Source organism: Sinohyriopsis cumingii, chromosome 16, assembly GCF_028554795.1.
Source record: "Sinohyriopsis cumingii isolate HCF-2022 chromosome 16, ASM2855479v2, whole genome shotgun sequence".
Taxonomy (NCBI): domain Eukaryota; kingdom Metazoa; phylum Mollusca; class Bivalvia; order Unionida; family Unionidae; genus Sinohyriopsis; species Sinohyriopsis cumingii.
The window spans coordinates 53266240-53410418 of record NC_142976.1 but is presented as its reverse complement, the minus strand read 5'-3'; the positions used below and the strand labels follow the sequence as shown (position 1 = coordinate 53410418).

The 144179-nt window shown below is 36.3% G+C and overlaps 4 protein-coding genes and 1 non-coding gene across 5 annotated transcripts; 1 reads left to right on the top strand and 4 right to left on the bottom strand.

Annotated features, from left to right (window-relative positions):
• Nucleotides 1–31739: 31739 nt before the first annotated feature.
• Nucleotides 31740–49567, bottom strand: LOC149780424 (transmembrane protein 141-like). Its single transcript, XM_089937350.1, has 4 exons — nt 49411–49567; nt 47322–47388; nt 39881–40081; nt 31740–32558 (listed from the first exon to the last, which is right to left on the bottom strand). Exons 1-4 carry the CDS (start codon nt 49420–49422, stop codon nt 32524–32526), a joined length of 315 nt encoding a protein of 104 aa, XP_089793476.1. The 5' UTR covers nt 49423–49567; the 3' UTR covers nt 31740–32523.
• Trnal-caa (transfer RNA leucine (anticodon CAA)) lies at nt 40411–40483 on the bottom strand. Its single transcript has one exon. It is a non-coding gene; the product is annotated as a tRNA-Leu (tRNA).
• An 8236-nt stretch (nt 49568–57803) lies between the features above and the next one.
• LOC149780423 (exosome complex component RRP4-like) lies at nt 57804–94195 on the top strand. The gene is made up of 8 exons (XM_089937349.1): nt 57804–57935; nt 66639–66740; nt 68930–69065; nt 73114–73179; nt 75746–75814; nt 79349–79525; nt 90510–90638; nt 92665–94195. Exons 1-8 carry the CDS (start codon nt 57817–57819, stop codon nt 92743–92745), a joined length of 879 nt encoding a protein of 292 aa, XP_089793475.1. The 5' UTR covers nt 57804–57816; the 3' UTR covers nt 92746–94195.
• Nucleotides 94196–95048: 853 nt separating this feature from the next.
• LOC149780422 (N-acetylneuraminate lyase B-like) lies at nt 95049–128996 on the bottom strand. The gene is made up of 12 exons (XM_089937348.1): nt 128843–128996; nt 126564–126679; nt 124806–124870; nt 123034–123104; nt 119600–119687; nt 107894–107948; nt 103995–104070; nt 103068–103160; nt 101303–101448; nt 99907–100032; nt 98037–98076; nt 95049–96614 (listed from the first exon to the last, which is right to left on the bottom strand). Exons 2-12 carry the CDS (start codon nt 126645–126647, stop codon nt 96472–96474), a joined length of 987 nt encoding a protein of 328 aa, XP_089793474.1. The 5' UTR covers nt 126648–126679; nt 128843–128996; the 3' UTR covers nt 95049–96471.
• A 5529-nt stretch (nt 128997–134525) lies between these two features.
• LOC149780421 (small ribosomal subunit protein uS7) lies at nt 134526–142861 on the bottom strand. Its single transcript, XM_089937347.1, has 5 exons — nt 142786–142861; nt 140339–140453; nt 138206–138415; nt 137007–137234; nt 134526–134635 (listed from the first exon to the last, which is right to left on the bottom strand). The coding sequence occupies exons 2-5, from the start codon at nt 140447–140449 to the stop codon at nt 134567–134569; spliced, it is 618 nt and encodes a 205-aa protein (XP_089793473.1). The 5' UTR covers nt 140450–140453; nt 142786–142861; the 3' UTR covers nt 134526–134566.
• Between the last annotated feature and the right edge of the window lie 1318 nt (nt 142862–144179).

Below are 144179 nucleotides of genomic sequence, written 5' to 3'. Positions count from 1 at the left end.
CCCGAAATTCTCTGAAATTCTTTCGTCCCCCGAAAGCTTCCTGTTGAAAGGTATAATGCATTAGCATAGGGTTATAAAAATCTTCCCTCACACTACGTCACTGAACTGAACCATCAGTTTAAGGCGGGACATTTGGGTCGCGCATGCGCACACATCGAAATTCCCCTACACTTCCGCCGCTTACAAAAATGGCGCCATAACACAATCACACAAAGGATTCAAATATCTACATACTGAGCCCTATCAGTATATACATACAAAATATTTCAAATATGATTGTACTAAAATATTACTACGATTAGTAATATGACTATCTATATATTTATATATATTTATATATTTCCTACACAAGCGTACCAAATCCACAATATTCACATTCAAATGGTGATAAACGGCAATCCGTTACTCAATGGCAAAATCTATCATTACGTAAACAAATTTCTTGTCTACCAAAATATAACTACGCAAAGAATTACAATATTAATTCTTATAGCGGCTAGCGAGCAATACAATTCTTCACAAATACAAATCGTCCTTTCAAAAGGGCGTAAACGTAATAATCCACGAAATAATATGCACACATATTACTAGCGAAAGAAGAGAACATTTTCGCCTCACAAAATAAGGTGTACATAGTAACATTATGAATAATGATGCAACGAATCAACATCGTAATCAATCGTAAACAAAAGTACTAGCTAAAGTCATGAAAAAAATGCAAAATATTAAGGTCATAATTAACTATTCATACTTCAATACAAGTAAAATGTATACATACGACAAATTCTCTTCAATTAACAGCAGTCGTATCAAGCAGAATCAACGTAACATCAAACTTACCTGATCGAAGCTATTTCATGAATTTCCTAAATTCCGCCAATTTTTACGAATGGCTAACGGAGTGTGTGTCACTGCGACTCTTAAACACCAACTGACGAATTTCAGGCTTGTACAAGTCTTATTCCAGCTTCTCGAATCAAGTCCCACCTACAACGCATCCCGATTGGATGGCGACGGACTCTGGTCATTTGATCGAACTGTCAATCATAAAAATGTCAGTCTGTGTGTCCCCATGTACTGTCCAGCCTACCATTGTCGGCTTCCGGCTCTTTGAAGTTGTCTACGTCACGTGTTCCCATGTACAAAGATTCCCGCCAGATTTCCACTCAAGAGCTCAAACAAAGACTGGGTTACGTAAGAGGATTAGCCAACTTAGGTACTTGGAAAAACAAAGCTTACCTGGCTCCACTTACAGACTTATAAATACATGTATAATACAAGGGGTTGGGGTAAAACATCACATCCCCCCACGCTTGAGAATAAAATCAGGATTTTATTCACTCAAACTAAAAAAGCAAAAGTGTTACACGATATAAAGAACAAAATCAGCAAAATGAACTAAATGCTAAACTGAGTATGAACACGAAAATATAACAAATGATCTATATCATTTCGGCGCTTCTACTCATGAAATCTGCGCCTACGTTTTCAGATCCTTTCACGTATCTGATCTGCATCTGGTACTGCTGTAAAAACAGCGACCATCGCATCAATCGACCATTGGACAACTTTGCCTGCGCCAGATAGGCGAGTGGTTGGTGGTCGGTCTCCAATATGAACTTACGTCCATATAGGTATCGCTCGAACCGTGATATGCCGAACACGATTCCGAGACATTCCCTCTCCGATACTGAGTAATTCTTCTCGGCAGCAGACAACTTCCGGCTGCCGTATGCGACAGGAAAAAGCGTCTTGTCATGCTCCTGGAGCAGTACTGCTCCCAGTCCCGTGTCGCATGCATCGGTGCGCAGAACGAATTCTTTATCCAAGTCCGGTAGACGAACAACTGCGTCGGATGTAAGTCTATCCTTTAGCGTTTGGAATGCGTGCTCACACGCATCTGTCCAAACGAACTTACTCGGGGTCCGTTTCTTGGTTAGGTCAGACAACGGGCCCGCAATCGCGCTGAAATTAGCGACATACCTCCGGTAATATCCGGCCAGTCCCAGGAATGACCTCACTTCCGTTTTCGTGGTGGGGCGTGCGGTGTTTCTCAACTGCTCCACCTTCGACTTCTCTGGAGACAGCGTGCCTTGGCTCAGGGTATGTCCTAAATAGTCTAATGTCCTGAAACCAAGGTGACATTTGGAAGGGCGGGCTGTCAAGCCCTCCTGACGTAGCCGCTCCAAAACGTCAGCTAACAGAGCGAGGTGTTCACCCCATGTCTCTGTAGCTAACAAGAGGTCATCCATGAAGTTGTGGACACCCCTATCGCGCAAGGGCTCCAACAACTTCCGCATCATTCTGGTAAAGACGCTGGGCGCGTTTTGTACCCCGAACGGCATCACCAACCATTGGTATGTCCCGTCGGGAGTAGCAAAAGCAAGCTTCGGTCGGTCTTCTTTCCTTACCGGAATTTGCCAATACCCCTTGGACAAATCCAGTTTGGAAAAATATTTCGCTTTCGAGACCGAAGCGAAGATATGTTCGGGGTCAGGTAGCATTTCAACTTGAAATTCTGTCACCTGATTCAGCTTCCGGTAGTCGACGCAGAACCGATGGGTGCCGTCCTTCTTCTGCACTAAGACTACTGGTGAGCTGTACGGAGAGTCGGCAGGTTCGATTACTCCCAGAGCAATCATCTGCTCGATTTCTTCCCTTACAACTTGTCGTTTCGCGTGGGGCAAGGGGTAGGGTTTACGCTGAACTGGTCGGTCGTCCACCATCTTTAACCCGAACTCGACAAGCGTCGTCCTCCCGGGTTTTTCTGTTAGCACGTCGGAATATCCGGCCAGCAAGGTCTCTATCTCGTTCCGCTGCCCTTCAGTTAACATGGGGTCACACTCCACGTCCGACGGAGTCTCGGCCCTCGTTAATGGACAGCTCGGGACAGTGTTAGCACCTTCCGTATCGCCTTCGATATCCTCGGTGACTATCGCTGCGACAACAAAATCGCTGGCGGTCTCCCTTTCCCGGTACCTCTTGAGCAAATTGGCATGGTACAATTTCTCTTTCGTCGGTAGCTGTATCCGGTAGGTTTGACCTCCGACCTTCTTGGTGACGACGTATGGACCCCTCCAGGAAACTTGCAACTTGTTGTGTTCCTGGGGCAACAACAACAACACTTTGTCCCCTACCTCAAACTGACGTGGTTTTGCGCGCTTATTGTAATTTTTCGCCTGTTGCGCCCTAGCTCGTTTGAGATTTTCTTGCGCGAGAGAACAAACCTCTTCCAGTTTGTTGCGCAAGTCCGCGACGTACTGGTAGGTAGTGCGTACTTCCTCTACAGCGTGGTCGTCTGTCCACAGCTGTCTCAGTACGGCGATTGGGCCGCGTACGGTTCTCCCGTACAAGAGTTCAAAGGGAGAGAACCCCAAACTCGCTTGCGGTACTTCCCGGTATGCAAAAAGCATGGCCGGAATATACCGGTCCCAATCCTTGGGGCGGCCTTCGCACAATTTCTTGAGCGTGTTTTTCAAGGTCCCATTAAACCGTTCGACCAATCCGTTACATTGGGGGTGATACGGTGTAGTCGTGAGGTGTTTAATCGACATGAGACGATTCACCTCCGCCATCACACGACTCATAAATTGTGTTCCTTGATCGGTCAAGATCTCGTCGGGCACTCCGACTCTTGACCAGATCGCAAACAGAGCTTCCGCGACGGTTTCCGTGTCAATGTTACGCAACGCAACGGCCTCCGGATAGCGTGTAGCATAATCGACAACCGTTAAAATATATCGATTTCCGTGCGCAGACGCGGGTTTTATCGGTCCGATTAAATCCATGGCAACACGTCTAAATGGTTCATCGATAAGGGGCGTACTCCCCAAAGGGATGGGTCGCTGATCCGTTTTCGGTGCCATTCTCTGGCATTTGTCACAGGAGAGACAGAACCGTTTTACGTCTCCCTGGACCCCTGGCCAGTAAAACTCTTTTACAAGACGGTCACGCGTCTTAGCAATTCCCATGTGTCCACCCATGAGACTCTCGTGTGCAAGTTTCAGTACTTCGCAACGCTTTTCCTTTGGCACGACGACTTGCTTGAAGTGTTCGTTGTGTTTCCTGGCGTGGCGATACAAGATTCCCTTCTTGTAGACAAACTTCACCGCGCCGTTCGGAGTTTCCCTTTCTGTTCCCGCTTCTGCGTGTTTGTGCAACTGCGCCAGAGTTGCGTCCTCCTGTTGCAGCTTCCTTAACTCCGCTGGAATAACATTACTAACCGGTGTCGATGTAACTTGGATTGGCTTTTGTTTCGGCTGTCGACTCATGGCCCTGGTTTCAACAGCACTCACTGGCATAGGTGTGCAGGTTTCGGGGTTCGGCTGGGGTAACACATAACGGCAACCCAATATGACGTCATGTGATAGCCCCTCCAAGCAAGCAGCTTCAATTTTCCCCTTCACGTATGGTGAATCGAGGTCAATGACAGCTACTGGTAATGAGTCACGCGCGCAGTTCGCGTACTGAACTTCTATTACCTCCCCTGTATAGTCCTCCGGCTTGACATATTTCTTGTCGACAAGCGCGGGGACGCTGCACCCAGTGTCATACAAGATGGTGGCGCCTTCACCATTGACAGTTGCGGCCGCAAGGTTGGCTGGGTTGCGACTCGCTTCCGGCACACATTCCTTCTTAGCTACGACATTCACCTGGGTCTGCCTGCCCTTGGGACAGTCCCTGGCAAAATGCCCCAGGCGCTTGCAATTAAAACATGTCGGCGGCCCTCGCCGACTTGCAAGTCCTGGTTTCGTGGGTGAGGCCTGTCCAGGTCGATAGGCGGCAGCCCTACCTGTAGGTGCCCCTCCGACCTTCCCGTCGCCCTGACGGTTACGGACAGCCGGCTCAACCTCCCCCATACGACGCGACTCAGAGGGTCGGGGTCGGTCAGCAACCCCGGAACCTCCACTCTTCGAGTGCGCCTGCTCGTATCGCTCCGCCATGTTAGCGATCTCTTCGAGCGTCCGGTGTTCTCTTTCTGCTAAGAAAACTGTCAACTCGCGACGGTAAGTACCCAGGACATGTTCCTTGAGTATTACCTCGCGTAGCCCTTCGTACGTGCGTTCGACTTCGGCCATTTTCATCCACTTCTCAAATAAACCTCGAACACGGTTGTGGAATTGAGAGTGGGTCTCTGTTACCTTTTTCACCGAGTCCCGGAAAAGTTTCCGGTAAGTCTCGGCGGTCAGCCGATAATGGCAGAGAAGCGCCTTCTTGAGGGCAGTGTAGTCATCAGCCTCTTCTGCAGTTAAGCCGTGGTAGACTTCCCGAGCTGCACCTTGCAAAAAGGCTGAGACATTAATGGCCCAGTGCTGTTCAGGGACCTGATGAGCGCGTGCGAGTTTCTCAAACTGGACGAGAAAATCGTCAATAGCCTCCTCCCTATCATTGAAGCGTGACATGTTGATCTGGACTATCCGGTGGTCGATGAAAGGTCGGCCGGTTGTTCCAGAGCTTGTACTGGCGTCGTCCCGTCCGTTGGTCCTAACTTCAACTCTGACCTTTTCCATCTCCAGAGTGTGAGCGAGTCTGGCTAGCTCCAGCTCTTTCTGGGCGTCTCGGTCCGCTGCTTCTCGGTCCGCGGCTATCTTGGCTTGATCCGCTGCGATCTTGGCTAACTCTTGGTCCGCTGCTATCTTGGCTAGTTCTCTCTGGGCTTCTCTTTCCGCTGCTTTTTCGGCCTTCCATTCCTTGATCCTTTCTTCTATAAAGGTTGCCAGGCGATCTCCCTCGTATCCAAGATCTTCCGACCCCATGGCGCGGTATTCCTTTATCATTTGTCGTTCGGTAGCCATTATACTAATGTAAAGTGATACCTTGTCTCAAAATTCAAACAGTATACAGATATTTGTAATACCAGTTTAAATACTTACCTGTCGACAACAACTAGTTTCGTTCAGGTAAGATATTTGTTCGATATCTGCTTCACACGTACTGCTATGAATGGAAGATCTACAAAGCCTGCACATATGACAATAAAAATACAAGATGAGAAAATCACAAAATTTCAGATACAAAGAATGGAAAATATCTCACACTGTTCACTAATACTTCTACCAATAACTTTAAGTCCCAAAATAATATATATGTCTAATTCATATCCCGGACGAAGCGCCCACTGTGGGGGTGTAGTGGTTGTCTAGGGGTGGGGTTCTTCTTATAGACTTTAACGAATTATGAGAAGTTCCCCTGGTCCTTATTCAGAAGGTTAATTCTGGACACTATATTATTTATTGACTAAATATATTTATGGCTACGAGCCCCCAGTCAGCAATGCCGACAGTTAAATTAAAAGAAATACAAAGATGAAATTTAAACAATAACAATTTAATAAATGAAATTTAAAAGAATTTAAAGTAATCAATGTCTCTCTTTCACCCAATGATCCCTTTGATCATCATTTGAGTTCACAGTGTGAGGAGATTTTTCCCTTCTTGAGTGCTACTCATCTAAATCTCTTCGTTCCCTTGTCTTTCTCTCCTTTCGTGATCTCCACTTCCGCTTCCTCTTCTATTATCCTTGTTCCTTGCCGTTATCTTGACTTCCGGTTCCTCTTCTAGTATCCGGAACCCTTGACGGTATCCCTTGAGGTCACCCGAAATTCACTCGGTATCTCTCACCGTCACCCGAAATTCTCTGAACTTCTCTCGTCCCCCGAAATTCTCTGAAATTCTTTCGTCCCCCGAAAGCTTCCTGTTGAAAGGTATAATGCATTAGCATAGGGTTATAAAAATCTTCCCTCACACTACGTCACTGAACTGAACCATCAGTTTAAGGCGGGACATTTGGGTCGCGCATGCGCACACATCGAAATTCCCCTACACTTCCGCCGCTTACAAAAATGGCGCCATAACACAATCACACAAAGGATTCAAATATCTACATACTGAGCCCTATCAGTATATACATACAAAATATTTCAAATATGATTGTACTAAAATATTACTACGATTAGTAATATGACTATCTATATATTTATATATATTTATATATTTCCTACACAAGCGTACCAAATCCACAATATTCACATTCAAATGGTGATAAACGGCAATCCGTTACTCAATGGCAAAATCTATCATTACGTAAACAAATTTCTTGTCTACCAAAATATAACTACGCAAAGAATTACAATATTAATTCTTATAGCGGCTAGCGAGCAATACAATTCTTCACAAATACAAATCGTCCTTTCAAAAGGGCGTAAACGTAATAATCCACGAAATAATATGCACACATATTACTAGCGAAAGAAGAGAACATTTTCGCCTCACAAAATAAGGTGTACATAGTAACATTATGAATAATGATGCAACGAATCAACATCGTAATCAATCGTAAACAAAAGTACTAGCTAAAGTCATGAAAAAAATGCAAAATATTAAGGTCATAATTAACTATTCATACTTCAATACAAGTAAAATGTATACATACGACAAATTCTCTTCAATTAACAGCAGTCGTATCAAGCAGAATCAACGTAACATCAAACTTACCTGATCGAAGCTATTTCATGAATTTCCTAAATTCCGCCAATTTTTACGAATGGCTAACGGAGTGTGTGTCACTGCGACTCTTAAACACCAACTGACGAATTTCAGGCTTGTACAAGTCTTATTCCAGCTTCTCGAATCAAGTCCCACCTACAACGCATCCCGATTGGATGGCGACGGACTCTGGTCATTTGATCGAACTGTCAATCATAAAAATGTCAGTCTGTGTGTCCCCATGTACTGTCCAGCCTACCATTGTCGGCTTCCGGCTCTTTGAAGTTGTCTACGTCACGTGTTCCCATGTACAAAGATTCCCGCCAGATTTCCACTCAAGAGCTCAAACAAAGACTGGGTTACGTAAGAGGATTAGCCAACTTAGGTACTTGGAAAAACAAAGCTTACCTGGCTCCACTTACAGACTTATAAATACATGTATAATACAAGGGGTTGGGGTAAAACATCACATTCAGGATAATTTAACTGCCTGGGACTTCAAGCAACATGTCTGCCACATGATGCCCCATTGTTATACATCGGTATAAACTGCCATACTGCAGACAACTAAGTGATATGACTAAAAAAAACTGTTAAAGCTACATTAAAAATCCAAATCACACACACACATTCTTCTAGATAGCTAGTCATATTGACACTGCATTCACTAAAGGACTTCATATGTCAAGTTGACCCTAGAAAGGTGCCACTCAGACATTCAATATGGCTGCCACAATAGTCATCTTGAAAATCATAGCTTATCATGAATAAAGTAAAGTATCAGCATTGGTTTTGCACTGAAAGACTTAGGATGATGTCTGGTTGGTCGTATTGAAAATGGTGATGATCTCACATGTAATATGGTCACCACAATGACAATCGTGAAATCTTGTAACCACTATTTCTGCAAGATGGCTGCTCACATCAGCACTGTGGTTGCACTAAAAGACTTCTTGTGATGAATAGTTCACCGAAAATGGAAATGGTATGAATCATGTCCTATATGGCCATCTTGGCAGTCATCAAGAATATCTTGTTGTTTTAACTCAAAAGATAAAAACAAAAGATAAACAGAAATTTGTATCAACACATGGTTTTACCAGAAGAAATCTTATAATATATTGTTGGCTCTAAATGAAAATTGTGCTGATGTGATGCCCAATCCATTATGGCAACCATGGATGCCCCCTTTAAAATCTTATTATTGCCAATTCATGAAAAATAATTTTTACGTTGTCTTATTATGGTGTCTAGATGGCCCTAAATGAAAATGACACACACTGACCCTCAACATGATCACCTGGAAAATACAGTGTATTGGTATTTCTACTTCTCCAAAATTTGACTAAAAGACTTCCAGTGACACCTGGTTGGTTCTGTACAAGAACTTTGCCAATTATACATAAAACTAAATTGACATGAGGGTTATGAAAAAAATCTTGCAGTCACTAACCTCCTCCGAATGGATAGTCATGTTGACATCAGGTTTTCACCAAAGCTTTTCTGCTAGGTCCTACACGAAAATGGTATCTAGTAGGTCCTACACGAAAATGGTACCTAGTAGGTCCTACACGAAAATGGTACCTAGTAGGTCCTACATGAAAATGGTATCTACTAGGTCCTACACGAAAATGGTACCTGCAAATCTGACATCTAATAAGTCCAGCAAATTTGAAAATCTTGTTATTACTGAATAATATAAATGGTTTCAACACTCAGCAGTTAACATGAAGAGATGGTCTTCTCTTGAATTTCTGTAATTTCTTTTCAGTCAGTCCATTCAATGGATTCTTATGAGTGAGAACTGTGTATATTTATGAGGTGATCATACACTTGATCGGCAGGTTATTTTTTGAAGACTGAAATTCTGATTAAACTTCACAGATGACTCATTAGCATCCTGGTTAATACAATAGTGAGTGAAAATCATTCATATTAATGATGCTTCTTGCATAGGACTGGCTGAGCTTAACAACAATGAAGCAATTTCTGATCAGATTTTAATTAAGCTTATTAAATATACTTATCAAGATCATGGATTATGAGCAAGATCTGTGTATATTATTGAGCTTATCTTGTACTTGATTTGCTAAGCTTGTTACAACTTAAGCTTCAGTTATCTTTTACATAGGTTCATAAGTGAGATCGGTGAGTATAAATGAGAAACCTTGATTGGCTGAACTTGTTACCTTGTATCTGATTGGTTGAACTGGTTACCTCTCTAGAGTGAAAGCTTTAAAACATGGTACCAGTAAATGTGTTTTTCCTGATGGATTCAATAATGAGCAAGAGACTGCATATACTGGCTTTCTTTGCAGAGATTTTTTTATCAGTTACAGTAAATTAGGCACAATCAACATTATATAAAGTTATGTAAAGAGTTTACAGAGGAAGTTTTGATAGAATAGTGTTATTAACACTAAATAGGTAACATATGATGTTTTCTTACAATAGTACTTAAGCCTGCTTATTGAAATGGTCAGTTGTTAAGTGATTCATGTCAGGTAAGTGACAGCTGCAGTTGGGCCTCTTGTTCTTTCAAGTGGACCAAGCCCTAGTGAAGATTAAATGCACAGATCATTGTAGTTTGACCATCTCATGCAAAAGCTTAAATTAATGATACATGTAGACTGTAACACTCTTTGCGACAGATGAACGAATTTGTGCAAATAAAGATAAAATTAACATTGTATACCGAATCCAACTTCTAAAAGAAATTTCAACAAAAGAAAAGAAACATACTGACTTGGTTTGGGCTTAACTGTATCAGAGCTTTTTGTAGTGGGGGAGGGGGAAATTGAAACTGAGTATACATGCTATCACCATGTATCATGCTATCACCATGTATCATGCTATCACCATGTATCATGCTATCACCATGTATCATGCTAGTCCATGGAACATTCCATGAGGTGATGGTTTTTCACTTTATTTTCACAGCAATAACACATTAAGTATAAGGTTAATAAAGTACAGTTGGCCACAGAGTCATGTCATATCAACCTTGACTGTGACATCCAGACTTTGGTCACAGAACTGAACCGAATTCATCATTTATCTTTATAGTGCTGATTTCCTTCATTCCATTTCATCATTTAGAGTTGTTATACCTGAAAGCAGCTCTCCAAACATTAGTGATTCCAACATAAATTTCTATTTAAGGCCCTGCCAAGCAGATTTTAGCGAGAGGGGGCCATTTTGAACATGCCTGCACAAAAAATCAGCAAATTGTAATGAACCATATACTTTGCAATGCAGCCATTGCTAAAAACTCTATACAAAAATAAACATGTCAGTCCAAATAGCTCAGTAATTTATATATTGAACCAAAGTACATTAATATGAATCTCACCATGCACAATTCATTTTGCTCCTACACTCTCTCTCTCTCTCTCTCTCTATATATATATATATTAAAGTTATGGAATTTTTCTGTATTAGAATAAATTCTTCTATAATGGAAAATCAATTTTTTATATTAGAAAATCATTTTTCTTCATTATGAATGGCATGATTATGTTTCAGATGAATCATCATTGATAGTGTCAATATCAGGATCATCAAATGTTTCAAGGTCATCTTAATCAAATGTATTAATGTCCTGTCTTTAAGCTGCATAAAGTTATATATCTCTTAAATCAGTGAACCCAGTTATTCCCAGTATTATGGATCACTGAAAATAAGTTCATTCGATGTATCCTTGAAGGTGAAATTCAACATTTCTTGATAAAGTAATGCTTCCCATTTCAAAGTTTGGAGGATGCACAATTTGGGTCCCTTGAAGTGACTGAGTGGTCTAAAGCTCTCATCGTTACAGATCAAAAGACATCTAAACTCTGTCTGCATGGGTTCGAGTCTCAGGCTTGGCCATTGTGCTTGCAGTATCTTCTCGTGGGTCGATGGTTCTTTCCAGGGTTTTCCTGGTTTCTTCCTCCACCATTTATACTGGCCACCATGTATAGCCTATCTTGGTCTGAAAAATGGTGTTCAACCCCATAACAAGATGATGCACAATTCAGGGCAATCAATCCTGTGAATGATGTTATGCAACTCTAGAAATCTATCTTTTCCAATGAATTTTTAAAATAAAATGGCAGGCTAAGTTTGCTAAAATCCAAGACTCCTTAGTAAAAGATACTGCTATATAATAAATGTCAACCAGTCTTACCTCCATACCAGCAAATGAAGAATACACGCAACAAAACAGCCAATGCATGATGACATAACTATTGTAGATGAACACAGTCAACAAACACATACGACATGAGAAATGACACAACTATTGTAGATGAACACAGTCAACAAACACATACTACATGAGAAATGACACAAATATCCAGAGCAGCTGCCTCAAGCCTGTTATGCAGTGGTGACCATTTTGAATCCTAAAAATTGAGTACTAAGGTTTTAATTGTTGCTGAATTTCATCATCGTATCATAGTAATCAGTAACAGTTTGCAAACTTCCATCCTTGGACTTTATTTATTAATGAAACAATCGTAGGTATTTACAAAATTATTGAATATCTTACAGTGAACAGATTTCCTAGAATTATACATGAACAAGTACAACTGTCAAATACCCTAGTGAATGAATATATTAACTACAGAATTTACACCATAAACATAACTTTTGTCAAAAGTATGTATTATTTTCTCACATAAAATATTAGCGAATTTCAGATGACTATAAACTTGTTCTAAAACTGCCTAAATACTCTCTTAATCCTGTAAGCCTGGATATAATAGGAAAACTGTAAGTTTGAATAAATTATATCACATTAACAAAATACTTTATTTTGTGAAAATCTCAAAATCTATGCTGAAAAGGTTGAAATTAAATTAATATTATTTATTTCCATAAACAGGGAAACTGAACAAATGCAAAAGACCTTTTCTGAATGATGTTCATTGCCATTTTGGATTATGACATAAATGACTGGATTATGACTAATAGTTGCTACTAATGTCTATGGAATATGACTAATAGATTTTACAAATGACTATGGAATATGACTGATAGATTTTACTAATGACTGTATGGAATATGATTAATTGATTTTACTAATGACTGTATGGAATATGATTAATTGATTTTACTAATGACTGGAGAATACAACTAATAGATTTTACTACTGATTGTATGGAATATGACTGACAGAATATTTACTAATGACTATGGAATGTGACTAATAGATGTTACTAATGACTATATGGAATATGACTAATTGATTTTACTGATTGTATGGAATATGACTGACAGAATATTTACTAATGACTATGGAATGTGACTAATAGATGTTACTAATGACTATATGGAATATGACTAATTGATTTTACTGATTGTATGGAATATGACTAATAGATGTTTGACTACAATAAATAGAATATGATACATGAACTTAATTCAGTGAAATTCAAAAAAAAAAATATTGAGCATATTAACAGTGAAATGAGTGAAAACTGACTTGCTATCAGTGTGTATATATCATATCTAAAAACTGACTTACTATCAGTGTGTATATATCATATCTAAAAACTGACTTGCTGTCAATGTGTATATAACACAGCTAAAAACTGACTTGCTGTCAGTGTGTATATAACATATATCTTAAAAACTGATTGTGAGTGTGTATATATCATATCTAAAAACTGACTTGCTGTCAGTGTGATAAAACTTATCTGAAAACTGACTCAGTGTGTAAATAGCATATCTGAAAACTGACTGTCAGTGTGTTAATAACATCTGAAAACTGACTGTCAGTGTGTATATAACATACCTGAAAACTGACTTGATGTTGGTGTGTATTTAACATTTATCTGAAAATTGTCTTTCTGTCAGTGTACTTATAGTGTCTATTAAGCAAAATCAGAAAACAGGCTTTATGCCAGTTTGATGTTCAGTAATTTGTGACTTTTCAAAGTATGTTAACTGACCAAGGGTGTTTCTGCTTGTATTCTACAAAGGTACATTTATCATCACTGTGTCTGCTTGTACTTGACAAAGGAACATTTATGATCATTGATTCTGCCTGTATTCTACAAAGGTACATTTATGATCACTGAGTATGCTTGTATTCTACAAAGGTACATTTATCATCAATGCATCTGCCTGTATTCTACAAAGGTACATTTATGATCACTGAGTATGCTTGTATTCTACAAAGGTACATTTATCATCAATGCATCTGCTTGTATTCTACAAAGGTACATTTATCATCAATGCATCTGCCTGTATTCTACAAAGGTACATTTATGATCACCGAGTCTGCTTGTATTCTACAAAGGTACATTTATGTTCACCGAGTCTGCTTGTAATCTACAAAGGTACGTTTATGATCGTTGAGTCTGCTTGTATTCTACAAAGGTACATTTATGATCACTAAGTCTTCCTGTGTTCTACAAAGGTAAATTTGTGATACTGAATATGCTTGTATTCTACAAAGGTACATTTATGATCACTGAGTCTGCTTGTATTCTACAAAGGTACATTTATAATCAATGAGTCTGCTTGTATTCTACAAAGGTACATTTATGATCACTAAGTCTTCCTGTGTTCTACAAAGGTAAATTTGTGATACTGAATATGCTTGTATTCTACAAAGGTACATTTATGATCACTGAGTCTGCTTGTATTCTACAAAGGTACATTTATAATCAATGAGTCTGCCTGTATTCTACAAAGGTACATTTATGATCATTGAGTCTGCTTGTATTCTACAAAGGTACGTTTATGATTACTAAATCTGCCTGTGTTCTACAAAGGTACATTTATGATCACTGAGTCTGCTTGTATTATACAAAGGTACATTTATAATCAGTGAGTCTGCTTGTATTCTACAAAGGTACATTTATGATCACCGAGTCTGCCTGTATTCTACAAAGGTACATTTATGATCACCGAGTCTGCTTGTATTCTACAAAGGTACATTTATCATCAATGAATCTGCTTATACTTTATAGTCACTGAGTCTATAAACAGGTCTTGCTAGTGAGCTTACTGAAACAGTTCCATTATGTTTTAAGCAACTGACCATATATACCCATTTAAAATTCAAATTGCAAAGACCCTGATCTGCCACTGTGCCAGTAGATCTGGGTCTGTGCAGATTATTAGGAGTAATCAGAAAAACAAACAGCACAGACCTTGATTTGCATGTGCATTATGTGACCACGTATCAGGACTATGGTACCAGTGGAGCTTAATGTATACACATGTAGCAGCAGAGGGGGTGAACAGACCGAAACTAAAATAGTACTGAATAGACAAAAACAGTTTCGGTTTACTTATTTCGACGATAAACCTTTCCATGACGACCACAGAATAAAAAAAAAATATCCCTGAACGTCGAATAATTTCTCTCGGAGAGACTCTTCGACGACCGGGGAAATGCAATAACATCCGCGCGCTGACGTTCTTGGTTTACTTCAATAAATCTGAAACTATTCCCCCGCGGGTCGTCATTGACACGGTCGGTCGGTCCAGCCCCCCCCCCCCCTCTGCTGCTCTGGGAAATGAGTTTCCAAGGAAAAACATTTTTATGTTAGCGGAATTAAATCATTGACAAATAAATAATGGCAAATATTGGAGAAGCACATACGACTAGATTAGCTCGAGAACGTCTCGAAGCAATTCAGAAATTTCTTCCTGTCCGTGATAGTGTCAGACAAAAATTACAACTAAGACAGCAAGCACGGGAAGGCTTTGCAGAGACTACGGAGGAATTATTTAAACCCGTGACCAAAGCTACTGAAAAATCCGCAGCTGTTACCAAAGAGGCTTTAATAGAGCAAAGGAAAATTTTACAGGATATTTCAGCTGGACTTAAACCCCCGCCTCCACCCGATGAAGTTGTTGTGTCAGTACCTGCTGGTAAGCGAGTAACAGGGAGAATTACTGACCCCGCCAAAAGATTTACGCCGGATTATATTGAACTTCTTAAAAATGTACCAGAAGAGAAATTACCTGAGACAATACTGTTAGGATTGATTAGAAGAGATGTGTCTTTAAACCCAGAACACGGTTCTATGACAGATGATAATTTTATCAAATATTCGTATCGTATACGTGAAAATAAAAAACAAATCAGCAGGGACGATACAAAATACGATAGACTTGTAGATGCTATACGTAAACTTGAAATTCCACCATCGCAACCTCAAGAAGAAAAATCACCATTGCAACACACAGAACGACAACAATATCCTTCACGGCGAAGAGCAATAGATCCTGACCTAACTCCGTTAAGTGAATACGAGGCTGCATCTGAAGGAAGTCCGCGGGGCCAAAAATTCAAACAAACTAGGTCGCCGATAATTAGCTTAACAACATCTTCTGAAAGTTTGCCTCAAGACATTTTATCCCCAAGAATTGTACCATCAACAGGGGAGGGTTTAGGATCCGGTTTTATTGCCTGCCCTAATAATATCATCGATGATGTATCACGGTTGGAAGTTCTCATCGGAGGAAGACGTGCCGGAAACAATTCTCCGGAAATTATAAATGAAGCCGCAGATATCTGTCAGAGACTATTTCAGCGTGGCATCATGGATATCAGCATCTACCGGGGGCTCATTGATGAACTCGCAGACGGTTACCACAGCGACTAATAATTAAATTTGCTAGCAAATTCAGTTAGATAAACAATAATTAAATAAAATGATACTACACGATTCTTTTCGCAGACCAAGAAGTGTCAGAGTAGTAAACTCACGATTACCAGTATACGAGGTTGTTTACGGAGATGGAGTCGGTGATGTTGTTAGGGATTTAGTCACAAGAATCGCTCCGAAAGCTGGACCGTTAGCAAAACAATTCGCGATGAAAGCCGCTGATGTTGTCAAGGATAAAGCCATTGGCACTGTTGGTAGTCTTGCCGGGAAAGCATTTCAATCAATCAAGGATCGACTAGCACAGCTGATACGAAAAAAAAACCCAGTCGAGAGGTTGGTGCCAGTAAAACTACCATCCACTGAAGCTATGCCGGCAAATGTTAGTAGCGTAGTAAATAAGGCCGTAAATCAGAAATTAGCTGAGATCGCAACAGCAGGAATTACCTCCAAAGCGTTGCAAGATAGTGTAACTGCTAATTTGATAGCTGGTAGTGGTTTCCGGTGACGATAACATTTTAATTAGATCATCACAAATAATAATAATGTTTGCACGAAAATCCAATGACGCGTTTGATATGTCCAAACCAGTACTTAAAGATGATTCTGTACGTGATTTTCAATATTATTCTTATGAAGCACGTGATCCTAACCAACGCGGAAGAATTGAACTACAGGTCCAGGATACAAGTAGATACTTCTTGCCCGCTGAGGCCTTCATCGAAGTTGAAGGTAGGCTTTTAAAGAATGATAACACTAACTACGGAATCGGCGACCGAGTTGGATTTGTTAACAACGGCATCATGGCGTTATTTAAATCCGCTATTTACATGATAGATGGAAAAGAAATTGAAACAATTCATGATAACGTCGACGTTGCCACAACAATTCTCGGGTTGGCGAGATACTCGGATGATTACACCAGATCAGCCGGACCATCAATGATGTTTGCAAAGGATATAACCGACAGCCCCGAGAACAGGAATGTAACAATGAATAATGCCGGTGACGCAGTTGCATCGATGAACGAAAATTTTAATTTGGGTTTTGCAACACGTAGATCGATGTTAAGTGGAGATGAAGAGTTCTCAGGTGTGATTCCATTGTCTCACATCTTTGGATTCTGCAGAGATGTCCACAAGGTCATATTCGGTGCCAAACACACAGTTGTACTTGTGCGAAAACCTGATGATAATGACGCTATCTGGCGAGATGCTGCTGTTGCCCCTGGTCAGGTAATACTAACTAAACTGTGGTTGTGGATGCCAGTGTTGTCTCCGTCAATCACCGAAGAACAACGACTGTTGTCTTTCATGGACACGGGCGGTAAATCACTGCTATCCTGGAAAACAACAACCACAGACGTTATTCAGGGTGATAATGGTGGGTTGTTTACATGGCATATATCATCGCAACAAGGAGTATCAGCACCACGACATATTTTCATTGCATTTCAATACCGTGCTAGAACAGATAGCCAGGAAAGAAATCCAATGGTATTTGATACACTTGGAGTTTCTGAAGTTTCGTTGAGAATAAATGGGCATCAGGAGCCATCTGAGGATATATTAATAGATTTCGAACATCATCGTGTCGCACGCGCGTATCATCGTCTGATGTCATTTATGGGGCGCGACCTTAATGTAGACACTGGCCTGCAAATATCACAGCGAGACTTTATGAGTTTATATCCGATTTATTACTTTTCGCTGGAACAGCTTGATCTGGTTAAACAATCTGTTGTCGACCTACATTTCCGAGCTCGTGTAGGTGTTCCTGCTGGTGGTTACAGAGCGATTGCTGTCATACTCTCCGATAAAGCAATGCTGCTTGAAGGTGTTGGCGGACGAATGAGGGTTATCGACGCTCCAATCGAGAATATGTAACGCAATTAAAATCAAACTTAGGATATAATGTCATACAGTCATGTTAATGTCACCTTGACTTCCGGTCAAACGAAGAAATTGCAATCAAAGAACGCAAGCACGTGCGGGACATCAATAACACTAAAACGAGATCAGATTACTGGTGGTCCAAACAAATTGTCGTTGACTAATACTCAGCTTAAACATTTTAATAAGGCACTAACAGCAAAAACCGGTGTCCGACTTGATTTCTCTGCTGCAGCTATCAAGGACATGACTAAAACCGGTGGAATATTTCCTCTTCTCGCAGCAATACCGGCGTTGATTGCCGCGGCAGCACCAGCCGTAGCAAAAGCCGCAGCACTCGGTGCAGTTGGAACTGCAGCTGGAATGGCACTAAAAAAGGCAACGGGAAAAGGATACAAGAAAAAAAAGGGACGCGGTCTAAGACTACCAGGAACTCCACCATCATGGTATCCAAAAAAATTCTAACGCCGTTGAGCAATTTTGATTTACTCGATGCTGTTAAAAAATTGCGTGTAAAACATTTCAGAGGCGTATTTATGCGAGATCAATTACCGCAACGACCGAATAATCCAGAAACTGGCATTATCAATCTCGACAACAAAGATGGTCCGGGAACTCACTGGGTTGCTTACGCGATCGATCCACGTGGAATTATCTATTTTGATTCGTACGGTTTAGCACCGCCAGTTGAGTTTCTCAAGTATGTCAGCAGATTTTCTAATGTTCCAGTGTGGCAGTCGACGTTACCAACACAAACATTAATTGATCCGCCCATTTGTGGGAGGGAGGTTTTAAATGTTCTTGATGCAATCTCAAGAAATCCAGCAACTCCTCCTCATAAAGTAGTGTATGAATATACCGCATCGAGAAATGCTAGCATTTGAAAAACAGCAATAAGAATAATGGTGGATATTTACGGAAGACCTTTCACACGAGGAGGTAAACCAAGCACAGATGCTGATCTCTCAAAATATGCGACCCGAGATGAAGTCGATAATCTTTTGAATATAGCTGGAGTTGACCCAGATGAAGTTGCTATTTTTCAAGACAGGCAAGGAAAACTAAGAACAAGCAACATTAAGTGGAATGATATAATTCGCAGAGTTCTTGGAGCTACCAAGGATAACTTCGTTGCATTTAGTGATGGCGGCCGGATCAAGGACTCGAATATATCAATCGCAAGCATCAAAGACAGTATTGATAAAGGTGTTGATAAATGTGTGAAAAAAGCCGGTGACACGATGACAGGCGAACTCAGCATGAGCGGCAACAAAATAACCGCGTTTGCGAATCCCGAATCCGACCAGGATGCGTCAAACAAACAATACGTGGACATCGTCAACGGTAAACTAAATACGCTGCGTGCAGAGCATGATGTTCACGTGGGCGCGTTTACAAGATTTCGAAGAAACTTCGTAAAAACTGATGAGGTCGTGGATAAGTTCTTTGGGACTCCTCCAGTCGTCGATGTAAAACTCGCTGATGTAAAGACCGACATTAACACGATCAAACAAACACAGCAGGATATCGTATCGGGTATTCCTGATATCGTTAACAAAACCAGTTTGATTAAAGTTCCCACTGGAGTTACTCCGGGGCATATCACCAACATCGTATTCACGGTATCATCGGGATTCGCAACATGGTCACGACAAAATAACACTATCAAATATACAGCAACAGCCACCGGTGTTTACAGGTTGTCTGTGTTTTCAGCCGCTAAATTTGAAATCTTCACAACATATCCTTGGAGACATTCCACCGATAAGTATTCCGGGGTTTGCACTGTAATACTAAACAGCGGAACCGAGGAAACATTTATGCTTGAAGCCGAGGACGATAGTTTAACAGCAACATCTTACTGGTTTTGTTTGGAATTCGTCGCTGCAACGCCTCAATTGGTTACCGCGTAATTGAATAATGTCAACGACGCCAGATGCTCAACAATATCGATACAATCAAGTCCGTGAGTGGCAATCTGAGTTAAAAACTGTCATCGAAGTAACTAGTCAAAAAGTAAAAAAATACAAGCGCCGCATAACAGTGCTGGATATTATGGTTTATTCAGTATCTGCCGTTGTTGCATCTGCCGGAGCAATACTATCAGCGGTCACTCCGGTAACTGCAGCAGTCGCCGCCACGATCTGTGTTTCCGCGGCCACAACAACAGCTGGAGTTTTCGGCATCATAGCAAAAAAAATATCATCATGTGCTAACACAAAATTACACGATTACACGACAAAATTAAATACAGCCACGACCGCATATCAGAAATTATCATCGCTGATATCATCGTTAGACGTGCAAAGTAGCGACGCTACGATATCAGATTCTGAATTCAAACTAATGTCAGATGCGTACAATGACTATTTGAAAACTAAACAAATAAATAATGTCAATAGAACTGCTTCAACAAATAGTCACAAACACAACACCGGTAAGGACCACAATGATCTCAGTGTCCTCGACGACACCAGAATTCGGTATTAATTTTCGAACTCCAATTCCAGTGAGTAAAATCGCGTTAGCAAAGCTCAGTGTGTATCACAGCTGGCCCAATGTTAGGTCGGCATCATTTGGTGGTCTGCAGCCAAATAATTCATTCGTGTTCGGGAAAAGCAAAGCCGACTCCGGCGAACAGGGTGAACTTGACTGGAATACAATTACACTTCCCACTGGGAGTTATCAGATCGAAGAAATCAATAATGAGATACAACGCCAAATAAAACGAATCACCGGCAAGGAAGCCAAAATATCTATAACAGCTCATGAACCAACGCTGTCTGCGGTCATTGAAATCTCAACGCCAGGATACGCCGTGGATATTTATAACAGCTCAATCCGAACATTATTAGGATGGCCAAAGGCCCCCGAGGTTAAACCTCGTCCACCAAAACCTGAAAAATCGGATTTTATGACCTATAAAGAAGCACTACACGACCTCGAGTACAATTATTATTTACTCCTTGCAGATCAATTACTAGCAAGAAAAAGTACTTTAATGCCCGATACTTGGAGTATAGAAGCTCCACGTGTTAAGGGGGGGCAGGAGCTCCGTGTTTACCGTCTAGATGATATAGAATCTGAATTATTTATTCCGATCAATCTAGTACATAAACAACAGCTACAACTCCTGCGAGTATATTTCCAAGATTATATTTCTGATTTAACAAGTCCGCGTGATAATATTATCACAACCATAGAAAAACTAAACAAACTCGCATCGGCCATGGAAACTATAAATCTAAGAATAATTCAGGCTTTACTGGATCTTAAAGACTATATCGATGATAATTATAGACAGATAGCCAGAGCAGATTTTGCAATTAAATATGGTATTCAAGTGAATGATATTTCAGATTTTAAATTTCCTGGATATAACGTGCCCGAGCTGAAAAAATCAGTCTCTGATCTCATCGATCAATCTTTCGAAGATATTCTTGCCGCGTACGAACGAATAAAACCACAACCTGTTATTCTCAAGCACGACAACAGTACAGCATCCGATGGCAGACACATCTCACCCGGGATCGTAAATATCACAGATGTTATTGCGGTCAATCTTGTATGTGACGTCATCGATGGCAGTTACAGCGCATCAGATACTACGACGGCACAACAGGGGTTTATCCTGTATACGTTCACACCAAGAGACCCCCCTGGTTTTCTGATTGTGCAAGAACCAATCAATCCGGTCTATCTACGGTGTCATAACCCGTGGTTGTCAACGATAAATTTCAAACTCACCGACCAGAGGGGGAATTTGTTGGACCTGCGTGACGAGACTGTTAGTATAAACTTACTGGTGAAGTCCTAAGTCAAGGGATCCATAATATTTATAATAGTTTTTTTTTCTGCACTGATCCATTTTCGTCATTTTATCGTGCAAATACCCTATCAAAACCAGCATAAGTTATCGTTGAAAGTGCTAGCACGCATTTAAAAAAAAACGGTTGTGTATAATGTATCAACCCGAGTACATTCATGCACGAGTTCATATTCATGATAAGCAAATTCTTTACGAGGCAATAAAAACCGCATTTCAAATACAGACATTCCCAGAACAGTATTTCCCCGTTAAAATAATCGTTGACGTGTATGGTGACGAAGACTTCTTGTTAACTCCGTCACAATTAACACAGCTACAGCAAAATCATATGATCATAGTTTGGTGTCAACGAGAACAGATTATGAACTATTCTCATTCCTGTATTGATGTTGAAACGCTTAAGCAAATCCTGAAAATCTGAAAGCGCCCTTGAGAAGTCCTTTGGACTTCCAGAGAAATGCTTTGAGTTTCCAAGGGCAAAAAAAATAATACACTTTTTTTTTTACCCGTGGAAATGTGCTTTACACTCCAAGCGGGGGGGGGGCGCTAGCGTTTCTCAGGTTCTACTTTCACTTTGTGCTGTGAGTCACACGCTATGCGGTTTATACTTCCTTGTCGGCCTCGTAGTCAGAAACACTAGTATTTTCGTCAGAAATGCAAGGCATTTCCGTGTCTAGATTCTTTATATAACCTTTAAACGTCTCACCCTGGTGCTAATTAATTTTCGAGTCTCATACTCTTGTGACAATCCAAGACGAATCTTCTCAACTGCACGGCACAGTGGAATAAATTCAGATACCTGATTTTCAGTTATCCCGGCAAGTGATCTGTAAATGCGATCTTGCAAACCCTTAATGAACCTATATCTGGCAGGGAGATTGTTCTTCCCCAACCGTGATAGCTCATTCAAGGATTCAAAATCTGACATAATTGTTTCAGTGTCTAGTAAAATATTAAAACCTCGCTGTTGTAATTCTTTAATTTCAACAAGTATGGTATTTATATTTTCGTGATTCATATTATTATATATTTTTATATTTTTAATAGAAAAACTTTGCATGAGAAACGCTAGCTTTCCAAAACAAAACGAGACAGTCGGAAACATTTATCCCCTGCAAGGGCCTAGATCGTCAAATAACGTTCTAGAACCCCACGAGGACTGCTTCCGACATGACAATACAACATGTAACACGAAACACTTTATCCCCTGCAAGAGCCTCTAGATCGTCAAATAACGTTCTATAGGCTCAAGAGGACGTGTTTAGTGAATTGACAAGGACAAACATATAACACGTAACTTATCCTAAGGACGGACCCCTCTGACTGCCAAGTGACTCAGAGGCACATTTATTTACAAGACGAGACAGCCCTGGCTTCTAGGATCGAGTTCTCTAGCAGGCCCGGCAAACATTTATTTGACAACACAAACAACCTTTACCTCTGATTCGAGTATCACAGCAAGCAAAGGTACAATGAACATGTAATCTTATCCTAAGAGACGGTACAGAACAGACAACCTTTACCTCTGATTCGAGTATCACAGCAAGCAAAGGTACAATGAACATGTAATCTTATCCTAAGAGACGGTACAGAACAGACAACCTTTAACCTCTGATTCGAGTATGACAGCAAGTAAAGGCACAATGAACATGTAATCTTATCCTAACTTATCCTAAGACCTTATCCTATGACGACACAAACATACACAGGTGGGTCATTTTCTACGGTCAGCAGCAGAGCAAAACCATCCATTGAATCGACCATTGGATGGTGCACAAAAGACACCCGCCATTGGCGGATTAAATTTATGGTTTTGCTTGCGCGTGCTGACTTTCGATCGACCCAAAGGTCTTAGGGAGCGATTTCGTATATAACCCAACTGTTACTTGCGAGTTGGAAATTCGCTCTAGCAGTGGGCGGGACTTGTTTAAAATATTTTAATTGTATGTTTTCTTAAGCGCGGTCATATAACAAGCACAGAAGAGCAAAACAGTCGGATATATTCAGTAAAACGAGGATATTGTTTGTAAAAAAATATATATTCTACGGTAAATAAATGATTACATGTTATGAACTCGATAAAATATTTTATCAAGGTGGCTTTCTTAGGGGGAGCAAATCCTCTGACCAGCAACGACAACTCTGCAAAGCGTTACACACTCTCGGAGGAGTTATCGTCGTTTGTGTCAACGATAAGAGTTATATAACAGAATGAAATCTTCTGTTTGAGCTTCTTTGAAAATGCTGTTTTGTAGATCCCATCTGCGACATGCTGTACAGAAGGTGGACAAATACCGAAATACCTACCGGCGGCGTTTATTGACTGGAATACAATTTCTTCACCTGTAATTGCGTTTATAGATTTAATAGCTCTTCTTGCAACTGTTTTACAACGCCCTGTGTTACCCAGTAGGCAGTTCTTGCTCTGAGTGACCACGCGAAGATTGTTTATAGAGTTATCAAGTATGTTACCGTTAATGTGATCAATGACAAAACCCTTAGGGATCACTCCAAAGAAACATTCGTAAATAAAACGATGACATAAATACCTCTTTCCGCACGTGGCAGTAAATCTTGAATAACCACCATTATCAACTCCACCAACTGGTCGTCTTCGCGTGCAGTGTCGTACTATGCCATCTCGGTTTGCCTCATAATTTGGAATAGTTGGATGTCGGACGAATTCCTGATTCATTATACTATAAGCAAATCATTTGTCTAATTCATAATTTGTCTGAAAACTTATTTATGTAATCATGCTCCGAGAGAGCGTTATCACAGTCTGGATTTTTTTTATCATAATACCGTTTTAGTTCTCGATAGCGTTTTCCCCCACACGCTGAACATAATTGCGTTTTTCCTCGTACTCCAATGCCGCATCTGATACACGGTATCGGTCCTAGACTCCCACCGCGGACCTGTTGAGCATGTTGTCCACAGTATTCGCCTCTGCAGGGTTTGCTACACGGCGCTGATGAATTTAGTTTGATCCACTTGCATTGGTTCATCATATAATATATTTGTCTATTTAAATATTTGTCTTAATTATAATAATGGGTTTTGAAAGACTATCCAGAATAAAACCCATATCAGGTTCTAGATTCGATCTTGACCGGTTAACCGCTGATCCACGACGAAGAGAGTTAGCAGAGGTAATTGGTGTTATCAAGAATGCCAAAGAAGAGTTTCGTCGTGATGGTGCCGCACACACGTGGTCTTCGTATAAAATTATCCTCGGAAACGCGAGCATTTCTCGTGACCGTATCATTGATGCTACCATGAACGATACAATCGCGCGTAACATAATTGGGTATCTCGACGATAGAAGATATTTCGTACAGATAAAATTTATTGTTGGAGTCGGCGAGGGAACGTGGATTATCAGAGACAAACTAGACCCTGTTCTTGATGCCAGAGGCGTTCGTGGAAAAACCGTTCTGTTAAGTAAAGACTCAAAACCGGGAGTACTTGTTGGGATTGATATACCATATTATGCCAGAGCGTATCCTGTGACCGCAGTTGTTTATGGAATTTATCCGATGAAGAAACCACGCGTTGATAAACTCAAACCGATGAAGGTGTCGGTGTTGAATTGTGTAGCTGAGCGAGTAATGGAACATTTTAAAAATGCAATGCGAGGAAACGGCCTAACACCGCTAAGACAAACTAAAATAACAGCGTGGGCGACACGAGTAGCGGATAAAGGAGCGTCAATAAATGATGTTGCTGAGCTAGAGCGATTACTAAAATTTCCTATAACGGTTTCATCGTTAACCGGTGAGGTATTGTATGAGTGTAAATACAATTCCCGTGGAACACCAATAACTATTATCGATCATAACAGTCACGCCTGGACTGACTCGGTTAGGATATTTCCGCAAGACCGTGTTGTGAAGTATTATCCGGAATTGCAAAGCAATTCTGGGAGCATGTTTGATTTTATTTATCAGATAAGTAAAACCGATCCAGTGTCTGTGTGGTTATTCAGAAGTAGCGAAGATGGAGAATATGATCAGTTTGTGAGACCCAACGGGGAAATATACAGAACAATGGCGTTACAGCAGGAAATGAAAAAACTCGCAGAAAAATATCATGCTGGCAACACTGATACGTTACTGACACACTGTTTTACTGTCCCGGGTGTTGTCGCGCATGTAGCCCGGGAACGAAATTCATGGAGACCAACTCCGAAAAGTTTTCTTGCTGATATCCAGCAGAGCTGTGTCGAATACGGACACGGCGGTTTGTGGAATACTCAGTATGATCACCGCGGTATGATATCCGTGGACATGACGGCGTGTTATCCAGGAAGTTTCCTTGGGCGTGGAGAATGCAGCGAATATTTTAAACGGTTTGGCCACGCTGGCAATACCATGACAAGAGTAGCTGTCAACGGTGTTTTACCCGATTTTGACTTGACCGGATTTGCTTGTGTGTCGTCGTTTAAATTCGCTAAGGATTTACATCCTGTGTGTTATGTTTGGTTTGGCAGACATTTCGTTGAGAAGCGATGGGCACCGATAGTGTTATTGTGATACATGCTTGACAGTCGAATACTGTTGTCGCTGACGGTCAGCGAAGCGATTATATGTTATTGTCGTCAAACCGAAGTTTGGTTGCCAACTCCAACGCCGGTTACGTTAGAAGAAGTCATCGAAGATTGGTCACGAGAATATCCAGAAACTTCTATCGACGCTATCATCAAGAAAGCTCCTGAAGTACTTAAAAGCAAACTCAGAAATGATGAAAGCACAGCAAAAGATCTAGGACGAAGAATAATAGGGAAATTCACTCAAGGTGGAGCGTATGATCATAAACAACATCACAGTCGATTAATCATGGACAAGACTGAATTGGATCTTATTGTCGCTGATGCAGCCACGAACAACATGTTCTGTAACCGCAAAGATGTGTTTCTGTCAAACGGGGAAAAACTAGGGACTGTTTTTAGTTATATTGACGGAGAATCATCTCAGTACATACATTTGAGATCTTCGATGCTGGCTTATGTATCCATAAATTTGTTGTCGATGATCAATAGATTCCCTGTTGCCGCAGTGAGAGTTGCAACGGATTCATTTTATATTGATAAAAAACACTCAGCGCTGTTGGATAATGTTATATCGGATGATCCATCGTGGGGCTCGTGGAGAATAAAGAATGAAATGTTACACGGATATTGTAAATCGGCTGATGTTGAAATCGAGGATGAGTATCGCAGCGCAGAAATATCTTCGATGGTTTCGTCGGGGGCAACTTCGTTGTTGCCGCCGGTGCACGATCCTGTTACAAGACACAAAACAGTTTATCTGAACGGTCCTGGTGGTTCTGGTAAAACAACTCGAGCGATTGAATTATTTAGAAACTCTGACATGATTGTGCTAACACCCACACACAGACTTGCCAGGGAGATGAGACAACGGGATGTTAACGCGTGCACGTATCACAGTTTTTTCAAATACAGCGGCGGCACGTGGACACCTGAACGAATGGGAACGAAATATATTCCCGAGAAAATCATCTGGGATGAGATAGACACTGTGCCGTTGGATACATTAAAACAGTTTCTGGATTGGCTGCTAAAGAAAAATACCGCAGAGGTGATGTGCGGCGATCATGGTCAACCACCCCCATTTACAGGTGAATCTCCACACGAGTGGCTGAAAACTTTTGTAGATTATTATGAGGAAATAACTAACGATGTTAGAGCACTCGATGAAACGCTGAAAGAGTTTAAGGCACTGATCAGGCTACAAACCAATAAAGTCCAGTGTGAGATAATGCGTGAAATAATTCCAGAGACTTCGCTGAGCGACTTTTGGGAAACGTGGAAACCAGGTGATTTAATTGTGGCAAGTAGAAAGATAGTCAGGGACACACTTCAGCAGCGGTTATTTCAGTTACATCAGAAGAAATTTCCCATGTTGCCAGTGCCGTTGTGTTATAGACCAGCTGATACGCGATTGCAGAATATTGATGTTGATATTCCAGGGCGCCTGACTGCGTCGGGTCCGGAGAAACAGAATTTAGTATTAAATGATATTGTCACAGTTGATGTTGATGCTGTTGAACAGGCACTGAAAATGAGCAAATCCCCGTGGACGCTAGGATACGCTATGACCATCCACAGTTCGCAGGGACTAACTATTTCAGATACAACAGTTTGGATTGTTGATGATCGCATCGAGTGGTCAAATTTAGTTTATTTAGCCGTGTCAAGAGTAAGAAGGATAGGTCAGTTACGAAGAATTGTATTAGATGATGTTGTCAACGACAGCTCAATCGCTGATGACACAATAAGAAAGAAATTAGCCGGTTACAAACAGAGCGACAAAAAAAATGGTAGAGAGTTTGATCTCAAACAAAGTTTGGATGTTGAATTTGTAATACAATTACAACAACAGCAGAATAATCACTGTGCGAGTTGTAATTGTTTATTGCTGTGGCAGTATTCGAAAAACGACCCAAGGCAATTCACCGTAGATAGAATAGATAGCAGTCGCGGTCATACACGTGAAAATGTGATGTTGACCTGTCTTGAGTGTAACCGACGCAGAGGTGTTGCTGCAGTTATTTAAATGATTGAATCACTTCAGTGCGGATCACTTTAGTGATCGGGGTGGTAATTGTGTATCCTCGGGAATCACCTGAAGTTGCTCGCGTTTAAATCCGCGTTGAGGAGCAGTCGAATCTAATCTGTAGATTGCGTTTCTCCCAGTTGATCTGGTTATGCTGGATATCTTATGTGTAGTAACACTCCATGTGGGATCGGTTGCTCTTTTTTTTCCTCCTTCTAGTTCGCCTGGTTCGTATAAATACCTAACGGTGACATTACCCAGCAGTGGGGACGCTAGCGTCCCTGGCTGCGTTGAAACATTTTGTTGCTGTTGTCCGCGTTCACTGACGCGGGGTATATATTTTTTTGTGATTGCATTTACAGGTCTCATGTTTGTTGTTCTGGTAATTTCATTATTCAGTGCGGCTATCACGTTTGGCAGTCTTGCAACCCATTCACGAGATCTCGTATCGTAAATGAATTCCCTCGCGTACTGGTATCCGAATAATCTCTCAGCGAGTGTTCTATTAAATCGCTCAACAATTGCCTGATCCCGATGAATTTCAGTATGTCCTCGTCGTATGGTAACGTTATGCTGCTTTGTCAGTGATGACACCGCGCCCTGAAATTCCTTGCCAGGATCAACTTGTAATAATCGTGGCCAGTTTAGAGGTCCTCGTTGATAAATTTGTTTAAACGCAGAGGCGACTTCGGACGCTGTTTTAGTCGCTAACGGTTCTGCTTCTTTGTATCTACTGGCTACATCAACTACTGTTAGCGCGTATTTGTATATTTTTCTACGGACAGTATCATGAGGCAGGAATAGTATGTCAGCCTGATGAACTTCATTGGGCACACTAACATCAAAATGTGCAAAGTTGATTTGTCGAGGTGGTGGTAAGTAGATTTGCCATATTGCTTGTTTTGATAGCCAATTTTTGGCAACCTCGCGTGTTACTGATGCCGCGTTGGCGAGTTTATTAATTGCTGAGTTACCTCTCCAGTATCCGATTGGGGAATAATAAATCGCTTGCATTTTTATTTAATTATCCAGCGCCTAATACTAATTTAGATTTCATCGCTGATCTTACTAACCAATTAGCGAGTGACTCCTTAAATGATTTATTTTTTATGGCGCTTAGTGCATGAATTAATTTCACATCCGCGATATGCCTGTCTTGTAGATCTTTACTTCGATAAGCAACATCATGTATGTGACACGCTGCGTCGATAGCGTTTATCGGATACTCTCCCGGTTTTGGTTTAGATTGTTCATCAAGTCTGATATCTAGTCGGGTCCCTGGACCGCAGTAATTGTATCCTGGGAGATGTTTTTCTCCGGGATACTTTGCCCAGGGAGTTCCGGGGAGCTTTCCAAGTTTGGCTGCAATGTCACCTCCGCTAAATTCTCGCTTTTTTTTTGAAATCTAAATTTTTTTGTGCCACATCGCGTACACTTACCAGAAAGTGCTTGTCTGTTATTTTTTGTTGTAATGGTTGTTAGATCATTCGTAGGGGTTCGTGCCTTACACTTCACACAATATAGATCCATAATTATTATTCTTTATATACAAATGGAAATTACAGATTTTTCTGCGACAAAAAAGAAAGAGCCAGTTAAGCATAATTCAGTGCTACCAAACTCTATCCGCGCGATTATAATTGGGCCATCCGGTTCAGGTAAAACACAGCTGTTGCTGAACTTGATAATGAAGTGGATGAAATGGGATAAACTGTATTTGATAGCTCCATCTGTAGATGATCAACGATGCTATAACGTTATAAAAGATTTTAATGAGAGTGCAAGCGCGCTGAGTAAAGACGGTGAGGATGTTGTTGAATTTATCACTGATATCGAAGAAGCCCCCAGCGTCGAGGATCTTGATGAATCAATTAACAACCTCGTAGTGTATGATGATGTTATGTTGGACAAGCAAAAAAATCCCGCAAGAATATTTTCCCGGGGACGTCACAAAAACACTGATGTGATTTATGTTACTCAGCGTTATACACAAATTCCTAAAGTAATCAGGGATAATTGTAATCTTCTTGCGATATTCAATGGAGTTGATACACATACACTGAGAAATATTCATCAAACCTGGTGTGGTGGCGATATGGATTTAAATAAATTTAAAAATTTCTTCAGTCATGCTCAAAGAAAACCTCACGGATTTGTGACAATAAATTTACACGATCCCAGAACAAGATACCGTATTGGACTTGATACACTATTTGCAACATAAAAATGTTTTTCCTTGGAAACTCATTTCCCAGAGCAGCAGAGGGGATGGACCCGACCCATGGATTTTTCAATAACGACCCCGCCACGGAAACTGTTTCAGATTTATTGAAGTAACCCAAGTTGTCAGTGCAAACTCAACGAGTTTGTCCCTGGAAACTCTTCGAGTTTTCGGGGGACATTTTTTTTTGTCCTGTATTCTGAATAGAAGGGTTTATTTCGTCGAAATAAGCCCTCTATCGAGGAATAGTTTCCTGGAGGGGTTTATTGTGCAAAAAGTTTCGGTCTGTACAGCCCCTCTGCTGCTCATGTATATCTGGCATGTAACATGTTCATGCATTCATGTCAGCCAGAGAGGTATAAGCATAATTATTACTAAAATAAGTTGGAACAAAGGCATAATCTGATCATAAAAGTATAATCTATCTATTACATTGCATAATTAAAGAACGTTATATGAAAAAGGTACACTTTATTTTTGCTATAACCTGGATCTGCAGCTGGTTAAAATTCTTGTCACAAATTGGCAAAATCCATGTGGATTAGTACCAGAATATAAATATAAAACGTACTGACAAATTATTTATATACCCCACTCACTTTAACTAGACTGCATTTCTGACTTTTCAGAATGATCATAAAGTCCACAAATTCTGCAATGAGCATGATGATTGCTCAGTCTGAATGTTGTATCACATCCCTCATATTATTTTCTTCTTTTCAGATTTGTAAAGCACTTTTGATTTGTCCTTTTTCTGATCTGACATATTTCAAAGTCAAACGTTACCCTCTGCTCTAACATTTTTCAGTCACAAAACATCCATGAGCCACAATGTTAGCCTGTTTGAGGTAGCATCTGGCACCATGCTTTTTACAAGTACAGACTGGTCCACTGCCTAAGTGTAATATCAATATAATAAATCTGTGCAGCCAAATTTCAAACAGAAGAAACCCATCTCTTTGCTTTTGAATGTGTTATTTGCAGTTGTCATAAACAAAATATAGAAAGTACATTTAGGTCTAGAATGGATAAATGTAAACTGACTCTATTATTATGCAGCAGTCTTCTCTTATTTTAGAATATTCTCAAATTTTTGATGAGCGGTATTAAAAAGATGACAATAAAATGACAAACATAACTTTTTATTGCTTTTTTATATCTCATTTTTAATGTACTAAAAAGCCACAAACCATTTAAAGTCATGTGTAAGACATGGTTTGGGGAAAAAACATGTAATGATTACACCAAAAGTGTAATGGTTGCCATGTATGGTTCATATTCGGCAATTGATAAATATTCCTTAAAAGACAAGGAATTAAATGTTACATGTACAGTTATAATTATATATAAAATATATATTTGCTTAATTTATTAAATAGAAGGTAATGAGAAAAATAACAAAACTGTCTAATGTATAATGTATAAGACAACAAGACAATGAAGTAAGAATGTAACTTCCTTTTCCAAATGAAATTTTCTCATGTACAAAGTATCAGTCACCAGGACTAAGCTTAGACTGCAACTTTATTTTCCTTGCCAACAAAATTTTCTCATGTTCAATCTATCAGTCACAAAGACTGGGTTTAGAATGTAACTTCCTTTTTACGGTCAAATGGTTTTCTCACATACAATGTATCAGCAAGACTTACCTTTGACTAACTTGCTTTTTATGGTCATAAAGCAGCTTTAAAAATTGAAAAATAAATAGATCTTTAGCAAAACTCTCACCTGTCCAATTAAAGAACAATTATTCTGTAATTCAGCAGGGACTTAGCTGAAATCTCTCTTGGTTCGATCAAAATAAAGTTCTGAATAAGCAGTCAATGAATAAATCACACAAATGTCTTAATAAAATCTCAATTCGGAGATAAATAAAATACATCCCACTTCAAATTACAAGAATCTGCAAGTCATCTTCTCTGAACAGCATCATTCTTTGATTTTTCTGAAAAAGAAACAAAAACATTTTGTCTTGCTTGCACTCCTGCCTGATAAAGATTCATTTTCAATTTCAAATGACCTTGACCTCACATGAGGGTCAGAGAGAAGACTGGGGTGCATGAATACATACATCCCAACCCCCAAGAGGTGTAAGCATAATTATTGATATTATTAGTGGCAAAAAAGCATAATTTGGGCATAACAAGTGTAATCTATATATTACATACCAGAATTACAGCATGCATGAAAAGAATACATTTTCACTACTATCTGGTTCAGCAGCTGTCAAAATTCTTGTCATAAACGGCAAAATCCAAATGGATTAGAACAGAATACAAAGACAAAATATACTGAAAAATTATCTATATTCAGCATTCACTGTAACATACATGTGTAACTTTCGCTGAATGATCTTGCACTGGAATTCTGCAAAAACCATGGTCAGAAGCTTAGAGACATATATTATAGTACTCTCATATTCTTCTTTTAAAATTTGTAAAGCGGTGTTGATTTGTCACTTTTTCTCATCTGACATGTTTTGAAATCCATCTGCTCTAACATTTTCCATCATATAACATCCGCAACTCACACCTTACAGCATTTCACTTGATATCTGGCACTATTTTCTTTAAAAATATAGACTGGTTCACTATCTAACTACCTTATACATGTAAATAAAATGCATCTGCTATCCAAATTTCATTTTGATGAAACCTTTCTGTTTTCTAGGAACTGAGTCATATACAGTTGTTATAAATAGCAAATAAGTAAAGTATTCTTATGCAATATTTTTAAACATATTCTCAAATTTATTAAGTGGAAATAAAGAGATGATAATAAAATGATGAAAGCAATTCTTTTTTCTTCTTCTTAATGTAGCAAGACAATGTAATCCATGTGTAGTCTCATGGAAAATGTAATTTGGTGAGAGAAAAAAACATAACAGTTGGCATGTATGTGAATATGAAAGAAAACAGCTTCCTCATTCTAATATCCAGGTGTGTTAATTAAAACCATTCCAACATTTGGAGCGGGTTACAAACTTGTAAAAATATATAACTTATAACAACAATCTAAACCAATGCTGATGATACCAATATCAAAGCAGTAGGTACGAGTACATTTACATTCAGCCTATACTAAAGCAAACATACAATAGCTGCATACATATTCTTGCATCATGGACTCATTACAGTAGGGCGGAACCACTTATTTTCATATGCTGAGACTATTTACAGCCAGTATAACTGCTCCACCATATTATAACCATGGATAATTCATATTCAGCTGACATCCGTATGTGAAAAATGATGTCTATGTATATTGACTTTTAAAGGACTTAATGGATGCAACCAAATTCTGTATGAGGCTATAGAATTAAGAAGACCCAAGTCAATTTTATTTAAATCTTTTCCATCAAAAGGTGACTGAGAACTTCTAGAATCTTGTTTAATAACTTTAAATTTACAGACCATAATATGTTGAAACCAAGTCTGGTATAAGAAATACCTGTAGTATTAAATGTAACTGAGTTGTGACTAATACTTTGAACATCAAATTTACGGAACCTAAGTTTCTTCCATTATTCCATCCTTTCACAGCCATTTGTTTTGTACTGGACACATTTCTAGATTTGATGTGATCTGTTTGAAATATTAGTACTACACACAAATAATAATAATAATAATAATAAAGACTTTATTTAGAGAAAGTAACTCAATCAGTTACCGAACTAATCTACATTGAGGCCTTCTATCTGTTATGTACAATATATACAGTATATACAACATGATGTGAAGAGTCTGGCTTGACACTAAATAATTAAGTAATTTTAAAATTCAAAAGTATCAAGCCTGGAACACATTCACAGGCATCAGTGAAAACATAAACATATATAAAACATAAAATATAATCCTGCATTGAAAAACTCAGCTATGAAAATGATGTAAAATTACAGAAAAGCAGGAGGTATTTTTTGTATTAGAACTGTTCAATTTTCTAAAGATTTCATCCATTTAAGACATTGATTGTGAAAAGATGAAATGCTAGGAGCCTGCCTTATGTCACTGGGAATGTTGTTCCATACCAGTGGACCAGTATACTGAAAACTTTGTTTAAACAATTCCTTCTTTGGCCTTGGTATAATGTAATTTTTTCTTCTTATGGACCTTAAATTTGGAGTGCCATCAGCATCTCTTTGGTGCAAGATATTGCTTAGATAGACAGGAATGTCTTTTCTGGATACTTTATATATCAATTTGGCCTTTCTAAAAAATATTCTTTCATGTATTGTTAAAACCTTTATATTATTCATTGCATCCTGAAAATTGTCTATACTTTGATCTAGAATTAAATGGCAAGCCCTCTTTTGGAGTCTTAAAAGTGTTGTTAAGTTTGAATTAGAGGTATTACCCCAAATTACATTACATGTACAGTAGTCCAGATAAGGCTGAATATAACTTTTATAAAAGATGACCCTATACTGAAGAGGAATGTATGTTTTGATTTTCCTCAGTAGCCAAAGCAGGACTGAGCTAATCCCATAGCCCGATGTCCCGGACTAGTCATTTTTGAAGTCGGACAAGTAAAATTTTCCAAGTCGCTAGTCCGGGGCAAGTGCTTTTTAAAAAAAGTCGGGCTAGTCCTTATTTTCGTGCTTTAATCACTATATCTGCCTTTATTTGGCCAATCATGCCCTCTGGGCGTAATGAATACTTGATTCTATCCCTCTTCGTGTATACATTTACATCCTTTTACCACTTGACTGCATATTGGGCTAAGCGACCAAATTATCGGCAAATCAAAACACAAACAAAAGAAAGCCAGTATGATCAATTAGCAGTGTTGTAAGCAGTTTTGTTGCAATGAGTTTACTCAGTCTAGATCTTAACAAGCAGCTCACTATGATTTTAATCCAGCGAGTCAGTGTAATTAAATTAATGAAAGGTACTTTACCGACATCAGTGTTGGTTTCCTTTCTGAACTGATTAAATGACAGTAATGATTCTTTAATTTATAATTGATTATACAGATGATTAGCTTCCATGTGCAATATTGTGTTTGAAGCGAAACAATTACGCTAATTAATGAGCTGTTTCAGTTTGTATTTAAAAGAGAAAACTGTTGTTATGATCGCTTTAGAAGTAGTTGTCAAGCAAGCTGATAGTTACTCTGTGGATAAAACGAGTTTGCTAAATTATTTTCGCAAGTAAGGTAATAACGGTGATTCGGCGAAGGTAAATTTGTTTGAAAATGGAGGGATAAAATGTAAGACGGATACTGAGTATGCGGTAGCTATTTCTGAGTGTGAACGAGGATTTAGTTCAATGAACTTAATCAAAAAACTTCTTTAAGGAATTCCTTAAACAAAAAGAGTTTACAAATGCTAATGAACATTTCTGCAAATGGACCAGAGCTTGAGGACTTTAACCCAGACACAGCTATCAACTGCTGGTTTAGTGCTGGTGCAGGTGGCAGACATATACATGGAGATATTTTCAAATCCATCAGCTAAAACATATATACATGAACCTGAAGAAGCCAAATGTATAACAACCAATGTTTTTGAAAAATTAAATTCTTTTAAGAAATAATTATGTTGTATATTATTTTGTTTGTTTTTTCTATGGATTAAGCACATACATCTCATCAAATCTTGGCAAGTGATTACCATTTTGGGACCAGTGAAAATAAGGTGGGACTAGTGATGAGTAAGGTGGGACTAGTGAAGAGAAAGGTGGGACTAGTGAATTTTCTGAAACCATTTGTCCTGGACTAGTGGTTAAAAAAAAATTTGCTCAGCCCTGCAAAGATAAGAGTAGCCTTTTTTGAAATATGTTTAATGTGAATAGACCAAGTAAGATTGTTATCCACGAATACACCAAGAATTCTATCTTAAGAGGTCATATTGAGGCTCACATAGTCAAATACAACCTGGAGTTTGTCGCTATCTAGCCTTGCTCGTTTTTGTTGTGTTGTAACTAGTAGGGCTTTCGTTTTTTCTGTATTTATGATCATACTGTTTTCCTTGCACCATACTTGAAGTCTGTTGAGAGCATCTTGTAAGTTATTTTCAAGTACTGTTTTGGTTTTACCAATCTCAGACAGTGTAGCATCATCTGCATAAAGGTCAGTGGAAGAAATTGAAGTTCCAATCTTAAGAGGTAAATCATTGATAAATAGTATGAATAACAGAGGCCCAAGGATAGAGCCTTGTGGTACTCCACAATTAATATTTATATAGTGTGCTTGTTGGGCTTGATGCATCATTTTATTAACTTTATTCCTCCAAACTCTATATTCAGTTTGATTTCCTACTGATTTTAGTTGGTCTCTTTGCTTTATTGCTTCTAAAATTTCTGGGGAGATCCAGCCTGGCTGGTGGTCTTTCTTTATCCTGTGTGTTTTTAAAGGGGCATGCTTGTTCACTATACTAATGAACAGATCTGTCCAAGTATCTAAAACATCATCAATATCTTCAAAGATTTGGACTGTATTCCAAGGAATCTGTTTTAGATCTTCTAGGAATTTAACAGTATCAAAGTTTTGAAAGGATCTATAAGTAATGGATTTATGGATATTATTTTTTGTTGATTTGCCATTGACTTTACATGTTAGAAAAATTGCAAAGTGGTCGCTTATACCAATCTTTGGAACCATTACTTCCAAAACATTTTCTTTTGCATTGGTATAAATATAATCTATAAGTGTTTTAGAGGTAGATGTTACTCTGGTGGGTTCATTTACTAGTTGCTCCATACCTAATGAAGCAATAAAATTCATCCAATTCACTTTTATTTGATCATTGAGAAGGTTTCTATTTATATCGCCTAGAATGTATAATTCTTTATCTTCTTTTGAAATTTTTTCTACTTGAAGTTCAAAATATTCACACCAATCAGTATGTGATGATGGGGGTCTGTACACAAAACCTACTAAATAGGGCTTAGCTTTTTCTGGAGTGATCTGTAGCCAAATGGATTCTATTTCCTGTATTTCTAGGTCTTCCCATCTTTTACAAATAGTATTGGTTCTAACATACACAAGGAGCCCACCGCCACCTGATTTCCTATCCTTTCAATAAGGTTTGCTGTAGCCATTGATATACAAGAAATTTTCACCCTGATTTTCTGTTAACATTGTTTCCGAGAGCCCAAATAAATGGATATTATTATTTGGAGAGGTTAGCAGTAACTTCATTTGATTAATCTTTCCACGAAAACCCTGAATATTTAAATGACCTATGTGTAAACCTTTGCTAGAAACTCCTAAATTCATGAGATTAATATTAATGCTATTAGAGGCACTCAAGGAGACATTAAAAGTATTAAAACTATGTTCACAGTGATCATCATTACAACTATCATTACTGTATAACAAATTAGATTTTTTTACAACTGTATTTTCTACTTTTATAATCATTGTATAAATCTGAACTATCAGTCTTCAAGCATAGTTGTTTGTCTTAGTAAGACATGTTTCAATAACTCTTACATTAATTCTGCCAAGTTAAAACATTCACCAAAACAACTGAAGGAATATGATCTCTCATGCATCACCTTTGGTTCTGAGATTTTATGTGCCAGAAAATATCTCTACCTTGCATCGCAAAGAGTTGTAGAAAACCGATTATCAATATTTGACGATAATTATACAAGAAAAAGCAGGAGATTCCATAGGATTATATCGCAAGAAACTTTCTGCTTTCTGATTGGGGTTCTATGTCTTGGCCAATTTCAACAACTGTTTGAAGTGTTTAAAGAATATCATGAGCTCCTCAGATAAAGGAAATAAATAGCTTCTACTTCATTGTTTAAGATATGCTAAATTATTTGTATAAATCACTGCCAAGAAAACAATTGTGAGCAGAAAGCTGGATATCTTAGAAAACACATTAAATTCAAGGTAGGTAAGTGCCAATAATTGCAATGTTTTGTAAAAATAATGTAGTATATAGAAAACATGCAGCAGGCATTTGACCTGGTTGTCTTGTCAGAACAGTTTTTTGTTTGTTTGAGCAAACCCTAAAATCCTTTCCATTATTTGCTTGCTGAACAGCTCAAATGCCAATTATGAAGGATTGAGTGACTGGAAACAGTTCTTAATATACTTGTGTGATTTGTGATTTGGATTTTTTAATGTAGCTTTATAAAAAATTCAGTCATATCGCTACGATGTCTGCAGTGTGGCAGTTTAATGTGATGTCAAGCACTGGGGCATCATGCCACAGCCATGTACCATGATGTCCCACCCAGTCACATTATCCTGACACCAGGCTGACCAGTCCTAACACTAACCTCTTAATGATGAGTGCCTAGAGTAGCAGCTGTTAGTACCATTTCTGTAAGTCTTTGGTATGACTCGGCCGGGGATCAAACCCATAATCTTCCGCATCTGAGGCGGACACTCTAACCCCTAGGCCACCGGAGTGGTTCCCTAATATACTTGTATTTATATGTGTATGTGAATAATACCTGAAGTGATCCAAATGCACTGATGCATGGTGGTGATGGAAATAGTTCCTAATGTACCAATATATACATGTGGATAATCCCTGAAGTGATCCAAATGCCACTGATGCATGATGGTGACAATGGGGAAATAGTTCCTAATGTACCTATTTACCTATAGTTCCTAATGTACCTATTTACACATGTGGATAATACCTGAAGTGGTCCAAATGCCCCAGATGCATGGTGGTGACATTGAGGAAATAGTTCCTAATATACCTATTTACACGTGGATAATACCTTAAGTGATCCAAATGCCACTGATGCATGATGGTGATGGAAATAGTTCCTAATGTACCAATATATACATGTGGATAATCCCTGAAGTGATCCAAATGCCACTGATGCATGATGGTGACAATGAGGAAATAGTTCCTAATATAGATACAGCACATCCAACTGTTAGTAAGAGATCTACACATTTGTTGGCTTGTCTCTGTTGTAGACATTCAGAAGTGCATGACATGAAGCCAGCAACATACATACACAGGGAGCACACATAAAATTTTACCCACTTCGATGCAGATTTTTGATATTTTTCAAGTAATTGTTGGCAAGTTTCATTGCAGACTGTGCCCAAATTGACTGCATGTATAAGGTCAACTGATTATTTAGAGTGCTGCTTTCTATTTCTGTGTGCAAAACAGACATGTGAATGACAAAATTCAAACCAGTCGCATGATTTGTATCCCAACATCTTGGCACAAAATGTAGAAGTATAATAGTACCAGACTGCAACAAATACAAAATGTAGAAGTATAATAGTACCAGACTGCAACAAATACAAACTGTAGAAGTATAACAAAGGTCATAGTACCAGACTGCAACAAATGATCTATGGCAGTATTCTTGTCCTCCATTGCCATCCACATGGCTCCACAAACCTTTGTCTTCTTTCGGGCGATGAGGTATGAAAAAAGGGAACCCATCAGCAAGGGGGCAGCAAGGAGATGACCAAATCCCTTATATGGCAGCTTAGACTTGATAAGGTCTTGCAAAATATAAGTAGAAACCCCAGCTAGAAAAAAAATTAATACGCTTTTGTAATGAGGTAGAGAGCCTAGCTGAGGAGATAACACATTTGTGTGAGAGTGTGTGTGTGTGTGTGTGTGTGTAATTTGGATTTTTAACATAGCTTTAAAAACATTTCAGTCATATTGCTATGATGTCTGCAGTTGGCTATTTATAGCAATGTCTAGTACTGAGGCATCCTGCCACAGATATGTAGCATAATGTCCCACCCAGTCACAGTATCCTGACACCAGGCTGACCAGTCCTAACACTAACCCCTTAATGCTGAGTGCCAAGCGAGGCAGCTGTTAGTACTAATGTTATAGGTCTTTGGTATGACTCAGTTGGGGTTCGAACCCATGACCTCCTGCATTTGAGGCAGAAGCTCTAACCACTAGGCCACTGGATCGGTGTATAACACATTTTGTAAAGAGGTACAAACCCTAGCTGAAAAGATAACAATTCATAAAGAGGTAAAAGCCCTAGCTAAAAATATAACATTTTGTAAAGAGACAGCAACTCTAGCTGAAAATATAACACAATATGTGAAGATTTAGAAACCTTGGTAAAAAAAGGTAACACATTTTATAAAGAGGTAGCAACAGAAAAATAATAAAAACTAATAAATTATGTGACAAGAATCTGAAAAGTCATGTCTAATTCTTGAAATAAATCTCATCCTTTAATCACTTAATCTTCAACCAGCAGACTCCTAAATTACTGGGACACTGAAACTATTTAGCCAGGTAAAACTAAAAGCAAACTTTGGAAAATTGTACAAACATAAATACCAAATGAATTTTGTACAGCAAAAGAATATTTACAATGTTACCTATACCTTTGTATGAAAAACTTTAAATTAAAGAACAACAAAAGATAAATCAGAAAAAATAGAAACCCCTCTAACAATCTGAACAACAGTACTTCAATGGACAGCAAAATGTATCCACTTCTTTGTAGTTTGCTATTTCTTAAGCAAGTATATTAGCAAGTTTTATGAAATTTACTTGATTGGTAGGAATGTGAAGGCATAATTATCCAAAGAGATGGTTGGGTGGACAGAAGTAAGATAGTACAGCATTGACAGGAATGTATGATTTGGATTGAATTCAAGAGTGGCAGATCTGATAGGCATGGACACCAAGTCAAATTCTAATGAAATTTCAATTCACAAATCAAATAACTACTTTCATTCCCCTGAAAGAGAAAAATATATTGAAAATATCATTACTAATCATAACTCACCCTATAATAATAATAATAATAATAATAAGTAGGCGTATCATTTCTAAATCTCCAGAACATGGACTTTTATCTGTGCCTATCTGATCTCCATTATGTTGGAGATCTTGATGTTACTGAGGAATGTATGCCAATAAAATTGGTAAAAACCTGCAATTTAGAATTGTGACACCAGATGATACTTGGAGAAAACTGGAGTAGGAAGAAGAATCTATTTAACAGACAAATAGCAGGACTAGGTAATTTAAATGAGAGTTGTTTCCCTTGTCAATCACAACACAAGCATTTTGTACATATTTACAGATGTTTGCTTTTGTAAAATGAACACTTACAGGAGAGCTTTAGATTTGACATAATTTATCTAACGATATCTTGCTATCTAAATTTAATGTAGAGCGATGAGTTTTGGGAGGGACTGGACAAAGAGGCATTTTTTTTTACTTTTGTCTCCTAAACAATGAAAAAGAAAAATGCTTACACAGTCTGAATCAAGTGAAAACAAAATGAAAAAAATCAAATATATAACAAACCTAAGAAAATCAAATATATAACAAACCTCAGAAAATCTTATGAAAAAAATGATAAAGTCAATCAAATATAATACAGACATTTGGAAATCTTTAATATTGTATGACCTGCCATAAACTGGCTGTGCAGGCTTTCTACTACAGGAAAGGGACATGATCTGAATAACTCTGTAATACTCAAACAATGAACTCATCAACATAAACTTTACTTCATGTATTAAATGATCTTCAACCTTTGCATTGTTGATCTGTAAATGTTCATTCAGCTGTTATTTTATGGACCATCGGTAACAATGTACTTTTTCCTTATTTTTCTGTGTAAAAAGCATTCAAAATAACCACCTGTTTTCTGTTCAAATAATTCCAGTAACTGGTCCTTGTTGGTCAGCTTAAAATGTTACCATGGAGGTCCAGTAAAAGTTCTAGTGGACAGGAACTTTTTTAAAATTGCTGGTTACTTGGACCAAATTAACTTTAAGGAATGTGGGAACCCTGTTTTCAACTAAAATAATACATGCCAATGCACACCAACACTCAAATTCCAAATTTGGATTGTTTTTCAAATATTTAAAACAATATCACATGCAATCATCATTAAAGTAAGCAGTTGTACAAATGCAATTTTTTGTGTGGATTATATGTGATTAAAAATAGTACAGTAAAACCTGTTTTGAGAGACCAATGCTATGAAAGACCACCTGCCTTGAGAGACCAAGTTTTGTTTGTATATATTTATTGGTTATATATAGTTATGACCTGTCATGAGAGACCACCTGTCTTGCAAGACCATTATTTTTGGCAGAAGGGGTGGTCTTTCAAGACAGGCTCTACTGCAGTTAAAAGTTCTATAAAAAGAATGGAGAAGGAGCACATAAAATACAAGTCAAACATTTTTTGATTGGACTGTGACTGGGCAAACTGTTTCACAGAAACAGAGGTGAATTCATTTCAAGCCGATTTAAATTTCTGTCACAAAACTGTACTATTCTCAATTCACGGAACATTTATGTACAGAATGCTTTTGTTACAGGACTTATAGAAATATCTGTGTTACAGGACTTATAGAAATATCTGTGTTACAGGACTTATAGAAATATCTGAAAAACAAAACATACATCCATCCACAGACAGTGTAGACTAAGAACTACAATATGCATCGAAGTACGACAGAATGGACCAAAAACTATAATATACATCTAACTACAGTCAGAGTGGACCAAGAACTGCCGACAGAGTGGACCAAGAACTACCAACAGTGTGGACAAAGAACTACCGACAGAGTGAACCAAGAACTACCGACAGAGTGGACCAAGAACTACAGTCAGAGTGGACCAAGAACTACCAACAGTGTGGACAAAGAACTACAATATAAATCCAACTACAGACAGTGTGGACCAAGAAGTACAGACAGAGTAGACCAAGAACTACAGTGTAGACCAAGAACAACAGACAGTGTGGACCAAGAACTACAGACAATGTAGACCATGAACTACAGCGTGGACCAAGAACTACAGACAGTGTGGACCAAGAACTACAGACAGTGTGACCATGTACTAAAGACAATCTAGACCAATAACTACAGAGAATTTAAACCAAGAACTACAGACAATCTAGACCAAGAACTATAGACAGTGTGACCAAGAACTACAGACAGTGTGGACCAAGAACTACAGACAATCTAGACCAAGAACTACAGTGTGGACCAAGAACTACAATATACATCCAACTACAAACTGTGTGGACCAATAACTACAATATACATCCAAATACAGACAGTGGAGACCATGAACTACAGTGTGGACCAAGAACTACAATATACAGCCAGCTACAAACTAGTGGACCATGTAATCATAAGTACAACATACAACACAGACCTTGATCTACAAGTGCATTAACAGACAAATAAGCAAGGTGAGTGTTGTTTGTACTTAGGTGTAAGGTTTACACAGTTGGGTGTACATCATACACAGTTGCTGTAATACTGTCTGCACTTGGGTGTACATTATTCACAGGTACTGTAGACAGTCTGCACTTGGGTGTACATTATTCACAGGTACTGTAGACAGTCTGCACTTGGGTGTACATTATTCACAGGTACTGTAGACAGTCTGCACTTGGGTGTACATTATTCACAGGTACTGTAGACAGTCTGCACTTGGGTCTATGTTATATATAGTTACTGTAATTCTGTCTGTGCTTAAGTGTACATTATATACACTTACTGTAATACTGTCTGCACTTGGGTGTACATTATTCACAGTTACTGTAATTCTGTTTACACTTGGGTGTACATTATTCTCAGTTACTGTAATACTGTCTGCACTTGGGTGTACATTATTCTCAGTTACTGTAATACTATCTGCGCCTGGGTGTATGTTATACATAGTAACTGCACTACTGTTTACATTTCGGTATACATTATACACTTACTGTAATACTGTTTGCACTTGGGTGTACGTTATATACAGTTACTGTAATTCTGTCTGTGCTTGAGTGTACATTATATACACTTACTGTAATACTGTCTGCACTTGGGTGTACATTATTCAGTTACTGTAATTCTGTCTGTGCTTGAGTGTACATTATATACACTTACTGTAATACTGTCTGCACTTGGGTGTACATTATTCAGTTACTGTAATTCTGTCTGTGCTTGAGTGTACATAATATACAGTTACTGTAATACTGTCTGCACTTGGGTGTACATTATTCTCAGTTACTGTAATTCTGTTTACACTTGGGTGTACATTATTCTCAGTTACTGTAATACTATCTGCGCTTGGGTGTATGTTATACATAGTAACTGCACTACTGTTTATACTTTGGTATATATTATACACTTACTGTAATACTGTCTGCACTTGGGTGTACATTATATACAGTTACTGTAATTCTGTCTGTGCTTGAGTGTACATTATATACACTTACTGTAATACTGTCTGCACTTGTGTGCACATTATTCAGTTACTGTAATTCTGTCTGTGCTTGAGTGTACATTATATACACTTACTGTAATACTGTCTGCACTTGGGTGTACATTATTCACAGTTACTGTAATTCTGTTTACACTTGGGTGTACATTATTCTCAGTTACTGTAATACTATCTGCGCCTGGGTGCATGTTATACATAGTAACTGCACTACTGTTTACACTTCGGTATACATTATACACTTACTGTAATACTGTTTGCACTTGGGTGTACGTTATATACAGTTACTGTAATTCTGTCTGTGCTTGAGTGTACATTATATACACTTACTGTAATACTGTCTGCACTTGGGTGTACATTATTCAGTTACTGTAATTCTGTCTGTGCTTGAGTGTACATTATATACACTTACTGTAATACTGTCTGCACTTGGGTGTACATTATTCAGTTACTGTAATTCTGTCTGTGCTTGAGTGTACATAATATACAGTTACTGTAATACTGTCTGCACTTGGGTGTACATTATTCTCAGTTACTGTAATTCTGTTTACACTTGGGTGTACATTATTCTCAGTTACTGTAATACTATCTGCGCTTGGGTGTATGTTATACATAGTAACTGCACTACTGTTTATACTTTGGTATATATTATACACTTACTGTAATACTGTCTGCACTTGGGTGTACATTATATACAGTTACTGTAATTCTGTCTGTGCTTGAGTGTACATTATATACACTTACTGTAATACTGTCTGCACTTGTGTGTACATTATTCACAGTTGCTGTAATACTGTCTGCACTTGGGTGTATGTTATACATAATAACTGCACTACTGTTTATACTTTGGTATACATTATACACTTACTGTAATTCTGTTTACACTTGGGTGTACATTATTCAGTTACTGTAATTCTGTCTGTGCTTGAGTGTACATAATATACAGTTACTGTAATACTGTCTGCACTTGGGTGTACATTATTCTCAGTTACTGTAATACTATCTGCACTTGGGTGTATGTTAGACATAGTAACTGCACTACTGTTTATACTTTGGTATATATTATACACTTACTGTAATACTGTCTGCACTTGGGTGTACATTATATACAGTTACTGTAATTCTGTCTGTGCTTGAGTGTACATAATATACAGTTACTGTAATACTGTCTGCACTTGGGTGTACATTATTCAGTTACTGTAATTCTGTCTGTGCTTGAGTGTACATTATATACACTTACTGTAATACTGTCTGCACTTGGGTGTACATTATTCAGTTACCGTAATTCTGTCTGTGCTTGAGTGTACATAATATACAGTTACTGTAATACTGTCTGCACTTGGGTGTACATTATTCTCAGTTACTGTAATACTGTCTGCACTTGGGTGTACATTATTCACAGTTGCTGTAATACTGTCTGCACTTGGGTGTACATTATATACAGTTACTGTAATTCTGTCTGTGCTTGAGTGTACATAATATACAGTTACTGTAATACTGTCTGCACTTGGGTGTACATTATTCAGTTACTGTAATTCTGTCTGTGCTTGAGTGTACATTATATACACTTACTGTAATACTGTCTGCACTTGTGTGTACATTATTCACAGTTGCTGTAATACTGTCTGCACTTGGGTGTATGTTATACATAATAACTGCACTACTGTTTACACTTTGGTATACATTATACACTTACTGTAATTCTGTTTACACTTGGGTGTACATTATTCAGTTACTGTAATTCTGTCTGTGCTTGAGTGTACATTATATACACTTACTGTAATTCTGTTTACACTTGGGTGTACATTATTCACAGGTACTGTAGACAGTCTGCACTTGGGTGTACATTATTCACAGTTACTGTAATTCTGTTTACACTTGGGTGTACATTATTCACAGTTACTGTAATTCTGTTTACACTTGGGTGTACATTATTCTCAGTTACTGTAATTCTGTTTACACTTGGGTGTACATTATTCACAGTTACTGTAATTCTGTTTACACTTGGGTGTACATTATTCTCAGTTACTGTAATACTATCTGCGCCTGGGTGTATGTTATACATAGTAACTGCACTACTGTTTATACTTTGGTATACATTATACACTTACTGTAATACTGTTTGCACTTGGGTGTACGTTATATACAGTTACTGTAATTTTGTCTGAGCTTGAGTGTACATAATATACAGTTATTGTAATACTGTCTGCACTTGGGTGTACATTATTCAGTTACTGTAATTCTGCTTGTGCTTGAGTGTACATTATATACACTTACTGTAATACTGTCTGCACTTGGGTGTACATTATTCACAGTTACTGTAATTCTGTTTACACTTGGGTGTACATTATTCTCAGTTACTGTAATACTATCTGCACCTGGGTGTATGTTATACATAGTAACTGCACTACTGTTTATACTTTGGTATACATTATACACTTACTGTAATACTGTTTGCACTTGGGTGTACGTTATATACAGTTACTGTAATTCTGTCTGTGCTTAAGTGTACATAATATACAGTTACTGTAATACCGTCTGTACTCACTAGCTACAAAAGCATATATCCCAGTCTGAAAGGCATTTCTCTGGCACTCTTTATAAACTTCCAGGCTCTGTGAAAAAAGCCAGTAAAATTAGTGTAAAGGCCATCAAAATAATGAGTAATACTTATAGAGATATTTGCATTGTATACCTCATTATGCAACAAAATTTGAAATGAGGTTAATCTGCACCACTCACCTTACTTTGGATTGTACACTTAAATAATAAATCAAAGGCTGCAAACCTCATTATTATTTATACATCAAAATTTTGAAAGTCCAATGTGCAAATACATTACAGCTTGTTATTAAGTCCCTTTCTATTGTTAATGTCATTAAACTACTTCCTGATCACAATGTGTACTATAAACACTGTAACTTGTTATTAAATCCCTTGTTAGTCATGACCGACTGTAACTTGTTATTAAATCCCTTGTTAGTCATGACCGACTGTAACTTTTTGTTATTAAATTCCGTGCTAGTTGCAATTTCTACCACGTATACTTTAAGTTGTCAATAAATCCCATGACTGTCATGATGTGCACCAGAAAAACAATGTAACTTGTTATTAAATCCCTTGTAACTCAAATGTGCACTTTAATTTATCTCATTATAACCTGGTATTAACCCCCTTGCTAGTCCCAAAGTGCACAATCCACAGTAATTTGTTAGTAAACTTGCAAAACACAATTAGCATCTACATTGTTAACTTATTATTCAAGATAAATTTTTGAATTTCATTTATTACTTTGATATATCAAACTCACCCTTCGCCAAGATATTGTGATTTTACTCTGAGTCTGATGGCATAGATATATTTCCATCATTATCCAATAATTCACTCATTTATTTGTTCAGCTATCTTTTGATTTTCAATCATTCCAGTACAACATATACTTCAGGGTTTTAATATGAGTCCTGTGAAATGGGGTAAACTATATTTTTAAGTTAACCACCTGGGCATATAAACAGCGCAAAAATAATCTATCAATTTATTTCTCATTTCTTTTTTCTCTCTATCCAAGTAAGGAAATTAGCAAGTTTTGTCTATAATTTCACCGGTTCTAAAAACATGCAAACAAAAATTGTTTCACAATTCCTTCATTTACATTTTTAATATTTTCATAGAATAATCAACTAGTTTAGAATTGGAATGTATAACATAATTGAATCAGAATGTATAACGTAATAAATTAAGTGGTTTTATTTTAATTGGCTTGGTTCACATCTTGACAGTCCACTTTTAGTAGAGTCCCAAGTCTGTTGGTGGAATGACACAATATAAGGCATATCCAGGTGTGCATCCAAGAGTACATGCATTGGAAATAAATTGCCTTTCTCAAACAATATTTTAGCTCTCTCTCATTGATTCAATGAACAAATTAAATAATGATAAATACAGTGATATTTTGTTTTTATTGGAATATATACATGAATTATTTTAGATATACTGTCACACTTATAACACATCACTGTCTTGACTCTTGAACTGTTCCAGGGAATTCACTAAGGAAACAAATAGTTTTTGTATCTTATGTATATCCTTTGATAAATTTAATATTCTATTTTTTCAGAATGTAACATATCAATCTCTGTGATGAACAGACTCATGGGTGTGTGTTAAGGAGCTGGTTGACAGATACCTAATTACCCACCTTATGTCAATTAAGACAAAGTAAAAGAAAGCAAATTTACTGTGGCAATAGAAAATGGGAAAGTGAAGAAACAAAGGATATCAATCATTTAAATTCAAAAACAAATTTGTCTGACAAAAAAATCATGTTACAGATTTGGCAAATTAAAAATACTATGTAAATGTATAACTTGTATATCATTATTTTTAAAAATATTTATATACTGAAAGATAATGCTCATTTCAAAATATGTTATGATACTAGCGCGAACTTCCCCAATGCTATCAAACATTTCTGGGGAGGTCACTGCATACCTTCAACCCAATAAATAGTTTATGCCTGTGGATTTGTTTTGTTTTTTCTTTTAAAAAATCAAGTAGCATCCAGAGAGAGAGAGAGAGAGAGAGAATACGTATAAAGGAAAAAATTGTACTAAATGGTCATTCATTTGGTCAGTTACCTTCGAGCCCATGTTACAACACTGACTCGATAAAGATCAAAAATGTATCTAACTGTTTATATATTAATCTAAACCGCTCATACTTATATACCAACACAAGTCTTCTCACGTAAACTTGCCCATCAAAGTTGGTGAAGTATTCCAAATACATATGTTTGGCGGGTACTCAATTTCGTAAATGTGAATACAAACACCTAGACTTAAGTGTAGTCTGGGTCTCCACCTTTATGTAACTAACGCACATATTTTATGCCTGGTTCCATACGTTGTACTGTGTGCTCCGTACGTTGCACCCCGTTAGTGGTGTTATGGGAATTAAAAGTTCATTTAACAATACCTAAGATATACAAGGTCTTTTCTTAAATAGCCAGTATAACGCTGTATTATCATGGGCTCTATATTATCGCGGCAAACGGGATTTTCCGGTTAATTTTGGACACGCCGTCTAGTGGTTGTTTACAGATGAAAGCTTTAGCCATTAATGACGCAAAAATAGGACAATGAAAAAGAATGAACATCACTTTTTGGGTAAAGCGCATGCAATTACGTTGATCATCATATTAAAAACTCCAGTCGAACGTGCTATACCTGCATTAGATTTGATTACGAGATATATTCCGTGTATCGTCTGATGTTTGATGATTACAGGTCATTTACTGATGGTGACAAACATGTCCTTACAAGGTTATGGTTGCAATTTAATTTCACGTAGCCAATATGGACCAAAAACTACAAAATGCTGCTTATGATCATACTTCTCGCACATAAATAACAATATAATAACAGTTAAACTTTCTTTAAATCAATAATAATAATAATAGTTGTTATATATTTACATTTCGTTGCCCGAATTGCGTTTAAAATTCATATAAAGTTAAACAGTAGTTGCTTTTAATTTGTAATGTTGTTATTCATGGATTCTGCAAGGATTTACACTTGAATTACATTTGTGTATTCGATTTTGTCATTGGATACTTTCGCTTATGGTGGAAATACTATGCCAGTACCAGTGTGGATATTTATTCTCATAGGTAAGTTGTATTTCATGTTTATTATAATAATTCGTGCTACCATACTCACGTTTACAAACACCGCGATAATATAGAGTTATTATCCCATGGTAGGTTCATCTTGGTCGGCCACAGTACGCTGTTTTATATACATTTACGCGTTTCGTTTGACAAAGATTTTTTTGTAGGAATAGAAAGAGGGAAAGTCATTCAAACTTTACAAATTATAAGCAACAGTAGCAAAACAGTTTTAATATGTACCGGTCAGAACATTTAAGTACCTTGATAATACAGCGTTCCGGGTTATAACTTATGAGGAAAATCTGGGAAATTCTTTTTCTTTAAAAAATCTACCTATGCAAAATACGAATCTACAAATCCCAATTTGTGGGCGAGTCATGAGCAAATTTTAAAATATACTGATTCAAATATTGTTCTTTATACTTAATGCAGGCTCTGGCAACCTCTGTCCTTGAAGATAACAAAGGGAAAACCTATCATGTATTCCGATTGGTCGACCATATGAGTACTCAGCCAAAGGCAGCGATGCAACTTACGCCATATTCAGTGTGTCCCAAAACGTGATCAGAAAAGGACAAAATAATATAAATGGCAGGCAACATTAGAACTTCAATTATTCTTTAAAAAACGAGAAAAAGTAATTATGTGATACTTTGTACTTGGTGAATATTATGGCGAGGACATAAGGGGTGAGCTAAGAAAGCGCTACACATACGTGTGTACATATACGTACCAAGCGTGCAAGAAACCTAAGCTAATTGAATAAGCTGAACCAAGAAGAGCGTAAGTGTGTGGTATTTATAAATATGTAATAATCATAGGGAGGACTAATCATTCTGAAGATCTCCAAAGTTTCTTTATTATAATTGAATTCTGGTGAAAGTTATCTTTATGAACGAGAGGTGTCATGGGAGACATACACAAGCCCTCTTGACGGTAAGCGAAAGTTATCTAGGGATGGTGAATGCTATAATATCAGCTCAGCTCATTAAAGCGAGAGAAAAACCTTTCTCTATCATTCCTTCTCGCTTTAGCTACTACTACCAATAAGCTAAGTGACTTAACTGAGTAATGGAGACCATGCTGATTGTCTCCAACACAAATCTGGCAAGGCTAGTATTCTCTATCAGGGATTGAAGCACCGAAGAAACTGATTTCCAAACAACAAAACCTGACTGACATAACAAAGAAACATAATTTAATTCCCTCTTAAACTGTATTGATAAAGCTTGTAGTTCTCTTTTTTCTGTGCTGACGATACATGTAAAAGAAAAACGGTTAGCTTCAAATGTTCAAGCCTAACTTCAAGGTCAATGCGATCAGCTTCAAGGTCAAGGATCAACTTCAAACTTCAAGGTCAATGCGATCTTTTATTTGGTCAAAGCCTTCACAAACGACTCTATCATGGCACAAAAATAGCGAGACACCGGTCTCTACAGTTCAGTGTACTTAATAATGAGATCAGTCCAACGAGGATCTGAGCCAATTAATGTTTTGGAGAACTTCAAAGTGTTTGAAAGGACATCCACATAATTTTTGATTATGGAGACTGAACAAGATTTTTCCTTTAAAAGCATTAATAGAAAATCGGCTACTGCAGCAGGAGAGGGGCAGTAAGGACTAATGCGTTTCCTTGAGTACCCAGTCACAAAATATTATCCACTTTGCGTCGTAGACCTTAAATGTATAACATAACGATGCAAACAGCAACCTTGCTATTAAAAAAAATTACCTGGTAGTTAGATCGCTTGAGATGAGTCAAACATGAAGGTGGACAATATGAACACTGATGGGAATCAATAGTACGTATTTATTTCGAAAGCATATTCTTCCACCGCTCAAGCAAAAACTTCAAAGTGTCCACGCGATGCAGTGGTAGCTCCGCCGACAATTATATGCCTGCAGTAAATGTATAATTGAATGTCTTTGCTATAGCCTCCAACAACCTTTACAAGGCAACACAACACAATGACTTTTCCTTCAGAAGACTGAAGGAAGTCGCTGAAAACAGATTACTTTGGAATGCTACAGTTACACAATGGACATGGACTTTGGCTCGAAAACATCTTACAATTTTTCAGGGAGGCGAGCAAATGACCCCGAATAAATCACTACTTGTGAAGTTGCGGCGTCGGGGTAGGTGGGTCGGTAGTGGTGGAGTAGGGTGGGTGGTTAACAAGCTAGGAGGACGAAAAAACCATTATAGTTGGAGGCCAAGACTAAGGGTGTTGGAGTAGCAATGTAGCAATGAGGACTGACCGCCCGTTTTTGTGTGCCTCGCCAATGCATTAAATAACATTAATGAAACTAATATATGAACTACTGTACAATACTCAAAGTGAAAACATGTGAGTGGATAATTTGGACGACCTGTAGGCACAGTACTAAAAGATATACAGATATCATGGACACACAGTGTCGCACATACACAATCAATTTGTGTGGACAAACACATAAATACATTGGAAACTACATCAAAACAGATATTTCCATATTAAGGGCACCTGTACCTACACCTTAAGATCAACTGCCCAAATATGTGTAACCTACATAATAAAAACACTAATGATTTGATGTTTTATTTTAGGAAATTGTATTAAAAGCAATTTTTTCGTATTGTCATGATTTATATTTTTAAAAACTTGTTTTAAAACAATTTCCTAAAATAATTAAATCATGACAATACCTCTCCACAAAGGATACCTTTAATGGCTTCGGAAAGTCCTCTATTCACAAGTTTTATTGCATGCTTCTGTACAAGTAGACTTGGATAGAATATTATACCCCACTTAGAGAAGTACATTTCACATGAATTATTAATTTATTTAATATTTTCCTTAACTACTGACATGTTCATTGACAAGATCAGACATGAGGATGGTTCGAGTGGTCACATCAGCAAAAGATAATTTCTTACACTGTATCGTGTGTGTGTGTGTGTGTGTGTGTGTGTGTGTGTGTGTGTGCAATAAACTGACAACGAACTGTGCAAAACTAGTACCTAACTAGCCTGAGCGTTTTCGACTTCTGAGTCTTTTTCAAAGGCAAATACCAAACATAGACAAAACAAACAAATAAAGCACATAAACCGTTGTATTCTTTACACACACACACACACACACACACACACACACATATATATATATATATATATATATATATATATATATATATATATATATATATATATATATAATAATAATAATAATGAGGACTTTGTATAGCGCCTAATCTTTAGAAGCTCTAAGCGCTTTACAACATTAGACAATACCTATAAGATAAAAAGCATATAATAATATTATTACAAAAACAAACACATAAAATTAGAAAAACATTAAAAAATAAAAAAACATGCTGAGAATATTTAAGGTAGGAAACATTATTAGGTCTTTAAGTTTGTTCTTGCAGTCGAAATAAGTGAGTTTTGAGAGCCCTCTTGAATGTGATCATTGTGTCTTTGTGTCTAAGTTCAGTGGGCAATTCATTCCACGTTGCTGGACCCTGGTATGCAAAAGAACGCTGTCCATATGACTTTGTTTTCATAGTGGGAATAATAAGTATACGATTGTCAGAAGAGGAGCGTAAGTTTCTTTCTGGTATGTACACATGGGTGAGATCGGATAGGTATGTTGGACTAGAGTCCGACAGTGAAAAGTAGCACAGAGAACAAATTTTGTGTTGATTCTGGATCGAATGGATAGCCAGTGTAGGGTACAGAGCAGTGGGGAGGTGTGCTCTGATCGTGGTACTCTAAGTATGATCCGAGCAGCCTTTTTTGCACTTTTTGAAGTTTTTGGAGTAGATATTGAGATGAACCAGACAGAACTGAGTTACAATAGTCCAGTCTTGAAAGTACTAATGAACACACAAGTGTTTTAGTGGCATCAGCTGAAAGATATTTGCGAATTGAGCTGATGCGTCTCAGCTCAAGATATGCAGCCTTGCATATGTTCATGACATGTTGGTGCAATGTGAGAGTACTGTCCAGAGTAACACCTAGGTTTCGTACTGATTGTGTGAATTTAATATTGGCGTTGCTGATATTTATTGTTTGAGGTAAATGGTGTGAATGAGAAAGTCTTTGTGTTGTGATCAATTTTATCATCATTCATCTGCAGCTTGTTACGTGTCATCCATGATTTCACATCAGAAATGCACCTCTCTACACCTTGGATGATATCATCAACTTCAGTTGGGTGGCTAGATTTGTATATTTGGGTGTCATCAGCGTACAGTTGGTGAGACACTGGATGATGATCTATGACACTTGAGAGCGACTGAGTGTACAGAATGAAGAGAACAGGTCCAAGAACAGACCCCTGTGGAACACCACAGCATAGATCAACTGGGCTGGAGTGTATTCCATTTGCAGATACAGTTTGTGTACAATTTGTGTCCTGTTGACCAAGTAGGACTTTAATCACAGTAAGGCTGTATCATGAATGCCAAATACATACTGGAGACCGTGAAGTAATATATCATGGTCTATTGTGTCAAATGCTGCAGACAAATCAAGGAGGGTGAGGACTGTAATCTTTCCGCTATCCAACGCAGAGAGAATGTCATTAACTACTTTTAGAAGAGTAGTTTCAGTACTGTGGCAAGGACGATATGCAGATTGTACATTGCTAAAAAGACTGTTTGAATTTAGATGAGATACAACTGGGATAGAACAACCTTTTCTAAGATTTTTTATATGAATGGGAGATTAGAAACTGTGCAGTAGTTCTTAACATCGTTATGGTCTAGTGTTGGTTTCTTCAGCAGAGGCTTTACAATGGCAGTTTTGAAAAATGATGGGAATTCCCCGGATGAGAGAGAGGTATTAATAACATCAGTTAGTGAAGGCAATACTGAATCTAAGCACTCAAGCAGCAGTGATGTTGGAATTGGATCAAGTTCACATGACTTTGGTGCACTCTTCATCGCGATTGTACGTACGAAATCCACAGAGACAGGTTCAAATGCTGCTAATGGTTGCCGCTCAAATTATATATCCCAACTGTATGGTGACGACGAGTCAATTGAAATTGTGGTGTCAAGCTTATCTCTAATGGTTTGTACTTTGTCACGAAAGAAATTTGCAAACATGTCCGGAAGGTCGACTGGAGAGAAGGTAGTTGGAAGTGGTGTTGATTTGTTCCTTGACATTAACTTGTTAGTAATCTCAAAGAGCTCTTTGCAGCTGGAACTTTCCATGATCTTAGTAGTGTAGTGGGCTGATTTCGCTGCATGGTCTATATTTGTGACATTCTTCCTAGCGACTTCATAGATTTGCTTATGAATAGTGAGTCTGGTAGAAAGCCAGAGCCTCTCAGCTTTACGGCGGTCTCTTTTAGCAGTGCGAAGCTGGTCCCTAACACTGCTATACCATGGAGAACACTTTTGAATTGATACTCTGCACTTGGTAGCTGGGGCATGTTTGTCAAGCAATGAACGCAGACAGTTATCGAGTTGTTCTGCGGTAGGAGGTAAGCAAGTTGTTAGGTTAGTTTGGATGTCGTGCATTAGTTTGGTTCTATTTATCATACGGAGGTTTCTCTTAGTAGCAGATAAAGGTGGAGGGTTAGGGACTGATGCGTCAAGATGGCATATAATGCAGAGAAATAATATATACTATGGACTTAACATCAGAATGTATGTAAAATTACTTTTGATTTGTAGTTGTATACAGTATACTTTGGAATTACGTGTTTTTTTTGTTTCTCTTTGCTGTTTTTCAAAACATTCTGCATAAAGTATATCACAATTCTTCCGGCAGCTGCTGGAAATCTAAATGAAAAAAATGCTACAATTGTTTTGTTATTTTTAAGTGTATTACTTACTTATAGTACACGTGTACATGAGCCATAATATTGTATCCAAATGTGATGTTCCGATGTCAAAGCATGTAGTATGCTATATATAGATTATTTTCATAGTGTTAGTAAGAATGATCGGAGCTGCAGATGTGTATACGTCCGATTTAAAACACAGAAGTCAAGAGAAATTTTGTTATTCTATTTAACTGAGTATGCATGTACTCACTAGTCGATTTACTTGTTTAGGATTGACATCGGTTTTGGGTTGCTTGGTCTGGGTAGAGGGTTAAGACATCAAAATTACCTCTAAGGGTGTGAGCTGACATTACTTTAATTACAGGAACATGCTCACTATGCATACAGTTTAAGTTGATATACTTTTCCATATGTTAAACTCTGGAGTTTGGGTGCACCTGTCCCAAACCCTGGACGCAGTTCATCGCCCATTTATGCTTACCGTGAATTTGGAGGGTTGTCGACTTGGTTTATTACGTAAATCAGCCAGAATGTCGCTAAATCACTTCATTTACACGGCTAAACTTGAGCCCCTCCCCACCCCCGGATCACTTGGGCCGAAAAGAAAATTCGTGAATTCCAGAAGTATGTGATGCATTTTTCATTGTGAAACATAATGGAGGATATAATCGAATCCATGATTGTTAGCTAATGATTCAGTTTTATTTTCAAACTTTCAGATGTCCAACAAACCGTTTGTTTCTTATGCACCTTTAAATGTCCAACAACCTTTTGTTTCTCAGGTAATTTTTTCCCCATTTAAAATGTCCAACAACTTTGGTATTCAAAATTAACCCGATGATATATTAACATCTCTTTGAAACTGTATCGCGTAAATCAACACCTGAGTTAGTATTATCTGGGTACACCGAAATTGGTGCAGTATGAAAATCGTGTAGCAATATATATCGGTGATTAGTTTGATCTTCAGAATCCATTTTAGGACATTTACATTTACTTCTATACGACTTTTAACAATGTTGTAGTTAGCTTTCAATGGAACCCGACCAATAATGATATCATTATATTCATGATAGGCATGGAGTCATTAACATGTATGTAATTATTTGATAGGCCCTATCACAACCGTAAGTCATATTAATTCAGCCTTCTCGAATTTTCGCGATTACCGTAAATATTCAACAATTTGGTGGCATAACAAATTGCGTCCGGGAAAATTCTAAAGGTATCACGTGACTTGCGTATGTGTTTGCGGATGCAGTTAACGTCATTTATAAAGATTTAGGAGAAATTCGTCACCAGATAAAACAGAACACCTTCTAAATAAATAAATCTAAAATAATGAAAAATTCGAGGCTCGAAACCAAAGGACCGCTTTTGAAAATGGCCGAAAATATTATTATTACTACTACTATTACTACTACTAGCAATAATAATAATAATAATAATAATAATATTAATAATAATAAAAAGAAGAAGAAGAAGAATTGTGGTAGGCGTTTTTACCATATGAACTATTGTTGAAGTTCCAGCATAAGCAAATGAGGTACTAAATTTCCGTGGCAAGTTCTCTTAGTTTGTCATTATATTTCCCCAAAATGGATGTTGATATTAGAATTGCAGGTGCACGTGAAAGAACCAAACCCGAAACTAGCGAAGAATTAACCAATTTGGTCACGCCAGGAGATGTGATTACATCAGATACAGGATATTTAAGGTTACTTTTATTTAATAAATAAATTATTCCCCGATTATCGTTGCTACTGGACTTAGTTACTAGAGAAAAGTACCATATTACATGTTTTCGTTTGGTGTTATATATTTTCGTACAACGACAATATCAAGTTCATTGGTAGATGTTTTGCATGCGTATGTTTTAAATGACAACTGGACTGATGTGGAGTTTGAGAGGAATCACTTTTTAACAGGGAGTGTTTGGAAAGATTCTGTCATATTTGTTGGTTGGGTTCTCGTTGAATCTCCATTGAGAATATCTAACACAAACGTGTTGCTTCAATCACTTTATTCTCACAACTGACAAATAATGTATTTTGAGCGAGAATCGTTGAGCTCTTATATATGGAAATCAGAACATAATCTATTTCAATATTACTACAGATTCATGGCAATAAATTTATATAACGAGGATTGGACTCTGGATACACAGTCGGTCCTAAATAAGTTAATTTATTGTTTGTTTGCCTCCAGAAAGTGAATTACGTATTATATGGGTGTCCTCTATGATGGGTTAAAACTGAGTGGGATTGGATATAGAGAAAATACATAACAAAATCTTGTAAATTAGACGTTTATGCATAATGCTTTCATCTATCACAATATAAGGGAAACTGGAAACCTTACACTACATATGCACACAAAGGTAATAAATGGATATAGATAAATATTACTGTTCCACAGCGGATATATATAAAAAATGAATTTTCAATGAATAATCACAAATGATATAATTTTTTATCAAGTGTGATAGTATATTAGAATTGTCATAGATATAATGACACTGAATTTTAGCTGCTTGTTCATAACGAAATATCTTTTAGTTAACTCATGGCTTCATGATGATGACAGTGAATGTTCCTGGACTACAACTTCCAATGAAATGAGTCTAGTTCTCTCAGCCTGTTGAAGGATTCCTAGGGAACCTCCCAAGAGATCTCGGAAACGCTTAATTACACATATTTGTATGCCAATTTCTGATCTGGAACGCAGACAATCGCTGAGGTGGGAGTCCTCCGTACGCATGTAATAGGTGTGCGGCAAAATTAAAGACTTGCCAGTCCTGCTTCAGCCACCTGCTTTGTGGGAAAATGTGTTGATCAGTTAGCTGTGCTGATATTTACAATGACAGATTTCAGTGACTGAAAGACCCTTTGATGTACATACATGTTGCCATTATAAGAGTACATCAAAAAGAACATGATGCAATAGCTGGGCAGCAACTGATATTTACAGTGATTGAATTCAGAGTCAGAAAGACCCAGAGATGTACGTGTGGTCATTTATAAAAGTACATTAAATAAACAACTTTAGCTTTCATTATTGTGTTCATTTCCAAATGTATCGGAATAAGTAGTGCACAAGAATCAAGACATGTTGAGACTTAGACAAAATGCCATTCATAAATTTGGATAGGTATTTTGGGATTAAACGGCAAACTTACAAAGATTGTAACAAGATTCAGAAGAGTGCTAAAGCTGCTAGAATTGATAGTTCGGATAGGACAGTAGCTAAGTGTAAGAAAGTGTGTGATGCCTAGCTTAGTGTTTGGAATAAGTCCTTACTTGGATTGACAAAATTCAGTATCACTCTGATGGACAAACAAGAGCTATTTAAGAGGTATATTGACTGACCATACCTTTTTCTTAAATGCAGCCCGCCTTAGCCCGGTTAGTTCTAGTGTTGTAGCGAAATGTATTCATCAATGTATCTGTAGCTAGGCCTATTTTTGATATCAATTACGTTGACAGACAAACTCTTGCCCATTCACAAGCATATGTTTTGATAGCTGATTGACCATTAACCCTTTTCTGAGTAAGGTAGCAACTATCAATTTCCTGCATGATATCCTTTGATAATAAAACATACAGACATGTGTTTTAGGATCAGAATTGGTGATGTGGATATATATTAACTGCCTCTTATACACTATTTCATCATAAAATTTGAATCTCTAATGGGGATATAATGGCGAACTTCGCTAAGTCTGGGATGTACCAGTTTATTAGATTGTCTGTTTTCGTAAATCACTGGGCAAATATTTTCAGAAAAATATACAAATCATTGAAAGCAAAGCCAAGGTATTATTTTATCAATGATTTAACTTTAAAATGCAAATTATGTAGATCAGAAACGTATGGGACAATGCTATGTTGTGGAATTCACGAGATGCGCTTTAAAGTCTAAGCTGTTTTCCAACCTGACATGTATTTGCGAAAATACAGGGAATAAACAGCAAATCAGATACTGTTTAACCATTGCCTAAAATTACTACAAGGATGTAAACAAATAACCATAAATTTGCAATCTTGTCACTGGACTGTTGTAATGAAGCTATATTAAAGTGAGTGATTACATTATGAAAACCTCTCCATCTAAAAATAGATGCACTCACGTCTGTGTTGATTCTGTAGGAAAGAAGGGACTGTAACTTTCGATGGTGGGACTCCTATTTTTACCAAAATGGGAGTCCTGGACTCCAGGTTTTAAAATCCTAGTGAGACCTCTGCTTCTACCCCACAGGAGTTCATTGATTCCCTAAAACAGCTAAAACTGCAGCAACATTATCATATAATGTATGAGACACACATAAAAATGTATTTAAGTGTGTATACAGTGATATAAATTTACATATGTGCACATGAATGAATTTCATTACACAATAAATTCTCCTTTCATAAGATTATTAATATAATTTTGTTTGTACATGAATCTGTCTATAACAATAATAATTGCACTGGATTATAAATGCTGGTACATTTGTCTTTATTTAATGTTTATAACATATAATTGAATTTAACTTTCCTTTTTGGCCTGTAACAGACTATATTGTATTGTATTATGTGAGATAGGTCTGATTTTCAAGAAGATATTGAATAAGTTCTGTAACGTTTATTATATATAAATGATTTCCTCACCTGTAAATTTTACATTTTTGCAAACCTCAACAGCTAAAGATTACTTCCATAAAGCGAAGAGCTCCCTGACAAAGCTGGTATGCATTGTTGTTTTATGGAAAAAAATAGCACTATAGGTGCTCTGGGTGTGTTCAAATCCATGGCCAGAGAACTCTTAATAAATGGCCTCCACTGGTTGCATGTTGTGCATTTTTCAGTGAGTTAACAAAAACCAGTATTTTGAACTTGCAATAGCTAAACAATACACCTTGGGTTAGCAGTTTGCACAGCAGTGAAATCCAGTTTACATTTGTCTTCATATAGATGTATAATACAAAAGGTATTTTCAAATACATAATTCCATGACAGCAATACCAGTAATGTCAGAAAATAATTAAATGGGGTGGTGAAAAATTGCTGGTCTAATATTTTTATGTACTGGTAATACCACTATTAACTCAAGGAGCAATAAATGTATAAACATGAAATAAAACAAAAACAGATGAAGGTAAAGGGGTTGGTTCAGAACCTTTACAATTTTGATTGTAAACCTGCTCTGAAGTTTGTGTTTAGTTTGCTTAAAGTGAATGTATTATGCTCTGCTGTTTTACTTTAAAGATGAAATGAAAAGCAGTAAACAGAATAAATCATTTGTTTGTTCTTCGAGTGTCTTGGCAAATGTACAGATCTGAAGTGGAATTAAGCTACTTAATTAATATAGAAAATAAATGTTAATTCCTAACTGCCTCATTTTTTTCACTTTTTTACTATAATACTAAATATTTTACAATGAGCAATCTGATTACATGTATATTGGTTACCCAACAATACATATACATCATTCTGAATTATTGCCAGGGAAATGAAATTATCATTATTGAGTCCCCTGTTTTTAGGTCTGAGACTACAACTTTGCTTCATTGGAGCCGAGTTCTTTAAAATAGAGCTGATCAAACCTTTTAGCCTTATATCCCATACTGTTAATTTTCAAAGTTAGATAAGTAAAATTTATCAAAGGGCAAATGCTTTTTTCCCCCAACTTTATAACATGTTGGGCAAGTGCTCATTTTATCTACTTTATCTGCCCATTCATGCCAAAAGGGCATTCAGGATGCAGGAATCAAAGTTTGCTTCATTTATTCATTCACATCTGGTTATAGTACAATAATTGGTAATTGATAAATGTCACGTTTGCTTAAATTGTATTACATTGTGATCACATATTGGATTAAGTGACACGATTAATGCCAACTAAAAAATGTAAACAAGCCCAATCCATTGGCAGTGTTTTAAACAACTTGTGTTTTTCTCAACCCCAATACTCTGATTTCAATCCATCAAGTCAATGCAATAAAATGATTGTGCCCATGTCATTTATGAACTTGTTAAATAACAAGTCTTTATGTTTTGTTAATAGATTATTCAGAGGATCAGCTTAAGTATGAGATATTGCATTTGAAATGGTTGGAGATGTCTCATTTAAATGTACGTTCTGATGACTTTAGTGTATATACCCTAGTTGTAAAATGAGCTGATCATCTCTATTTTAAAAAAAAATGTTTATTAAAATGGTATAACACAGTTAAGAGAGTGACATTCCAGCCACATTGGGTTGATAATTATCTATGGCTTGAATTCACTGGCTCAGAAGGAACTTCAATTTGCAGCTGTGGCAAGGGGTTGGATATGCAGCCAGTGTATCTGTCAATGAATGTCACAAATTCAGGATTTAATCGATGTCACAAATTCAGGATTTAATCGATGAATCCTGATATTTTGGACCTCATAATGTCAGTGCAGCACAGTATATGCATGGCACTAGCCAGCATTTCCGGAAAATCTTTTGCCAACATCCCATTAGGAAAGGCCATTGTAAAATTAAATGACAAATAAAATAAAAGATAGCCGACAGCCACTCCAATATGGAAAACCATTTTTTGATATTGTAATGCTTTGTGTGCTTCAGGAGATGAACAGTTTTAAACTTGCTGCTAATTAAAAAAAACAGACTTTGTTCTGTCAGTTGATATAGTCTTGAGAGAAAAGTTAGGCAATTTCTGAATTCCAGTAAATTCATTTCTGTTCTTAAAGATGGAATTACAGATTCTACCATATGAGAGCAAGAAATGTGGTTTATAAGATACCCTGAAAATAAAAAGTTTGAAAAAGTAAATCTGTTGTAGATTATTTCTCTTGTTTGTTTTCTTTGGATTAAATTACATACACCTCATTAAATTTAGGTACCAGTAGGTGGTACAAGTAGTACAAGTAGGTGGTACCAGTAGGTGGTACCAGTAGGTGGTACAAGTGATTTTCTGAAACCACTTGTCCACTTGTCACAAGAAAAATATTTTATCAGCCCTGTTAGCTATCTCTTACTAAGTTGACCACCTTTTAGTCCAGTGTTGTTTGAAGTTCGATGTGAACCTTTTTGCTTGCATAAAGATTGACTACCACAGATTAGATGGCATTCCACCACAGATTAGATGGCATTCCAATCAAATCAGTATCACATACTAGTATTACGTAACTGTAACCTCCATAAGGGTTTCGTCTACAACTGTTCTTTAGGGCAATTACATTATTATTTGAATATATATCTTGTTGTTATTGGCTGACTGATCAATTTATTGTTTTATTGTCCTGCAATTATATTTTAGTACAACATAACATGCTTTCGACTAATCCACCACTTTGGAGATCGTATTTTAATAAATTTGGAGTATGCTCATTTGGTTATAGTGCCCCATTTTAAGGAATTTTTAGATTTGTGATTACTTGTTTGATTATTGGAACTCAGTGCAATGGAAATATTCCTTAGCCCAAAATAATTAGCCAATTAGTAGGTGCAAATGTAACAGTGAAGTGTCAGTGAGTTTCCATGATCCAATGGTTGACTTTTAGTGAATTCAGGCCAAAACAACATGAGTGTCCCTAAAGTGATATAGTTCGTATTAAAACCTAATGGTGTACATTGGTGGTGTGGCTGCAGTGGCAGTATTTATGGCAGGAGACCGGTAAATTACACAAAAGAATAAACAATAAGGAACTCGGCAGATACCGTTTATGTTGTCATGGTGGCAGATGTGGTGTAGTTGTACTGAAATGTCCCTTGAAACCATGAATAGACTGGCCTAAGGTGGTGCAGTAAAAATAGTTCCCTGTGTTAGAGGATAGTTGTATAGTTTTTATCTGCTGATGGTACAGAATGTTAATGCAGATGTGCAGTTGATATATATTTGGCAAGTTTTGAGATCTGTGGTCTTGCATTGATTAGTGAAAATTGTATGTATAGAATGGACATGTCAGGCTTTCTAATTTACAACTGAAGTTGTATAGAAGTCTTTGGAAATTTGGGGTAAACTTATGACTTCTAGCAGAATCGCGCCAGTGTTTGACATCGCTTAGTCAAGCAAATACCCCTGGCTTGTAACAATACTATTTGGCTCGATTTGAGCATATATGGCAGGAAACTCACCTTATCAGCAATGACTATTCACTTTTTGACGAAATAGAGTAATATTGTCCTTGCATAATACACGTATGAATCTTCTTTCTCTCTCTCGGGCATGTGCAGATGTAATGTTGAAAATATGAACGAATGTTTGTGTTAGCCATATTGTGTATTTCACGGAGACTTTTTATTTTTCAAGTTACTTTGGTTGAATAAATCGATGATGCATACAACATTATTTCTGTTGTAATCTGTATAATGTTTTATCTCAACCTCAAGACAAAGAATAATGATAGACTAAAACATCGACAACAACAACAATAACAACTTATCTATGTTAACTGAATCGAAACCTCTTAAAATGCTTTAAAGTTCAGTAATTGCAGAGGCGAAGAACAGAGTTCTATGAGATTACATGTATGTATAGAGTTAGTGGATGGGGATACTTGTCTAATACCTTTTTACAAACAGTTTATCCTGTTTTATTGCTTTGGAGCCATGAATGAACAAGACTATACTTTAATGGTACAACACTCTCATGGTTCACCTTCCAAATCACTTAGTTTATACATTTGCTAATTCAAGGTATCACGTAAAGGTGTTTTGTATCGCTGATTCAAAGTTTTAAACAGTTTTTTCCCGCTTCGCCTTCTGTATAAAACACACTGAAAAAAGACTAAATGACTAAGAATATTACATTCTAATGCAGCTCTGAATAAATATTCTGTTAAGTTAGAAATACAAGTTGGTCCAGTAGAACATCCTGAGGGTTTTGGCTATTGTTAAAAACCTCTTTAAATTTGGGAAAGCAATATAGATTGACGCCTTGTTTTTACATCTTCTTGTTGTTGTTTTAATGAGACTTCGTTTACAACAGAATTATCGATACAAATGTAATTCATAATATGTTCAGCAAAGTCATAAAATCACCAACTGAAGCAAGTATATACATTTAAAAGAACATTGAATGCATTCAACAGTTTATGATTGCTTGTATGTTTAGTCACAGGTCTTAAGAGCGTGATAATGAAAAACATATTGCTGTAATTAAATGGTTCATTTTGGGACTGATCATCTTGATGATAAATGTTTGACCTCTGTATAATATATTTATCTTTCTATATATTTACTGAAGTTCTGTGTGTGTAACTACCAAATTCGGTTAGTGATAATTCGATCTCACCTTAACAGGATTCTTCACTTGATTTACATCTGTTTTCTCCTGTTTGAATAATAAATAGGCAAATGATGAAAAAAGGGCAGATATATCTCATTTAATAATCATAAAATAAATTTTGCATATGAAGGATGTCTTTTCATATCTTTATGTGTGTAAAATCTCGCTGCAAACAGGACGTTTAAACTTTACCGATGGGTCAGATAATTAGGAAATTTTGGTACAACTCTACAATGAATTCATGTCTATTTCCAATACCTTTTTGATGTACTTCTTTTGTACATGTTGTAGATTTATTTGCCTGTATTGGATGTGTATGGTATGAATATATCATGAGTTTCCCAACACTTTTGTCTCACATGCATGAAATATTATTAAAAATACCAAGGACTGTTATATGCACCAGCTTATCTTCTTATAGTTTAGCTTAGTAGTTGGTATCTGATGCTTGGATCTAAAGGGAGATAATATGTTTTTGCAACGTGTAATTTGATAGCAGAGATCTCTGCAAGTTTTCCACTGGGCAATCAAGGACATGGTTTCGGGTACGTGTATCACTAGCTTTGGAAGAAAGATACAGTCCAAAATCATGAACAAGTACCAAGCGTATAGATGGGGACCTTCCTACAAATCATGATTTTACATTATTTTTGGCTAAAATAGTTGGGAAAAGCAAGATTTTACCATTTTTTTCTACTGAGGACATCCTCGGTTGGAGAGGTGTCTTCGATATGTTGGTGTGTAATCTCATGAATGTCCTCAGATTACCCCAAATACAAATACACACACACACAACTATGCCTCATTTTTCAGTGAATCTAACTTAAATTCAAAGACAAGATAACATATATGCATGGGAAACTGAAGATAGTTTCAAAATTTTACATCTTGCTTGCAATATATTTGTTAATTTGTTTTAAAGACATCATTCAAGAGGTCTTGATTTAGAATTTCATGCACCACTGTAAAAAGGAAAAATGCATTATCTGAAATCTGAGCTTCTCGTGGAAATCGCAATTTCAACCAAATTTGTCCTTGCATAACATGTTTAAATTGCAACTGAAATTTCTGAACTTTCCCAGGATGCCATGCAAGGGATTTTCCCAGTCTTATCATATGTATTTCATCAATATAATTTTTATTCAACAACTTTTGCAGGGGTCATGGAACATACATGGATGAGGACAAACTACTTGCCTCTGTGGCTGGTGTGGTGGAACGTGTGAATAAGCTGATCTGCGTCAAGGCTCTCAGAACACGGTTAGATTTATTTTCTTTCATTCGGTCCATGACTTAACTTGACTTTATTTATCAAAAACACTCACCTTTAGTGACCTTTTTGTTTCTTGCATGTCTCATTATAATGCATGCCATTATTTGTGCTATTTATCTGAACTATATTTTGAGTGGTGGTAATTGTAGCTGGAACTGACATTTACCTAGATTAGACACAAGATAGGATTCAGAATTTGATGTCATAAAATTAATGTTACTGTGTAACATGCTTAATATAAGTTGACTTCAACATAGATCCTGATTTGCTGTCACATGCTGTACCAGCAAATCTGAGTCTATATTGTTTGTTCAGCTCATTTTCATAATAAACTGCACAGACCCAGATCTGCTCGTGCATTATGTGATGGTAGATGTGTGTCTGTGTTGTTTGCAGTTGGACTCGTCTTGTAAGAGAGTACATATGGTACAAATTTATTAGTTATTATAAGTTGCCCAATTTTCTATGTTGAATTTCAATATGAATGGAGCTGAATCATCACAGGTCTGTTGTAAAAAATTTGCCTTCTTTTTGCTTCAGGAGAAGATTTCAATAAGGAATGTGATCTTTGTCACTCAGCTTTAGCAACAGCATTGAAAATATCCATGTCATTTTGTGATATTGTAATTTTGTGATATTGAGGCAGTGAAGAACTAATCTTATTTACTATCTTGAACATTAAAGTCAAGCAAATTAAAATTGTTCACCAATTTATAACTATTTATGCTATTTATGCTATGTTCCATCATTATTGAGCATAAATTCCATAAACAATTGTTTACACAGGGTTGTTTACACAGGCATAACCTATCCATGCACAAAGGATTGTTTATACAAACATAACTTTCCATACACAAAGGGTTGTTTACACAGGCATAACTGTACATACAAAAGACATAACTGAAGCAATAAAATAGACTTACATCCCTTTCATTTGAGAGTTAAGATAAAAACTTGCATTGTATGACATCAGGCAATCAGGAATGGGTAGTATATACATGTTGACACTGACAACTTACCTCTACTGGTCATAGGCCAGAAGAGTTTATGACATGGACTGTTATCGGCCCATTAGGATAACTTTGTTAAGTACTGCTATTACTCCTAAAGAATGTTCCATTTTAACACACATGGTACCCAGAAAAGGCAGTTTTAAAAAAAATCAGAGAGAAATTTGATTTCATAGAGTTCATATTAATGAGCAGAAACATAATTACACATGCCTGGATCAGCCCTAAATTATACATGCCTGGATCAGCCCTAAATTACACATGCCAGGAGCAGCCCTAAATTACACATGCCTGGAGCAGCCCTAAATTACACATGCCTGGAGCAGCCCCACATTACACATGCCTGGATCAGCCCTAAATTACACATGCCTGGATCAGCCCTAAATTACACATGCCTGGATCAGCCCTAAATTACACATGCCTGGATCAGCCCTAAATTACACATGCCTGGATCAGCCCTAAATTACTTTGAGGATTGCCATGAAACTTTGTGCTTTTCGGTCATCACAGGGTCTAGTTTCTCGTAAATGAAAATCTTGCTGCTCAGACATTGAATTTTGTCATGACTTATGCCATCTTGAAAATCTTGTAGCTACCTCTGATGAAGGAATAGTTTTATCAAGGGGTTTTCACCAGGACTTATTATCATGTCCTAGATAGTTTCACTCAGAAATCCAATATGGACACCACGATGACCATATTGAAAATCTTATTATTGCTACTCTTCCTGAATGGAGAATCATGTCAACAGTCAACAGGGTCTTCCCTGGATACATTTATGATGTCTGGTTGGTCGTAAATAAAAAATGGTGCTCATCTGACATCCAACATGGCTTCTACAGCTGCTATCTGAAAATCATGTAATTGCTAATTCTAAAAACTTTGTACATGAAACTCAAGTTCCAGGTTAAAAGTTCCAGGTTAAAGCCCCGTACAAAGGTTTGAAGAAGAAAAAAACTCTTACTCAAGATGCAGCTTAATTAGATATCATACATAGAATAAATATATGGCATTGAAATCTAACATGTTGGATAAACTTAGGAAAATCATTGAAGTTTTATGATTTTAAGTGCACTCAAATGAAAGTGGCAGAATGTCAGTATTTTTTCGTTGAAAAAAGTGAGAATATATCCTTGTTCTGATTTAAATATTTCATTCAATTTCAGATACAATGGAGAAGTGGGTGATGTAGTGATAGGTAGGATTCTTCAAGTGGGAATGAGGAGATGGCTGGTAGAAACTCACTCCAAACTCAACTCCATCTTGATGCTGTCCTCTGTTAATCTGCCTGGTGGTGAATTGGTATGGAAAATTTTCATTATGTACCTGCTATTTCTGTGGTGGAGAAGACATACTGTTATCTAATCCAGTCTGTCCTTCTTTCCATATGTCTGTCAACCTTGTATGTAAAAAATTTCATTTCACTTTGACTTTAAAAAAATTCTGTTCTCTGTTAACCTTGCTGGTGGGAAGATGGTGGAAGGACGCTCATTAGAGATGATTGAAAGTCATTGCTTTATCTTGTTGGTTACTCTTCCATTCTCCCAATGGTGGTGTGTAGATTAAAATCCTGACCAGGATGGCAAGACACTCTGCTTTGCTTTGGCAGTAAATAGTCTTTCATATGCTGATAATCTGCAAAAAATCAGTAATTCAGTCATTAATTTTATTAAACAGGTTAATTTGGTAGGTAATTGTTTTCATTAAAACTAAAATCATTCATTAAAACTGAGTTTTCCTTTATTCAGAGAATATTATCTTGTGATGTCTGTCCATCCATCCATAATGTTTTGTAAGTAGCTTACTATAGATTTTGGGCTCAAAAGGTCAAAGGTCAAGGTCGTATGGGCTAAAAAAACGTGAAACTGTTTTCAGACATTGACTTAGCTTGTATGCCAAATACCTTGACTAAATTTGTTGATGGCTACATTGACCAAACTTTGTTAATGGCTTGCATTTGAGATAAGAAGGACACATTGTTTTTGGAGTCAAACTATTAAAGGCCAAGGTCATATCAGCTTTAATAAGAAGTATAGTTTCAGCATTCTTGTGTTCTTTTTCACCTACTTTGATCAAACTTTTTTGATGGCAAGAGAGACTTCTGTTAATTTTGTGGTCAAAGGTCAAATGTCACATTTATGGAGGCTGAAAGAAGGAAAATTATACTCCACATACCTTGACTAAACTTTGTAGATTCGTACCTTGACCAGACTTTGTGAATTGCTTGCCTTTTAGACAAGGAAGATGCCTTTTGTTTTGGGATTCAGAAGATAAAGTATCTGACCAGTGCATAAAAGAAGTATGATATAATACTGTTTACAACATAGCAGGCCATTTGTTTTTGTTACTGTTTTTCAATAATGTTCAGAAAGCATCATGTATTACTCATTTAGAGTATTACAGATTGATAACGTTTAAATCGGGTCTGTTAATGATGTTGTTACTCATGTATGATCTGTTTATTCAGTTGCATTGCATTCTAAATTTGAAAGTGATAAATGCATTTTACATGGAAGGATTCTGTTAAGGAATTTATCCTTTGCCAAACAGGAGATAATCACATACAGATAGATTCAATTGATCATTTCCTTGCAACTATGATTTTACTGGTACATCCATTTTTTGATTAAATGCAGAAATGAGTTAGGATATTTGCAACCTATTTTTAGCTCTTATCATAAACCAGAGAGCTTATGAGATTGCATGTTGTCTGTTGTCCAGTGTCCATCCGTCCATTAGCAAAAACTTGTTATTACTACTCCAGTGAAACTACTTAGAGGATTGCCACGAGACTTCAAAATCACATTCGTCCCATGGTCTATTTGGTCCCAAATGAGAATGGTGCTGCTCAGAAATCCAATATGGGCACTACAGCATCCATCTTGAAAACCATTACAGCTCCTGATTAGACGGTTATATAAGCATACATATTTCATCGAAATACTTCTTAAGTGCCTTGTTCTTAAATGAAAATGGTGCTGATGTGACATCCAGCAGTGATCTTTTTATAGCTACCCTTCCTGAATGGAAAATCGTATCAGTGTGTGTTTCACAAGAAGACTTCTTTTCCTATCTGGTTGGGCCTAATAAATGTTGGTGCTGGTGGGACATCCAATTTGGCTGTAATAGTGACCATCTTGAAATTATTGTTATCGTAACTCCTTCTGAATGATTGGCCGTATCAGCATGAAGGCTTCAATTAAAGACTTATTATAACGTCTGGTTGGACATAAGTTAAAATTATGCATATCTGATGTCCAATATGGCCACAGTGGCAGCCATCTTGAAAATCAAATCTTTTTATTGCTTCCAGATCTGAAAGTCTTAGCATTATGAGGTTTTCATTTAATGACTTATGATGTCTTGTTGGTCCTAAATGAAAATAGTTCCACCTGGACATCCAGTATGGCTGCCACAACATCCATCTTGAAAATCCTTTTGCTACTTCTCTTAAATGGATGGTCATATCATATCAACATGGGGTTTTTGACTAACAGACCTAAAATGTCTAGCTGGTTCTGAATGAAAATGTCCCCACTCTGACATCCAATAATGGCCACCACCGCAGCAATCTTGAAAAAATCTTAAGTGTTATCCAATATGGCCACCTCAGCTGCCATCTTGAAAATCTTATTGATGCACCTTCTAGATGGAGAATCATATCAACATTGGTTTTCATCAGGTGACATTTTTTTATGATGTACTGATCTGGTATCCAATATGTTGACACATCTGCAGCCTTGCATATCTTATTGCTGCATCTCCTTCTTGGAAAGTCATATTGACATCTGCAGAAGACTATTATGATATCTAGTTTTCCTGAATAAAATGGTGACCTCGTATATGGCAGTCACATATTGAACATCAGAATGGATGGCCATATTAACATGGGGTTTTCACTGAAAGGCTTCACATAATCTGGTAGAATCTAAAATGAAAGTTATGCAGATTAGAAATCAATATAGCCACCATGGCATCCATTTTGAAAAATCTTGTTATTGCTTCTCCTTCTGAACAGAAAGTTATATCCACATGGATTTTTCACAAGAAGACTTCTTATAATATTGGGTTGGACCTAAATGAAAATTATGCAGATCTGTTGTCCAGTATGTTCATTATGGCAGTCTTCTTGAAAATCTTATTATTGCATCGCTTGCTGAACTAATCATCATGAGGTTTTCACAGGAAGAAATGAAAATAGTTCCACCTTGACATCCAATATGTCCACCACAGTAGCCATCTGGAAAGTCTTATTGCTACTTCTCCTGAATGGATGGTCATATCAACATGGGGCTATTCACTAACAGAATTAAGATGTCCAGTTGGTTCTGAAAGAAACTGGTGACAATCTGACATCCACAAATGGTGACCACTGCAGCCATCTTGAAATTCTTATCCATTCTCCTAAGCAGAATATCATATCAGCATGGGGTATTGGCCAGAAGACTTCATCTTAAATATAAAATTGTGCTGATTTGGTATTGAATAAGGCTAAAATGAGCTGAAAAAACCACCTTGAAAATCTTATTGCTGCACCTACTAGATGGAGAGTCAAATCCATATTGGTTTTAATCAGAAGATTTTTTATGATGTGCTTATCTGGTATCCAATATGGCTGTCACTGCAGCCATCTTAAAAAATCTTACTGACATCTGGCTTTCTCCAGAAGACTAAGTATGATACTTAGTTTGACCTGAATGAAAATAGTACCAGTCTGAACTCATATATGGCTGTCACATATTGAATATTTTCTCCTGAATGAATGGTCATATCGACATGGGGTTTTACCAAAAGTCTTTTAATGGTGATTGGTTGCCCAGAATGAAAATGGTAGTGATCTTACATTTAGTATGGCTGCCACTGGTTAATTTGACAATCATTCTGCTTAAGAATACCAGACACAATTTCACCACTAAGCAGTTTAAAAGAAGAAATTGGCAGATCAGAATCTATGTTCTTTATTTTACTCCTAACAAACTGCAGGAACCGAGATCTGCCAGCACATTATGCAGTGATAAATCTGGGTCTTTGCACTTAGCTTATAAGTGAGTATATATTATATGTGAAATATCCAGTTTTACCAATTTATTGTTTAAATGAAATCATTGAAATTTAATTCCTAATTTGATGACAATCTTTTGGCCATGTCCTATTTTCTAATTGCTTGAAATTTCCTATTTTGTCTTCTCACCCCATTAGAGTATTTATTTATCAGTTAAAATTATTATATTAAATGTCATCATAATTATTAATTTATCAGTTAAAATTATTATGTTTGAAGTCGTCATAATTACAGTAAAACATGATTTGCGTTTGATGTGTCTTGGATATCAGATCCTTTTTCACGCAGAGGAGACGTTCAGAGGAAGATGAGAAGATGATGAGGACGTACCTTAAAGAAGGGGACCTGATTAGTGTATCCTTTAACATTGCCTTCTGCCCATAATTCACAGCATCTGATTAAATAAAGGATTTGGCATGAGAGCTGCTATGCATATTTAATTTGTATTATTGTTGGCTTTTGTTCATGATTATATATTACATATATTTCATTTGAATTGTGTAGTTGATCTTTGTCCAGAACTGAGGGTTGAAGTTTGGGCCAACCTAATGTTTTTGTTTTCTTTTTAAAATAACATCTTTCATAGTAATTTTTGGATTAGTTTTAGATTAAACATTAAGATTATTATCTTTAGGTAATTATGTTTACTTAGTTTTTAGTTCTAGGTTCAGCCTTGACCCTAGAAGATTTAATTTGAGAGGATTTATATGCTTTAATTATTCATTAGAATTACAAAATGCTTTTGACTTTGGGACTAAAGCACTAATTAGGGGATTATTGTGAATTCATATGATATTTTTGTTTATATCATTGTGATACATCAAGACTGTTAATATGTGAATGCTATTCCAGGCTATTGTTTCATCTGCACTTTCAAGATTGGCTTTCATTCAGAACACCAATGGAATTCATTTGGAATACTCTATACTTTTGGACTTGTGATGGAACTCTAAGGGCTATTTTGGATTTAATTTCACAGAACTGTAAGCTCTATTTGAATTTTCACTTTGTCTTTTAGGGAAATAAATTACTTGTTGAATTTACAAAACTTGTTACCTTTTGCTCTTTTTTGTTATTTAGTTAACTGTTAGAACCTTTAATTTTTTAAAAGTTTTACAATCAAGCATGAAATCAGTCTATATTAATAAAATATTATTTTAGAATTGCCATCGCAACTGGAGATTTTGCTTCTATCAAAAGAGGCTTAAAGGATTATAGTTACTGGTAAGAAGGTTTTAATGTTTTTTTTTTTATTAACAGCCTAAAGGTAGATAACCCAAACAAACACTATTCATTATGTACCATTGGCAGTTTAGTACTTTGGAGTATTAGAACATGTGAGGTCTCTGTTCTCTAGTGAAAACTGATATGATCTCTAAGGTGTCCGTAATGGGAAATCTCATGGAATTGGCAAGGCTGTTGATGCAACAGAATACCTACCGCCAGAAAACATTTGTTTGGATAATAATTGTTTATTGATAATAATTGATTACTCACCCAGCAAATTTTATTTAGCAAATATTTCACCAAAACAATTACCATCTAAATGGTTATAATCGAATGTTTATCTTAAAATAAATTTATAACATCTTAAAATCCTACAAAAATAAGATAAATTGAAGAAATTTTATGAAATCAATTTGTCAAAATAAGAATGATGTGCGTTAAACTTTTACATCACTTTCAAACTAATTATTTTATTTTTGAAATGTTTCTTGCACTGTAATAATAAGTATAAAAGAAAATTTAAAACATTGTTGTTTGCATTATATTTAGCTGGTAAGGGATAACTTAAATTTGTGATATCTGTTTATCACTTTGTCATTTTGTATAAGATTAATTATATGAATCATTTGAAATGAATAGAGTTGGGGCATAGTGATATTCCATCCATTTGTCTAGCATGGAGTTGGGGCATAGTGATATTCCATCCATTTGTCTAGCATGGAGTTGGGGCATAGTGATATTCCATCCATTTGTCTAGCATGGAGTTGGGGCATAGTGATATTTTCCATCCATTTGTCTAGCACGGAGTTGGGGCATAGTGATATTCCATCCATTCGTCTAGCACGGAGTTGGGGCATAGTGATATTCCATCCATTCGTCTAGCACGGAGTTGGGGCATAGTGATATTCCATCCATTCGTCTAGCACGGAGTTGGGGCATAGTGATATTCCATCCATTCGTCTAGCACGGAGTTGGGGCATAGTGATATTCCATCCATTCGTCTAGCACGGAGTTGGGGCATAGTGATATTCCATCCATTCGTCTAGCACGGAGTTGGGGCATAGTGATATTCCATCCATTCGTCTAGCACGGAGTTGGGGCATAGTGATATTCCATCCATTCGTCTAGCACGGAGTTGGGGCATAGTGATATTCCATCCATTCGTCTAGCACGGAGTTGGGGCATAGTGATATTCCATCCATTCGTCTAGCACGGAGTTGGGGCATAGTGATATTCCATCCATTCGTCTAGCACGGAGTTGGGGCATAGTGATATTCCATCCATTTGTCTAGCATGGAGTTGGGGCATAGTGATATTCCATTTATTTGTCTAGCATGGAGTTGGGGCATAGTGATATTCCATCCATTTGTCTAGCATGAGAAGCTCATTTTCAGCTTTGCATAAAAACTAAATTTTGATAGCCATGTTTCTTTGCAAATGTAGATGACCTGATTATATTAAATTATTTTCATGAAACCAATTTTTCTATATTTTTGGGTGACATTTTCTATCTCTTTGGACATTAACCTTTTGAGTGAAAATTTTGTTTGCATAATTTATAAGCAGTGGTGAAAACATTTTACAAACACAAGTCTACTGTATTTAATATATTCCTTAATGAAGTTTTCAAGCTAAAAATCTTTTTCTAATACAAGTCTACTGTATTTATTATATTCCTTGACGAAGTTTTCAGGCTGAAGTTCATTCGGTCTTTGCCGATGGATCACTGTCTCTTCACACCAGGAGTCTGAAGTATGGCAAGGTAAGATACACTAACTGTGCCTCTCTCTGTTTCAGGATTCAATCCTTGGTTTAGGCACAAACAGTGGTAGGCATTTAGTTTCTCAGCCATATTGTTTTGTTTTCTCTTGTCCTTTTATCTCCAGCTTTTTAGAGCAACTTTTGAGCAGCATCTATACTGCAGAGAATGATGTCTACTGGGTCCTAAATGAAAATGGTGCCAGTCTGACATCCAATATGTCCACCAGCTAATTTGAAATATTTTTATTTCATGAAGATCAATGATGGTTTCAGCTCGCATCAATTAAAGGACGAAATGGACTTATCTTGAATTCCTCGAAATTCTATTCACAGCAGAGCATCAGTCCCCTAAGGGACTCTTGTTTATGGCTTGCATGTTATACACTTTTATCTCTCTTTAACTCTGTTCATAGCAACAAGAAAATTGACCCTCATTGTGAAAGAAGCCACTTTATTGTAGTGAGAAAAACTCAAGATGGCTCTATCATAGCTGCAAACCTCAAAAAATAGGAAATTTAATCGTGTGAAACCTCATTCTTATTGATTTTCAGTAACCTGGAACTAAAGTCATATTGAAATGAATTGTGTATCAATAATAGAACAAAATTAAACAGTATAATGGCTTCATGACCAGGCTTTACGTTGAAGAACCACTGTACTGTCATCATAGAGGAACCACATAGAGGAACCACTGTACTATCATCATAGAGGAACCTCATAGAGGAACCACTGTACTATCATCATAGAGGAACCACTGTATTATTGTCATAGAGGAACCACATAGAGGCTATACTGTGATGCTTTACGTTGAAAAACCACTATACTATCATCATAGAGGAACCACTGTACTCTCATTATAGAGGAACCACATAATAGAGGAACCACTGTACTATCATCATAGAGGTACCATGTGATAGAGGAAACACTGTACTATCATCATAGAGGAACCACTGTACTCTCATTATAGAGGAACTACATAATAGAGGAACCACTGTACTATCATCATAGGGGTACCATGTCATAGAGGAAACACTGTACTATCATCATAGAAGTACCATGTCATAGAGGAACCACTGTACTATCATCATAGAGGTACCATGTCATAGTGGAACCACTGTACTATCATCATAGAGGTACCATGTCATAGAGGAACCACTGTACTATCATCATAGAGGTACCATGTCATAGTGGAACCACTGTACTAGCATCATAGAGGTACCATGTCGCAGAGGAACTACTGTACTATCATCATAGAGAAACCATGTCATAGTGGAACCACTGTACTAGCATCATAGAGGTACCATGTCACAGAGGAACTACTGTACTATCATCAAAGAGGAACCATGTCATAATGGAACCACTGTGATATCATCATAGAGGAACTGCTGTACAGCAGGCAGGTTTAGGGTGTGGGTAGGATAGCAGTTTTTAAATGTACATTGTATTATGTAAAAGTAAAGGAATAAAATAAGGATGCAGCCCACAGGCTGTAAGTTGCACATGCCTGCTGTACAGTCATCAGCAAGAAACCACTGTCAAATCATCACTGAAGAACCACTGTGTAGTCATCATTAAGGAGCCACTTTAAAATCCTCATGTAATAAAAGTTTAAAACAATGCAGTTCCAAATATAAATGTTTTCTAATTTAGAATTTATGATTGCAGATTCAAACCTTTGCCAGATAATTTTTTTATCCCATCATGAAGTCAAATGCATTTCGTGACAGATTTAACTGATTTGGCGTTTCTAACAAAGTCTTTGATTTTCACATCATTCATTTAATATGTGTGGAAACTAAAGATTCCAGTGGTACTAAAAAAATCTAATTATGATTTAAAATGTTAAGAAAGAATCAGCTAAATTTTGGGTTTGCATCACAGCTATTTATACATATAGTTTTTAAGTGGCAATGTTTGCAGTGTCAAATATTGTAGTTTTTTTTTATATGTCAAATGAATTTTATTTTATTATTTAAAAGTTTTAATTTTTCAAATTGGCGGGTTTGATAATGTTACATACAATTTAACCCTTTACCTCACAGAGCATAGTTACAAAGTGCAGCATGCTATACATAGAACACCTGTTACCTATTCGACTCCATACGCATAGGCCTGCCTGTTAAATGTTAAGCAACGTAGTGTATGTTACGTTTAACAGCAATTTTAACCATTTTACATTTTTGGTACACATCTATTATGTGTGGAAAAATGTAAGAGTCAAGTCCAATTGTTATAGCTGTGTAATTATTTTTCACGGAAGAATTTTTATGTGCTTTAAAATCTTGAGAAAACTCATTCACCATCAAGTCAGTGAGACCGCGTGACCAACCGTAGATGAAATTTCTCATACTTGAAATTACAAGTTTTTGTCTGTGTCTACATTACTAAGTCATCTGAATTTGATAATTTATAAAAACTAATTGCTACCTACATCAATATCAGAGCCTTTACCTAAGTCATTGAAGTTTTCATAGTTGTGATTCTAATCGTGAAAACTTCTTAAGTACTGAATGAAATCTGTGACCTCTATTTTGGAGAGTGGAGATTACGAAAAAGTTACTTTAAATAGCAGATATCGACCAGAGCATAAACAGTGACCATGTGATCTGACATAATTGTTATTCATAGAAATGAATGTAGTATTTAATAGGGGGCTTTCCCCAAAGGTTGCACTACGAAAACCGGCTTAAAATGGCTGATGTTTACAGCAGACGTCAAAAGGCGCTTGTATACGAATGGAGTAGAGATGTCAAAAGGCGCTTGCATGCGAATGGAGTAGAGGTGTCCAAAAGCGCTTGCATGAGGTAAAGGGTTAAATTGAGCAATTTAATTTTTGTACTTGAATTTCAAATCCTTAGACTTGGGTATTTGTTCTTACACAACCTTGTTAACATGAGGAAGAAATTTGTATGCATATGATATAATTATATTTTCGTGCCAATTTAGCAATTTTTCAGATATTGGGTGTTAGATGTTTTTGGTATGAAGTGGGAAGATGCAGACACAAATCTAGTTTTGTTTTACATATTTTCCAATTTTTTTTATCCTTCTCTCATTCATTAATCAATCAAGCATCAGCTTGAGAGGATACTTTTCATTTCTTTATTTGATCTCAATATTGTATAGAAGATTGCTGATTTTGCAAAAATACCTCATTTCTTTATTAATACATTGATCTCAATATTGTATAGAAGATTAATGATTTTGCAAAAATACCTCATTTCTTTATTAATACATTGATCTCAATATTGTATAGAAGATTGCTGATTTTGCAAAAATACCTCATTTATTAATACATTGATCTCAATATTGTATAGAGGATTGCTGATTTTGCACAAATACCTCATTTATTAATACATTGATCTCAATATTGTATAGAGGATTGCTGATTTTGCACAAATACTTCTAACAGAAAATCAAAGAATCTTTAATAATGAAACCAAACAGGTGAAAAGCCAATCAGCTATGAAGTTAAATTCAAAAACAGAGAATGACTTGTAATGCATTTGAAATAATTTCTAATTTTTTTTAACAGCTTGGTCAGGGTACTCTGGTTCAAGTCTCACCGTCTCTCATCAAGAGACGCAAGACACACTTTCATAATTTACCCTGTGGGGTTTCCATCATTCTTGGGAACAATGGCTTCGTGTGGATCTATCCAACAGCCATGGAGAAAACAGAGAAGACTGGAGGCTATGAAACTGATCTGCAGGTTAGAGACTGGTTCATAGTTTGTAAAACATTTTATATTAATACATAAGCCATTCCATATTTCACACAGGAGAATGTTATCTACAAAGTTTTTATTATTCCATTATACATCAAATAAAGGTTTGAGAACCATCTCATGACATCTGTGAATTATAAACAGTTAAAAAGACTTCAGTCAGTACTCTCTGATTTCACTCAGTTTCAGTTTTTTCCTCAAATTGAGATTTCACATAAGTCTAAAATATTCAGACAGTATCAGTAATTTTGCCAAGGGCTGTTCCAGTAAAATATATACCCCCTGGGGGGCAGGCACTTTCAAATTCAACCAACCCACAACAGAAGCAATTTAAAAAAATTATGATACACTGTCAGATGTGTTTTAATCAAGAAACACTGCCCCCTACAGATGTATAATTTTTTAACATAATTTCTGGCTATGGGTTAGTGGGTGGTAGAAGCGATTTTAATATTGGGTTGGGGACAGAAGCGATTTAAATGACAGCTGGCTGGAGGTAATCTACTGAATTCATATACATCATATATTCTACTGCATATTTTTATTTGTATTCATTCATTATAATCAGTCTTTTGTCCTTTTGTTTGTTTGTCTGTCAGCCAAGTATGTCTCTGATACTGTGAAATCACAGATTTTCATGGTGGCTTATTATTTGTAGATGTCATTGATCAGTCCCTTAATACCTACTAATTTAACATCCATGAATACAGATTTTATCGTAGATATTTCCATTCTAATACAGAAATCATGAATTTGCATCCTTACTAAACTCTGTGTTTCCTAAAGTGATAAATATGTCTTGCTATTTTTCTTTGTTCTCAGGCATGCTGCTTTTGATTAGAATAATAGTTAAATTTTGTATTGCTTTAAATGTGTGGTCAGATTCTATGAGTTGTTATTATTTTTTCCAATAAATGTTTGTGTAAACTTATTTGATTTGTCAGAAAAAACCCAATGATGCCTGTGGAAGTGATGTTGCATCATTTGTCTACTTTTATACTATATCATTTCTTGTAAGAACATCTTTTTTAGTTACCGATGTCTTATTTTTATGCCTTGTTGCAAGACTAATATAAAGTTATTAAAAAAATATAGCAAGTCAAACATTTTTATATCGTAGATTTAAAAAAATAGATGAAAGTCAAGGAATCATTTTCCCCAGAGAACTCATAAAATCAATGTCATTGCAGTTAACTGTATTGTCAACAGCATCATAATCATCACTGATGGCCTAGCAGTAACATTCTGCACTTTCAATCAGTTGTCACAGGTTCTATCTCCCACTTCTAGTCTTTCATATGATACTTATACCTATGGCCTGAGGAGCTTCCATGGCAGTGGTACAAGATGCTTGTCATATGATTACTTGCCTCCAATGTGCTAATGAGAATGTTGCCAGTTACTTGTGGAAGGTCAATGGTTCTACATAAGTGGCGTTTGGTGTCTCAAAAAGACTTGGATTTTCTTCAGCAGTAAAACTGGCTGCCATATATAGATTCTCTTCATCTGAAAATGGTTTAAAGGCCGTAAGGATCTACTGAAACCCTGAGATTTCATGTCTAAATGACTTCAGCTGTTGGAGATAAATGTCAAATCAACAGAGGATCCATGTGCCCAAGTGTACTAAGGTGCTTGCTTTTACATCACTTAAACATCTCACAGAGTGAGTTTGTGTCACAGATCAACTAATTTAGGTTGGTGGTTTTTCCGGGTTCTTCCTCCACCTAATATATTGTAAAAATAATCACCAAAAACCATCAAACCACACTGAATCAACCAACTAATCAACTGTGGCAACAGCAGCAAAGGTACTAGTCAATCATTTTTGCCACAGCTGTATGAGTTTATAACTTTTGACTCAAGTAATTTTTGTAGACCTTAGAATATCATCAATTATGCCTTTCTGACAGTTACCTAAAAGTCATCATCAGTTGGTGCAAATGGATTTTTCATGGTGAGCATATGAGATAGAAAAGTCTTGAGCAATCCTGCATCACACACTGCAGAAACGTTTACATTTTAGCTCACTTAAATTTTCTCTTAACAATGTTCATTGTTCCAACTAGAACTGTTATAACTTATTCAAGCTACATTCACCAATATCTGATGATATGCATCTGTAATAAATATTTGTAACAAAGTATGAGAATGCATCAATGTTTTTCAATGATGCATTTGAATTGAGCAACAACCACAATCAACAAACCAAGAAATAAAATTATTCACATCTCTCAGGCAGAAGTAGGGTATAATCATAATCTGCCAAAAGATTTTTAATTTTTTTAATTTGCCAAATATTTTTTCCAACCATACTGATTCAGTGTACATGTCACCAGAATGGACAGAAACAGACCAGAAGGTTAAAATCAGTTTGATACAGCTTTTAAGTAGCTAAATTCATATTGGTTTAGTTAACTGTACACCCTTTATTGTCTTCCTTTTGATGAAATTTCTTACTGAAGCTAAGAAAATAATACTGCACACATAAAAAAGGAGGCACACTTCTACTCATTATTGTTTTTATTATACTTCTCCATTCCAGCCTGTTCTTATGATCTTCTCCCCCCACATACTGTTTGTCTTGTTTATGATATGTATCTAAATTTCTCACTTACTTTTCCTACTACTATACAGATGTTCTGTGAATATGCATATCAGTGTGAAACACAATGGTGAGACTAAATCCAAGATTGAAAACCTCTTCATTTCTGGATGTGTTCTGCTTGGATTCCATAGTTCTGCACAAAACTCAAAGAATTCAGGACTCTGCACTAATTCAGTTCCCACTGTAAATTTGTGCAGACACCACAATATTAAAATTCAGTAACTTAAAATTTTGAGTGCTCATGATCAAATTTATATCAGTATAGACACATCTATGACGACAGCTTTTGTGAAGAAAAAAAAACATAACAACTACACCATTTTCTGGATCTTAACAAATTTGAAATGTGTGCTTTCAATACTGCACCAAAGAGTCAGCTGTTGATTTCAATAATGAGTCGTCCAAAATCGGATCTGTAAAGGGATGGAAATTATGTTAATAAAACAATGTCCCTCACTTTTTTCAGTTACAAGTAGGACAAGCTCTCAAAAGATTGTTTTTTCTAAAATCTTACTTTCATTATCAACCAATCAGGGACAGTCAAACACATATATACTCTATTTTATCTTCACTGATTTATAGTATGGTTCTCGTTCTTTCACATCTGTAGTAATTTGAGTCCTTGAACAACTCTCAATGGTTGTAAGCCTTATTCAACCATGCTGAATGGACACACTGTAAGATAATGTTCAAGTAACAGAAATACCATGGGATAACCAGAGACCAATAAAATTGAATAATCAAGTTATCTCCTCTGCAGGGATGCTGCCAGGATTTCAGGATGTACTAAGTTTTGTGTGTGTGTGATCTCCAATGAGGAAGTGGTGATGGTGGGAATAGCCATTGTTAAATATCTCCCTAACACTTAAATATCTGTCACTCTTTCTTACTGTTCCACTCTGTTATAGCTCTACTGAAATCAAAATTCTCGAAGAGATGTCATCTCTAGTTGTATAGTGATTATTACTGTGATGTCATTGGGCATGGTCATGTGGTTGTGGTGGGGTCTTGGTAGGGATGGCATAAAGACTATAGGCTTACTCCATATTTGACAGCTAATTATGATGTTGTCAAAAGAATTCAAACATTTCTAGCAATTTAGTTGGACTTGGATACTTGATTCATAGTCAATGAACAGGTTCTAAAATTGATGTGTTTTTTTTTTAGCCATGTTCATGCATCACATTCAAGATTTGGATATACCAAAGGTGAAATTGGTACAGTTGAATCCTAAACTACTACTGTGGCTACTTCAAATGTTATTTAATGTGAGACTTTAATGCAATAACTCGTAGCTTCAGTGATTTTGGGGTTAAAAAAATTAATTTCTTCTCAAACAACTCAATTTGGTGCAAATTACATTGTTTTTTAATGATACGGTGTGAATTCTTGATGTGCAAAAATTGCACAAGAAAATGAACAACATCAGATCAGAAAATTACTACCACTGGGAAAATACTGATAGGAATATACAGAAATAATGATATAATTATTTAAGTAGAATATGTGGTGACAATACGAGCGCTAGTTCTACAACTTTGTGCAAAATACATCTTGTACAACTATTCTGTTGTTTCTAACAACACTGTAATATGGCAATATTTTCTGTCCACTTTTTACTGTAGTCCTCTGAAATTAATAGTTTTTGATCTTACAGCACTAAGCACATTTTACCTTTTGACAATAACACATCATTACAAATATTTAGATTGTAAGAAAATAGAAGTTAAAATTTTAATTAAAGCACTGGTACCAGTAAGACTAAAGATGTTAAAAAAAAAGAATCAGGATGAACAGATTAGTAGTGTAGTAAAGAATCCATATATCAGAATGACATCAAGTATTTTTTCATCAATTTCATCATCAGCTAATGATACTGCTTAAAAATGTATTGTACTAGATAATATACTTTTTTAGTTATCCATTTTGCAATACAAATACCAAATGATGGCTTCGAACTAAGTGCCAAAAGGTCTGCAGAAAATACCACCATGATCAAAATATACATAGGAAGAACCGAACACAAACAGGACAAATTTTATCCATCTTGCTTTGAGTTTACACAGATCAGTCAGTCTCTTATGTTTAATGTCATTTAATTTTTGCACATAGAGATCATGTATATGATGTACATCGTTTCGTCATACATCAGCATGATACAAAAGTTTGTCTTTTTATTCTTTTTGTTGCTCAGTGGTTCTGCCAACTTGAGATCTACACACACTTAATTATGTTGTATGGGGATTCTCTGATGTTCCCTATGAGCATTAATCTGTTAATTGTTTCTGAATTTAATGTGATCCTCCTTCTCGGTGTACAAATGACAGCAGATGCATAACTAGCTTGAACAAGTTACTGTTCTTTATGGTTGTGCAATTTTCAACATCTCACATGTATGGCTCCATGGGTATTCTCTCTTGGATATCTCTGTCTCAAAAAGAAAAGTTTTGAACCAGAGGTCTCGTTAGGATTTTAAAATTAAGAGTCCATGGCTCCCATTTTGGTAAAAATATAAGTCCCATCAGGAAAAGTTGCAGTCCTCTCTCAGAAAACTATGCCAATTATAAGAACTATTGGTTGCCATAGAGCTTAATCTCTACATTCTTTATAACACTGAACATAGCTCTTGCTTGTCCATCAGAGTGAGTCTGAATTTTTTTCGATCTAAGGAAGGTCTTATTCAAAGCACTAAGCTAGGCATCACACACTTTCTTACACTTGGCTAATGTCCCTTTCAAACTATCAGTTCTAGCAACTTTAGCCCTCTCCTGAATCTCACAATCTTCATCAGTTTGCCGTTGAACCCCAAAATACTCATTCAAGTCTATGTCTCAACATGTCATGATTCCGAGGTCACGTGCACTGCTTATTCCGTTACACTCAGAAATGAACACAAGAATGAAAGCTAAAGTTGTTGATGTACTGTTATAAATGACCACATGTACATCTCCGGGTATTTCTGCCTCTGAATTCAAGCACTGTAAATATCAGTAGATTTTCCCACCCAGCTGCCAGTCAAAGCCTTTGATCTCGTTGCTTAGCTATTGCAGCATGTTCTTTTGATGTACTCTTATAATGGTGACACCGTTGGGGGGGGCTTTTAACCACTAAATTCTGTCATTGTAAATATCATCACAGCTAACTGATCAACACATTTTCCCACTATGCAGGTGACTGAAGCAGGACTGGCAAGTCTTTGAATTTTACCGCCCACCTAAATAAAAAAAATTGGCGTCCAAATACGCATGATTATAAGCGTTTCCGAGACCTCTGTCAGTTTTCACTAACATGAACCCTGCCAAAGATTCACTTCCTTGAATCAGTGTTTTGATGCCTCTTATGCCAGATTTTTCTCTTCCATAATGCTGTTTTAGGGTTTAAAGTCAAACATTCCCATAGTCTGTTTGTTTAGACATGGGTATATTTAATAAATATAACCGGCATATTTTCCATCCAACACGTACATCGGACTCGCACTCAACATCAATTTTGGGCTCAAAATCACAGACTGGTATTTCCAGTGACATTTTTCCAATGTCCAACAGACCGATATACATCAAATTTATTGTCATCATAGCTATCACCAGCCAGTATTTGCCGACTGAAAACGTCGTCTGAAGACAAACAGTGTTGTGATTCAACCATTTTGGTTTCCTGTGTGGTCCTTATTGGAAACACGCATTTGTAAAACTTCCATGATGAAAGTAAGGGTAAAACTCCATAAAATACCTGTTCCAGGGTCAATGAACGAATCAAATTTAGTTTAACAGCCAGTCATGTCGAACCGAAGTATCCAGATATCTGGATGTCGCATCAAGCGCTGTGAGACAGCTGCTGCAGCGCGAAATTACATCGTGAAATGCACTTTTAAAGTTAAAGTTAAAAGTTTAATAAAAATTGCATACTGCGCAAAGCACATTTTTTATATCCGCGGCGTTAACGTAATTTGCCGAACGCGTATCACTACTTTAAAAGTACGTGAATTCGTACAAATTACGTGCACTCACGTGTACTGGCATCATTTTCTGACCCAATGTTTTATTCATGTTAGACCGCAAGGGAGGGGGGTAGATGTGATTTTAAATATATTTTTTTTCTTCTTTCTGACAACCCCACCAGCGATATCTCATTTTGTTAGCACAACCCACAACAGAAGTGATTTTCCTAATCAACCTTCCACTGTCAGAATCAAAATAGTTCGAAACACAACCTCCTACAGAAGTTTTTTTGAATTGCTGTCCCTGGGGGGGGGGATATATGTTTTACTGGAACAGCCCCAAAGTGGAAAGGACATAAAATCACTTTTAAGTTTCAAAATTTAACTGATGCATATTTTTTTATTTTAAATTCTTAAAAATTCTCACCTATTAAGAAAGTCTTTTATGAGGAGAATTTAAGATATTAGAAATGTATTTTAATCCCCTGATACAATCCATGGTGCCTGATATTAGGACTGTATTTTAATCCCCTGCAGCCTTGCATTAGGACCATTTTAATCCCCTGCAGCCTAGTATTAGGACCATTTTAATCCCCTGCAGCCTAGTATTAGGACTATTTTAATCCCTGCAGCCTAGTATTAGGACCATTTTAATCCCCTGCAGCCTAGTATTAGGACCATTTTAATCCCCTGCAGCCTAGTATTAGGACTATTTTAATCCCTGCAGCCTAGTGTTAGGACTATTTTAATCCCCTGCAGCCTAGTATTAGGACCATTTTAATCCCCTGCAGCCTAGTATTAGGACTATTTTAATCCATGTAGCCTAGTGTTAGGACTATTTTAATCCCCTGCAGTCAAGTATTAGGACCATTTTAATCCCCTGCAGCCTAGTATTAGGATCATTTTAATCACCTGCAGCCTAGTATTAGGACTATTTTAATCCATGTAGCCTAGTGTTAGGACTATTTTAATCCCCTGCAGCCTAGTATTGGGACTATTTTAATCCCTGTAGCCTAGTATTAGGACTATTTTAATCCCTGTAGCCTAGTATTAGGACTATTTTAATCCCCTGCAGCCTAGTATTAGGACCACTTTAATCCCCTGCAGCCTAGTATTAGGACTATTTTAATCCCTGCAGCCTAGTGTTAGGACTATTTTAATCCCCTGCAGCCTAGTATTAGGACTATTTTAATCCCTGTAGCCTAGTATTAGGACTATTTTAATCCCCTGCAGCCTAGTATTAGGACCATTTTAATCCCCTGCAGCCTAGTATTAGGACTATTTTAATCCCTGCAGCCTAGTGTTAGGACTATTTTAATCCCCTGCAGCCTAGTATTAGGACCATTTCAATCCCCTGCAGCCTAGTATTAGGACCATTTTAATCCCCTGCAGCCTAGTATTAGGACCATTTTAATCCCCTGCAGCCTAGTATTAGGACTATTTTAATCCATGTAGCCTAGTGTTAGGACTATTTTAATCCCCTGCAGCCTAGTATTAGGACCATTTTAATCCCCTGCAGCCTAGTATTAGGACTATTTTAATCCCTGTAGCCTAGTGTTAGGACTATTTTAATCCCCTGCAGCCTAGTATTAGGACCATTTTAATCCCCTGCAGCCTAGTATTAGGACTATTTTAATCCATGTAGCCTAGTGTTAGGACTATTTTAATCCCCTGCAGCCTAGTATTAGGACCATTTTAATCCCCTGCAGCCTAGTATTAGGACCATTTTAATCCCCTGCAGCCTAGTATTAGGACTATTTTAATCCATGTAGCCTAGTGTTAGGACTATTTTAATCCCCTGCAGCCTAGTATTAGGACTATTTTAATCCATGTAGCCTAGTGTTAGGACTATTTTAATCCCCTGTAGCCTAGTATTAGAACTATTTTAATCCCTGTAGCCTAGTGTTAGGACTATTTTAATCCCTGTAGCCTAGTGTTAGGACTATTTTAATCCCTGTAGCCTAGTATTAGGACCATTTTAATCCCCTGCAGCCTAGTATTAGGACCATTTTAATCCCCTGCAGCCTAGTATTAGGACTATTTTAATCCCTGCAGCCTAGTATTAGGACCATTTTAATCCCCTGCAGCCTAGTATTAGGACTATTTTAATCCCTGCAGCCTAGTATTAGGACTATTTTAATCCCTGTAGCCTAGTGTTAGTACTATTTTAATCCCCTGCAGCCTAGTATTAGGACTATTTTAATCCCTGCAGCCTAGTATTAGGACTATTTTAATCCCTGTAGCCTAGTGTTAGGACTATTTTAATCCCTGTAGCCTAGTGTTAGGACTATTTTAATCCCTGTAGCCTAGTGTTAGGACTATTTTAATCCCTGTAGCCTAGTATTAGGACTATTTTAATCCCCTGTAGCCTAGTATTAGGACCATTTTAATCCCCTGCAGCCTAGTATTAGGACTATTTTAATCCCTGCAGCCTAGTATTAGGACCATTTTAATCCCCTGCAGCCTAGTATTAGGACTATTTTAATCCCTGCAGCCTAGTATTAAGACTATTTTAATCCCTGTAGCCTAGTGTTAGGACTATTTTAATCCCTGTAGCCTAGTGTTAGGACTATTTTAATCCCTGTAGCCTAGTGTTAGGACTATTTTAATCCCTGTAGCCTAGTATTAGGACTATTTTAATCCCTGTAGCCTAGTATTAGGACTATTTTAATCCCTGTAGCCTAGTATTAGGACCATTTTAATCCATGTAGCCTAGTGTTAGGACTATTTTAATCCCTGTAGCCTAGTATTAGGACTATTTTAATCCATGTAGCCTAGTGTTAGGACTATTTTAATCCCTGCAGCCTAGTATTAGGACTATTTTAATCCCTGTAGCCTAGTATTAGGACTATTTTAATCCATGTAGCCTAGTATTAGGACTATTTTAATCCATGTAGCCTAGTGTTAGGACTATTTTAATCCTGCAGCCTAGTATTAGGACTATTTTAATCCCTGTAGCCTAGTGTTAGGACCATTTTAATCCATGTAGCCTAGTGTTAGGACTATTTTAATCCCTGTAGCCTAGTATTAGGACTATTTTAATCCATGTAGCCTAGTGTTAGGACTATTTTAATCCATGTAGCCTAGTATTAGGACTATTTTAATCCATGTAGCCTAGTATTAGGACTATTTTAATCCATGTAGCCTAGTATTAGGACTATTTTAATCCCTGCAGCCTAGTGTTAGGACTATTTTAATCCATGTAGCCTAGTGTTAGGACTATTTTAATCCATGTAGCCTAGTGTTAGGACTATTTTAATCCATGTAGCCTAGTATTAGGACTATTTTAATCCATGTAGCCTAGTATTAGGACTATTTTAATCCATGTAGCCTAGTATTAGGACTATTTTAATCCCTGCAGCCTAGTATTAGGATTATTTTAATCTCCTGCTGCATGACATTAAGACTGTATTTTAATCCCCTGCTGCCTGATATAAGGACTACTGTTCTGGTACCTAAGTGGTTAGAGCATCCACCTTTGATGCAGAAGGTCGCTGGTTCGAATTCCGATCAAGTCATACCAAAAACTAATAAGAATGATACTAGCCGCTGCCTTGCTATGCTCTCAGCATTAAGAGGTTAGTGTTAGGACAGGTCGGCCTGAGCATGATGCCTCAGTACTAGACATCACTGTAAACTGCCACACTGCAAATATCTTAACAATATAAGTGAAAAATTGTTAAATCTGTGTTTAAATCCAAATCACACAAACTCACGCAGGTGTTAGAACTATTTTAATACCTGGTACCTGATATTGGGACTGTATTTTAATACCTGGTACCTGATATTGGGACTGTATTTTAATACCTGGTACCTGATATTGGGACTGTATTTTAATCCCTGGTACCTGATATTTTAGTCCTTGCTGTCTGATATCCAGACTGAATTGTATTTCCCTGCTGTCAGATATCCAGACTCTTTTAATCCATACAGCCTTTATTTATAACTGTAATTTAATCCATACAGCCTTTATTTATAACTGTATTTTAATCCATACAGCCTTTATTTATAACTGTATTTTAATCCATACAGCCTTTATTTATAACTGTATTTTAATCCATACAGCCTTTATTTATAACTGTAATTTAATCCCCTGCTGAAGAAGAGTATGCTAACTCCAGTTTTTGTAAAAAAACAATAGTAGCTAACAATTTTTAAAAAAACTGTCATTCCAATGAAAATTTGATCATGTTTGTTCATATGAGTGCTTAAATTTACCTCAATCCTAACTTAACATCCCAAATCTTATATTTGTAAAATGTTATTCAAATCATGCATGTATAAACAATTTAAAAGTAAGTGTACTTACAGTAACAGGTTTATCTAGTCAGGTATTACTATGCATAAGTAACTTATTTCTTGGTGCCTCATGTTGATTGTGATTATCAAGCACTTGTTCATTATTAAGGATGTGTGTTTCATTTCAGCCTGTGACAATTGCTGACAGAGAAGCTATAGCCAGACTTAGAAACTGTGTCTTAGCCCTTGCACACCACAGAATGTTGTTGTTTGACACAAGCATTCTCTATACGTATGAAGCTTCACAAAAGTTTTCGGTAAGTTCATCAAGGCGGGGTTCACAAAAGTTTTCGGTAAGTTCATCAAGGCGGGGTTATTTCATGCAAACATGCTCTATATCTATGAAGCTTCACAAACGTTTTCGGTAAGTTCAACAAGGCTGGGTTATTTCACGTAAACATACTCTATGCCTCTGAAGCTTCACAAAAGTTTTCGGTAAGTTCATAAAGGTGGGGTTATTTCACGTAAACATGCTCTATATCTATCAAGCTTCCTGAAAATTGTAAGTTTATTGAGATGTTTTTGTTTGACACAAGCATTCTCAATAAAGATGAAGTTTCCCAAAAGTTATTTGTAAATTCATCTAGAGATTATTTGATACAAGCATTTCCTATATATATATGTAATGTTGTGATTTGGATTTTTAACGTAGCTTTAACAATTTTTCAGTCATATCGCAACGATGTCTGCAATGTGGCAGTTTATAGTGATGTCTAGCACTGGGGCATCATGCCGCAGACATGTAGAATGATGTCCCACCCAGTCACATTATCCTGACACCAGGCCGACCAGTCCTAACACTAACCTCTTAATGCTGAATGCTAAGCGAGGCAGCTGTTAGTACCATTTTTATAAGTTTATTGGTACGACTTGGCCGGGGATTGAACCCACAACCTCCCGCTTCCGAGGCGGATGCTCTAACCACTAGGCCACCGGAGCGGTCCTATATATATATCAAGCTCTCCTAAAATTTCCACAAGTTCACCAAGATGTATGTTTGACACAAGCATTGTCTGTACATATTAAGCTCTGTTCAAGTGCATTTCCCTCTGTTTTGGTCAAAACCTGGATAAAATTATCCACCGCTGAGAACTTGTATCTTGATCCCAGCATACATCATGGGAAGAAGGAACCTCTAAAAATGCATACAACATGGTTTTCTCAGAGCCTGCCTTCATACATGTATAGTGTATTGCTGCCATTCACCTCAGTGGGTTTATCAGTGTCAAAATTAGATTTTGTCTTTTTTGTGTGCAACCATATTGGAAGTGAGAAGGAAGTTTCAGGGTGGAGAGCTGCCTAGATAGAAAGAGGGAGCTAACTCTTCTCAATCTACATGTGTTGGGGACACAGTTCATGACATCATTACTGTGTGTTTATTTTGATGAACTTTGACCTCATGAAGTTTATCCAAAATTTAATTATTTTAAAGCACAGTGCAGTTATTATGTTGAATATAGTACATTATTAAGTTGTTGTTGGTTTTAATTCATTATTGGCCATATCATGCCAAGGAAATGGGAGTCACATGCCTTTCCCAAGGACACACCAAGACAAAAGCCCAGGCTGGTATAGGTGGGTATTGAACCTGTGAAAATATAAATCCAGCACTTTACCAACTAAGCTACTATGGCTTCCCCATTATTTAGAGTTGCTCACTTGGTATGGCTCCCATTTGCCAATGAATCTTTTTAAAATGAAAAGTAAAAAAAAAGAAAAATTCAAATATATGGACAAACCTAAGACATGGAAATCAAATGAGTATGAAAGAATAGAACTGTAAGTAAACTAAGTGTTTTTTTAAAGTAAATTTCCAGTTGGAAAGGTGCTGTATTACTCCATTATTTGTTTCTATGACATTAAACATGTATAACAGTTACAAGCTTTGGGGGATACATTCTATCTTTGACTGACTCATCAACTGGGCATGTGGTTTATGAACGTAGACTGGGATATTGTATGCCATTATTTACCTGTATTATTATTTATGAATATTCAGGAAATTACATATACAAAAGTTACCAGTCTGACATCTCCATGATCATGCAAATAATGGGGAAACAGATTACAAGTTATTTCATTTATACTCACTTGTTCCAACTGCAAACAGCATAGACCCTGATGACAGTCTGCATAGATACTTATCTACCAGCACATTATGCAATAGAAGATCTGGATCTGTGCAGTTTGCAGTTGATCCTGACATATTAGAAAGTTATTAGAAAGTATATACCATACATTGATGAGATTAAACGATTTCATATATACCTTATATTTTTTAAGGTTAAATATATTCCAAAACCAGAAGTCATGACAGAAATCATCGAGATTGCAAGGGGACGTTTGGAAAGGGAAGGAACCTGATATTGTCCGTGTGATGAAAGACATTGGTGTTCAACTGGATTTGGTGCAAGCACTGACAAAAACATGAAAATATGAAAATCAGTTGGATTTCTTACAAAAGGATGATTTCAGAGACTCAGTAGATAATTGATTGCATCACAGAAGACTGAAAATTTGGAGGCTGTGAAAGACTTGGATATATTTGATATACCATTCACTTTTGAAATAGAAATACAAGATATCTTACTTTGTCCACTGCACATTTATTTCATAAAACAAGTACAACTCTTTAATTACAGACAGAATATTTTAACCTGAGCAGTTTAAGGTCATAAATGAGGCTGCAATGTTTATGTGTGTAAACAGCTTAGTTAAAATTACTTCCTTTATGTGTAAACAGCTTATAGTCTCATTATATATCCCCGTTTGTTTTGTACCCCCCTACCAATTTCAGTAAAGAAAACGTGTAATGTGATAAAAAGTGCACATAACTAAGTCAATTGAATCATTGATTTGTAATTTCTAACCTGACTGTGACCAGAATGGCACTAATACTGGCATCCCCTTCACCATTTCATGCCTAATGGACTTTCCATACTTTCACGGCGCAATATTGCATACACTATGGGTTAGTTTATTTCCATCTGACAACATAATGATGTAGTTCATCATATTTGGTAACTGTCGGATAATTCTGTAAATTACCAGAATGTTAAGAGTTTGGAATTATATCCCTTGGCCTTTGCACACATGAACATATAAATGAAACAGCTTGTTAAATCCACGTAAAAGGCAAATTTTGTTGTCATTTTATTCAACATTGTAAGTATCAGAAGCAGACGACATATATGTATGTGTCATGCACACACCCCTTTGCCGAAAAATGGACTTGTCCAGGAACTGGAAATGGACCCAGAGCATGTCCGTCTATTATATTGAAAACTTCCGTTAAGCATGAAACTTGCAGATGATGACTGTGTTAGGGCCACTCTACTCACAATCAGGTTAGAAATTATGAATCAGTGAATGAATTGACTAAGTTCCTTGCACTTTTTATCACATTAAAATTTTCCATTGTTGAAATCAATAGGAGGGTACAAACAAACGGGGATGTATAGCCAGACTATAGTTAAGATTACTACCTTTAAATATTTATAATATTGGTAACTGTGTAAATGAACATGCACATAGCTATCAGTGACGCGGGGATTACCCATTCCAATTAAATGATACTTTTCTATAACTTTATCCTTATTGAACGGGACTAGTAGGATATTTCTCTTTAATTGTTTTCGTAAAGTATTTTGATTTTCACATTGAATGTGGTATCACTGGCATACATGCCAACCATTACACTTTAGCAGTAACCATTATAATTCTTTTCACCTTGCTGTATCTTATGCTTGCCTGTATATGGCTTATGCATTTGTTTTATATTAAGAAAATAAAAATAAAAGCAATATAATTTGTATTTTGTTGTAATTTTTTTTAATCCAACACATAAACTTGAGAATATGACAAAACTCCTGTGTAAGCTGACATTTGTCCAACTTTGACCTATATTTGCTTTCATTATGTTGTTATTTTATAGCTACTTTATATGACAAATTTCCAAACAAGCTGATGTGTTTCTTCAATAAGAACTTGTGTCAGAGATTCATTATATTGATAATATATTTAGGTAATGGACAAGTCTATTCTACTAAAAAAAAAAAAAGGAACCATATGTTAGGCAAAACAGGCTTTGTAGATTGACTGATGGATGTTACAGTATATGACTAAAAAAGTGTTAGAGCAGAGGGATCTTTTTAAACTTCAGAGCATGTCGGATCAGAAAAAAGATCAATCAATAGTGCTTTGCAAATTTAAAAAGACTATGAGCAATGTAATGCTGTACTCAGACTGAGCTCATTAAATAATTTATGGACTTGACTTTACAATCATTCAGCTAAAGTTACAGTGAGTGGGGTATATAAATAGTTTGTCATTAGGTTTTATATTTATATTCTGGTACTAATCCACATGGATTTTGCCAATTTGTGACAAGAATTTTAACCAGCTGCAGATCCAGGGTATAACAAAAATAAATGTACATTTTTCATACAGTGTATTGTATTTTGGCATACGCTATACACTTTATGCTCAGATTATATTTTTTGCCACTTATTTTACTGTTAAGTATGCTTATATCTCTCTTGAGGTTGGCATGTATGTGTTTGGAAAAAAGTCCAGGTTTATAAGGATTTATTGTAGCACACATTACACAACACTTCACTCCAGGATGATTTAGAAATGAGGCCAATAAAATATTCATTTAAACCACATTTGAAAAACATGTTTATTAACAGATCCTTTAATTAGCAACATTTTCTTTTAATGAAACAGAGTATCAGGTTTGTAAGTACCCATATGGTTTTGTAGTCCCCATGGTTTTGTAGTCCTTGTCGATCCTTCAAAAGTAATCATATGCATATCCACATTTTATTTTTTATTATTTATTGTGTATGTGTATGTATCATTAGGAAACAATATGGTTATCCTAGGGATGTTTTACCAAAATTGTCAGCTCTAATCAACAAAGACATGTTGTACAAACTGAATACTGACATGTCTATTCAACAAAGACATGTCTTACAAACTGAATCCTGACAAATCTATTCAACAAAGACATGTCTTTCAAACTGAATCATGTCATAATAAGAGATCCAAATCATACATTAAAATAATCACAGTTGAGTGAAGTACAGCACGCATATAGTAATAGCTGTCAGCTGTTCAGTAAGCCTTACAAGTAAAAAGGGGGAAATTATTGAGTTTCCAATTTTAAATTAAATATTTAGGACTGTTATTAATCATGTACACATTTAGACATTTGGTAGCCATTGAGGCCTTACTCAGAAATCCATTGTTTTAACTGAGTCTAATGATAGATTTGCCATCTGAGATTAAAGAAAGATCATATTTTGAAGTTTTTTGTATTGAGTTTAAGTGTTATCTATATGGCATATTTCAAGCAGAAAGATGTCCCAGGCAGATTTTTGCGTATTGCTGAGATTTGTAGATATGCCTGATAGGGTCAAAGAGAAACCCTGACAAAAATAGTAAATAACTTAGTTGCAGGCACATGGTGATCCGAAGTTATGATAAGTCTTTAAAACAATAAGACATGCTGCTGTATTCATTCATGATTGAATGTATCATTGATGGAGAGTTTTGTCCATAACTGAAGTCTTTGCAAAGTTGCAAATTAAAGGCAGTACCTGCCATAATACGCTGTGTCACACAAAAAAACATGATTTTGGACATCAAAACTTATCAACACATTTGTAATTCTAAAAGCACGATTTTAAGGAATCTTAGACTCAGAGTTTTTCAAACAACAAAACAAAAACTATATTTCATGACCATGCAAAGATTAATTAATTTGCTAACAATACCTAGGGTGATGTGTCGAGTAAAATGCTGCTGTGGGTGAGTCCATTTAGCTAATTTGTATAGGTAAACTAAACAGAACTACCCAAGTCATCTGAAGTTATGTACATTAAAAATGCATGCTGAAGAACAGATAGTATTGCACATTACTGCATTGAAAGAAAATGAGGACATCAAAACACACTTTTGAGTCTCAAACCCACCCACCCCAGTACTGTTTGATAATATGGCATTTATTTAAGTCTGAATTTAAAGCAACATTTATCTTTTAACAGAAAGATAAGAAATATGGTCAAGTAACTATTATATTTATTGTTATAGAAGGTCTCTGAGCTCCTCCTCCAAATTCTCTAGTCTGTCAGGTGGTAGGCCTTTGTTGTTAAGTGGAAGACGTGCATTTCCAACATCAATTGAACTGGCAATTGCAAAGATTTGTTTTGCTAGACTGATACCTCCACCTGAAAAGATAACAAATTCAGGTATAACATATTTTAAAGGACAAAAATAAACCATAAGATGAAGAAATAATATGCAGTTAATGATCATTCCATCTCAGTCTGTGACCTGGGAGAATTTTAGAAGAATAAGTGATAAAAGAATGACTTCTCTAATATATTGGTGCACTTATCATTGACCATAATAAAACTATGTTAAATTATGTCATGCCTTCACAAATGGCAACAGTTGCAAGACATAGTGTCTACAATGTCCATCCATCCAGCATGAACTTTTTGGCTTATGTTTTTAGAAAGCTGGCGTCTCTTGCATGCCCACATCTTCTCCACAAGGCAAAGAATATTCCTAGAGATGGGCAGCTAAAGGTCAAGGTCAAGGTCACATGAGACGACTTTTGTTTGAAGGTCAATGGTTAGCATTTGAGTCCCACTTTATTTCTTGTTTTTAATAGGAAAACAATATTACAATCAAACATTGCACAGGAGTTTCAAGGATTTATGAGACACAAGGTCACAGGTCAGTGTAACAGTGGTAAATTTGTCAAGTTTTAAGAATTGACCTTGAAAATGTATGAGCAAGTTGTCATCATTCTTTAGGGGGTGCTCACCAGTTATTATGTACTTTTGAGAGAGTGATGTATGTAAGGTGAAGCTGTTTGCATTTAAAACATGCACAATGGAGAGAATGTTGGCATACCACTATGCTACATTAATGTATTTTCTTTGGATATTGTACTTTTGGAAATTTCTTTTATATTTTTTTCTCCAAATGATAACATAATTATTAAATTACATCCATAAAGCTATTGTAATAAAAATTGAAATATTATTTGTTTTCTTCAAATCTTGATTACTTTATCAGCTTTGCAATGGAACATACATGCCACAGTCTTGATGAATGATGATGATATAATCCAGAATGTCTTTGAATGAATTCACAATATTCTCAAAATAGTGTTTTAGTCCAAAATGTTAATGTAATTCCAATAAATAATGTAAGTAAATGATTCCATTCAAATTATATCTGAACACAACAGTAAATGATTCCAGAAACTGAACATAGCACATGAATGAATAATTTTGTTTACCACAATCTTGTATAAAAAGTTAAGACAAAATAAAATGGCTAGGGTGGGTAACAAGTTATCTTCCAGAACATTCCTTGGCTATAAATAGACCTTGAACTAAAATATCTGTAAACAACTTAAAAACTTTTTAGCAATTTGGCTGGAAGAATATTTATTGCACTTAGTTTTCGTGTTATGTCTTTGTTAAAATTGGAAGTTTCTGATGAGAGTAACACTGTAATGAAGGTTTTCCCGAAAGCAAAATTACGGCACTGCAACGCTTGCTCTTGTGTTTCTTGTCTAAAGAATTAAAACATTTGTTTTCTAACATTGATGGTAAATTTCAGTGTTCACTCACCATATTTCTTTGTGATGTTGTCAATCAGCAGTGCTTGGGTCTGAAACAAAACTCTAAATAATTACTCCCAGTAATACACAGTATTTGCAATAATGAAATCAACAGATCCTCAAACTTGAGCTATTTAGATTTTAAATTTAATTTTTATGAAGTGTTTATACTCTGTGGGAACCCATTCATATTGATTGATTCACTTTAGTGTTTTACTGTACAGCAAGCTTATATTGTACCAGAAAATGATGTAAAATGTCATAGATAGCTGATCCAGGTTGATCTAATGGTATAATTCAAACCTGCTCTGGCATCCAAGCTATTGAGCCAACTTGGCTGCTTTAATAACTCTGATTAACAGAATTTAACATATAGTGAAATACATTCTTTATATCTGAGTGATTACAATACTGTTAATCTTTTGTACAAGCAAATACAATTTTGATAAACAGACGCATATCATTGATCTCTCAGGATTTGTTTTAAATCACACACACACACACACACAAGGATCCCTAATTTTGAATGGCTAGTGCTGGACATATTTGCCCTAAAATTTATCTGGCAACAGTCATATATGTAAATTTTAAAATTATCCAAAGGAGGCATAAAATGTTACAGCAGGAAAGAAAACCCACATACATTGTATTATTAATTGTGCCAGAAAATGCCCAATTTGGGGTTCTGTATTATTAAATGTGCCAGAAAATGCCCGATTTGGGGTTCTGGATTATTAAATGTGCCAGAAAATGCCCAACTTGGGGTTCTGGATTATTAAATGTGCCAGAAAATGCCCAATTTGGGGTTCTGGATTATTAAATGTGCCAGAAAATGCCCAATTTGGGGTTCTGGATTATTAAATGTGCCAGAAAATGCCCAATTTGGGGTTCTGGATTTGCTGTTGCTCAGTTTTAGCATTGTCCTTCCATGTTTCATTAGTTTACTCAAAAATTATTTATTTCTAAAAAATCATTTTTCTTTCAGAACTTTATTCCAAAACAGCATTTTATTCCACTCTACTGCATTTATAAATGAATTATTAACTGACAACAAGCTGACCTATGACCTTGAATTTAAATAATGCTTCATACCCTGGCAGATATTTTCAGTCCGATGTAAAGTTGTATTTGATTAGGTCTTCAAACAAGTATTGGAGAATGATTATGTTTGTTAGTGGATTTTACCAAAAGGTAAAAAGCACATGGGGTTGGGACTTGTGTAATGTCTCGAGTATAATAACATTAAATGAAAGTTCTTTTTTCATAAGTCCATGTGATAAACTTTTATACGTTTGACATCATATGCTTTTTATCTGTAATGTTTAAATAAGAGGCAAAAACATAGTGACCAAACAATGGCATGGGATCCATATAGGCAGTGTCCAGCATAACAAGTTAGCAAATGAAAACTTGGGCTAATATACTCTCTCTCTCTCTCTCTCTCTCTCTCTCTCTATATATATATATATATATATATATATATATATATATATATAGAGTGCAATCAGCTAACATTATTTAACTCCTAACTTCTTTGCTAAATTTTCTATCTCACAATGACTCATCTGATATGTGCTATCCCACCAACATACAATACAAGTGTAACATAAAGAAAACATGCAGAATAAATAAATGCTCTGTGTAAAGTCAATCAATTAAAAAACCTGTCCCCATTTCTGGAATTGTTTGTCAGAATGTATTTTGAGAGTTGAAATATGAAAGGAAAAACTTTGTATCGCATAACACTGAACCCATTCACATATTTGGATGGTGGAACTCAACCTTACTGACATAAAATGTTGACATCTTGTATGAAAATTCACTGAAGGATAAGTATCCTCTTTCATCAACTACAAAAAGACTTTTTTTTAAAAAATTACCTGATATTTCTGTGCCTTTTCCATGTCTCCAGATCTGAAAGCCTGACGTATGTTGTAGAATATTTTTCCAAGGTAGGGAGCAGTTATAACCCCTTCTATACCCAGACTCAGGGAAGGTAAATATTGCTAAAATAAACCAAATTATATAGGGTGAATTCATTTCTTTTTCTAAAAGGTTCATAAGGATTTGTAATACCACTGTATGCCTGGTTATGAAAATCTATACAGAGAAACTTCCTTAAAATGGCCCCTTTGTAACCTGGCCTCTTATTTAGATTAGCCTTTTTGTAACATGTCTGCTTTTGTTGACTGGCCTCTGTAACCTAGCCTCCTCTGTAGATGTGCCCCTTTGTAACATGGCCTTTTCTGTATTGACCCCATTGTAACCTGGCATCTGTATTCTGTCCCATTTGTAACCTGACCTATGTAGACTGGCCCCTTTGTAACCTGAACTCTGTAGACTGGCCCCTTTGTAACCTGAACTCTGTAGACTGGCCCCTTTGTAACCTGAACTCATTTCACCTGCCATCCTCTGTAGAATGGTCACTTTGTAACCTGGCTTTCTCTGTAGACAGTCCCCATTGTACCCAGCACTTCTATGTATACAGGCCACTTTGTAACATGATCTCTACTTTAGTTTAACCTCTGTTAAATGGCCTGATGTTTCCCAAAAAGGCCTTCTAATTCTGATATAACCTCCTCATACTTCCAACCTCAATCAAATGGACAAATGCTTTAGTCCCAACAGTGTTGTTTATGAAAGTTTCACTACTAAACTAAAGAGTCTAGAATCCAATAATCAGACTGGCTTAAATGTAGTCAGATTTAAGACTGACCAATCAAATGCCTGAAATCCAGGTCTAACTTTAAGTCTTATTTTGGTAACATTGAAGTGAGAATCACACAGTATTGAAGGGTAGAAGCTTGGCTTGACTATCTGGGAACTAATACTGGTTGTCTAATAATGGTGTGATGATTAATTACAATAATCAAACATTGGAAGAAAAATATCAAACAAATTTTTCTTTTTTGACTTTTCAGAGCAAACTATTCCAGGAAAAATTAAATTTATGAATAATAGCATTCTGTTGTAAATAGTACAGAAACAGCACCAACAACATATCTGTTGAAAACTTGTGTCTATCAATCATTTAAAGTTATGGGAAGCAAAAATGTTACCATGTATGCAAAAATGGCATTGTCTGTGAAACAATACTGAAAATATTTACAACTAAAATTGGTGGATCATCACTTATGATGAATCAGTCCTCTAACTATAACTGATTGCCTAACACTACTGTCTATTTCTGTTCTTGTTTTTTGTGTGTGTCATTTGTGTTTAAGAATATCGCTATAACGGGTGCAAATTCAAGCAAAAGAATAGCAGTATACTTGCCTCCAATGTTCCAGTAAGGATGTTAAATTTCCCATTACAGGCCCTGGCACAGTTAACAAGGGCAGGCAACTCTGGTGATGTGTGCTTTACTCCAGCTATATTGGGAATGCACTTATCTGCAAGTCTCAGGAACTCTGGTATGTTCACTGAGAAAATAAAACCTACAGCTGAAGGATTCATTGTTATGCCATGAACAGATACACTTTCTAAGCAATTTGCTTTAAAATTACAGTAAATCCCCAATTTATGCATATAATGCATGTCTAGACACTTCATGTATGTTGAATATGTGACTAGAGGTGACTTTTTCAATAGGATATGTTAGAAAATTGGTGGGTTGTGTTCCTCAGACCTCACATTTATGACACCAAAGGTTCCAAAATACAATATTTTTCAACCAATATTTATTATGTTACAAAAAATATTTACAAACATATTTATACCATCACATTACAATGCACAAAAAAATACAAAATCAACAACAAACAATCTTCAATCCATCCATCAATGGTGAGGAGAATCTTCATCTCAGATGATACAAAATGGCAGTTCCAGCTTGGGAACAGATGCTGCACTCTTGCATATATACACATGATGCATGTAGTATTTTGTTCGAACTTTGCCCTTTCATACCAAAGACTTATAAAAAAATGGTACAAGCAGCTGTCTTGCTTGGCACTCAGCATTAAGATGCTAGTGTTTGGACTGGTTGGTCTGGTGTCAGAATAATGTGACTGGGTGGGGCATGATGCTACATGTCTGCGGCATGATGCCCCAGTGCTAGACATCACTATAATCTGCCACACTACAAATATTGTATCAAAATAACTGAAAAGTTTTTAAAGATACACATCAAATCTAAATCACACACACACTAGGTGTGTATTTTTCTGTTTTTGTGTTATTACTAATTTGTATAAATGCAAGACCTGCGTAAGTCAAATATAACTCGGGAATTTACTGTATACTCTTAACCATTAGAGGCCTCTCAGTCTATCAGTCTTTGAAACCTTCAGAAGTAATTCTTGGAATAAAAATGTATTTAATTACACATGCAGAGACATTGGTCTGTCTGTCTGTCTGTCTGTCTGTCTATCTCTATCTATCTATCTATCTATTATCTATCAATCAATCAATCAATCATCTTGGAAATATAATCAAAGTCATGCCTTAGTAAAATGCCTTAAAACCAACAAAAGAAATTACTTTCTATCTATCTATATATCAATCTGTCTAATTACACTTATACTGTCTATCTGTCTATATATCAATCTGTCTAATTACACTTATACTGTCTATCTATCTATATATCAATCTGTTTAATTACACTTATACTGTCTATCTATCTATATATCAATCTGTCTAATTACACTTATACTGTCTATCTGTCTATATATCAATCTGTCTAATTACACTTATACTGTCTATCTATCTATATATCAATCTGTCTAATTACACTTATACTGTCTATCTATCTATATATCAATCTGTCTAATTACACTTATACTGTCTATCTGTCTATATATCAATCTGTCTAATTACACTTATACTGTCTCTTTTTCGCTGTGTGTCTGTCTGAATCTAACATGTACATAATTATCTTAACACATAAATACACAGATGTGACAGTAAACACATTTAACTACACAGATGTGACAGTAAACACATTTAACTACACAGATGTGACAGTAAACACATTTAACTACACAGATGTGACAGTAAACACATTTAACTACACAGATGTGACAGTGTTGAGACTACTTACAGTACACCCCAGTAGTAATGTTATACTCGTATAAGTAAAAAGGAAGTTTAGGTGCTGCTGATGCCAACTGGGCCATATAATCCACCAGTATCTCTGAAAAACATAAAAAAGCAAAACAATTATATGTTTTGTGATGGTTGTGAAATAAGAACACAAGAAAATTATGTTGGGAAGTGTAAGGGTAATGAAAATGAATTTTTTTCCACATACAATATAAGTATCATCAATGGACAAAATTAGATTTTTAATTTTATTTTATGTTAGATATTCTAAAAGTACTCCAAAGTGATTCTCAGTCAACATGCTGTTAGTGTCATTAAATATTGCATTCAAGTATGGAGAAAATTGTTCTATTTCCACTTGCATCTTTTTGTGCTATTTCCACTGCAATAGTTTTGTGCTATTTCCACTGCAATAGTTTTGTGCTATTTCCACTGCAATAGTTTTGTGCTATTTCCACTTGCATCTGTTACAAACCAAAGTGAATATGTTTCCTTGTGGTAATCTGGCCCCTTTCTTTTCATATTTGCAGACAATTTGAGCTTAAATTCCATATAATTTCTAAAAGACAAGAACTTTAGTTAATAGTAATCAGTAGATCAAACTGCATAGACCCTGATCTACAGGTACATGATTCTACGGCAGATCAGGACCTTTGTTGTTTGAAGTTTGTTTCAACTTACAAGCGAGTGTATATAATAGAGAGAAAAAAAGTCTATGTTACAAATACCTTGAAATAGAAATACCGCTTGCAGACCAAATATTTTTATATTTTCAGTTTTTGCCATTTAAAATCGACAAGCATTCCATATATTTTTGGGGAAATGTTTAAAACATTTAATGATTGTAACGGTGATAACATCATCATCATCATCATCATCATCATCATCATCATATCAATCAGGTATCTGCTGTAAGTTCTCTTACCTACACTGGCTGGTTTGTGGTAGGTTGGTGGTAAAGCAGCAAATGCTGTAGCTCCAATTTCCTGTGCATGTTCAGCCTGGAAAAATGACAAATAAGAGCATGTGTCTGTCTGTATGTATGTGTTTGTATTTAATGGCACAATGCACAATCATGTCTGTATAGTATCGAGATAGGTTATAAAAATGTAATGGCAAAGAAACTGCTTGATTCTTTAGGAAGGGTAACCCTTCGAGAATAAAATAAATGAGTACTCTTACAAGCATTACAGCTAAATAACATTCTTTCAAAGGTAATTGCAATAAAGGAGGAATTTTCAGACATTTTTATCATTGTGGGCAAAAATTTCTTATATTAACTGCATTCATTTGTAAGTTTGGAGATTATGTTGTACATCATTAAAACAAAATTAATAATTAAGCCAATATCAAGAAACTTTTGTCTAACTGCATTGATGTCAATACACTACACAAGAAAAACTTTTGTCTCATTGCATTGATGTCAATACACTACACAAGAAAAACTTTTGTCTAACTACATTGATGTCAATACTTTTGTCTAACTAGATTGATGTCAATACACTACACAAGAAAAACTTTTGTCTAACTGCATTGATGTCAATACACTACACAAGAAAATTTTTTGTCTAACTGCATTGATGTCAATACACTAAACAAGAAATACTTTTGTCTAACTACATTGATGTCAATACACTAAACAAGAAATGCTTTTGTCTAACTGCATTGATGTCAATACACTACACAAGAAAAACTTTTGTCTAACTGCATTGATGTCAATACACTAAACAAGAAATGCTTTTGTCTAACTGCATTGATGTCAATACACTAAACAAGAAATGCTTTTGTCTAACTGCATTGATGTCAATACACTACACAAGAAAAACTTTTGTCTCATTGCATTGATGTCAATACACTACACAAGAAAAACTTTTGTTTAACTGCATTGATGTCAATACACTACACAAGAAAAACTTTTGTCTAACTGCACTGATGTCAATACACTTCACAATAAACTTTTGTCTAACTAGATTGATGTCAATACACTACACAAGAAAAACATTTTTCTAACTGCATTGATGTCATTACACTACACAAGAAAAACATTTGTCTAACTGCATTGATGTCAATACACTACACAAGAAAACTTTTGTTTAACTACATTGATGTCAGTACACTACACAAGAAAAACTTTTGTTTAACTGCATTGATGTCAATACACTACACAAGAAAAACTTTTGTCTAACTGCACTGATGTCAATACACTTCACAATAAACTTTTGTCTAACTAGATTGATGTCAATACACTACACAAGAAAAACATTTTTCTAACTGCATTGATGTCATTACACTACACAAGAAAAACATTTGTCTAACTGCATTGATGTCAATACACTACACAAGAAAACTTTTGTTTAACTACATTGATGTCAGTACACTACACAAGAAAAACTTTTGTTTAACTGCATTGATGTCAATACACTACACAAGAAAAACTTTTGTCTAACTGCACTGATGTCAATACACTTCACAATAAACTTTTGTCTAACTAGATTGATGTCAATACACTACACAAGAAAAACATTTTTCTAACTGCATTGATGTCATTACACTACACAAGAAAAATATTTGTCTAACTGCATTGATGTCAATACACTACACAAGAAAACTTTTGTTTAACTACATTGATGTCAGTACACTACACAAGAAAAACTTTTGTCTAACTGCATTCATGTCAGTACACTACACAAAAAAACTTTTGTCTAACTACATTGATGTCAGTACACTACACAAGAAAAACTTTTGTCTAACTACATTGATGTCAACACACTGCACATGAAAAACTTTTGTCTAACTGCATTCATGTCAGTACACTACACAAGAAAAACTTTTGTCTAACTACATTGATCAGTACACAACACAAGAAAAACTTTTGTCTAACTGCATTGATGTCAATACACTACACAAGAAAAACTTTTATCTCATTGCATTCATTTCAATACACTTCACAAGAAAACTTTTGTCTAACTGCATTGATGTCAATACACTTCACAATAAAATTTTGTCTAACTAGATTGATGTCAATACACTACACAAGAAAAACTTTTGTCTTACTGCATTGATGTCAATTCACTACACAAGAAATACTTTTGTCTAACTGCATTGATGTCAATACACTTCACAAGAAAACTTTTGTCTAACTGCATTGATGTCAATACACTTCACAATAAAATTTTGTCTAACTAGATTGATGTCAATACGCTACACAAGAAAAACTTTTGTCTAACTGCAATGATGTCAATACACTAAACAAGAAATACTTTTATCTAACTGCATTGATGTCAATACACTAAACAAGAAATGCTTTTGTCTAGCTGCATTGATGTCAATACACTACACAAGAAAAACTTTTGTCTAACTATATTGATGTCAGTACACTACAGAAGAAAAACTTTTTTTTGTCTAACTACATTGAAGTCAATACATGACACAAGAAAACTTTTGTCTAACCAAACTGAAGTCAATACATGACACAAGAAAAATGATTGTCTAACCAAATTGAAGTCAATACATGACACAAGAAACAATTTTGTCTAACTACATTGAAGTCAATACATGACACAAGAAAACTTTTGTCTAAGTACACTGAAGTCGATACATGACACAAGAAAACTTTTGTCTAACTAAATTGAAGTCAATACATGACACAAGAAAAACGTTTGTCTCACTGCATTGAAGTCAATACATGACACAATAAAAGCTTTTGTATCGTACACATGAAAATGCAGTGGCACGTACCTCATCTATGATATGTTCCATATGTGGGATGCCATTCCCCAGTGAGCATTCGAATATCTGTATGTGGGATGCTGTTCCCCAGTGAGTATTTAAACATCTATATGTGGGATGATGTTCCCCAGTGAGTATTTAAACATCTATATGTGGGATGATGTTCCCCAGTGACTATTTGAATTTCTATATGTGGGATGCCATTTCCCAGTGAGTATTTGAATTTCTATATGTGGGATGCTGTTCCCCAGTGAGTATTTGAACTTCTGTATGTGGGATGCTGTTCCCCAGTGAGTATTTGAACATCTATATGTGGGATGCTGTTCCCCAGTGAGTATTTGAACATCCATATGTGGGATGCTGTTCCCCAGTGAGTATTTAAACATCTATATGTGGGATGATGTTCCCCAGTGACTATTTGAATTTCTATATGTGGGATGCCATTCCCCAGTGAGTATTTGAATTTCTATATGTGGGATGCTGTTCCCCAGTGAGTATTTGAACTTCTGTATGTGGGATGCTGTTCCCCAGTGAGTATTTGAACATCTATATGTGGGATGCTGTTCCCCAGTGAGTATTTGAACTTCTGTATTTGGGATGCCATTCCCCAGAGGGTATTTGAACTTCCAAAGCTGGTTTGTGGAGTTTTAATTCCACATATTTGCAAAGTTGTTAAAACCTGAGCATAGGCAGAAGAGATGGGGGGAGGAGAAAGCGAGGGTGGGATGTGGCACTTATGCCAATTCTAACACTGTATTAAAAATGGAATTCTTTTACAAAATGCTTCATGGCAGAGGTGTATTTAAAGGATTTTGATAATGCATGAGCTAATAAAAAAACTAACATGATCATTTCTAATAAAGAAAGAAAATTAAAAGAAAAAAGAAAAATTAAAAAGAAAAAGGCAAACAATAAAAAATTGGATCATGAAATTCATCATGTTCATCTGTGTTGTTGGGAATCTTGATTTTCACTTGACATTATACAAGAAGTAAAACAATTTTTTAAACAATCTTTTGAAATTTGAATTCTTTACTGTCTTGTAGACATCAACCTACAGTTTGTTCTTTAAATGTAATGTCTGTTTTAATTTACCAGGTATCTTGAGTCTTTTAGATTTCCAGTTCCAATGTGGACTATAACTGGCATTCTGTAGGAATGGAAGAGCATAAATTAATTTACATGGTATCAGACAATTATCATTCAAGTCACCTTGTCTCAAGGCAGTTCTACTTTAGAAAATATAAGGGCAAATGTTGAATAGAAATCAATTTTACAGTACATCAACACATCAATTGGTTATATAGTTCCATGGCAATTTGACTGAAAAGCCATGCTCAGAGACAAACCATGGCATCCAGCCCAGTCTGGTATTGGCAAGAGTCAAACTTCTACCTTTCTGCTTGAGAGTCAAGCTAAGAAAAGGGAAGAACACTATAGACTGAACAATTAAATATCACTTGGCTATAGAACACTATAGGCTGAATCATTGAATATCACTTGTTTCTAGAACACTAATGGTTGAATAATTGAATATCACTTGACAAAAGAACACTATATACTGAACAATTGAACATCACTCGACAAAAGAACATCATAGGCTGAACAACTGAATAGCACTTGACAAAAGAATATAAGCTGAACAATTTAATATCACTCATCAAAAGAACACTATAGACTGAACAACTGAACATCACTTAATGAAAAAACATGATAGGCTGAACAACTGATACTAGACTAAAGAAAACTAGACTGAACAATTAAATATCACTTGGCTATAGAACACTGTAGGTTGAATAATTGAATATCACTTGTTTATAGAACACCAATGGTTGAATAAATGAATATCACTACAAAAAACTAGGCTGAACAAAAGAATATGACATTTGTTTTGTATATTTAATTGTTTGTTTGTTATTTTTTTTAATTCAATTACATGCTATTGTAATGTAACATTGTATACTTGACTTGACCTTGTCCAAAACTGATTTTATTTCTACTTGACCTGATTGACCTTTTTTAATTTCATTTTAAGTAAACAACTAATACATAGCTACATTATTCTCTCGGTGTATGGGCTTAATATCAGGATCATTATTAACAGAAGAAGTAAATATGTTTATTTGGGTCCGGGCTTTGGACTTTCTTAAGTGAATTTTATAGGTTATGATTTTGATTTTTTAAACATCAGAATCATTTTAGAAGGTTATTTTCCATTAGGTAATGGTTCTTTTTAAAAAAGAAAACTAATTATGACCAGAGGTCAAGTAGAGAACTATATAATCTTGTAAATATGAGGACTTGGTCATTCATGCTTTGACATCTAGCACTTTCAAGTTGTATTATATTGGGCTGAATTCTATTTTCTTCAGTTACTGTCAAGTGATAATTTTCTCTAGAAATACAAAAAGTGTTCTGATAAAATTCTTGGATAGAGACATTCACTAGAATTTATACTGAATTCAAACCTGGAATTATATTACTGTGATTCAATGGAAAAACTGTTGAAACATCAACATTATAAGTTATAACAGACAAAACCTTGCCTTCACTTTTTGGATTTCTTTGAGTTTTATTCAGGAGGATAAATGACATAGGACTTGTGTCTGTAATTCATGGACTTCTTTTAGATTTAAATTCACAAAACTTTTTTTTAAAAATTCTTCTCATTTTCACCTTGTATTAAATTTTATGAAGCTTGTTTTCTTTCACATTACAGAAAAACTCTATGTTGAACATTTGTAAATCATTCAAAAAAGAACATTATAAGCTGAACAACTTAACACCACTTAACAAAATAAAACTAAAGCATCCCTTGACAAAAGAACACTAAAGGTTGACAAATTCAGCATCCCTTGACAAAAGAACACTAAAGGTTGACAAATTCAGCATCCCTTGACAAAAGAACACTAAAGGTTGACAAATTCAGCATCCCTTGACAACAAAACATGAAAGGTTGACAAATTCAGCATCCCTTGACAAAAGAACGCTAAAGGTTGACAAATTCAGCATCCCTTGACAAAAGAGCACTAAAGTTTGACAAATTCAGCATCCCATGACAAATTCAGCATCCTATGACAAAAGAACACTAAAAGCTGACAAATTCAGCATCCCTTGACAATAGAACACTAAAGGTTGACAAATTCAGCATCCCATGATAAAAGAACACTAAAGGTTGACAAATTCAACATCCCTTGACAAAAGAACACTAAAGGTTGACAAATTCAGCATCCCTTGACAAAAGAACACTAAAGGTTAACAAATTCAGCATCCCTTGACAAAAGAACACTAAAGGTTGATAAATTCAGCATCCCATGACAAAAGAACACTAAAGGTTGACAAATTTAACATCCTTGACAAAAGAAGACTGTAGGATGAACAATTGAACATCACTTGAAAAAGGAATATTGTAGGCTGAATAATTGAACATCTCTTGACAACAAAACACTATAAGCTGAACAATTGAATATCACTTGACATATGACCACTATAGACTGAACTATTCAAAATCACTTGACAGAAGAACACTAGCCTGAATCATTGTAAACCAGTTGAAAAAAGAACACTATAGGATGAACATTACTTGACAAAAGAACACTAAAGGTTGACAAATTCAGCATCCCTTGACAAAAGAACACTAAAGGTTGACAAATTCAGCATCCCTTGACAACAAAACACTAAAGGTTGACAAATTCAGCATTTCTTGACAGAAGAACACTAAAGGTTGATAAATTCAGCATTTCTTGACAGAAGAACACTAAAGGTTGACAAATTCAGCATCCCTTGACAAAAGAACACTAAAGGTTGACAAATTCAGCATCCCATGATAAAAGAACACTAAAGGTTGACAAATTCAGCATCCCATGACAAAAGAACACTAAAGGTTGACAAATTCAGCATCCCATGACAAAAGAATACTAAAGGTTGGCAAATTCAGCATCCCATGACAAAAGAACACTAAAGGTTGACAAATTCAGCATCCCATGACAAAAGAACACTAAAGGTTGACAAATTCAGCATCTCTTGACAAAAGAACACTAAAGGTTGACAAATTCAGCATCCCTTGACAAAAGAACACTAAAGGTTGACAAATTCAGCATCCCTTGACAAAAGAACACTAAAGATTGACAAATTCAGCATCCCTTGACAAAAGAACACTAAAGGTTGACAAATTCAGCATCCCTTGACAAAAGAACACTAAAGGTTGACAAATTCAGCATCCCATGACAAAAGAACACTAAAGGTTGACAAATTCAGCATCCCATGACAAAAGAACACTAAAGGTTGACAAATTCAGCATCCCATGACAAAAGAACACTAAAGGTTGACAAATTCAGCATCTCATGACAAAAGAACACTAAAGGTTGACAAATTCAGCATCCCATGACAAAAGAACACTAAAGGTTGACAAATTCAGCATCTCATGACAAAAGAACACTAAAGGTTGACAAATTCAGCATCCCATGACAAAAGAACACTAAAGGTTGACAAATTCAGCATCCCATGACAAAAGAACACTAAAGGTTGACAAATTCAGCATCCCATGACAAAAGAACACTAAAGGTTGACAAATTCAGCATCCCATGACAAAAGAACACTAAAGGTTGACAAATTCAGCATCCCATGACAAAAGAATACTAAAGGTTGACAAATTCAGCATCCCATGACAAAAGAACACTAAAGGTTGACAAATTCAGCATCCCTTGACAAAAGAACACTAAAGGTTGACAAATTCAGCATCCCATGACAAAAAAACACTAAAGGTTGACAAATTCAGCATCCCTTGACAAAAGAACACTAAAGGTTGACAAATTCAGCATCCCTTGACAAAAGAACACTAAAGGTTGACAAATTCAGCATCCCATGACAAAAGAACACTAAAGGTTGATAAATTCAGCATCCCTTGACAAAAGAACACTAAAGGTTGATAAATTCAGCATACCATGACAAAAGAACACTAAAGGTTGACAAATTCAGCATCCCTTGACAAAAGAACACTAAAGGTTGACAAATTCAGCATCCATTGACAAAAGAACACTAAAGGTTGACAAATTCAGCATCCCATGACAAAAGAACACTAAAGGTTGATAAATTCAGCATCCCTTGACAAAAGAACACTAAAGGTTGATAAATTCAGCATACCATGACAAAAGAACACTAAAGGTTGACAAATTCAGCATCCCTTGACAAAAGAACACTAAAGGTTGACAAATTCAGCATCCCTTGACAACAGAACACTAAAGATTGACAAATTCAGCATCCCTTGACAAAAGAACACTAAAGGTTGACAAATTCAGCATCCATTGACAAAAGAACACTAAAGGTTGACAAATTCAGCATCCCATGACAAAAGAACACTAAAGGTTGATAAATTCAGCATCCCTTGACAAAAGAATACTAAAGGTTGACAAATTCAGCATCCCATGACAAAAGAACACTAAAGGTTGACAAATTCAGCATCCCTTGACAAAAGAACACTAAAGGTTGACAAATTCAGCATCCCATGACAAAAGAACACTAAAGGTTGACAAATTCAGCATCCCATGACGAAAGAATACTAAAGGTTGACAAATTCAGCATCCCATGACAAAAGAACACTAAAGGTTGACAAATTCAGCATCCCTTGACAACAGAACACTAAAGGTTGACAAATTCAGCATCCCTTGACAACAGAACACTAAAGGTTGACAAATTCAGCATCCCTTGACAAAAGAACACTAAAGGTTGACAAATTCAGCATCCCTTGACAAAAGAACACTAAAGGTTGACAAATTCAGCATCCCTTGACAACAGAACACTAAAGATTGACAAATTCAGCATCCCTTGACAAAAGAACACTAAAGGTTGACAAATTCAGCATCCCATGACAAAAGAACACTAAAGGTTGACAAATTCTGCATCCATTGACAAAAGAACACTAAAGGTTGATAAATTCAGCATCCCTTGACAAAAGAATACTAAAGGTTGACAAATTCAGCATCCCATGACAAAAGAACACTAAAGGTTGACAAATTCAGCATCCCTTGACAAAAAAACACTAAAGGTTGACAAATTCAGCATCCCATGACAAAAGAACACTAAAGGTTGACAAATTCAGCATCCCATGACAAAAGAACACTAAAGGTTGACAAATTCAGCATCCCATGACAAAAGAATACTAAAGGTTGACAAATTCAGCATCCCATGACAAAAGAACACTAAAGGTTGACAAATTCAGCATTCCTTGACAACAGAACACTAAAGGTTGACAAATTCAGCATCCCTTGACAAAAGAACACTAAAGGTTGACAAATTCAGCATCCCTTGACAAAAGAACACTAAAGGTTGACAAATTCAGCATCCCTTGACAACAGAACACTAAAGATTGACAAATTCAGCATCCCTTGACAAAAGAACACTAAAGGTTGACAAATTCAGCATCCCATGACAAAAGAACACTAAAGGTTGACAAATTCTGCATCCATTGACAAAAGAACACTAAAGGTTGACAAATTCAGCATCCCATGACAAAAGAACACTAAAGGTTGATAAATTCAGCATCCCTTGACAAAAGAATACTAAAGGTTGACAAATTCAGCATCCCATGACAAAAGAACACTAAAGGTTGACAAATTCAGCATCCCATGACAAAAGAACACTAAAGGTTGACAAATTCTGCATCCATTGACAAAAGAACACTAAAGGTTGACAAATTCAGCATCCCATGACAAAAGAACACTAAAGGTTGACAAATTCAGCATCCCATGACAAAAGAATACTAAAGGTTGACAAATTCAGCATCCCATGACAAAAGAACACTAAAGGTTGACAAATTCAGCATCCCTTGACAACAGAACACTAAAGGTTGACAAATTCAGCATTCCTTGACAACAGAACACTAAAGGTTGACAAATTCAGCATCCCTTGACAAAAGAACACTAAAGGTTGACAAATTCAGCATCCCTTGACAAAAGAACACTAAAGGTTGACAAATTCAGCATCCCTTGACAACAGAACACTAAAGATTGACAAATTCAGCATCCCTTGACAAAAGAACACTAAAGGTTGACAAATTCAGCATCCCATGACAAAAGAACACTAAAGGTTGACAAATTCTGCATCCATTGACAAAAGAACACTAAAGGTTGACAAATTCAGCATCCCATGACAAAAGAACACTAAAGGTTGACAAATTCAGCATCCCTTGACAAAAAAACACTAAAGGTTGACAAATTCAGCATCCCATGACAAAAGAACACTAAAGGTTGACAAATTCAGCATCCCATGACAAAAGAACACTAAAGGTTGACAAATTCAGCATCCCATGACAAAAGAATACTAAAGGTTGACAAATTCAGCATCCCATGACAAAAGAACACTAAAGGTTGACAAATTCAGCATCCCTTGACAACAGAACACTAAAGGTTGACAAATTCAGCATCCCTTGACAACAGAACACTAAAGGTTGACAAATTCAGCATCCCTTGACAAAAGAACACTAAAGGTTGACAAATTCAGCATCCCTTGACAAAAGAACACTAAAGGTTGACAAATTCAGCATCCCTTGACAACAGAACACTAAAGATTGACAAATTCAGCATCCCTTGACAAAAGAACACTAAAGGTTGACAAATTCAGCATCCATTGACAAAAGAACACTAAAGATTGACAAATTCAGCATCCCATGACAAAAGAACACTAAAGGTTGATAAATTCAGCATCCCTTGACAAAAGAACACTAAAGGTTGACAAATTCAGCATACCATGACAAAAGAACACTAAAGGTTGACAAATTCAGCATCCCTTGACAAAAGAACACTAAAGGTTGACAAATTCAGCATCCCTTGACAAAAGAACACTAAAGGTTGACAAATTCAGCATCCTTGACAAAAGAACACTAAAGGTTGACAAATTCAGCATCCCATGATAAAAGAACACTAAAGGTTGACAAATTCAGCATCTCATGACAAAAGAACACTAAAGATTGACAAATTCAGCATCCCATGACAAAAGAACACTAAAGGTTGACAAATTCAGCATCCCATGACAAAAGAACACTAAAGGTTGACAAATTCAGCATCCCTTGACAAAAGAACACTAAAGGTTGACAAATTCAGCATCCCATGACAAAAGAACACTAAAGGTTGACAAATTCAGCATCCCATGACAAAAGAACACTAAAGGTTGACAAATTCAGCATCCCATGATAAAAGAACACTAAAGGTTGACAAATTCAGCATCTCATGATTCAGCATCCCATGACAAAAGAACACTAAAGGTTGATAAATTCAGCATCCCATGACAAAAGAACACTAAAGGTTGACAAATTCAGCATCCCTTGACAACAGAACACTAAAGATTGACAAATTCAGCATCCATTGACAAAAGAACACTAAAGGTTGACAAATTCAGCATCCCTTGACAACAGAACACTAAAGATTGACAAATTCAGCATCCCTTGACAAAAGAACACTAAAGGTTGACAAATTCAGCATCCATTGACAAAAGAACACTAAAGATTGACAAATTCAGCATCCCATGACAAAAGAACACTAAAGGTTGATAAATTCAGCATCCCTTGACAAAAGAACACTAAAGGTTGATAAATTCAGCATACCATGACAAAAGAACACTAAAGGTTGACAAATTCAGCATCCCTTGACAAAAGAACACTAAAGGTTGACAAATTCAGCATCCCTTGACAAAAGAACACTAAAGGTTGACAAATTCAGCATCCTTGACAAAAGAACACTAAAGGTTGACAAATTCAGCATCCCATGATAAAAGAACACTAAAGGTTGACAAATTCAGCATCTCATGACAAAAGAACACTAAAGATTGACAAATTCAGCATCCCATGACAAAAGAACACTAAAGGTTGACAAATTCAGCATCCCATGACAAAAGAACACTAAAGGTTGACAAATTCAGCATCCCTTGACAAAAGAACACTAAAGGTTGACAAATTCAGCATCCCATGACAAAAGAACACTAAAGGTTGACAAATTCAGCATCCCATGACAAAAGAACACTAAAGGTTGACAAATTCAGCATCCCATGATAAAAGAACACTAAAGGTTGACAAATTCAGCATCTCATGATTCAGCATCCCATGACAAAAGAACACTAAAGGTTGATAAATTCAGCATCCCATGACAAAAGAACACTAAAGGTTGACAAATTCAGCATCCCTTGACAACAGAACACTAAAGATTGACAAATTCAGCATCCATTGACAAAAGAACACTAAAGGTTGACAAATTCAGCATCCATTGACAAAAGAACACTAAAGGTTGACAAATTCAGCATCCCATGACAAAAGAACACTAAAGGTTGATACATTCAGCATCCCTTGACAAAAGAACACTAAAGGTTGACAAATTCAGCATACCATAACAAAAGAACACTAAAGGTTGACAAATTCAGCATCCCTTGACAAAAGAACACTAAAGGTTGACAAATTCAGCATCCCTTGACAAAAGAACACTAAAGGTTGACAAATTCAGCATCCTTGACAAAAGAACACTAAAGGTTGACAAATTCAGCATCCCATGACAAAAGAACACTAAAGGTTGATAAATTAAGCATTCCATGACAAAAGAACACTATAGGATGAACATTACGTGACAAAAGAACGCTAAAGGTTGACAAATTCAGCATCCCTTGACAAAAGAACACTGGAGGCTGAAGAAATGAATATCACTTGACAAAAGAATAAAGCAGTGTATGAGTAGTAGGCACTGTCAACCTGGGATTAGATAGTTATGTGTTTCAGTCCTGGGATTAGATAGTTATGTGTTTCAGTCCTGGGATTAGATAGTTATGTGTTTCAGTCCTGGGATTAGATGTGTTTCAGTCCTGGGATTAGATGTGTTTCAGTCCTGGGATTAGATAGTTATGTGTTTCAGTCCTGGTATTAGATAGTTATGTGTTTCAGTCCTGGTATTAGATAGTTATGTGTTTCAGTCCTGGGATTAGATAGTTATGTGTTTCAGTCCTGGGATTAGATAGTTATGTGTTTCAGTCCTGGGATTAGATAGTTATGTGTTTCAGTCCTGGGATTAGATAGTTATGTGTTTCAGTCCTGGGATTAGATAGTTATGTGTTTCAGTCCTGGGATTAGATGTGTTTCAGTCCTGGGATTAGATAGTTATGTGTTTCAGTCCTGGTATTAGATAGTTATGTGTTTCAGTCCTGGGATTAGATAGTTATGTGTTTCAGTCCTGGGATTAGATAGTTATGTGTTTCAGTCCTGGGATTAGATAGTTATGTGTTTCAGTCCTGGGATTAGATGTGTTTCAGTCCTGGGATTACACAGTTATGTGTTTCAGTCCTGGGATTAGATAGTTATGTGTTTCAGTCCTGGTATTAGATAGTTATGTGTTTCAGTCCTGGGATTAGATAGTTATGTGTTTCAGTCCTGGGATTAGATAGCTATGTGTTTCAGTCCTGGGATTAGATAGTTATGTGTTTCAGTCCTGGGATTAGATAGTTATGTGTTTCAGACCTGGGATTAGATAGTTATGTGTTTCAGTCCTGGGATTAGGCAGTTATGTGTTTCAGTCCTGGGATTAGATAGTTATGTGTTTCAGTCCTGGGATTAGGCAGTTATGTGTTTCAGTCCTGGGATTAGATAGTTATGTGTTTCAGTCCTGGGATTAGATAGTTATGTGTTTCAGTCCTGGGATTAGATAGTTATGTGTTTCAGTCCTGGGATTAGAAAGTTATGTGTTTCAGTCTTGGGATTAGATAGTTATGTGTTTCAGTCCTGGGATTAGATAGCTATGTGTTTCAGTCCTGGGATTAGATAGTTATGTGTTTCAGTCATGGGATTAGATAGTTATGTGTTTCAGTCCTGGGATTAGATAGTTATGTGTTTCAGTCATGGGATTAGATAGTTATGTGTTTCAGTCCTGGGATTAGATAGTTATGTGTTTCAGTCATGGGATTAGATAGTTATGTGTTTCAGTCCTGTGTTTCATGCTCCATGTCAAGACACAGTTCCAGTTGCCATGGATACCTGCATCTACTCATGGCTGAGGGAGGGGCATAACCTTTGATTGACTGCCATTCCATCATTTGGAAATCATGCATTCTGAGTCACTGCACTTCATATGAACTATGATTATGTATGGCTGTATGAACACTGCTTAATTGTCCAAAAGATAACATCCTCTGAGAGGTTAACCTTTGATGGACTGGAATTACATGAAAAGGGTGGGGGTTAGAACAATGAGCTCTATCTAGACTCATGCCATGAAGACTGGGATAATGCAGAGTTTGTAAGCAAATCAGTTGGGACAGAAAGGCTGCAGGAAACATGCTGCACAAAAAAATATGATTGGTCAATATGTGAAAGTTGGTTACTTTCCTGTTTTAAAAAAATTGTGAGAAACATAACACCGATTGGATGCTCTTGAGGTCACATATATGTGGGATTGTTAGTCCACAGCTAATTAACATTATATGGTGTTCAATCAAGCATAGACTAAGCCTGTCACCAACTGCGACAGCTAATTAACATTATATGGTGTTCAATCAAGCACAGACTAAGCCTGTCACCAACTGTGACAGCTAATTAAAATTATATGGTGTTCAATCAAGCATAGACTAAGCCTGTCACCAACTGTGACAGCTAATTAACATTATATGGTATTCAATCAAGCATAGACTAAGCCTATCAGCAACTGTGACAGCTAATTAATATTATATGGTGTTCAATCAAGCATAGACTAAGCCTCTCACCAACTGTGACAGCTAATTAACATTATATGGTGTTCAATCAAGCATAGACTAAGCCTGTCACTGACTGTGACAGCTAATTAACATTATACGGTGTTCAATCAAGCATAGACTAAGCCTGTCACCAACTGTGACAGCTAATTAACATTATACGGCATTCAATCAAGCACAGACTAAGCCTGTCACTGACTGTGACAGCTAATTAACATTACATGGTGTTCAATCAAGCATAGACTAAGCCTGTCACTGACTGTGACAGCTAATTAACATTATATGGTGTTCAATCAAGCATAGACTAAGCCTCTCACCAGCTGTGACAGCTAATTAACATTCAAGCATAGACTAAGCCTGTCAGCAACTGTGACAGCTAATTAACATTATATGGTGTTCAATCAAGCATAGACTAAGCCTGTCAGCAACTGTGACAGCTAATTAACATTATATGGTGTTCAATCAAGCATAGACTAAGCCTGTCACCAACTGTGACAGCTAATTAACATTATATGGTGTTCAATCAAGCATAGACTAAGCCTGTCAGCAACTGTGACAGCTAATTAACATTATATGGTGTTCAATCAAGCATTGACTGTGACAGTATTCAGGACCTATTAGCCAAAAAAGATCTTGGCAAAGATCAAATGATGGCAGCTAGATTCAGACTGATCATAAAAGGAATCCTTAGAAGTCATTTTTGTGGTTTCTTAGGCTTTGCATAATCTCAGCAAAGTAACATTATTCTCATGTAATATGCAAAGTAATCCAAAGTGGGAATTTGGTTCTGCAGACTGATGTTTGTTATTTCTGATGTTGTGAGTTCAGCACCATTTTCAGTACATAATAGGCCATATATAACTTGTGCAGGAAGAACTAGGAAAAGCCCTGTAAGAGCCATTGACCCATGGCGGCTACTGGCAAGATTTCTCACATCGCCACATTTGCTGAGCCCGAGACTCAAACCCACATGGACAGAGGAAGATGGCACTGATCAGTAAAGGCAAGCACTTTAGACCACTTGGACACCTGACTAACATTTGTAAACTTGTAAAAAAGAATACTGTATACTAATTGTATTGGACCTACCTGCCTCTAGCTACCTCTATCCATTTTTCTACTGACCGTTTCCGTTCCTCTTGGCTCTGGTTCATACCTTCTGAAAGCGTTCCATTTACTGAATGGAAAATAAATTTCATGATATCTACTTAAATATCACAACATGTAAATAAATTTTCAGTTAATGAATAGTATTAGATTTTAAGGCTTTAAATTAAACACCATTATCTTATAGGCTCTTTCATTTAGTAGTGGCTTTCTATTGCATCCCCTTTTGATGAGGAAAACAGTTGAGTAGATAAAATGGATGGATTCTCTATTTGCATTATTCTTGTATGAACATAGATCTGGCTGTTGTGTGAACCTAGGCCTGGCTGTTGTATAAATATAGGTCTGGCTGTTGTGTAAACATATGTCTGCTGTTGTGTGGGGAAAAAGGTCTTGCTGTTGTATAAACATATGTCTGGCTGTTGTGTGAACATAGGTCTGGCTGTTGTATCAAAATAGGTCTGGCTGTTGTATGGAAATAGATCTTGCTGTTGCATGAACAAGGTCTGGCTGTTATATGAAATAGATCTGGATGTTGTACAAATAAAGTTCTGGCTACTGTATGGACATGGGTGCAGCTGTTATATGAATATATGTATGACTGTTGTATGAACTTTGGTCTGGATGTTGTATGAACATAGGCCTGGCTGTTTAAGAAGACAGGTCTGGATGTGGTCTGAATATAGGTCTGGCTGTTGTATAAAATAGGTCTGGCTGTTGTACAAAGGTCTGGGTATTGTATGGACAAGGGTATGGCTGTTATATGAAAATATGTATGGCTATTGTATGAACATAGGTCAAGCTGTGGTATGAAAAAGGTCTGGCTGTTGTAAGAAAGAAAAGATCTGGCTATTGTGTGTACATGAATTGACTATTTTGGGAACAAATGTCTGGCTGTTGTATGAACATAAGTCTGGCTGTCAAATGAACATAGGTCTGGCTATTGTTATGCTAATTAAACTCCCTCAGACACAGCCCACCAGATGCTCAACATCTAAAGAACAAAATCACTCTATTATCATTAGGTGTGAAATGATCATCCCAATTGTTTTCTTTCCACCAACTGACACTCTAACAGGCAAAAGAATTCCAGGCATTCAAGATAAGATCATTTCTTCCTTCTAACTATCGAGTGTTGAAAACATTTCTAATATTTTTTAGCAATAACAAGATTTTTAAATTATCTGCTGTGGTACACATATTGGATGTCAACTTGACATCATTTTAATTTAGGACAAAGCTGACACCATTCTAAGCTTTTTGGTGAAATGATGTAAGGTTCGTCCATTCAAGCAAAGTAATGACAGAAATATTTTTAAGAAAGTCATTGTGATAGATGTGGTTATTGATGTAGATAACCATACTGTATGTAAGATTAGCGCCATTTCCAACTGATGTAGATAACCATACTGTTTGTAAGATTAGCGCCATTTCCATTTATGACTGTCTAGGTATCATAGGAAGTCTATTATTGAAAATCCCATTTTCATATAACCATCTGAGCTTCTTTCCTTTGTTGAAAAATGTATATTCTTGTGGTCTATCATTGATACAGCATACATACCATACACCCATATATATATATATATATATATATATATATATATATATATATATATATATATATATATATATATATATATATATATATATATAAAAGGAAACGAGGCTTGCCAAGTTTCCTTTTAATGAAAAATGTATACATCTTGTGGTATATCTCTGTTTTAGAACATTATAATATGTTTAAGAAATAACAACAATAACATTAAATACATCACAGTATATGTATCATATAACCGAGAAATGTACCGTATAATGTCGACATGGTTTGCAACTTTGTATTATTGATAAACACTGTTGATAAATACCAAGGGAAGTGTACACATATCATTACAATCAACCGTATTCTTGTAGATTACTTGGTGTAATTTCTATTTAAAAGTTTTAATCCAGCCCAAATTCCTTTTCTCTCTCACTCCACATGTCTTGCGTAGTTGTCCATTATGCATGCAAGGGGAGGGGGAACAGAAAGCAGAAAGGATTGTGAAGAAAATGTGTACTATATTAAATTCATTTAGAAAACAGGGATTATTAATACTTTTAATTGTTATTTTCATATATCACTAATGATTAATGTGTGGAAATTCATCATTGATCTAGTGTCAATGCAGATGGTCGCTAGAATGTTTATATATGCGTATTTTTGCGCCATGGGCGGATCACAATTTGATATACCAAAAGTATTGGTATATCAAATTGCTTTATACCAACACTTTAAAAGCCATGTTTTTTATGTATGTATTATAATATATAACATATCTATCTATCTATATATATATATATATAAGAACAGATTACCTTCAATTATTAAATAATAAACAAAGCATATGTGCATTTTCCACATTTTTTCTCTCTCCAGGAAATCCCTTTTACATACGCAAATTATGAATTACTAAAAGCATGTTTTTATGTTTGCCTGCAAATACTGTTATCCAGCAATTGAAGTAATAGAATTCATCCTAAACTTGCCTGCAAATACTGTTATCCAGCAATTGAAGTAATAGAATTCATCCTAAACTCTTAAACAATATTGATATTGATCAGAGATTATTTATTTTGTGTATAATTAGTCATATTCTTGGGTAAAGTCTATTTTTTCTCTCAATATATCCTGCCAAAATCATAGATATCCCACCTGACCCCTCCTTTTTTATGTAGTTATTAGGTACCGGACGTTTGCTTATGACCGAAAAGAATTTTGTTGTTGTTGTTGTCGTAGGGTTTAACGCCATTTTTCAGCACAAGATAGGCTATACATGGCAGCCAGTATTAATGGTGGAGGAAGAACCCGGGAAAACCCCGGAAAGAGCCACCGACCCACGAGAAGCTACTGGCAAGCTTTCTCACATACCCACATTGGCTGAATCTGAGACTCGAACCCACGCAGACAGAGGTGAGATGGCAGTGATCCGTAATGGAGAGCGCTTTAGACCACTCGGCCACTTGGCTCCCCCCCCACAAAGAATATGGTGTACAAAAGTTGATTCTTTTGTTTCATTTATCTCTGAAACACTTTTATGTGTCTGCCTAGGAATATAAAATTATTATAATGATTTTAATATATTTGTTTTACGTAGCGAAAACATTTATTTATCATTTCTCATTTCAGTTGAGTACTATGTAAAAGTAGATCACTTAATTTCAGGTGAACGTGTACAGATCAGACATTTTCAGATAAATGTATACATATCAGATGTTTTCAGGTAAATGTGTACTTAAAAGACATATTCAGGTAATTGTGTACAGATAAGATAGTTTCAGGTAAACGATTACAGATGAGATATTTTCAAGTAAATGTGTACAAATTAGATTTTTCAGGTAAATTTGTGCATTTCAGACATTTCATGAAAAAATACCAAAAAGACCATTGAAGTGCCATTTCTCTAAACAGGTCAGACAAGAGTCAAACTCATCATAGTTGATCTCTCTGCAAAGAAAAAAATATTATTATTTAAATAATTTTGAGGAGAAAGTACAATACTGCACTCTGTAGTAATTTTGGGACTGTGGTTTACAATTTTCTGTGTGAAGTTTAGAAAATAACAAAAAAAAAACACAGTGGGGTCTATAAATTGTTTGATTTAAGTAATGCAGACATCTTTGATTGAATACTGACATCTTCTCTACAAACTCAAATGATCTTTGTGTCTGGTGTTTTCAATCAGATCTGGGAAAATTAAATTAAATTGACCTGAAGATGTTGTTTCAAGTTGTTTTTCGTTAGTTTTATTTAGCAGCCAAATTAGATGACAAATCAGCATCATTTGCACAAGACTGGAAAAGTATTCATGGTGTATAGACTTTATGGTCTTAATCTACGTACAAAAAGAAGAGAAATCAACCAATTTATTAAAATCAACAAATAAATTTATTTCTTAAGTTACAATGTGAAAACCTAAGAGGACCTTACAATATTATGAGTTAAATCCTAAATATTCCTTAAAGTTCTACCACAATTCCAAAGTATAGAGTGTTCCGAATGAATTCAAGTAGTGAATGCGCTCGTGTACTAACAGTCTTGAATGTGTTGATGTACCGACAGTCTTGATGTATCACAGTGATACAATTCCGAATGTCTTTGATTTAATTCGCGATAATCCCAAAATAGAGTTTTAGTCCAAAATGTCAATCAGAACTTTGTAATTCCAATGAATAATTTAAATAAATTATTCTCTCAAATTATATCTGAACACCACAGTACATAATTCCACAGACTAAAAATAAAAGAGGAATTAATAATAGTCATTTAATATAATCTTATAAAAATCTAAGACACAATACAAATGACCAACCCTGGTTTTCAAAAAAATTTATAGATCCGTGTCCTCTTCCAGACGATTCTATGTTTGTAAATAAGGCTAAACCTTGAACTCAGATGTCAGTAAACAACTTATTATTTAGAACTTATAAACACCATAAGAAAAGCATGAGAATAGTGAGCGAGGCTAAACCTGATTCCATTACGGATAAAGGTCATACACACAATAAAAATTAAATATACATAGCATTGGCAGGATGCTTTCAGTCAAATATGATGCAATTCTGTTCAGCTGTTTTTGGAAATATTAAGTAATTTAAAGGTTTTTATTTTTATTAATGGCAACCACATTTAATGTTGGCCCAGCATCGGCTGTACACAGTTTAAAGTCCTCAATGCCAGAGTGTATTGTGTCAAATTTCGTTAAATTCTTTTCAACGTGACGCAGTCACACCAGACTAATATTATGTAACGGATGGTGCGTGGTCAAGAATATAGGAGGGAAGATAGCGGTATAACAGTCAGAAGAGTAATAACAGAGGTAATTTGCATGAAGCTGAGTTGTCTTCATGTCAGGATGCTTTCTTAAAGTTAGGTCAAATTCTATTTAGAGTTTTTTGAGAAGTCATTTAAAGTCGACACACGATGCACGACAAAGACGCAGGGCCATACAATGGACTCACCTGACCTTCGGCGATGTAAGATAATAATAAAATTAGTGGCCGCTGATTAAACAGTTTTGCATATTTGTAATTACTATAAAGACTAGCAGTTGTAATTAACTACAATATATAATTTTTGCTTTACTTATTCGAAGTAATTGAACCAAAATACATTTTATGATCAAAATGAGAATATGAAACGGCGTACCCATCCGTACGGAAAGGGGTTACTGGTGCTGCAATTAGATCACCCACATGGACACCATGGCTGATCTGAAAGTCAGACGAGGATAAGAAACATTTAACTTTTTTCAAAATTAAAAATCTAAATTTCAGCTAATCAAAACAAAGAAATTGGCAAAAATAGAATTTGATTCTGTACGCTCAAAGATGAATATATACGGAAGCCCGTTATCGCCATGTACACAAAATAGTGTTGCCTTTCATTTCTTTGAAGCAGCTAAGTGTCGGAATGGTAACTCGAATGATGTGCATAATATGGAAGTGGAGAATACTGTCGTACACAAGATGCAAGCCTTTCTCATAAGTCATCAAAACGATCGTGTGCGGACAAATCAGCATGTTAAATTCTGGTAGAATATCAGAAATCAATGCCAACAAAATTAGATCGGTCTATTCCGAAAAATCCAAAAGTCAGGATCAGAACACACAATGTTTGAGTCCTCTTTTCGGGAGAATAAGAATTAGACAAATTACTAAGTTGTCATTGCCAACGTCTTCCACGGTGTCAAGACAATGTGAACGTGTTGTTTCTTCTACTTTTTGTCTTATTTTCATTATCCGTGCCTATAACTCTAAAAGTACTATTTGGAACTTTATGAAGCTTTCAAAACCAAATGCTGATGGAGTGGTGAATGCTCGTTTACATTAATGTAGAGTCATTTTTCATAGGAAGAGGTCAGTGTTGGTTAAAGCAACCACTAATTTCTGCATATTTCGTTACAGTTTATACATTTGTATGACATACTTTTGTGCTTTAATTCGCGTAGATGTAAAATGTGAACAGTTCACTTTCGTTCTAATCCTTCATTTCGACCGCATTTATTATGGACCTTATTGTATAAAGATGCATAGAATATATATATATATATATATATATATATATATATATATATATATATATATATATATATATATATATACAGCAAGGTGTTATGTTTGTATTTGGTTTACTTTACTTTTGTGTACAGTTTTCTTGAGTATTTAAGTCCTGTTCATCATCATCATGGCCATCATCTTCGTCATCAAGATCAATCCGTAACCCAAAAGGTCGATGGGGCACCACAGATGATTTCACCACCAATTATTTCCATCTTTCCCTGTTTCTCCACTGCCCTTTGGGAATCTCCAAACCCCACGCCTGTACACGCGCGGTGTATGAGGGTTCCATTCTATCGTTATTAAGAATGCTCCTTCAAAGCGTAGTCATAATTCTAAATCATGGGCTCTTCGTGGATAAGGACATAAACCCAATTAACATGAATGTTCCACAAATAAAGCTTGTCTTCGACAAAAATCACAGACCTCACAAGCATTTTACTTAGGACTTATACATGCACTGGTGTCATACAATTTTTTTTCAGGCTTCAAACAGAATTAAGGAAAGGGGTGGGTGTTTAAAATAGTTATTTGAAGGGGGAAATTGTATCTCCTGTCTTCGGACCACGTATCCGCTACATCGGGTACTTGCGAAATAATATGAATTAATTTTATAGTTTTAATTTCAAGCGACTACGTCATGTCGCCTGCAACATTTGAGCTAGCTAATACAATCAATAGATAGATATAATTTCAGTGTCTGACTATTTTAATTTTTTTTTATTGAAGTCAAAGTCAAACTGGAAAATATGCACACTTAACATACCTTTGAAAAGACCCATAAAACGTAAAAGATAGAAAGATGAAAAGAAAACGTCCAGACAGAGAGACTGAGCGGAAGAAATACCTGTCTGCGTTGCTTGGATCCTTTAGCAGAATCCTTTAAAATCCGTAACAAACCCAAACACGATGTTTTGAAACTTCCCTGCATTCTTTCCGAACAAAGATGAAACGGTCAAGACGCTGTGTGCAAAATAATATTAAAATAAATAATTCTTTCAGAAGAAAAAAGACAGACAGACAAACAGAACGGAATAAATAATTATATAACTTGCTTGGATCCGAGAGTAGAAACCCTCCAAATGCATAACAGACCCAAACGGCGCTTTAATTTGCCCTTCCCTCCCCCCCCCATCTCTCCCCTCTGCATTCCTTCCGAAGATAAACAAAGCGGACAAGACGCTGTGGGCAAAATAATAGTAAAAGAGTTCTTTCCTTAGAAATAAAAACACTAATTACCATTACCATTTTCCAAATTCGACAGATAATTATTGAGAATAGCATAAACGTTATTTATAATCAGAAAATGTTATATCCGAGAATTGCGAATTTCCTATGTTAGCCATTATTTTTAAAACAGTAGAACACCTTAATTTTGATTTGATGCGATGGCTTGTAGCCGCATCCAATGAAATTCATAGACCAGCAGCACTGAAATATATTTTCGATACGCCAAGGTGTAGATAGGGTTAACATATCGGAACCTTTTCTATCGAAGATGCATTGTGCCTTGCATATAAATTGTATAAATTATATTATTGTACCTTGCAAATAAATTTCGTATTAATTATATTATCTTGCCTTGCACATAAATTTTGTATGAATTATAAAATCTTGCATTGCACATAAATGTTTTATGAATTATAAAATCTTGCCTTGCACATAAATTTTGTATGAATGATATTATTTTGCCTTGCACATAAATTGTGAATAAATTACAGTATTGTGCCTTGCATATTAATTTTGTATAAATCATATCATAGTACCTTGCACATAACATTTGTAAAGCGGTTTTATTTTTAAAAAAAAAAACACTTTGTAAATTTTCTCTATCAACTCAAAAATAATCTTTTACCGCTGTTTCCAACATTTGTGCTGAGATGTTAAAATAAATGGCACCCATTTACTCATATTTTGCTAATAAAAGAACAGCTTTATTTTCGATATTTATAACCAAATATAAGAGCATTGTAGTTTTCAAAATATGAATCAAGAATGAACTGTTTTGCTCTTTGGAAGACAATTTACATGCTCATAACCGAGGCAGTTGTCATGCCCGAGTCAACTGAAGTGCCTCAGTCGAGAACATCGTGTCCTGACGGGGAATATCGTACGCAGTAAATATCTCTGAAAACCATTGCTATTGCTTGCATTATACAGTGCTGTTTCAAATTAGGCCAATTCAATGCAGCACAATCCCCGCTATTATTTAATATCTTTCTATAACTCGATGTAATATTAGTGGTTTGTTTTATTTATATATTAGTTTCGTTAAGTTACTTATTGAGATTGGGTCAACATTTACACTAGCCTATCTAGTCCAATTGAAATTTTGAAAAATCAAGATTTGTCGGATCAGTTTATCGTTGCATGCTGCTGGTATAACGGTACCAATTGCGCAAGTCCAGGTGGGTGGAGCTTAAGGTGTAGGAATATTGTATCCAGACCTAAACAACAACACTAGCTGTGATTGGTACATTATGTAAGAGCTGTAGTTTCTGTTAGGCTTAAAAAAAAGTTGAGCCTCTTGGCAACATGTGAGATTATGTTAATTCCTATCTAGATCATATTTTGTATTTTTTATGATTTTTTTAAAATGTGGTACACATAGCTGAAAATGTGACTGTTGTGACTAGATAACTCTACCCCTGTCTAGTTCCAGCATAGTCCTACATGTAAGACATAACACATGTTGATTTTTACGCCCAAAACATAAATATCAGCGTCAGGTCTTACATGTAGGACTAGTTCCAGCAGAGTTATCTCTCTTAAATGTACTGGAGTACCTGGTTTTGTCCTCGACCATATAACATTGTTCTCTATGACAGCGTGTGACATGCATGCTGAGGTAGGATAGAAAGTATATTTATTTCACAAAATATTAGCACTGAGGTCTATGGAAAAACAATTGGTACCGTAATACATGCTAGTCCTAACGCGCACCGTTACTTCATTAAGTGTTACCGTCGGTCGAAACATGCTACAATGACGCCTCGTATATTTTCGTGATTAACTACTGATTTCAGATTTCATATAGGTTGCTTTTCATTCTTTCAACCGTGAAGTGGGTTTCCCTTTTGAAAGCTCGGCAAATCAAATTCTTTAAATGCACATTAGTCGACCTACCTTTACAGACACGACACGTGATGTATACGCCGACTTCTCTACGAAAGTGCAGTTAATTAAGACCACACGTTGAATGTACCTTCAGCTCTTATTGTTGGTATAGGTTTAGCGCAGTTTTTCAGCACACGCCGGGCTATAAATGGCGGCCAGTACTGGTAGGGGAAGAACCCAGAAAAAGCCGCTAAGAATCACCGACCCACAGGGAGCATCTTGCATACCGAGACTCAAGCACACGCTAACAGGATTGAGATGCCAGTAGGAAAGCTTTAGACCATTATTCCTTTTTATGATTTGTATATATATTAAAATTCATCAGTTAAATGTATTTCTCACCCTTTTAGACTATGTAGTCCTTATGTTTATTTTGTTTTGTTGGTGGTACAATTCATAATTATGAAAGTCGTGTTCATATACATGTTAGATGTGTTATTTGGAATTGTTCATAAAATTCACAAATCAAAATCACTCTATGCACGTTTCACATACACTTGTTTAAATTCTTTCCAAATTGAATACAATAGTCCCTCATTATATCGAAGGATTATGAGCCTATATGAATCGCTCGTTTTAACGAGTTGTTCGTTAAAGCAAGTATGCTTTTCTGTATACATACCATTAGATATAACAATACCAACTGCTAAAAGCATAGGGGTGGGCAGTGGCGTACTAAGGGTAAATTGTGCCTGGGGCGACGATAATGGCGCCGCCGATTTTCTTGCAATTTGACTTCCATCAACTGTTTTGGCGCCCAGACCCCCCCCCCCTCCGTTTTGTGTGCTACTGGGGGTGAGGTGGAGGTACACGCGTAGGGATAATAATACCTATTGTGCAAGTGCAGGTTTGGTGTGCGTGGTACGGTGGACTCAGAAACAACAATGATAGATGTGATTGGTGTAGAACGTAAGAGTTGTTTCTAACAGACTTTTTAAATCAGTCTGATTTTGGTGTGCAAGATTATGCTAATTTATATCTAAATCTGGTTTTGTATTTTGTTATGAAAATTAACAACATATAATATACATTAGCCAAACAAAAAATTCTTAGATGTCTCGTGTACAAATATAGATACACGTACACAACCAGAATGTGTTTGCCATTGTCAAGCATAAAATTCCTCATTTACGGGTCCACTCCATTTGTGTGCTCCTCTCGTCTCACTCGCGTAGGAACAGTGCTGCTGCATCCAATGAAATTTGCAGACCTGAAGCACTGAAAAGTGATCAATCTGGCAAGTTGTAGATGGTTTAACATAGTGTAACCTTGACAACCAAAGATATCTACTGAGGTGAGCAGTACATTTTGAAGCAGTATGATTTAAAAATTCTACTTTCTCAAATGCATAATGTTTTCATATATTGAAGAGCAGATGGGGATTTGGGATTTTTCTTTTTAAACTGATTTTTAAAAAAACTATACACCACGATTTGATTTCTGAATGTCACCAACACATGTATATGCACCAATGTGTAATAAGCAATAAAAAGAAAATAAACCAAAGGCGAATTATAGTGGTTTACTTTTTTGGCAGATAGCTAGTGTGCTTAAGTCAATGATCAAGGTGCAAAATTCATTTGCGTGCTTATAACTGTGTGTATATTTAATTGCATTTCTTTATGGTATTATTTGGGGGTGAGGATGGGTGTACTACATTAGTAAATTTTTGCACACAGATCATTTGGATCCCAGAATGCCTCAAGTACAACCCTGTACAATGCATTAGAATAAAAGCCAGACTGTTTACATGAAGATGTTGAATTTCTCTGGGTGCATTTCACAAAGTTGAGCATGCGCATTGCACTTTATTTTACTTGCAAAGTGCCTTTTACCATAGTTCACACAGACCTACATTTGGCTTGATCACAAAGGATTGACAGGTGTTAACGATATACATAGTGGAAGGTATCATTGTTTTACTTTTCCATTAGTTGCCAGCAGCCATTCAAAAATTTACCACTTGTACAAATTTAAACGGTTGACATCTGCATTCATTACATTTTAAAAATACTGTTGCATCAAGCTGACCTACTTTTGAGCCTTCTACTTCAAAATTTCTTAAGGCAAAATTGTGTTACTCATCAAGTGAATCAACCTGATAATGTGTTAAATGGACTACATTCAGATGCGAAGCATAGAACTGAAAAACATCATTATGCATGATTAACTGCATGCCTTGCGGAGTAAAAAAAAAACTGAGCATGTTTTGAATGCAGCAACATTGAACACACTGATTAAAAACTATTTGGCCTTTAACAAAGAACGCATGAAAGGTTATATAGAAAGTCTTCCCCTGGCTAGATCACAATGACAGCTGTTTGGGATATTTATCAATACACACATTATCAGCATAATACAATGTATAGGTCATTAAGAACTGTTCTTGTAACCTTTCATTGGAATATTCACAAGGGCAAAGTAAATTCAAACATTTTCAACAGTGGAAGCGTTGTGCTCTGAAATTAGCCAGAATTCTCCTATTCATATCCAGCATGCACATCACAGTACACTCATTCTCAAGCAGACAAGGCCTCAGTAACTATGCCAATGAAACATTGGACTGGTCATTCTTGTCATATACACAATGAATGTACATACCAATTACTAGTACTAATATTAGTACCCTTTTCAGACCTCGTGGACAGGGTACTAACAAGAGCATATACGTGTCAATGGAGCAAGCCGGATGTGATTCACACCAGGCGCTCTTTTAACCCAATATTAACAATTTGAACATATTCCTTGAATATCATCCAATAAATTGAGTAGTCCTCTTATTTAATACCGGAAATATGGCAAATCATTGTAGAAATAGTTGCAAAACCTTGTTTACCTTTTTTATCTGATATTTTCGTTTAAATCGTCTGCCATATTAGTTCAAATAACAATTACTTCCGTTCTCAGCCTCGTTTGTTTGTGTGCCATATAAGGATGTTGAGGCCTTATTTGGAAACGTAAACAAATTGTAGTAAAAATTTGTCGCGGTTGAGTCAGAAATTCTGTGCATTACAATACGGTTTAAAATTCCACCAAGAAGCGATTATTCGCCACTTGATTAATTGCTAGTTTGTTTTTCTGACTTTAGTGACGATTTTTTTGGCTCCATTACACGATATGGGATCAGTTCGTACCCTCAACCACAACAAATTAAGTTGAGGCTACGACATTGTAGCTAACCGATTACCTGATGTTACTTTCTCCTTCATTTGACAACGGGACATCAACCCATGATGCTGCAGATCAGTGCTCCATCAAACTAGAGTAGCCACAGAACCTACTTGAAAATCCCATTTATAATGTAACGTAACCAAACCCTAATAATTTGAGCATCTTATACCAGGCATGCGTAACATATGGCCAAAAATCTTTTTTAGTACCATTTACATCAAGGGTGTGTTAATCTGGCCCCAGTCCTGAATGCTGAACTTGCCAGCCTTACACATCGAAAGCAAACATCAACAGTATAAAATCATACACGACAATGCAATAGAAAATTAAACTGGATACATGTTCTATTGTTTTTGGTTCAGTGTCATTTTTCAATATAAAGGCTGGCTTTATAAGACAGCCTTTATATTGGTTGAGGAAGAACATGGGGCATCAGAGCTTTCTCACATGCTCATGTGACCGAGCCCAAGACTCGAACCAAGGTGGACAGATGAGATGTCAGTGATTGCTGAAGGCTAGTGCTGTGGACCACTTGGTTTCCCCTAAATAGAATGTATAAATCAAGGGTTCATACATCTGCTATCTTTAAATTCAAGAATATTTTGAGGTCATTTTCAAAGAACTTCTGATTTGAGTATTTTATTCCTTGACGAAGTCTGTAATATATTTTGTTGATCTAGGTTTTGGTTAAGACACTAGCTTCAGGTGTTTAGTGGTATGCAAGAGTAGGATTACAGTCTGGGAGTATGCAGGTGTTATGTTGTTGCTATTTTTACTAGCTGTTCCTACTGAACTAAAAGATATTATAACTTCCTTCTTTTTCTGCTTTTCCCTCTTGCCATAGGACATGAGCACTTTTACACAGTGAAGTCATATTCTAGAAAAAAACATGTAGCTCTTCATTTATTGCTGGACCCATTGTGTGTGCATTTCAACATGAAAAGATTCTTTCCACTGCCAAGTATTTATTTAATCAGCCTGAAAGTCAACACAGCATTTGGATTTAAAAAAACAAAACAAAGAGTAGCGATAAACGTGAAAGTGACGTAACTGAAATTCTTACCGAATTCTGGGAAGATAACAGTTTCTAATCTTTTCCTAGGATCGTGATGATGTTTTTAACCTTCAAATTGATCTCAGTAAAAAAAGCTTTTCAACGGAATATTTCTGTTTCAAATGCATGCATTTTTCAAAGATTGTTTTCAGAAACCTTTTCATGACTTTATGGGGAGCACCTTGCAAATTCAAGCAATCTTTCATTTAAACCCCAAAAATCATTCAAGGCTGCGTGCCCCCCTTCCCCACATTTTACAGAACTAAGATGTTCTGACCATTCATTCACCGCTCCGGTGGCCTAGTGGTTAGAGCGTCCGCCTTGGATGCGGGAGGTCGTGGGTTCGATCCCCGGCTGAGTCATACCAGACTTAAAAAATGGTACTAACAGCTGCCTCGCTTGACGTTCAGCATTAAGAGGTTAGTGTTAGGACTGGTCGGCCTGGTGTCAGGATAATGTGACTGGGTGGGACATCATGCTACATGTCTGCGGCATGATGCCCCAGTGCTAGACATCACTATAAACTGCCACACTGCAGACATCACAGCGATATGACTGAAAAACTGTTAAAGCTACGATAAAAATCACATCACATCACTGACCATTCATTCAAAATTTCAACCATTACTCTACATACTTTCTTGATCCGATTTATTTACTGATAAAGGTCCTTAACCGTTACCTGATGGTTTACATTTAAACACCCTTAGCATATCTGCCCACTCGCGTTCATGGAACCCTGAATGACAGCAATTGCCACATTCTCCATCTGTTTCAAGTCACATGCAAAGATATCAAGTCAATGTATACTCTGCAGTGATGGTCTCAGATATTTTATTATGGAGGCCATTTGTCACCAAGGTTCACTGTATACTCTCACTGTAGAAATGAGATCATACCATGGATTAAACTGTATGTCAGATGTGTCAAGTGTAAAAAGTTGAAAATGCATTTAGTTATTGGTCTGGTTTTCAGGGGTTTAAGGTATATAAAGATATCATAAGCACAACTGGCTGTACATGGTGGATGAAGAATTGGGGAAGGTGCTCTGAGGAAAAACCAGCCCATGGAAAACTATTGGATTCTCACATGCTCATGATTGTGTTACCTAGACTAACTTGCGGAGGTGAGACATGCAAGAGCTCTTTAAAGATGAGCACCTCAGTCACCCAGGGCCGCCATGTTAATTACAAAGAGTTGATGTAATTGTCAATTACGGCACGATTATGATGTCAATGGATGGCAAATAGCAAACAATTTGTCATGTCTGCAGTTACCTAGTATTACCTTTGGTTCTATTGTCTAAGTGAATACAGCAATTTAAGAAATACAAACCTGTTAATCAATTGCAATAACAAAAATAATCCAGACTATTTTCCTGGATTGTGCACATAAGGTTATATGGATATATAAAAACCACAAGAATACAATTTTTTTTCTTTGTATTTTTCTTAGTCCATGACAAGAAGTCCATGACAATGTAATGTGCAAATAGCAGCCATTGCTGTTTATCGGTTGGACTTGGCAACTCTCTCCAACTCATCCTTCTTCTTGATGGCATGGGAGTTGGAAGATCCCTGAAACAAGAAAAAGAGTTCAAGATTAAGAAATACATGTTTAGAAATAAAACAGCATGATATCGGAAATGTACAAAATGTGAAGTACACATGACATGGATTAAAAACATTTCATTAGGGGCGATCTCACAAATCGATGTTTTTCCTTACTCCTGGCCAATCCCCAATTTTTCTATTATCCAGCAAGTTTCAATGGGATAACAAAAGACTTATGAAAGTAAAGTTTTAAAAGTTATGTAATAGGATCACCACCACAATAAACCTGCCAAACCTAACAAGACATGCTAAGCAAGGCAGTTGATTTTTGTCCACAAGTTGGAGCACCTGTCAGTAACGTGTAAAAAAGTATTACGTACTGCCAAAGTCAAGATGTAAAACGTACATTTTAAAAGTCCAGAAGTGTGATTCAAGACTGATGCAGGGACTGTAAAGAATAAGTTCAACTGGAAAGTTTTGCAAAGTTAACTTGAACCGTAACTACATACAGCAGTTTTACAAACTTCAGTGCAAAGTTAAATTGAACTGTAACTACATCCAGCAGTTTTACAAACTTCAGTGCAAAGTTAACTTGAACCGTAACTACATCCAGCAGTTTTACAAACTTCAGTGCAAAGTTAACTTGAACTGTAACTACATCCAGCAGTTTTACAAACTTCAGTGCAAAGTTAACTTGAACTGTTAACTACATCCAGCAGTTTTACAAACTTCAGTGCAAAGTTAACTTGAACCGTAACCACCTCCAGCAGTTTTACAAACTTCACTTGAACCGTAACTACCTCCCAGCAGTTTTGCAAACTTCAGAGCCTATGCAGCTCACAAGCTTGTTGACATTTCTCAGTTTGATCCTTAAAATATTTCACTCTGGCTGTGGAGACATCAACTTTCCCAACATGTGACATACTCAACTTAAATCATAATATCCACTAGTAGTAATTACTGTCCCCGCCCATTTATTTTTGTTTCTTCTGTACTGTTAAAACTTCTATAGATGTTTACCGTCTCTTTTGTCCTGACACGTTTGTTGGACGCTATTAAAAACTAGCAGCCTGATCATGCATATGTCTTGCATCAGAAATATGCAGTTCGTGCTAGCCAAGTTTGGTACTCTGACCATGTCCACTAAACCTAATATAAAACGGACAAGACAGCATCCAGACTTCATAAAAAACAACTGTATTTTTGTTACTTGTGCTTTTATTGAGCAAGTCTGTATTTTAAGGTCAATTTCCCTAACACCTGTGACAAAATCCAAAGGGTTAGCAGATCTGCCACAACAAAAATTGGCCAAATGTAACCTGGATCATTGAAAAGCTTTCTTTTTACCACATAAAACAGCTTGCCAATTCATATGTTGTACTAGTAACTTGCTTAATTAAGGACATGTATGTTGCCCTGCAACATAATCCAACTGAGATGAAAAGTATAAGAGTTAATCAAGGGGCCATAACTTCAATAAATTCATCTAGAAACTTGATTTGTGATCATAATGCAAGTGTCAACTCATACTGACAAGTAAATCTCCATGTAAATGTGTTCAGGTTTTGTTAAATGTCATATTTTTTAAATATATGATTATAATGCTGTTTCTTAGGAACACACCCACCCAGACTGGCTCTGCGATCAAATGGTGACTCAATTTCTTCAATTCCAGAGTCCTGACCAACACTTTTTCCAAAACAAAAATCAAAAATGTTCGTTTTCTTCAAGACTTATCTGCATCTTCCAGTTCTCTTCATCCCTGATGATATTCTTTTTCACCCGTTAACCATTATCTACATTGTTGTTGAACATCCATAAAAAAAAATAAAATGCCAAGTCAAAATTTCATCTAGCAAACATCATGGCATTTTGGAATTAACTGACACAAGGACAAATAAAAAAATTGCTTCTTCAACAATTTATTACCACCTTATTGCTAACTGAGTGCACAGGTTCTTGGTCCAAAATTACTGTACATCAAACTCATTTACGGTTGTGTGATGTCACTGCAGGGTAAAATGACCACTAATTATTACAAATGTGTACTGACAGAATGGCTATTCTGATGAAAATAAATTAAATAATAATTAATAAGTAAAGACCATGAGCGCCTTTAAAGATAACTCTTTGCTCACATTATGCACCTAGCAATTATGCAGAACATAATGTTATGAAAACTGTTGATAAAAAACAAAGGGACTACAACAATGTCTGATTCTGGCATGTGTCTTTCCAAGAGAGGTCGAACCCTGCACAAAAATTCAGACAAAGAGATTTAAAAATGTACATTAGTAACACGCGTCTATGTGCAAAAATTTTACCAGGACTAGTTTCATTGAAACTGGCCCTGGTGTTGGAAGGAATGTAATCATGCAGATTCAGAAGTACACACCTTTGCAGCATTTATCAGCTCATCAGCCAAGCACTCTGCAATGCTCTTGATGTTTCTGAAAGAGGCCTCACGTGCACCTGTGCACAGCAGCCAAAGGGCCTGATTTACACGGCGCAGTGGCGACACATCCACAGCTTGACGTCTAACAGTACCAGCACGACCAATCCTGGTGGAATCTTCTCTGGGCCCACTGTTGATGATGGCATTTACCAGCACTTGGAGTGGGTTCTGAAGTGAAACAGACATGTAACATTAAGTACTGATAAAAACAGCTTTTGCAGATTCAACTTTTGCAATGTACCTTTTCATTCTGTTAAGATTGTCTTTGTACCAAGTATTTTAATAAATAAATTACAAAATTGCACGGGTCAAGGCCATTAGCCATCACTAACATGCAACAAGACTGAACATTCAGACCGACCGATATCAACTTAATTTTGTTCGGCCGTCATTTCCCATCTAATCCGTCTCTAAGTCATTAGAATTCCTTCCCATTTATTCCCTACAACTTTTCATCACTGTTGCTTCACCCTTCAACAAAAGAGCCCTTTTCACTAAAAGTAAACCCATTTCACCACTCTGGTTATATTTCTAGCTGGAGCACTTGTAATATATTTATATATGCGTGTGTGTTGAGCAGAAATTTGTAAACAAAGTTGTATCCCTGAAAATGTTTAGCTTCCACTTAATTTTGTCAGCAAATCTTAAACTAGGCCAGTAAATCAGCCCTTCAAAAACCTAAGTTGATAATGCTAGAAGATTTTAGGATCTGATGTCACCTGTTCATTCAAATGTGCAATTTCTATGTACACGAAAATGTTTGGAACACATCAGCATACAGTTTACAGTCTGAGAAGTACATGGTAACAGCCATATGTAGACACTAAATTTAAAATGGACACATGACAGGGCTGTTATTTTGTGGATTTATTAGATGTGAAATGCAGGAATTGATCAGGAAATATCATAAACATACCAACAAGAAGACCCTACAACCAATGGTAGCTTCAGATGCACAATACCACAGTGTTTAAAAATGTCCACCGATGTGTTGCAGACAGATCTGTCTGCAAATGTTCCTCGATCTTAAACATAGGTGACACAAGACCCTCAAATTGTCCAACAGTTCCATCATGTGTGTGTTGGGAAATTTACCAGACTATTCTGAAACTACTGTAATACGACAAAATCAAAGTTACCTCCCCTGTCAGCAAATGAATGATCTCGAAGGAGTGTTTTATGATGCGCATGGTCATCAGCTTCTTGCCATTGTTGCGGCCGTGCATCATAAGGGAGTTGACAATGCGTTCCACAATTGGGCACTGGGCCTTTCGAAAACGCTTCACCTGGTATCTCCCTGATGAATGGGGCAGATATTTGGCATACTTCTCCTTTACAGCAATATAGTCCTGGAATACAAAACAATCAAAACGATGTCAAGTGGACGGCAATATGTAAATTAAAACTGTACTGTAAACTCGGTTAAAATATTCAAGAGATGATTATTATGAGAACCTGTATCTGCTGAGGAAATAGCAGCTAATTGCCTTTCCCAAGAAGAAAGAGACAGGGAATCAAGGCTTCCCATGGCCAGTATCAAACCTGAGACTTTGTATAACGAGACTGGCACTTTACCAACTAAGCTACCATTGCCCCCAATGGTTTATTTTGGAATACTGCCAACTTCTTAATATGGACCAATTTTGTTTCCATTTCACTGCACTTTATTTGCACTTAAAATGCATTGGAATTCATTTAATTTGCATTTTATTCAAGTTGGCCTTTAAAATGCATTTGGAATTCATTTTGTTTACATTCAAGTCTACAAATGATGACAAGCAAGCATGATCATAAATATAATCAAAGAAAAGCATACAAAGTATCAGAACACCCCCCCCCCAAATGACTAAAAAATAACCCTGGAATGGCTGTGATGTTGTGCACTTGGTGAACTAATTATTTGGAAATATACAAATGTATATGGGAGACTTCACTAGTTGACTGGTGCAAGAACTAATAAATCGCCCCTGGATGCGCACCAATATTGGTCACAGGTCAAAGAATACAAGAGATACCATCTAGTTGTGGCATGCTGCTAAACCAAAGAGAAAGATGCCTTGTGGGACATCACATGTAGTCTTTATGTGACAGGGACTAGTTAACCCTTTACCTTGTGCAAGCGTTTTTGGACGCATCTACTCAATTCGCATGGAAGCGTCTTCTGATGCCTGCTGTAAACATCAGCCATTTAAAGCCAGTTTTTGTAGCACCACCTTCGGGGAAAACCCCCTTATCAGATACAAAATTCATTTCTGCAAATGACAATTATGTCAGATCACCTGGTCATTGTTTATGCTCTGGTCATTATCTGCTATTTAAAGTAACTGGGTGGTAATCTCCACTCTCCAAAATGGCAGTCGCGGATTTCATTCAGTACTTACGAAATTTTCATGATTAGAATCACAACTATGAAAGATTCAACAACTTAGGTAAAGGCTTTGATATTAATATAGGCAGCAATTAGTTTTTATAATTTTTTTTATAAATTATCAAATTCAGATGACTTACTGATGTAGACGCAGACGAAAAACTTGTAAATTTCGAGTACAATGTATGGTTAATCATGCGGCCTCACTGATATGAAGGTGAACGAGTTCTCTCAAGATTTTAAAGCACATAAAAATTCTTCTGTGAAAAATTATACAGCTATAATAATCGGACTCTACTCTTACATTTTTCCACATATAATAAATGTGTACCAAAAATGTAAAATTGCTGTTAAAAGTAACATACACTACACTGCTTAACAGTTAACAGGCAGGCCTATGTGTATGGAGTCGAATAGGTAACTGGTGTTCTATTTATAGCTTGCTGCATTTTATAACTATGCTCCATGAGGTAAAGGGTTAAAGCTTACAGCAACATCAATCAATATTAGATGCTGAATTAGAAAGCGAACTGGCTTTTGTTTGATTTTATCATCAGCTAAATTTAGCCATAATCAGTAAAACTTGTTTATCCAATAGGTTAGTGAAACAAAATTCCAAATTTAGAACTGCATCTGTGAAAGTAAAACATGGAGAGCTCCATATTTTTGAGGATTCCAGCTGGAAAATGACATTATATGGAACAAACTGGACTAATACTTAAAACTGTTAAAAATCCATAAAATGAAGATTAAACATATTAAATCTTGTTATTTGCTAAATCAACATCTTTTGCTAAACAATAGACAAGTTTTTACCTTCAGGTATAATCTTTGGTTAATGAAGTATGTAATAAGGTTTTAGTAACAGTATATTTTCTTTGGGTAGAATAGGTAACACACTTACAGTCAAGCTGATATCACTGACTTGTACATCGTCAGTAGACCATTTCCCAAATAGTTTGATTTCTGGCAGTTCAGCCACCGCAGGGGCTGGTTCATCCCAGTTCTCAGCCATATTTCTGGAAAAATAAAGAGGTTTATGCTTAAACACATCCTCTCACCACTGACATGCACTTGTTGTAGTCTGAATTTAGAGTGAAGCAATATCTATCATCTTAGTCAAAGTAAAGAGCCATGCTGAAAGACATGACACAATATCCAATCCAAGTTGATCTGCTGGTCGGCTTTTGGTTAAACAACAAAATAAATATTGGTATTGAGGGTTGAAACAAAAGTAATTAAGAGTTAATGGCCTTACATAAAGGTATGCTACAACAGTGACCTAGACCAGTCTAAACATGATTTGAACCAGGATAGTCTAATGAGTATGAAAATTACAACACTGTAACCTACTTCTTGCATGGCCACACGTGCGACTTTTCTAAACTTAATGCAAGATAACATACTTTCTGCTTCCCAATAAAAAGAAAGGATTTGCAAAAACTGTTTATTACAGCATGCTCCTCCCCTCCATTTTCAAAGCCCATGTCACCTAAAGGGAAGATCCGAACAAACTTGAGTGTGTATAAAATATTGAACACAATTATACATTTAGATTATTAGCAGTATCTAATCTAAACTAAACTGACCATGGCACAATACAATTGTCCATTTCTTTCTTTGCTATTATCTGCTTATATTTAGCGCTTAACTGCGCACTCGAGTTTGTTCGGTCTTACCTTTCGGTCAATGGTGAAATCCAAGACTGTCCGAATGCAAAATTGCACTTCTAGTCTGCCTGTTGTCCAGATGTCAAGATCGGCGAATTATTGCATTTTGTCCATTATATCACAAATTGAACGAAGTGTGTCAAGCTGTTTTGAAAATTGAACTAGTCTTGATTAGGACTGGCCCGAGTTGGAAATTAGCAGATGCAATTAGGATAAACTAGCAGTGTTGGAACTACAGAGGGGTGCCGACCGGTGTCTTCCCGTGTGTTTAGTCCTACATGTAAGACATAGCACATTTTTTTGTTTAGGTGCTATGTCTTACTATCCAAATAACGGCCTCGTATAGTGTGTTCCGATGTCGTTGACATCGGAATGAGTAATCAAAGTTTCAGGATCAACTCACACACTTGGCAGCCTATATCAACATTCTTCCACTAACTTATGTGTAATTAATATATTTACTGTGCTGTCTTTATCCAGGTGGCCTGAAAATATGACACCAGCAAATGAATGCATTTTCACGTTCCGCTGACATACATTTGAATTTGTTTCAATGCGGCGGTAGTCGAGGTATGCCAAAGTTCAAGTAGGTTCATGTTGGGGATCCGTTTGTTGAACATAACGAACCGTTGCTTACAGTTCCAATAGGCATAATATTTTTTTTATTAGTTTCGTTAAAAAATATTTCAACTTTATCCAATTTCTGCAATCTCTGCTTTCATCGCTTTCCAGCCAAATGAAATGCAGGCCAAAGAAACTTGAAAACGGATTCATTTCTTCTGTGAGAATTTGATTAGAGAAAAGGCATCATAGTAAGTAAAGTCTGACTAAAACATTACAACTTTACTTTGTAGAAAAGAATCATTATTTTAGTTGTCAGTTGTGTGAAATATTCCTGAAAAATTTGTTTTCAAAACGATGTTAGTCGACATCAAAACACTATAAACAGCCCCGTTAGTTAGGCTGAAAGACCCTGACGCCCAAAACATAAATATCAGCGTCAGGTCTTACATACAGGACTACCCTTGTGTTATATTATTACAGGTTCGAACCCCCATCCCTTAATTTTCTTTGTAACGAGCCCCTGTGGCAAGACCCATCACCCCCAGTACAAAAATATCGGGCGAGGTTTTACGTTCTAGGACTAGTAAGCGGCTATCCCATGCCGAATTCAAACCTTTCGATTGGGATGGCCTCTTGACACAACATCCAACCAAAAATGTCTAATTATAAAAAATGGGGTGGTAAGGGTCAGAGGAAACTCGGACTACCATATGTGCATTGCAGAACAAGAATGGAGCTTCTGAAAGAAACAACTTTGCCAACAAAAAAAAACAAATCCGCATCTGGTTAAGAAGTTCAAAGTCGAAATCTTTTAATCTGCCATACAATGGCGATTTTTATTAACAGTCATCTGTCCAGTCTTTAGTAAAGCAAGGAAAAATAATTCAAAAAGCATGGGTTTCACATGGGCGCAGCCATCTTGAATTTGATATATCTGGTTTAGTAGTAGTCCTTTTATTTTTCTACCGCAAGTTCACATATTTTTAGTTGTCTAAATATTATGGAATACTACAGTGATTATTTATGTACTGTCATATAGGCAGATTTTGTGAAAAAGTTCATTTAAAATAATTAGTATTACGACAAAACTATATGTTGTACTATAAACACGTCGTACCCAATGCCTGACTGACGGAAGAGAGAAAGAATGGGGTTCACACGTTTCCGGTAAGGAGGTTTGACTGGTTCTACAATAAATAAAATCTAACTAGAATAGAAACCTAAATACATAAAATGAGATACTACATCACGGACAACAGCAAACATGATGCAAACTCTTAAAACTTTACGAGAAACAAAGCGATTTAAAGAGGCAAAAGGAAAGAAGATGGCATCAGCCCAAAGTAAAAAGAGTTTTCGAAACTATAAAAGACGAGAATAATCGAAAACCATTTAAAGATTCAAACGAAACGAGGGCACACGAGGAAATATGATTTATGGTCAGTAGAAGGACGCGAGAAGAGATTAAATTATGTGGACTGAAGAAAAAAATAATAAGGCAAATAAAGGCCGCCACAAATGGAAAATAAGCTAAAAAGGTTAGCATGTAAGAAGAGATTTAAAAAAGAACGAAAGAACGAAAAAAGAAAGAAATAAAAAAATAAAAAAAATAAACTGAGATAGAATAGCAACACGTGAGGCAAAAGGGAAGCCATAGCCAAACAGAGATATGGAAGTGGCAGAAAATATACCAAAATCGGGTTGGGCGAAAAGAGGCCATTTTGTCCATAAAGAAATTGGAAATGGTGAATTAAAAAAATCACGTTAAAAAAAAAGAAAGAAACGAAGTGCAAACAAGATCAAAGGTCCAAATTAAATAAAAGAAAGCAACAACAAGAACACAATTTCCATAAGAAACACACAGTTGTATATAAATTATGAATTATATTAACTGGTCCAAGAACAAAGCGATACAAACATGTAATATTGATAAATACGAAAATAGAAGATGGAAAACGTAGTAACAAAAATCCATTAGGAAAAATAAAAGAACCAAAGCGATGCAAATGAGAGAGAGAGAGAGAGAGAGAGAGGTAATTTTGGTGTAAAAGTTATACATTATAACGGACAGAGTCACAAATAATGCGGAAAAAAATGCATAGAAGCCACGGGAGACCGCGAAGCATCGGTGGAAGCGGGCGAAGAAAAATTGTCCAAAATGAAGAAGAAAAAAAGAAGAGAAGAACGCAATGAAAATCATTAGCCGTCAGGGTAAACCAAAGGGATACGCAACTTGAAAGAAACGTAACGACGATTCAGAAAAGATTATCTGGGATTGAAGATAAGATGATAAGATTAGATAGCATGAACAAAGACGCGTGTGCGCACATGCAAAAATTGGCAAAAGATGTATTACAATGAGGCCTCCGGTTCTAAGGAAAGGATTTTTCCACACACACACACACACACACATGCACACACACACACACACATTATTTACATTTAATGAGAATATTTGAACTAGTATCATCAATACTTTCCTGATATTTATATTAGAATTAAAGTATCCTT

Bases quoted from the DNA above. Each gene is read 5' to 3' on its own strand.
- LOC149780421 (XM_089937347.1), bottom strand. From the start codon at position 140,449: ATGGCTGAGAACTGGGATGAACCAGCCCCTGCGGTGGCTGAACTGCCA. The intron at 137,235-138,205 runs GTAACTTTGATT...GTTTCACTTCAG, and splicing joins TTCATTTGCTGACAGGGGAG to AACCCACTCCAAGTGCTGGT. The intron at 134,636-137,006 runs GTGTGTACTTCT...TTCTTGTTTCAG, and splicing joins AGCTGATAAATGCTGCAAAG to GGATCTTCCAACTCCCATGC.
- LOC149780423 (XM_089937349.1), top strand. From the start codon at position 57,817: ATGGATGTTGATATTAGAATTGCAGGTGCACGTGAAAGAACCAAACCC. The intron at 73,180-75,745 runs GTATCCTTTAAC...CGAAGTTTTCAG, and splicing joins AAGAAGGGGACCTGATTAGT to GCTGAAGTTCATTCGGTCTT. The intron at 90,639-92,664 runs GTAAGTTCATCA...ATATTTTTTAAG, and splicing joins AAGCTTCACAAAAGTTTTCG to GTTAAATATATTCCAAAACC.
- LOC149780422 (XM_089937348.1), bottom strand. From the start codon at position 126,647: ATGCAGGGAAGTTTCAAAACATCGTGTTTGGGTTTGTTACGGATTTTA. The intron at 119,688-123,033 runs GTATTTTTTCAT...TTTTCCATTCAG, and splicing joins GCACTTCAATGGTCTTTTTG to TAAATGGAACGCTTTCAGAA. The intron at 103,161-103,994 runs GTAAGAGAACTT...TATGTTTTTCAG, and splicing joins CCACAAACCAGCCAGTGTAG to AGATACTGGTGGATTATATG.
- LOC149780424 (XM_089937350.1), bottom strand. The intron at 40,082-47,321 runs GTGAGTACAGAC...TTTTTTTTCTAG, and splicing joins GATATATGCTTTTGTAGCTA to CTGGGGTTTCTACTTATATT. The intron at 32,559-39,880 runs GTACTATGACCT...TTTCTTTTTCAG, and splicing joins AGATCATTTGTTGCAGTCTG to AAAAATCAAAGAATGATGCT.